The 144179-nt window shown below is 35.4% G+C and overlaps 1 protein-coding gene across 1 annotated transcript; it reads left to right on the top strand.

Moving 5' to 3' along the window:
- Positions 1–63646: 63646 nt before the first annotated feature.
- On the top strand, positions 63647–104207 carry LOC138698376 (E3 ubiquitin-protein ligase sina-like). Its single transcript, XM_069824249.1, has 2 exons — positions 63647–63771; positions 101666–104207. The coding sequence occupies exon 2, from the start codon at positions 101689–101691 to the stop codon at positions 102433–102435; it is 747 nt and encodes a 248-aa protein (XP_069680350.1). The 5' UTR covers positions 63647–63771; positions 101666–101688; the 3' UTR covers positions 102436–104207.
- Positions 104208–144179: the final 39972 nt, after the last annotated feature.

Genomic DNA, 144179 nt, shown 5'->3' with positions numbered 1-144179 from the left:
TCTACTGAAATTGTAATTTGAATAATGATAAAACACATTTATATTAATTTACAAGAGTTCATTTAAAGTAAATCAAGAGAGGTAAAAAATCAGTTAAGGTATGTCGTCAATTTAGTTTGGTTAAGGAAGAATTAAAAACCGCATTTATTTACATATTTATTTATTTATTTATTTATTTATTTATGTACTTATTTATTTATTTCTTACAGTACTTTTTATTTATATTTATTTATTTTTATTTATTTATCATATACTTATTCATTTATGTATAGGCTACATTTACTCACTGATTCATTTATTCAACTATTTACATATTTATTTATTTATTTAAATATTTATTTACTTATTTACTTCTTTATCTATTTATTTACTCATTTATTTATTTACTTATTTATTTAGTTAATCATTGATTCATTAATTCACCCATCCATTCACTTATCTATTTATTTATTTATTTACGTTTTTACCTATTTATGTAATTATTTATTTATCTATTATTTATTTATTTAGTTAATTATTGATTTATTGATTCATCCATTCATTTATTTCTTTATTTATTCGTTCGTTATTCATCCATTCGTTCAGTATTCATTCATTCATTCATCCATACATCTATTCATCCATTCATTTATTCATCTTCTTACTGCAACTCACTTTTATTCCAGCGTTGTAACCAAGTTCAATTTTGTCACTACAACCATTGACGACGAAATCTCCTCCATCTTAAATGAGATAAATATAATAAATTCCTCAGAACCTGGTCTTCGAAATTACGAATATTTTATAGTTCAGTTGTTTCCCCCAGTGGCCTATTTACTTAAAATTGCCCCCGACATGTCTTTCTCTACTCTATTTTATTCGATTTAAATGCATAAAATTCTTTTCCATTGGTCCATGTTTTTGTATAGCTGACACCCTCCGAGTATTACTCTAGAATCCACTTTTTTGTTGTATTCCTCTAGTTAACTACTGATTTAGAGTCTGCATTTTTTTTTAACCTCTGGGGTGGTGTAATTGTCAGATCCGTGGAAAAACCAGGCTTTTGAATTAGCAGGGCGGAATGTTGTACAGTACAGAGCCGTCTAGCGTTCGGACCTTGTACTAAAATGGAAGCGTCCTAAATCTCTTGCTCCCTGACAGCCAACATACTTACACTACCTAACACTACCACCGCCCAAAATTGGGCCGACGGGAGACTCGGAGGGAAAACAAATCACGTCACACGTACATCAACAATGCTTTTTTAGGGTTGCATTTATTCTCAGCTATATTAACGCTCTACAGGGTCTCCGAGAATTAATCCTAGAGTTTCATGAGGTTATTATGAATTAAAGTAACGTATTTAATCGATTTAAAATGCCTTTATTTAATGCAGTAACTCAGATTGCGTTCGTGAGAGTTTGTTTGGTCATTGTTTTTGTCGTCATAAGGAAGTCATTATTGTTAAATTTATTATTTGTAAAACCCGAGAGGAAACTAGTCTAAATTACAAATTCAGTGGTGTTGTAATTCCGCAAGAACAATGTTGTAAATACCTAGGATTGTATTTAAACTCCAAACTTTCTTGGGGAGAGCATGTTGACAATGCTACGGGAAAAGCATGGAGGACACTTCACTTTATTATGAGAATCTTGAAAAAGGCTAGCCTCAAATCGAGGGAAACAGCATATCTAACCTTAGTGCGACCGTTAATGGAATACGGAACTACATGTTGGAATCTCTATAGAATATATCAGATAAATTCCTTAGAAAGAATCCAGTATAGAGCTACTAAATTTGTTAAAGGTAAAAGAGAAGACGGAAATGATACGATAAAAGAAATTAAATGGGAAACATTGGAAAACAGACGTAGAAAAACTAGAATAACATCATTGTATAGAGCACAACTAAGTCAAAAAGCATGGGCAGACATAACGGCTCGGTTAGAGAAGCCAACGTACTATGGTAGGAACGATCATGATTTTAAAATCAAATGTAGGAAACAGAAAACGAATATAGGTAAATTCTCATTTTCAAATAGAACTATAAATTATTGGAATGACCTAGCTGCAGAGGTCTTTGAGGGCTGCCCTTCGTTTAGGAGATTCAAGAATAACTTAAAACGTTGTATATAAAATGTAAATTAAAATTAAGGTGACATTTATATTTTAAGGTGACATGTACTTATTTAGCCTGACGAGTTACTCTCTTGGTTTGAATTGTAAATTATTTAAAAATAGCTTGTAAGAGTATTTTAGACTAGAAATGTTTAGTTTAAATGTAGTTCTGTTTATTAGTATGAATAAGGGTGTAATTGTCTTATTTGAACTGTTGTATCAGTGAAGCGTGGTGAGTCAGTGAAGTTATGGTTTTACAGTGCAGTGAATAGTTCCAGTCTGTGATAATTTATAGCGTCAATGAAATGTGTTCTGTAGTGTTAGTGAAATGTGTCATAGTGCCAGTACAGTGAGTGAGATGAGAGTAAAGTGAAAGATTATTATCAGTACTAATGTGAAACTTATGTAGGCCCTAAATATATTTAGGTTGTAATGTAAAATTAGGTTCACTTATTAATTAGGTTATTTTATGTATTATTACTAATTGTAACTATTGTGTATAATTGTATAATTGTATTGTTATGGTTGTGAAACTTGGACTCTCACTTTGAGAGAGGAACATAGATTAAGGGTGTTTAAGAATAAGGTGCTTAGGAAAATATTTGGGGATGAAGTTACAGGAGAATGGAGAAAGTTACACAACACAGAACTGCACGCATTGTATTCTTCACCTGACATAATTAGGAACATTAAATCCAGACGTTTGAGATGGGCAGGGCATGTAGCACGTATGAGCGAATCCAGAAATGCACATAGAGTGTTAGTTGGGAGGCCGGAGGAAAAAAAACCTTTGGGGAGGTCGAGACGTAGATGTGAAGATAATATTAAAATGGATTTGAGGGAGGTGGGATATGATGATAGAGACTGGATTGGTCTTGCTTAGGATAGGGACCAATGGCGGGCTTATGTGAGGGCGGCAATGAACCTCTGGGTTCCTTAAAAGCCAGTAAGTAAGTAAGTAGGCCTATAATTGTATTGTGTACTGCTTATATTGTATGCACCACTGCCACCGGGTGCTTGCCCACTTGCAGTCTAAATAAATACATACACATACATTTCTCTTACTATGATAATTAAGTAACTCGAAAAGATTGCGTTCATTTTCTTTCATTGCTGTCACTGTTGTTGTCGTCATAATAGTCATTCTTGTTAAATTATATCTGAAAATAAGGGTAGGCCTACTAATAATCAGTTAAGAAAGTATACATGGAGATATGAAAATCCATACGTCACACACGATCACATTCGAAATTCTCCTAAAGTACAGCTTAATGGACAACCAGATTTTTGGACTCTTTTTCTTTTCTGAAACCAACAACTACTGCTAGGGAACTTTCTGATTCCTCAAATCGAGCAATTGGAAGACGCTGGGTTTCGGGTCATCTTTCAACAAGAGCACCGCCCCACTTTGCGCATCATTTGCAAGAAGAGTTGAGTCGTCGATTTTCACAGCGGTCGATTGACAGAAATGCATCCATCCCGTGGCCCGCAACAAGTCCTGTTCTTAGTCCATTGAACTTCTTCCTCTGGGGTTATGTAAACAAAATGAGGTTTCCAGTGGAAATATTCCGAATATTATAGATCGGTATGAACGTTTGTAAGATATCTGCTGTTCTCACCTCTACCTCCACTGACCCCAAAGAGTGTGTCAGTGTTGCCAACCTTCAAAGACAAAATTGTGGAATTGTAGTCTTAAAAATATATTATCTATAGTAATGTCACAAGAGGTCTGAGATTTATTAGGACTATTTCGTGAATAAAATAAAAATGTAGACAACATATCCCTAAAATTCACTTACAAAATGTTAATAATTGTATATTTATGAATACTTATCTATTCAGACATTGTGAAGTTGAAATATATGAATATCGATTACTGCAATACAGAAATTGGATGTTATTCAGTAATGTCAATTGAGAAAAGCGAAATACAGGTTTAATAATGTTAATTAGATGTACTGTGCTTTTCTCTTGTTATTATAAAATAAATACATTTTTATTACCTGCTGAAACCATAATTCAATTTAAACATTTTATAATATATCTACAAATAACCTAATTAATACATTAATTAAATGAACAATTGTTATGAAGGAGTGTCATTTTTATTAGATACAGTGAATATGGAATTAGAAGATGAAGACATAGACGTAGAAGTAGGATTTCGCACTTTATTTAAAAAATGCTCATCGATTTACGGGGAAACAGCTAGCCACACTGACGAAACAAAAGAACGACCATGCGATAAATTGATAGTGATAAATCGAGCTGCAAAAATTATCTCGATGTATGACCACAGTCTAGTATATACAGTCGCGAAGCTCAATACGTAGTAAATATGCAAACATTAGATAGTTGCTCACCACTAGGATCGCTAATATCGCCTCATTACAGGCAATGCAAAATAGTACCGTCACAGTCTATTGTTTCTAGCACCCTCAAAACTCAAGCTTCGTGACTGTATATAGTAGACTGTGGTATGACTGTGATTGGTTGAATTTTTTTTTATTGGGTTATTTTACGACGCTGTATCAACATCTAGGTTATTTAGCGTCTGAATGAAATGAAGGTGATAATGCCGGTGAAATGAATCCGGGATCCAGCACCGAAAGTTACCCAGCATTTGCTCGTATTGGGTTGAGGGAAAACCCCGGAAAAACCTCAACCAGGTAACTTGCCCCGACCGGGATTCTAACCCGGGCCACCTGGTTTCGCGGCCAGACGCGCTGACCGTTACTCCACAGGTGTGGACTTGGTTGAAATTCAAAATATCATTACACTTCATTGGTCGAAAATGCAATGAAGTCATATAAACGGAATAGTCCCAAATATACGCTTATACTGATTAACTAGTTAGGTTTTCTCAGAGGATAAACTACCACAGTTGATACAGAGTTGTTAAATAGCCAACTCAAAATTTAAACAAACCAGATAATATTCTACAGTGTTTCTGACACATTTTACGGACAAATGTTTCGAATAAATGAGGTAATTTACACAGAAGCCAATTTCTTACATTTTGTGACAAAATGGAGGATTTTCCTGACATAAGATTGAGCAAATATACGAGTTGATGCGGATGGATAAACGATTTGAAAGGACAGCTGACAAGAAAAACGACCTATGTCGCCTCTGCCGCAGTCATCGTGACAATGATAGTTGTGCCTACATTCGCACACCATTCAATTTGCTGGTCGCAATTAACGAATAGTGAAATTAATTAAACCAACTAGTAATTACGCCACGCCGGATTAAATTCCTCATATTGCTGCACAATGGCAGTCATACTAACGCAGACTCTAGCCCAATTTGCTGTGCGGTTTGCAGCTTCGTGAGCTACCAACAGAATTCCTGAAATACTAATAAAAAATCGATATCATAAAAATGACAAATTTTTTCACTATGCCTCCATTATACTTATACGTTTCGAAACAGTTTAGTCTTTTACTATGCTATCAATGATATCGCTGTTTAGTTCTTGAATACATATGGAAATGAAACCATTTGTTTACCTACCCGAGCGAAATATCGTCGGTTTACAAGCAAAACACATTAAGTCAAAAATATTACTTCTGAGAAAAAAAAAAAAAAAAACGTTTGAAAGCTCCTGACAGAACTGAATCCTCAAAACATTATTTTTTGTAAGTTGTTTCTCTTTATGTGTATTTCATTTTCAATTCTAATTTCATAGATACAAGCCTATATTATACTTATGACTTTTAAGGAACCGGAGGTTCATTGCCGCCCTCACATAAGACCGCCATCGGTCCCTATCCTGAGCAAGATTAATCCAGTCTCCACCATCATTTCTCTCCTCCCTCAAATGCATTTTTATATTATCCTCCCATCTACGTCTCGGCCTCCCCTTAGGTCTTTTTCCCTCCGGTCTCTAACTAACACTCTATACGCATTTCTGGATTCGCCCATACGTCCATATGTCAGGTGAAGAATACAATGCGTACAGTTCTGCGTTGTATAACTTTCGCCATTCTTCTGTAACCTCATCCCTCTTAGCCCCAAATATTTTCCTAAGCACCTTATTCTCAAACACCCTTAACCTCTGTTCCTCTCTCAAAACGAGAGTCCAACTTGCAACTTGGCGTTTATCAGAAATCTCAACGTTAACTGTATACTTTTCATATCTCACTACTTATATGATAGACCTCTTTTAGCCAATGTCAGTGTGTTCAACTCCATAAACATCAAATTCGCTACTTTTCGCTACGGTTGTGGGTACTGAATAAATACGGAGCAATAACATACAGTATATTATGTATAAAAGATCACAGAAATAGGTTTTACTGTTTACTGACATAATTTATATATATTTTTTGAAAATCAGAGTTGTGAATTATAATGATTTTATTTCATATTTATTCACAAATGGTTAACCTTTAATAAAGACTTTTTGTGAATACAAATATAATCAGGGCCTATGCTATTATTTTGTTATAACATATTAATTAATTTATAAAGACAAAGCCTGAAAGTAGTTGCTTTCAGTGGCGGCTCGTGATCATTTCTGTTGGTGGGGCCAGATATTTCACAAATTTTGCGATACGGTATACGTTAAATAATGCACCAAGATTTTTTATTTCATTTTAGTTAATTTTTTGCTTAAAAATTAGTTCACCACAATACAACTAAAACTACCACTCATTACTGCAGTACCATCATATGCTTGAGCTATGAGTTTATTTTATAAATTGAAAGATTGTTGACTTTACTTTAGAACCTCGCTCAGACTGTTAGCCGTGCGATTGTTTACCAATTTGAAAGAAACAAACCTTTCCACAGGTTTACAACCTTTCATGTACCTCAAAATAATAACAAATTGTCTTTTGCAGGTTATGTCTGTTGTTTCGTCAACCTGCACAATAACAAAATCTGTAGAATTAATATTCTGTTTCAGATCTTCGATGTATACCTCATACATACTGTCTCATAATTCATTTTGTATAATATGTAAAGCAGATTTAAAAACAGAAGTACTCTTTAAGTGTTCATCCAATACATTCTCAAGACTGGCAAGTAAAGATAACAAGTCTAACAAATTTCCCCGATTTGCAGAGCCCTGATTTTCGTTATGAACACTCAGTCATAATTCGTGAGTTCCGTAAAATACTAAAGAATCAGTTACTCTTCTTAGGCTGTCTCTCAAAGCTCAAGTCCATACTACACACTAGTGACTAGCAACTAGGTGACTTGTAAACTACACACTATGGAGCTTTGGAAATGTATGCTTTAAACATGGCCTTCTTCATAGATTATTTTTCTAAAGACCATGACATCACGGTGCAGCACTAAATTAAGAAGACAGTGTCCTAATGCAGTTTCATTACGAATTATGAGGAAAAGATGAGGGCTTAATATATTACAATAATGTTTAAAACATTGTACAGAAGGTACTAACAATGTCAGTGTTCAAAGTTAACGTGTTATTCTACATTATATTTACATTATTTCACTTCCAACGCATTTTCAGGTTTCATAACCCCATTTGCTGATCAGGTATCCATGTTTATTTAGTGAACAAGTCATCAATCAAGCAGGCATTTTCGTTGACTAGCTACTACGGACTTGATTGCTCTGCACTATGTAGCTTTGGATCATAACTTCTGACGTAACATCCGGCTATTTAGTCAACAATTTAGTTCACTTCAGCTGAAAATGTAGCTTTGAGACACGGCCTTAGTATATGCCTGTTTTTTGTGACCTGTTCGTTGTGTTTCTGGATTGAAAATGTGACCGCGGAATCAATTTGTGCTGCATATTTACTTCCCAAACAGTTTAAACTTACAAGCATTTTTTAAATGTATTACACTTTTTTCTTGTTTTTTGATGCGCTCCCTTAAATGTTTTACATCTTTGCAACCTGTCGACGTCCACAGTCCCTCGCCACCAAACAACAGACAACAGAAACAAAATAAACTTTGTTTTTCGTCACTTACAGTTAGCCAGCACTTCTTTGTAAACCACGAGCTGCAGAAAGTTTTCCTTTTCTTACTATCCGTCTGTGTAAAACTGAAGTCATTAGGTTGATGTGTGCGTAGTTGTTTAATTTAAAGTTCATCTTCTAATTTTAACGAAGAAAATTATGTTTTAATAGGTAATTCACTTTATTCATGTCTTCACACTTCGCTCGCATGCACTAGGCCTATTCAAAGTTCACACGCACACTTCTGCAATTAACCCACTGTTCAGTGGCACGGCGACTCACAGTACAACGAATAACTGCGACTGTCGCTTCCCTCCGGCAGACGGGCCCCAACGAGAAGCGTTATACTCGTGACGATAACTTCGTAACACTTCGTGAATCTCCGTCGATAGCGAACATTGCATACGTCGCACCATGGCAGGTGAGCGCTAAAGTGATTCAAGTTGTGTGGCCATTTGACGCGGGCCCAAGCTCACAATATTTAGTATCGTACAATCTTTGACGTTTTACTGACACACATTGCGCCATGACGAAATTTACTGAAACAATTATGAATCCAGTACACTGTCCTGAACAAAATTTACGCATTTTAAATACGAAAAAAACATTTCTGGGGAACAAAATATTGGTGGGGCACGGCCCGGTGGCCCCTAAGGATCGGCCGCCTCTGGGTGCTATGCTTATTATTCTCCCTGAAATAACGCACTACAAATTTTAATTTACTTGTATATTCATAAAATATTATTTAAAGATAGAACACATGTAAGTCTAATAAGCTTATTCTAATGTATTTCTTTACTTACAGACTCTAGTATACACTATACATAGTAATTTTTATTAATATTTTTTTTACTAGCACGTGACTACTACCCAAGATCACGCATTTAACATTGCTCAGCCTTATAGGATTTGACGGCAACAACTTTTATCAATTTTACTATGCTGCCATCTAGCTACTGCATAAGAAGTCACGTTGTAACTCTTCTTTGAATTGCATGGAGCAATTGTACTTCCATCTACCGGTCGTTCTCAATCGATGGTGGCGATCCTGGTGGTTGTTCTCTTTCACATCTTACGGATTTTAACATAGGGATTGTCAATCTCTTATAACTAGGGCCCGGATTTTTCGAAAATGCATATGCGCACATGCAAATGCATATTTTGAGGGTTAGTGCATGTTTCGGCATGTATTTAGTTTGTGTATGATCAATTATCTGACATTTCTGAACGAACTGTAAATCTAGTAATGAATTTGTATGTCGGACATCCCTTGGCACCACAATAACCTTCCTATTTCAAGTGAAATGGTAACGGGACCATACTTCCAGTCTCACAATACATGCAGGCAGATAGACGTTGCAAACCTTTTTCACAAAAGGAATCTCTTACATTCCTTCCTCAATGCAGTATCCTCTCAAAGTTTGTCTCGACAGGACCGCAAGTGTTCATCTGTTGACTTATTTTTCATCTACTGATAGTTTATACGGTGTTCTGTCAGATTAAACTAAAATGCCTAAAGATAAGTACACTAAATCTTTTTTAATTAAACAGTGGATTTCATGCAATAGTGACTATTCAAGTGACGATATTCAAGTGACCGTGATATAGTGTATTGTCAAGTATGTGAGAAGACTGAGAAATGCGAGAAAAAGTTTTTACTAGAACAGCATTCAAAAACAACTGCGCATCTCTGGTCAAAACAAAAGGGTAAGAACACGCAACAGGTACTTTTAACTCAGGCGAAATCACGGTCTGAAGTTAGTACATTTTCCGCTGACCTTTGTAAAGCTTTTGTATGCAGAATATTCCGCTGCATAAATTAAATAATCCACATCTACGATCATTTCTTAAAAAATATTGTCTTAATCAGAGGACACCGGACGAATCCACTCTTAGGAAAAATTATTTACTTTCGCTACATGCTTCTATCCTGGATTCAATACGGTCTAACATAGGAGGGAACTACGTATGGATTTTGGTTGATGAATCAACAGATTCGTGTGGCAGATACATACCGAACTTCATAGTGGGTAAATTATGTCCAAAACCCAGCAAACCTCATTTACTTTCATGCAAAGTGTTGGAAAAAACCAACCACAGTACAGTTGCAAGATTTGCATATTTTAGGTATTTTCAGTGCATATATATCCGGGACCTACTTATAATATATGTGATCAGGGCTACTAATGACATAATCGTTAATGTGCTTCCGCTTTTATAAGTGTATTATGTTTTTTATGTAGGCATAGATAATATAGATTCCTGCCCAGATAAATTCTGTGAAGTAGATGCAGTATTCTTATCACATGGAGCTTCTGATTTTATTATCACCAGGTTTGTAGCTTTACAGCATACATTTTTATTTTTCAGATCTACTTTTATTCTCATTACCGCCATCTCTAAGGAGACATTAGTTAGAGTTATACAAAATCTTATAGAAAAACGAACAAAATTTATTTGGGATGTTTCAGAGAAAATATACAAATTTAAGCTCTTAACATGAATTTTTTCAAATCCACTTCGTTTCGGGAGGAATTCAATTATCGCTGCTACGTCTCCCGAAGCCTCAAATTGCGCTACACTTGGGCACACTGGCCAATGTTAAACTTCTCAATGATAAATGTATGTATGTATCCAATGCCTACCCACTTCACTTTACGTGATTCGGGTTCCGCATATTGTGGATAGATGGCAGGACTGTGACCCATTTTTCTAGTTGCACACCACTTCGCCGGGCCATGCTGTACATTATGTATATCTGTGAAGTGTTATGTCTTGTTCTAGGGTGAGTATATGTGTAAGTGTTCGCGTAAGTGTAATATATAGAATGAGTGATGATGATGATGGAGAGGGGGAAATCCGGTGCCGGCACGTAGTCTACTCCTGTCGAAAAGCACCAAGGGGGCCGCCAGGCTTAACATCCCCATCCGACGGACGAATCACTATCAACAGTGACATATGCCTTCTCGTCATATGCACTGCGGAGAGATTTGAGATTTAATACAGGCATATTGTTGCACAATCTAGTGATTAGAAGTTGTGCACCGCCATCTCTCCTAGTTCCGAGGAAATTTCTAATCCCGCCGGGGATCGAACCCGGGTCGGCTAGTCTGGAGGCAGACACGCTACCACAGAGCTAACTCGGTGGACAGTCAATGATAAATAAAATCTTGTAAAAAAAAATATCACTTCAGACGTATTCTAAGTGAAATATTACGGCCGTGTCAACGTACATAGTACATGATGCCTTGAAATGTTCACGAGTATTTTTTATATACTGTATATGCCCGGTATATAACTCCTGACGTCCATTTTAAGAAAGAAGCGATGTGGTACTAGGCCTATATGTGACATAAGTCATTGTAGCATTAAGAAATTGAAAATTATGAGAAGAGAGGACAGATGAGTAGAGAGAATGTTTGTCTAGGCCAACTGCAAGTGAAACTTGGGTCACATTGCTACTTTATGTATTTGTGTTTGTAGAGTTCAATTTTCAATCTTTCCCCTTCCTCCTTTCCACCAGCTCCTTCCTTGACGACACGAATTGGACTAACATTCTGATTGATTTACGACCCTTGATCTACAAGAATACAGACTGAAAAAGGATAGAAAAGAATCAAAGAGGAAATAAAAAAAGAAGATTTCTAAGCTTCCGTGTACGCTATGACAGATAAAAAGGAATTCTAGGGAATTTAAAAGCGGATGATAATTTAAGTTCAATCGTTTCAAATCCAGTCGCTAGGCAGCAAGGCACACGCTATGCTGTGTAGAAGATTGATGCATCTCGAAAGCCACAATTCAATTGATTTGTCAACGATGCGGGAACTACAACATACTTTGTGAAGTTTATTTAGACTTCATATACACATACAGTAACTTCTCTCTCATCCGAACAGTAGGGTAGGTAATTATTATTGGCTACTCACAGTACAATACGTGCCTTCTTCCTCCCCGCCATGTACTTTTTTCCTCCCCCTATTTGCAACCCCGTTGTGCTATCAGTAAATTACAGGTTGTGTGTGGAAGAAGTTCACTATGCTTTCTAAGTCATTTACTGATAAACGCTCGAAGTTTAGTTATTCTTTAAAAGACAAACTGGATATTTTGAAGCGGCTGGATGAAAGGGAAACTATTTCTGGTATCCCGAGGAGTAGGCCTACAATTTATGACTGGAAGCGTAATCGGGCTGCAATGGAAGAATATTGTGCATTCACGAGCTCTAATGACAAGCGCCGTTCATTGAAGCAGCCTAGTGTTTTCAAATACGATAAGGAACTGTTTCTATTGTTTCAAGAACAAAGAAGGAAAGGTACTCCAATATCTGGTCCGATTCTGAAAGAGAAAGCGCTTGATATGCTTAAGAAACATGGAGGCGATAATTTCTCTGCTAGTGATGGGTGGTTGTCAATGTGGAGGAAATAGTGTGGTGTTCATCCGCTTGCAATTTGTGGAGAGAGGATGTCATCTGATACAGTTGCAGCTGAAGAATATAAAACTACATTCCGAGATTTGATGAGTAAACTAGAATTACCTTTCCAGCAGATATACCTTTGTGACGAAACCGGTTTAAATATCAAATGTTTACCGAAAAGAACTTTAGAATCTACATCATACAAAACTGCGCCTGGTTTCAATATAAAAAAAACGTGTGACTGTATTAGCTTGCTCCAATGCATCAGGGGCAAATAAACTTCCCTTGATGTTAATTGGAATAAATTTAAGAATATATTGATCGTAACTACTGTAATCGGTGATTTAATTACTGTCTTATTCAAATGTTCACAAATATTTTCTTATCATATTTACTCATATCAATTATGCAGACGATGGAGGGATAGTTAACTAAGTTCCGTACCGTCTTGCAGTAAGGCGTGGCCTATGAAATCACGTGAATGCCGGACGACGAAGCAGACGGACGACATAGCAACGGATCACAGAGAATTTACTGTACATAACTTGTCAATTTCTTCGAAAATATATGTGCAATTATATAGGGTCCGCCGAGTTAGCTCTGTGGTAGCGCGTCTGCCTCCAGAGTAGCCAGTCCGGGTTCGATTCCTGGCAGGGTCAGAAATTTTCATGTAAAATTTCTACCCCGGAACTAGGAGAGATTGCGATACAAACCTCTAATCACTAAATTGTGCTCCAGTATACCTGGGTCAAATCTCAAATCTATCCGCAGTGCATATGAAGAGAAGGCAATGTCACTGTTGATAGTGATTCGTCCATCGGATGAGGACGTTGAGCCTGTCGATTCCCTTGGTGCTATTCGACAGAAGAGTTTTAGCGAAATAGTAACAAGGGTTAGGGTTCTGTATTAAATAAGTTTAAATGTATTATGTTATTTACAGGAAGGCAGTATTTAGTTAGTTATGAGAAAAGGGGAATGAAGTTGAATCTAGGAATAATTTTTAAGTGCAGATGAGAATAAGAGAAGGGAAGTAGGACAATTTTTTAGTAGGTTATTTTACGACGCTTTATCAATATCATAGGTTACTTAGCGTCTGAATGAGATGAAGGTTTTTTTTAGTAGGTTATTTTACGACGCTTTATCAACAGCTTTCGTTATTTAGCGTCTGAATGAGATGGAGGTGATAATGCCGGTGAAATGAGTCCGGGGTCCAACACCGTAAGTTACCCAGCATTTGCTCATATTGGGTTGAGGGAAAACCCCGGAAAAAACCTCAACCAGGTAACTTGCCCCGACCGGGAATCGAACCCGGGCCACCTGGTTTCGCGTCCAGACGCGCTGACCGTTACTTCACAGATGTGGATAAGTAGGACAAGAAATGAATAAATTAAAAGGATGGTTAAGTGAAAGTGAAGGGACATGAAAAACATAGTAAAAAAACAGGCTTCAAGTGTCACATGACGTCTGTGTTAAAGTTGTAAATAGTGTAAGTAAGGGACTGCTGGCCCCAATACAGAAGGGTCAGCAGGACCGAGTACGTTGAGAAATATATCATATTTGACAGAAGTAGGCTACGTGCAGGCACCGGGTATCCCCTTCTCCCTTCCTCGCCATCATATTTCTTACCCATTCCCTACACTAACACTTACACATACACTCACCCTAGTACACCACATAACATATCATATTCGACAGAAGTAGGCTACGTGCAGGCACCGGGTATCCCCTTCTCCCTTCCTCACCATCATAATTCTTACCCATTCCCTACACTAACGCTTACACATACACTCACCCTAGTACACGACATAAATCTTCACAGACACACATCATGCATAACGTGGCCCGCCGAAGTGGTGTGCAACTTGAAAATGGGTCACAGTCTTGCCATCTATCCGCATTATGCGGAACCCGAATCAAGCAAGTGAAGTGGGTAGGCATTAGACACACATATGTGTAATTATTTTCTCTCTACCAACAAAAGTTCACAATTTTATATTGGTTTCTCTTTCAGGCGCCATGAATGCGCCATGAATGCTTTCGCCACTAGAATAAGGTGGTGTATTCAGTACCAGGCTTTTACCGCGTTTTATTCCGGGGAAATATCCGGTACTCAATTTAAGGAAAATCTGAAGAGACCTCGAAGCAGTTCAGGTAGTTAGCCAGACACGGCATTGAACTCGGAACCTATCAGTCTGTATGCAGTTAGTATACTAACTGATCTACCAAGTCCCACTTATACAGAGGGAAAAATATTTGTGTGTATGAACACTCAGATTACTGTGGGGAGCTCACGAGATCAGCCCTGGTAGGAATGTGGAGTAATGCCAATCCTACACGCAGGCAACATCCAGCGTAACGCCACCCTTGCTCGCAGAAAACGACGTAATGACACACTACTAACTACATTACAGTAGCTAACCAACATGAAACATTCGATCAACTTTTAAAATATAAACCAACAATTTCAACTTATACTACACACCCACACAGAGCTAGTCCCAAACTACCTGCCATTTTCAGTCAGAGTATAATTAAACATCATGTGGTGACTGAGATGTCATTTGTTTAGTGTCATAAGACTCTAACTCATAAATCTTACCTCTGGTCAGTTCTAGGAAGAGCGATGCTCCATTCATCAATATCTCCCGGCACCGCACCTAATTAAAATACACCTCGCAGAAACTTTCTCGTCAGCTCCCCAAAGTAACTTTTTTTATATAATAGTACGGCCCTTAACTTACTATTATTCGCCCTGACTCTACCCTGTGTGCACATAACTTAAGAGATAATGTGCCTCAACTTCGAAGTGTAATTATTGATAACCACAAGACTACAAAGGATGACACATCTTTCTGTAACCCAGCCGTGGCGAAAATGTGACTCACGAGCACATTGTGGCTCGCAATGATAGCTATGCATTTCTCTTGTTTCCTATCTCCTCTAACCCCCCCACCCTCTCACTCACTGGAGTCAAACTCCGTTCCATTTGCATTTGTCTCTGACCTGCGAGTGGCATATCGTCGCAATGACTCTCTCGAAATCATATACCTCTATAAAAAGGAAAGTTTCAAGTAGGATAGGAGGACGCATTTTTTTGCTGTCAATATGATGAGAATATTAAATGTATGATTTGTTCACAAGTATTACGAGGAAAACGGTTGTATAACATAAAATCGCATTATACTACATATTACTCATGAAACATTAAAAGGTTAAGTATTATTATTATTATTATTATTATTATTATTATATCATCTCTGAACGTCGATCCTTTTGTACGAATAATGCGGTTATATCTTCAATTTAAACTCACAGATTTACAATGTGATGTTAAATGAAAGCTAGATGTAAGGACTTGACAAATTTGAACTTTTCAAATCTTTGCAAAAAAAATAAATATCCGAAGCTTCGTTCATTCGCGTGCTCTGTTGAAGCCATGTTCGCTACAACTTATGTTTGTGAAAAATTATTTTCAACAGTGAAAATAGTGAAAACCAAATTTAGATCACGACTGACAGACAAATACCTTCGTGATCAACTACGACTGGCACTAAGTGACATAATTCCTGATTTTGAAACTTTCTCGCAGAGACATTCTGAAGACAGTTAATAGGTTGTGATAATGTGTCCTATGTTTTCTTGTTCATTTCTTTCTTCGTTAAACGTACTACACATTAGATTGTAACCTTGTACTGTATAAAATTATATTTAAGTGGTTGACGTAAGTAAAATGAAAATCCGTTAATAAGTCAGACAGTTGCTTCACTTCCCCTTCGGGTGTCCGCCTCCCTCCATAGGTGCTATGCAAGTTGCAGGTTGCACAGTGGCTCGGCGCACGATCACATTTTCGCCACGGCTGCGTAATCTATGTAGCGTACCAGTCTTCTCATGATCATGGACCACAAGTTGCATACCGAGCTCCCTTCATCACAAACAACGCTCCCCGTGCGCAGTTTCTAATTTGTCTTATGTATATGTTACACTTTCATTATGCTGGAGCTATGCAAGAAACTGGTGAGACAAGGGAAGGAAGAGCAGGAGGGAGGACGAACTGCATGCTGGGGGTTGTGGGAAGGGGTGTAAATCCAGAGCACTATGACCCTCTCCGACAAAGCTACAACCCTCAAGCGGTGTGCTGAAACCAGCAAAGTTTTAATTGGGGGGCAGAGACAGACAGAGAGACGATGCTAGGCTTTCAAGTTAAGAATATTTACTAATTACATGAATGCTACCGCTTCTCCTGCTGGAATCTACATTTGTTATTATTGTTCTGCGTATTTAGCGACAAAGCAGAGACAGAAAGTGGGCTGCATCATCATCATCAACAGTTACGTGTTAAAGCTAGTAACTTTTCTTCGCAAAGAATTTTTAAGATGGCGACATACTGTACTTCCACAGGTGATTCATAGCTCCACTAATCTCCACCATATAAAACAGAGATGGGCATCGTGCCTCACTTGAGAATTTGTGCCTCACTGACCTTCACAGAGCTTATCGCTCTGAGTGACATCATCTTCACAGTCCCCGTTCCTCCCTCACGTAGCTCCTAGGCGTAGGCAGGTTCTATATCATTTTCATAAGCAATATCAGTGGTGGCATAATGGCATTATCAAAGCAATGTGTACGCGTTAGAAAACGATTATTTCATGAGAAATGGGAGGAAGAGTTTTTTTGCTGTTTAGAAGGGGAGAACATACGATGTATGTTATGCTCGAAAATCCTATTAGATATTAATAAATTTAATATACAACGACATTACTCCTTATGTCATAAAGAACATGCTGAATTAGAAGGTAAGACACATTAACTGTTATTATTCGTACTATTCCGAAGAAAATTTATGATCTTAACATTTGCATATTATACTAAATACGACATTATACCTTAAACACGCTGCATTAAAAGGTAGCCTATAGGAATTAAATGTTGTTTGTACGTATTATTTCTGAAAGAAATTTATAAAAATATATATATATATATAATGTGCGTAGAAAAGGAAATATGATTTTCTGAAATTATTTTTGGGTCTAGAACGTGCAAATATATTAAGTATTCTTGATAAACGCCAGAATATTCAAGAAAATAAACGTAGACAACGTGATGGAATATTATTGGCTAGTTACGCAATTTCTCGCCTGTGATTTAAATCAATTCAGCTACGGAGAAACAGTAAAGAGATTTATGATTAAAGCTGCCAAATTAATTTGCCAAATTGAATAAAAGTTTTCGAGTCTCTCACGTTAACCAAGCGCTTTCCTAATAATTCGCCACTGACCGCCTTAGCGATTACGATAAGGTGACGTAGGCCACAGCAGTTTATATTTCCCATCCTACTCTGCAGTCTCCTCTCCTAGTAAACAAACTATTTCAAATCGAGTGCCTCACGTAACCGAAAATTGTGCCCATGTATGATATAAAATGTTGCTATCACTAACGTTCTTCCCTGTTCCGCCCCACCTGCCGTTCTTCATCTCGTTAGTAATAAACAACAGATGGCCTAGCTAATAATGGCAACAGCATTGGACTGTGGCTCCTAGTCTTAATTACATTAAGTATTTGATATTCTGCCATGGTTTGTTTCAACATGGATCCCGGAATAGGTGCCCAAACTTGGCGCGTCAAAAGTGAAAAGATTTTATGGAACGGAAAAATTCCACTTTAATAGTCATGAAAATGTTTACATGATACTATCCGATAAACTCAACAATGGGAACGAATCCATTCCTATACACAAGGGAGGTTCATATATATATATATATATATATATATATATATGCATATTCTACTTGGAAGAGTTTATTATAATGCCTGGGGGAGGGCGAGAATGGAGGATTTCTGTGTTCTGTTTCACAGATAGTTCAACGTAATGTATGACAAATGCTCCGGGAATATCTGTTTCTACAGGGAAAGAAATAACAAAAGAAAATTCTGAGGATATTTGCGACTAAAACAAAAATTTAGTAACTGTACTTACAGGAGAGGACTGAATTTTTTCCACGGGTCTTAGCTTCAACAAGCTGAATAAAAAGCCTTGTGCACACTCCTTTTTTTTCTCTCACTGTCTCGTTCGACACGGGGAAATAAAAACTGGCAGTAAAGCTATATCAACCACGGACCAATAATGTTACGAAACCTTGACTGCTGAGCGCTGATTGGAGAATTCGACATGCAGCGCAGCATCTCGACTGTGAATAGTTTAATTTTATAAATCATCCCTGCCTGTCGCGCAGGTATTCTAAAGGTAACCTCGATTCGACTCATAGTCAGGCCTATGATTTTTTAAAAACTCATAGTAACACTTGTGACGTAGAAGATCACAATTGGGAGTTCTCCATCATCATCATTCCGTCCGATTTCAATTCCATAGCATTTCCCGAATGCCACTTGGCGTTAGGTTGCCTGAATATGATCAGTGAAACTAAGTACATTCAGCTGATGTGGGTTGGGAATGCGTCTAGCTGAGGGTCGGCACAAAACTTCTCTCAGACGGACATAGCGCTATAGTTCGTCCTATTTCAGGATATCAGAAATGTGTGTGGAATAATCGCTGCGAAAGAATATAAATAATAGTTTACATTCATCATCATCATCATCATCATCATCATCATCATCATCATACTGAACCTTAGTACATTGAATATCACTGACTATAGCAACCTACGACATCTTGTTCATGTCAGCGCTATCTCGATCGATCAATATTTTTTTCCTATTTTTTCAGCATAATTCGCTGCTCTATGTGTGGTGTAACTAAAAAGAATTTAAATATCACAAACCAAAGAGAGTTCAGAATGAGTTTGCTTACGAATAAACTCTCAAACTGAATCACCAAGAAGTAATTTATCACTTCTTGAACTAGTATGGCTATTTGTCATTAAATATTGGTTCAGAACTATCAGCGCAATCGATTATTCAGCCAGCTGTGAAATTTTGGTGGACAATACAGTACAATTGGCGTGCATGGTCTGTTAAATTTCGGAGGCATAACTGCACATGATCTGCAGCGCACAAAAATCTTTTGATCTGTATCGACATAGTGTTATGCAAGCTAATGTGATTTTTCTAATAGAGTAATTCCTTCAGTGAATAATCAGAAAAAGCACAATAGCTTGCATTACATTACGAAATAATGACTAATTCCTTCAGCGTTCTCAAATAATTAGGAAAAGCACATTAGCTTGCATTACATTAGCATATGCAAGAATGAGTAATTCCTTCGGCGTTCTCAAATAATTAGAAAAAATATAATAGTTTGGATTACATTACACAAGAATGAGTAATTCCTTCAGTGTTCTCAAATAATTACAAAAAGCACCACTAGCTTGCATTACATTACACAAGAATGAGTAATTCCTTCAGTGTTCTCAAATAATTACAAAAAGCATAATAGTTTGCATTAAATTACGCAAGAATGAGTAATTCCTTCAGTGTTCTCAAATAATTAGAAAAAGCATAATAGTTTGCATTAAATTACGCAAGAATGAGTAATTCCTTCAGTGTTCTCAAATAATTAGAAAAAGCATAATAGTTTGCATTAAATTACGCAAGAATGAGTAATTCCTTCAGTGTTCTCAAATAATTAGAAAAAGCATAATAGTTTGCATTAAATTACGCAAGAATGAGTAATTCCTTCAGTGTTCTCAAATAATTAGACAAAGCATAATAGTTTGCATTAAATTACGCAAGAATGAGTAATTCCTTCAGTGTTCTCAAATAATTAGAAAAAGCATAATAGTTTGCATTAAATTACGCAAGAATGAGTAATTCCTTCAGTGTTCTCAAATAATTAGAAAAAGCACACTAGCTTGCATTACATTACACAAGAATGAGTAATTCCTTCAGTGTTCTCAAATAATTAGAAAAAACATAATAGTTTGCATTAAATTACGCAAGAATGAGTAATTCCTTCAGTGTTCTCAAATAATTAGAAAAAGCATAATAGTTTGCATTAAATTACGCAAGAATGAGTAATTCCTTCAGTGTTCTCAAATAATTAGAAAAAGCATAATAGTTTGCATTAAATTACGCAAGAATGAGTAATTCCTTCAGTGTTCTCAAATAATTAGAAAAAGCATAATAGTTTGCATTAAATTACGCAAGAATGAGTAATTCCTTCAGTGTTCTCAAATAATTAGAAAAAGCATAATAGTTTGCATTAAATTACGCAAGAATGAGTAATTCCTTCAGTGTTCTCAAATAATTAGAAAAAGCATAATAGTTTGCATTAAATTACGCAAGAATGAGTAATTCCTTCAGTGTTCTCAAATAATTAGAAAAAGCACAATAGCTTGCATTACATTATGCAAGAATGAGTAATTCCTTCAGTGTTCTCAAATAATTAGAAAAAGCATAATAGTTTGCATTAAATTACGCAAGAATGAGTAATTCCTTCAGTGTTCTTAAATAATTAGAAAAAGCACATTAGCTTGCATTATATTATGCAAGAATGAGTAATTCCTTCAGTGTTCTCAAATAATTAGAAAAAGCACATTAGCTTGCATTATATTATGCAAGAATGCGTAATTCCTTCAGTGTTCTCAAATAATTAGAAAAAGCACAATACATTACGCAAGAATGAGTAATTCCTCCATTGTTCTCATATAATTACAAAAAGCACATTAGCTTGCATTTCAATTTTCTTAATTTTTCAGCATTATTTCATCACAGTTCGTAGATTTCGACAAACTTGACTCTGTACTACTCCGTTTCATAGTGCAATTGCTCAGTCTGGTCAGAAATGTTGCGTAAGCAGCTGTCTTGTAACTATTGAACTACAACGTACAAATACCACAAGATACCCCATCGGCTGCCTTCAAGCTGAAGAAGTGACTGTTAAAGATCCTGCACATTGCTATACATTCGTGAGATGATTTAGGTTGCAGAGGGGCAGCATTTACTGGCTAGAGACAGATGTGAAGCTCAGTAGAATGAGTTCTCACACGGTCGTGGTAGATTGCAGAATGTCCAAAGTCGTATCTACACTGACGGCACATATGTCTGATTCTCAACCTTGTCTCGAAAACATGTATTCCTGAGTTTTATTGAATGTCTGTATTGTACTGTACATACTTTTAAATTTTTAGAGCAAGCATTATAAATATAGCGTATCATTAATAACCACTATTCACGAAAAAGTCAACTTATGGGAAATGAGGGTTACAATATTGTTCTGAGCGGGTATTCAATTGCTGCAATAGAACCTCTGTTTTAAATATCAAAGGTTAAACGTACGGTGAAAGGGCACCAATGTTTCTAAAAAATACCCTGTCATGACGTAGAAAATAGAGTTTCACTCTTAGACTTTGGACAATCTGCAATCAACCACGACCATGTGAGAACTCATTGTACTGAGCATCACGATTGTTATATCTACATTGACAGCTCACGTATGGTTGACGGTGTACTGTAAACCAAACAGCCTGCGTTAGGTGTTCTTTAGTGGTGTACGCTAACAACTCAGAGGTTTCATATAAAGGATATAGATTGGCACCTACATCTACTATATTCCAGACTGACTATTTGCTCTACACGGAGAAGTATCATGGAGTCAAGAAAATGGCTGTAGTGCTCGTATTTTCAATGACTCCCTGGCCTCCATTAACGCTAATAGCAATAAGTACAGGGATATCATGTTATTTTTACTTCAATTTTTATTGTACCTGAATTTTTTAATGTACTTCACACTCACTCTATCTATTAGTAAACTTCCAATCGTCCTCCACATAGATACAAGGCCGCGTATGGAGTCAAAGTTGCCTTACGGTCATAGTAAACACTACTGAGTGAGTATAGTACGTTCCAGAAATAAGTTCGCGTATTCCAGTGACGAAGGAGCTTCCAATATTGAATCATATTTTCGCACAGGTACTATCGTCCGTTTGCCTACATCGCATCCCGGTTTCCCCCACTCGCTTCTGCTCGTCCCTCTGTAAAGGGTAGTGGCTGGCCTGTCTTAGCTCTTTTCTGAAAACATTAATTTCTGTTAGGAACTGGACGTCTACGTAATATTATACTGTTTAAAATAACTTAAATAAAAGGGTCTCGTTAAGTAATTAAATGTCACGTGATTTCCCCCCTTTCTACGACCCTGCGACATAACCACTTCGACGGAGAGTAGATAGCATGTCTGAGTAAATTTATCTTTTCGGATCGGGCATAAATAAAGATTGAATTTACGTACGTAAGGTAGTCTTTTATAGAGTAGGTACAGAATTATTTCAACATGAGTTACTAGTACGAAGGACGAAACTGAAAATTGGAATTAGGTACAATAATCTATATTGCGATAATATGTACAAAAGAACTCAAGCCTATATCGAAATGAACGGCCACCATTTTCAAAAATGTGTTTAAATATCCATATTATGATTATTTTTCAATTTAACTTCATTCTGTATATTGTACGCTAATGTACTCTAGACAGTATAATATACACTGCATAATGAATACATCCGAATGGATAGCTCAGTTCGTGAGTAAAAACACTACTTATTGTTAATACAGTACGCTATTTTGGTTAAATAAAAACCTAATGAAAATGATCAAACTCAAAATCGCGATATTTCCTAGTTTACATTAATGGATGAACTAGTTTTCTTCTCACCTATAGGGTAAACTCATCTAATTCCGTGATAATAAGATTTTATTGCTATTATTTCCATATGACGACACAAAATAATATTGTTTATTACTGTAAACATTTGTTCAAACGTCGTAATATGACAATCCGTGAAGTAATAACTGATAGCTGTGTTTACGTGGAGAGAAAAAAAAATTAAAAGCATCACTCACATTTCATTTAATTCCGTGATATTTCACTTAATTCCGTGACACAATAGTGTACATAAAATAAAGACAAAAAATCTTACACTGTGACCTTGAACATTAACATGAACGTAATTATCCTAATTAAAGTTATTCATTATTCATATAATCAACATGAATAATCACAATCAACATCAGAAGTGGCACAACTATCACACATAAAACATCAACATCAGATTCTGCAATTTGACACTTCTCATGATATGTTTTCCCACAGAATGAGCAAGCAATCCAATTTTCATTATTTCATTTTTTGACGTCAGCATTATAGGATCCGTTACATACTCCACAAACCCAATTTTCATCGTTAGAACTGGTTCGTGATGTGGATGGCTTTCCTTGAGAAGATTTTGTAGACTTCTGCGGTGAAGCATCAGCTGTAGGTTTGGTTGGTAGCGTAAGGCACTTGGCTCTGACATCTATTTTGCGGTTAACCGTTCTCTTTTTCTTTGATGGATCATATGTGGGTGTTTTCAACAAATCTGTTACAGTCTGACGTCGTTTCTCTTATGTTCAAACAGACAACTGAACAGAATCATTTTGTTGTGATGAAACAGACAGCTGAGCAAACTCTTTCTTCTGGAAGGTCACCCTGCGTTTGTTGACTTCCAAGAGTTGGCTTGTCTTTTAATTTGCTAGCTGTAAGGGCTTCATCTGTCAAAGAAGATGGGTTGAATGGATAAACTCCCGTTTTAGAAAACTCTGAACGGATATTTGTCGATGTCATTGCCTTCTCATATGCCAAACTGAACAACTTTTGCAAGTCAAATCGTGTTGGTGCAACATTGGAGTTCGTCGTATGAAAGTTCTCCAACTCATTTCTAAAGCTTGCTTCAAGGGACGATAAACACTGACACCTAATGGTTGCAGAATATGGCTGGTATGAGAGGGTATGGTGAAGAGGACGATCTTGTTTTCTCTGGCCAAAGCCAACACATCAGGACCTACGTAACTTCCATGTGAGTCCATCAACAAAAGGAAAGGTCTGCTTGGAGGGATGTTCTTCACAAAGTGACGCATCCAATCAAGAAAGAGATCACAATTGATCCACCCATTTGCTGAGAGTCAGATACTCAGTTATCTTTAAGAATCTGGGTAGATAAAGCTTGAGACCAGTCCCTGACTAAAAAATGTCTGAGAGTTCCGAGAATCGAACCCACGTGCGGATCAGAGAACAGAGTGCTGATCCCTATGCGAAGATGGTCATTATATATATATATATATTATATATATATATATTTATTATATATATATATAATATGCAAAATTTTCTTCATTTTAATTGGCGGTAATATTCGATTACTTAATATAAATTATCTAATTATTATAAATAAATATTATATAATTAATTAATATAGATGACAACTAGTCGTACAGGCTATATGACGTTCATTTAACGCGTTTTCATTTTCTGTTCACTTAATTCCGTGATACAGTAAGGCAGCCAAATTTAAAAAATCCTTAAGAAATTGTGCAGACAACTTAAGGTTTGTAGACTAAATTATATAAGTTAACTGACAACTGTGTACACATTCTAAATCTTCAAAGCAATCTCTATAGAAATATATATTCATACACACGTATAATTATGCACATACCTGTTTTTTTTAACTTATTTTAGGATACGACACCAGGACAACTCAAACCAAGCTTCTTAGCAATGGCGTACTAAGAAATGACTTCCTGTTAGCAGTGCACTTGTTCCCAGTAGCCCAAACTTCTTGAGATGGTAGCTGATTAGTGCTGCTATCCATTGAAGAAACTACCAACAATTTGTCATGTACACATAATTCAGTAATATTCATTATATTCAGTATAACGGAATTACATGAGTCACGGAATTTCATGAGTTTACCCTACCTAGTAATTTGTTTGTATTTTAAGTCAGTATTATCGAACTGCAGTCGTGGAAAGTGGTAGGAAACGGTGTTTCCGTTTCTCAACCGTTAATCCAAAGTTATAGTCAGGTTAATATTAGAAATGTTAGTAAAAATAAAATGATGTCCCTGTATAATGCTCACCTCATAGCCTCTCCTATAAGAAAGTCAACTGGGAACAGAGGACCCAAATCTTCCTATCCTGCGTCAGAGAAGATGTGGGAATATAGTTTCACCAGTCTTCCTATTTCCTACATCAAGAAGAACTAAAAAAAAAAAAAAAATTACACTTGCATGGATCAACTTGTGGACTGGCAATGTAAATTGGAAGATCATGAAAGGATTATTTTTTCCAACAGTGTCCCAGTGGAAGATCATGAAAGGATTATTTTTTCCAACAATGTCCCACCGGCTCTCCTCAAAATACTACTCACCAACGACCATCCTAACACAATTTGTAACTGGACACGGGAAACTTAAAAGCTAAACTCTTCAAATTTCCCTCTCCATAAGGATACATGTGCGAATGTGGTGCATGACAACGTACTTAATGTTCATCTCTTATATGACTCTCCTCTTCATAGCTGGAAGACGTGTAGGCTAATATATTTGGTCATTTAGAATCTTGTGGTGTGAACTTAATGTAGGAAACAGAAAACGGATGTAGGTAAATTCTCATTTTTAAATAGAACTATAAATGATTGGAATGACCTACCTGCAGCGGTCTTTGAGGGCAGTCCTTCCTTCAGGAGTTTCAAGAATAATTTAAAAAGTTGTGTATCAAGTGCAAATTAAAATTAAGGTGACATTTAACATTTAATTTTTTAAGGTGACATGTATTTATTTAGGCTGACGAGTTACTTCCTTGGTTTGAATTGTAAATTATTTAAAAATAGCGTGTAAGAGGGCCTTAGACTAGAAATGTTTAGCTTAAATGTAGTTCTGTTTATAAGTACAGTATGCAAAAGGGTGTAATTATTTGACTTATTTGAACTGTTGTATCAGTGAAGCGATGTGAGTCAGTGGAGTTATGGTTTTACAGTGCAGTGAATAGTTCCGATCAGTGAAAATTTATAGCGTCAATGAAATGTGTTCTATAGTGTCAGGGAAATGTGTTATAGTGTCAGTGAAATGTGTCATAGTGCCACTACAGTGAATGAGATGAGAATAAAGTGAAAGTCTATTGAAACTTATGTAGGGCCTATACATAATTATGTAGGTTGTAATGTAAAATTAGGTATTTTATTTATGTTTTATTATTATTGTGTTAAATTATATTGTGTATTCTTATTGTATTGTGTATAAAATTGTATTGTGTATTGTAAATTTATTGTGTATTGCTTATCATTTTTTTGTGTACTGTTTATATTGTGTATACCACTGCCACCGGGTGCTTGCCCACTTGCAGTGTAAATAAATACATACAAAATAATCTCAGTGACAATGTTGCAGTTCGTCATTCAATAATTTTATTACGAAAATATTTAAAACTATAATTACAATTACTTAATGAATTTATGTCTACAATAACCAAAAACCTAATATAGCCAATGTGGTGAAATAGAGTTATTTGCGTTGAAGAAATAATAATAATACTTACTTACTTACAAATGCCTTTTAAGGAACCCGGAGGTTCATTGCCGCCCTCAAGTAAGCCCGCCATCGGTCCCTATCCTGCGTAAGATTAATCCAGTCTCTATCATCATATCCCACCTCCCTCAAATCCATTTTAATATTATCCTCCCATCTACGTCTCGGCATCCCTAAAGGTCTTTTTTCCTCCGGCCTCCCAACTAACACTCTATATGCATTTCTGGATTCGCCCATACGTTCTACATGCTCTGCTCATCTCAAACGTCTGGATTTAATGTTCCTAATTAGGTGAAGAATACAATGCGTGCAGTTCTGCGTTGTGTAACTTCATTCTCCTGTAACTTCATCCCTTTTAGCCCAAAATATTTTCCTGAGAACCTTATTCTCAAACACCCTTAATTTCTGTTCCTCTCTCAAAATGAGAGTTTCGAAGTTTCACAACCATACAGAACAACCGGAAATATGACTGTTTTATAAATTCTGTCAGATTTTTTGACAAAAGCTTCTCAACCGAATAATAACACGCATTTCCCATATTTATTCTGCGTTTAATTTACTCCCGAGTGTAATTTATATTGTTAGTTTCTCCAAGGTATTTGAATTTTTCCACATCTTCGAAGGATAAATCTCCAATTTAATAATAATAATAATAATAATAATAATAATAATAATAATAATAATCATCATCATCATCATCATCATCATCATCATCATCATCATACAGTTAATGAAAAAGAAATTGTCGATAAATCAAGAACTACATTTTGTGTTTGTGGATTTAAGTAAAGCATATGACAGTATTCCTTTTAAAAAAAATGGGACATCCTAAGGACAACATCAGTTATCATTTCTTTTGGCAGCTATTTTTTTCTCACCTTTAACCATTCCTTCACAATAATTACTACCAGTGTACGAGCTCTAAAGTGTAAGAATTTTCGACTTGATGATGTTGGAAGATTCCCTTGTTAGTGGTTCTTTACTTAATTTTATAACCCATTTCGCAGCTGCTCGTAAATACCTCCTTGTAGTTTTGCTAACTGTATAATTTAAAGCCACTTCTACTAGGGCGTAATGACAGGTTTGTAACATCTCTCGAAAGACACTACAGCAAAAAGGCCAGTCTGTGTGGAGAGCCGGTCCGATACTTGCGTAAAGAAAGAAGGTGAAATACTGTTCGGGGGCTAGAGAGGGTGGTGGTAGCGACGTGATCCAGATTTATGGTGCCCGCTCGGACCATGTGAGCAGGTGAACCACGGACGCACGTTCAAACTGAAAACCTCTCCAACCCTACGTAAATATAACTCTGAGAACAGTAGCAGAGTTAAATTTTACTACACATATGTGGACATACAGAACGGGAAAAAATTATTCACAGGATAAAAATAATGGAACGGGCGTCTCTTTCCAGCCATGTGGAAAGGCGGATTGAAAATTATACTACAGGGGTGAGTAAACTAAATCAGCAACTGCGCCAGACACAAATAAATAATGGATACATATAATAGAATGAAATGTGTCTGCAATGGAACTAACATGGATATCCTAGCGTTTGGAAAGGCAGATTTCAAAGTACAGAACAGAGATGGATGGAATTAGGTATTTAACAATGATATATCAACTGCATGAGTTTATGTTGTCAATATAATGGTAAAAACGAGAAAAGTCCAAGGATTCTCAGGGCGAATGAATGAATGAATGAATGAATGAATGAATGGAGCGAATTTATTAATTAATGAGATAGTGAGTGAGTGAATAAATGAATGACTGGAGTGGATGATTGGAGTGGATAAATGAAGTGAATGAGTAAATTAATGAGTGAATTTATTAATTAATGAGATAGTGAGTGAGAATAAGTGAGTGAATGAATTAATGGTTGGAATGAATGATTGGAGTGGATAAATGAAGTGAATGAATGAGTGAATTTATTAATTAACGAGATAGTGAGTGAGTGAGCGAGTGAGTGAATAAAAGAATGAATGACTGGAATGGATTGGAGTGGATAAATGAAGTGAATGAATGAATGAATGAGTGAGTTGTTAATTAATGAGATAGTGAGTGAGTGAATAAAGGAATCAATGATTGGAGTGGGTGAATGAATGAATTTATTAATTAATGAGATAGTGAGTGAGTGAATAAGTGAGTGAATGAATAAATGAATGACAGGAATAAATTATTGGAGCGGATAAATGAAGTGAATGAATGAATGAATGAGTGAATTCATTAATGAGATAGTGAGTGAGTGAATAAATAAATGAATGACTAGAATGAATGAATGAATAAATTTATTAATTAATGAGGTAGTGAGTGAGTGAATGAATGAATGACTAGAATGAATGATTGGAGTGGATAAATGAAGTGAATGAATGAATGAGTGAATTTATTAATTAATGAGACAGTGAGTGAGTGAATGAATAAATGAATGAATGATTGGAGTGGATAAATGAAGTGAATGAATGAATTAATTAATGAGATAGTGAGTGAGTGAATAATTGAGCGAATGAATAAATTAATGGAATGAATGAATTAATTAATTAATTTAACTTACCCCACACTCCATCCTCCTTTCTTTAATTCCTGTTCCTGGCCCCTAAAATACTTTGTTACAGCTAACTGAAAGCGGTATTTTTCACTAAAAAACATCACTGTCTACATGCGTATTAGGCCTAATTCCAACAATCTAAGCAGTCTAAGTTAGAATATGAATTGTTAGATAACTTACACTGTTGCTGTATATCGCTAAAACGAGATGCTTATTAAAATATTGACGTTATGGACCTTCATGGTCAGTTATAGAGATAAAAAATAAGTCCCTACAATGCCTGAAGAGAGGGTATTAAAGACTGAAAAACAAAATAGCTGTCAAGCAGAAACCATACATTTAAACGTTAAAAAAAATCCCACAGCCAAAAAATGTAGTCATATTATTGAGCATAACCTTAACTAAAAATGTTCTGCTCTTTCAATAACGTCATGATATGATGAGAAGGTCACGTAACAATACTCTTGTCAAGATATCAACTTAAATGTGGCAAAGGCTAATCATAAGAACTGAATAAGAAAGCAAGGAAAAAATCGAATTAAATTTTACGATACTATGTCTGCCCCTTCCGAGTTGTATGCCAGTCAAAATTTGATCTTGTAACGTACGGATGCAGTCAGCTCATAAGCGACAGAAATTAAATCATTTCGTGTAGTCAAGCAATGTATAGAGCTTTCGCTTACATAATGTAGATCGACTAGGCGGCGCGTGACCGGTACGAAGGCCATACAACAAGCTACAAATCATCTTCCGCACTTACCTACTCTGTAGACGGTGACAGGAAATGGCTAGTCAGCTCTTGAGATGTTTTTCTGTTTCTGATTTTGATCCGAAAAAAGGCAAATCAAAATAATAATAATAATAATAATAATAATAATAATAATAATAATAATAATAATAATAATAATAATAATAATAACAGAAATCTGATTAGTGTAAAATGTAGCTAAACTAATAATAATAATAATAATAATAATAATAATAATAATAATAATAATAATAATAATTTAAATTCACATCTAAAAATTCGTGTTTGATTGTCTTGCAATAAATCGGATGGAGTTACATAATAAGAGACGAACCAACAAAAATCTGTTTTCGAGATATTCACCAATGAAGTAAATATTTTATGCAAGAAGTACTGTACATTCATACTATTAACAAAATAGAACAAATAATAATAAAAAAGGCTAACCGATTTTTAATAACAGACCAGCAGTTGAGTTAATATTACAAAGCAAAATAAATTAATTAATTTAATTCAACAAACGAATTTTGCTTATAAATGGCAGCAGAGGGCAGATATTGCATTCTTGATTCTTTCTGAGTTAAATAATCAAGCCAACAACAGATCTAGGCAAATATCTCAATTTGTTTTCGAAATGTCGGTTGATCTATTGTTTCGTACCTCCATCCAATTGTTACCTTGCTGGCAGTTTGATCTAAGGTTCGAGATTCAAATCCGACAGAGGGCAATGAAATAGTTAACATGCCTTCCTCCAGAAAAAAGTAAACCAGTAGGCTATGTCAGATTTACGACACATAAAATAACTCTGTCCTTGTTACAAGACCCTAATCACAAAAGCACAGAATAATAATAATAATAATAATAATAATAATAATAATAATAATAATAATAATAATAATAATAACAATAATAATGTGCATGTAAGTCCGTGAGATCTGAATCGATCTAGACGTTACAAGTGTCAATCGATCGACAGCGATGAGACAAGACTAAATAAATGAAAAAAAAAAAAAAAAATCAGGAGTAAATTGGAATCTCAGCTTTCAAAAAGTAGTCGTGAACACTTGTGAACTCTCAAAATGCATCGAATTTCAAGTGTTGTAAAAATACAAAAGCGGACACCAGCACAACAGGAGAAAAGGAAATCCCAAGGTTAATCAAACAAGCCCAAGACCACCGTTGCGGATTAGAAGAGACGACCTAGCGTAAGAGTGGCGACGCAAGCGAGTTGAGTGGACTCTCTGGCTATAGAACATTGTATTAATCAATTAGTCTGTCAGTGTGGGCTGTAAACCATAGCCAGAATTATGGGCCAAGGTTATACAACTCTATTTTGATAATAAATCCTGATATAGTTTATTTTGAGTTTAATAAATATGAGAAAAAAATAAAGGAAATTTAGTCCCCCTTTCTTTTTTTTTTTTTCTTTTCCTTAATTTCAATGTATTACTTATTCATTCTAACTTATATTCTGTTCTTGATTTGGTTCTCTATTTTTATCTTCGTAATTATCCTGTTTTGTAATAATTGCATTGGTTTTATAATTTTATTGAATCTTTGTTATGTTCTTTAGTTCCAAACAGTTATTAATAGGAACGGCCCCGAACACGAACTTACTCAAACGGGTGTCCGCTATGTAAATAATATGTATTTATTTTCTGTTTTATCAACAGTAATCTCACTAGAGGTTTTGATTTATCTAGAGAAAATCAAAACTCGAGTGGGATTTAATTGACTATTACACGATTAGAAGAATATATATAAAGGTTAGAAGTAACAAAGTACTCCAATACAATAAAATATTAATTGGCTTACGAAAATACAACTGTCTTCAAATGTATTATTGTACCATCTCAACATTACGCTAGATGGCATTAGTGTTTTATGATTATGTTTTCTTGTTACCGGTATCAGTTGTGCCAACTATGGAATCATCATTGAACTCTGTGAATTGTTACTAGTCAAGAAGGCTTTGTTGATTCAGTTTCATTTTTATTAAAACATTTGCATTTCACTTCAATCATCCGGATCCCAGTAATCAACGTCATTTGACAGATGATTTTCAATAAATCTTAGTATTAAACAATCTCTGATACGTGACTATCCATAATATCATATAGCAGAAGCTATAACAAACATAAGTGTTAGAAAAGTTTCAATTAGGGATGGTGAAATAAACAAACGTTTTAATTAACGATGATAAAATAAAAAATAAACAGGAATAATTTTAAAAGAAACAATTATTGAAAGTACAATTTTCAAATTTGAATGTTTTAGTGGTAGGTGATTCAGTTGATGTTATATTGGACGTGTGCGTAAAAGAAGTGAACTCGTTGATGTACATGGTGTATCCCTCAACTTATTCAGGATTTCCGAATGGTGCTCTTCATTTATTTGTAAATAGGATTTCGGGGAAGATGCATAGCTATGACCAGTGATCTTTATTAAATTCTTGTTCTTGAATGCCAATGCGAGTCATATTTGAAAGTGCTGTGCATCGACTGGAGTGGTTTGTAATTTTTTTTTTTTTTTTTTTTTTTGTCCAGATCAGTGCAGTTTGAAATGTTGGCAAACAAAGAAACAAATGCTAGGGTAGTGATAAAAAAATAAACAAATGCTAGGGACGCGATAAAATTGAACAAATGCTAGGGACGCGATAAAATTGTGCGATAAGCAGCCATGATTAGTTGAAAGACGTCCTTTCGTACCGTTTTATTGGTCAAAAGTAGTGTGATGTAGTAATACTAAAATGTATTCGACTCTTGTCTGTGAGCATACAATATGCTCCGTAAACCCATTCATTCATTCATTCATTCCTTCATTCATTCATTCCTTCATTCATTCATTCCTTCAGTCATTCATTCCTTCAGTCATTCATTCCTTCAGTCATTCATTCCTTCATTCATTCATTCATTCATTCCTTCAGTCATTCATTTATTCATTCCATTCATCCTTTCATTTCATTCATTCATCCTTTCATTTCATTGATTCATTCATTCCATTCCATTCGTTCAATAAACGAAACAATTTCAAAACATTTCTTTGGCCAATTTGTACCACAACTGTCCTCGCTGACAAACGTAATTCTACGTCTATAAACACTACGGAGCACTTAAATACCAACTGCTGTCTTCATACTGTATTTTTCTATCTGATACGAAGGTGTATGTGCGCACCTGCGCAGTGTGAGGTCTAGTTTCGATATAATCTCATTAGAATTTCTTCTGTAGGTAACAGTCGCACATGAAAAAATAATGCTTAAGCACACCAAACAAATTGGTTTTGTGGAATCAACAGTTACAAAAGAATACAAATATTTAGTTGAGTGAGCCAGATTTAATGAACTGAACACAAAAGAGACAAAACCTGCTTATTAAAAATACCAATACCATGAGAATGGAATGCTACATACAAGGTAAAAAGTAAATGAAATGTACTAAATAATTCAGCGAATGTGTAACAGCGAATGTTTTGTTTATATTTGTAATTATAGCACGCCACAGGAATTATATGTAACAAAAGAGACAAAAGTTGGTTAAAATCAATATCATTAAAAATTCAATAGCATCTCCATATTAAAAAAAAATGTCATGGTACGAAAAACGAACACAAAAATTTTTAATTTAAAGCATAATAATAATAATAATAATAATAATAATAATAATAATAATAATAATAATAATAATATCTAGTTATTACTACAGACATGTTGCACTCCTGTCATACGTGCAAGCTCCTGATGTTTATAAAGGAACTAAATGCCTATGAAAAATGATGTTTTCACCGCAAATCCAATCTCTTTATCTTTCAAACTGAGGATTATATAACAACTTTCCTGTTATGATTTTTTTTATTTTAGTAGGTTATTTTACGACGCTTTATCAACATCTTAGGTTATTTAGCGTCTGAATGAGATGAAGGTGATAATGCCGGTGAAATGAGTCCGGGGTCCAGCACCTAAAGTTACCCAGCATTTGCTCATATTGGGTTGAGGGAAAACCCCGAAAAAAACCTCAACCAGGTAGCTTGCCCCGACCGGGAATCGAACCCGGGCCACCTGGTTTCGCGACCAGACGCGCTAGCCGTTACTCCACAGATGTGGGCTCCTGTTATGAAAACTTACTGAAAGATTATATTTTTTGTAGGAACTGAAAAATTCAAATATCTTAGAGCAACAGTAACAAATATAAATGTCACTAGGAAGGAAATTAAACGCATAATAAATATGGGAAATGCCTGTTATTATTCGGTTGACAAGCTTTTGTCATCTAGTCTGCTGCCAAAATATCTGAAAGTTAGAATTTATAAAACAGTTACATTACCGGTTGTTCTGTATGGTTGTGAAACTTGGACTCTCACTTTGAGAGAGGAACAGAGATCAAGGGTGCAAATCTAGTCTTTCAGGTAAAGCTCCCTATAAAGCAGATTTGAATAATTTCAAGGGAAAAATTGTTCCGGGGCCGGGTATCAATCCCGGAACAATTTTTCCCTTGAAATTATTAGAGATCAAGGGTGTTTGAGAATAAGGTTCTTAGGAAAATATTTGGGGCTAAGAAGGTTGAAGTTACAGGAGAATGGAGAAAGTTACACAACGCAGAACTGCACGCATTGTATTCTTCATCTGACATAATTAGGAACATTAAATCCAGACGTTTGCGATTGGCAGGGCATGTAGGACATATGGGCGAATCCAGAAATGCATAATAGAGTGTTAGTTGGGAGACCGGAGGGAAAAATACCTTTGAGGAGGCCGAGACGTAGATGGGAGGATAATATTAAAATTGATTTGAGGGAGGTGAGATATGATGATAGAGATTGGATTAATCTTGCACAGGATAGGGACCGATGGCGGGCTTATGTGAGGGCAGCAATGAAACTGCTTGTTCCTTAAAAGGCATTTGTAAGTAAATATTATTATTATTATTATTATTATTATTATTATTATTATTATTAAGAACCACTCTATTACAACTGCGCTATGGAGGTTGCCACGAGGAATGCCTTGTACTATGGCGTACATGAAAACTGTACGGATAAGTTTCCTCACCCAAAGAGGGCTTTGATAAAATTGACTGCTCAAGTGTTCAAGTGTGTCTAATATTAGTTTATTTAAGCATATAATTTGCGCCACAATATTTCACAATCCGACACAGATCTCTTAATAATCAAACAGGGGCAGAACGACTTAGTTGGTTATATACTACACATTCGGACACAACCTGATTTTATTATTCAAACACATGTATTGTACAGTGTTATCACATATTTCTTATCTTAGACCTTTGATATTAGTCTCTAGTCATTAAATTCTGCCCCATCTGCAACCTAAATCATCCCTCACGATTGTATAGCAATGTGTAGGATCTTTAAGAGTCTCCTCTTCAGCTTGAAGGAGGCCGACGGGGAAGTATCTTGTGGTATTTGTGTGTTGTCGTAGTTCAATATTTACAAGAGAGCTGCTTACCCAACATTTCTGACCAGACTGAGCAATTGCACTATGAAATGGAGTAGTACAGAGTCAAGTTTGTTGAAATCTACGTCACACTTCCAACAAGAGGCAGGGTTTGGATAGCTTCCATTGTTCTCCTCAGGTACGTTTCATGTAGATGCACTGAATTATATTAATTTCATTTCTTCATTTGTATAGTAAATAGAAAACCCATTTTTGCTACTTAGCAAGCTATAATTAAGAATTCTGGACATTTTGTTTGGACGTAATACACTTTTATAATGACATTTAGAGCTTTGTTCGATTTTCTTTTAAAGAAATAACGAAAGTATGAACAGACTAGCTACATTATCAGGATTCAGAACTGAATACCCAAAGTCAATTAAATAATTAATAAAGTAAAAGCTTCCCTTGTGTAGGCCTATAATGAATGTTGTAGTGAAGAAGCAACGCATACGCATTTAATTAAATTATTTAATATAATGAAAATTGGCATAGTCAGATAGTCGGACAGTTATAATTCTAGTTAAAAATATAATCTCATGAAAATGATCCGAGGCCAAGGTATGTGACAACAAAAAGAACCTTTTATTTTTTAATTAAATTATTTTAGGCAGTGCGCATGCTTTGAAAATTTACAGTGCTATTATCGAATTCTAAGTGTCTCTCACATTTCAAATGATTTATTAACTCAATGAACATTTCGTCTAGAGCTGTTGCTTGATCTACATAGTGCACCAAGTTCGCCTTATGTGACTACCGCATCGAAACAAAGCTGTATAAATATGTAAAATCTCTAAGTTCAATTTTGAAAGACCATGTTCCAAAAACCATAATTTTTTAATGCTAGTTCTTTTCTCTTTGAAATTTTAAGGATACAATTAATTAATTGATTAATTAATTAATTAATTTATTTATTTATTTACCTTACTTACTTACTTATTTATTTATTTATTTATTTATTTATTTATTTGTTTATTTATTTAGCTGTGGTCCATAATGACAAATAAAGGATTTCCAAATCATATAAAGTTGTAAAGAGTTTATATCTACATACATCCATAAATATGAAAAAGGAAAAAATGGAAAGGAAGTATATGTAAATCCGGAAGTAAAAACAAGGTTGCTCCTTATCCCTAACACTTTCTAATATTTATATTGACGCAATCATTCGTGAATGGCAAAATATATCTTTTATATATCTTTTAAAAATCTTATTATTAATAATCGTATTTTAAATACTATTCTTTTTGCTGATGATCTGGACATTTTTAATTATTCGAAAGACGGTTTGCAATTAGCAATAAATAAACTTATAAATGTAATAGAGAAATATAATTTGAAGATATCAGCCAAAACCAAAACTATGGCTTTCATAAGTAAATACCATTTAATAGCTAAAATAGTTATAGAGGGCAAAATAATCGAACAAGTAAACTCCTTCATTTACCTAGGATGCAATTTATTATACCGCCAGAAAAATTGTGTAAGTTATGAAATGAATAAGTTCCAAGGAATGTGTGGCACTATAAGAAGGATCTTAGGATGTAAAATTTTGAAGTCCACACAACTTAAATTTGATAAAGCTATATCAATCCCTATGCTCACTTATGGCAGCAATAACTGGACTTTGAATAAATCAGACAGAAAGAAGATAGAGGCTGCAGAGATGAGATTTTAAGATCGGTTGCGGGGTTTACTCTCTTAGATCATAAAAGATCAAAAGACATACGTGCTGAACTTAAAATTTTTAACCTCAGTGATAAATTATCACAATATAAAGAAGACTGGAAAGAACATATTGAACGTATGCATGAAGACAGGTTCCCAAAATTACTTTTGAACTGTACCCCAGTTGGACGACGGAGTATAGGTAGACATTATAATAGATGGGAAGATCAGTTTCTCTGAGAAGGAACGGACCAAATGACCTAAACCTTAATAATGATGATGATGATGATTTATTCATTCATTTATTCATTCATTCATTCATTCATTTATTCACTCACTCATTTACTTACTTTATATTTAAATATTTGTTAGTTTATTTATTTACTTACCTATTTACTTACTTAATTTAATTAATTATTTATTTGCTTAGTTATTTACTTATTTATTTATACAATTAATTATTTACTTATTCACTTAATAATTTACTTATTTACTTATTGATTAATTAATATATTTATTTCCATTTACTCATTAATTTATTTCTTTACCCACTCATTCACTCATTTATTTACTTATTTATTTGTTCGCTTATTTATTTATTTACTTATCTATTTGCTTATTTATTTCATCACGTATTTCCCTACTTACTTGCTTAGTTATTCACTTATTCAATGAAATATTTACTCACTTATTCACTTAATTATTATTTACTTATTTATTATTTATTTATATATTTAATTGTTTCTTGATTTATTCATTCATTTCTTTATTCATTTATTCACTCATTCGCTTACTTATTTATTTGTTCCCTTATTTACTTATTTATTTAATTACTTATTTATTTACCTACTTTCTTAGTTATTGACTTATTCAATTAATTATTTATTCACTTAATTTTTTATTTACTTATTTATTTATATATTTAATTATTCCTTCATTTATTCATTCATTTATTCCTTTATTAATTTATTCAGTCATTCATTTACTTATTTATTTATTCATTTATTTATTTACTTATTTATTTATTTATTCGCTTATTTAATTACTTACCTATTTACTTATTTATTATTGATTTATATATTTAATTATTTAATTATTTTTTCATTAATTTATTCACTCATTCATTTAATTGTTTATTTACTTAGTTATTTAATGAATTATTTATTTACTCATTTACTTAGTTATTTACCTATTCAATTAATTATTTACTTATTTATTATTTATTTGTATATTTAATTATTAACTCATTTATTCATTTATTTCTCTATTCATTTATTCACTCATTCATTCACTTACTTTTATTTACTTATTTGTATATTTACTTATTTATTTGTTGGCTTATTTAGTTATTTATTTATTTATTTTCTTGTTTATTTAATTATTTATTTGCTTATTTGCTTGGTTATTTACTTATTCAGTTAATTATTTATTTACTTATTCACTTATTTAATCATATACTTACTTACTTTTTTATTTATATATTCATTCATTCATTCATTCAATCATTCATTCACCTGTTAGAGTTAAGACCTCCAGCCCGTCTCTTCCACTTCACCAGAACTAATTACTATAAACAATATAAAATATAATAAACTAAAACAGATACGGATATAACAAAATGATTATATAAGACACTAATGGCATATAAAGATGCAAGTAAAAATTTAAGTTGCAATACGAAGTAGTTTTAGTTTTACATGTTTATTTAAAAAAATAGCAATGCTGTTTTAAATGTAGAATTAAATTATGTGATCAATGTTGTGGGTAAAAATCTGAAAGTTGCATTCGTACTTTTCTAAAACAGTAAACCCTAACGATGAGAATATTTGAGATATTTATATAATTATACTAACAAGACAGAATACAGCGAATAAAGAGATAAAAAGTTATACTTATCTTTGGAAATAATTGAGACTCGGAATCCAAGAGGGGCCCAATATTTAATCACTTTCAAAATTTATTTCTCATGCAAAATAATTAGTAGAAGCTTGTTGCCATGGTTATATGAAAAGATGTAATGGTGATGTACTTACGAAACAAAAAATAATTAGTCAGAGGCATTTTGTAGCAACAGCAAACATTTTTTTCAATTTCCCAAAAGTTTGATGAAATGGACTTGGGCCCCTCTTGGATTCCGGGTCTCAATTTAACAATCTGACTGAACAATTTGTCTAAAGCTTAATTCAGTTTCCTGAAGCTTCTTAAATAAACCATTTAGTTAAATATACAAACATTACATAATTTATAGGAATAGCATTGTATACGGATAATAAAAATACTTGAGAAATATAATTGCGTTTCGGTTCATAACCAATAAAACGCGAGCTGGTCACAAGGGTTTGTTTTGACGTGGATCACTTTAAGAGTGGATACGATTTAGGACGATTGTGTTATACTTTCGGACACTACTCTCATTATATTATTAAAACAGACTTTAACTGCACTATAGTTTACCCACGCAACTTCCTCTTATCTTGGACGTTTCAAAATGCGTTATCTAGTCCAATCTGTTAATACTGTCCATGGGCTTTTGAAATCATACATCATAAATAAATATGCCTACTAATAATAATTATTAGTCTCTTGTCAGAGTCCGATGCTTAAATAGACCCGAAAGTAAACAATGTCTTCAGAATTTGTAGAGTTTTACAATCCTCTATCTACGCTACTGATTACATAGGCATCAGATATAACCACAATCTAGTATATACAGTCACGAAGCTCAATACGTAGTAAATATGCATCCATAGATAGTTGCTAACCACTAGGATCGCTAATATCGCCTCATTACAGACAATGCGAAATAGTACTGGCATATTCAAAATTGTTCCTAGCACCCTCACAACTCAAGCTTCATGACTGTATATACTAGACTGTGATATAACCATAAACACGAAGACTCGCGCTGTAAACGGATAGTAAGGCCTATAACACACTATCAAATTTCTGTTTCACAGAATATGATAAAATGTTTGATCAAATATAAGATTTTGAGTATATTACACTATGTCAAAACTTTGATCATATCTTTCATCACAGTTCTAATAATGGATCCACAATAGTTCTATGCTTGTAACTGTAAAATATGCAGCAATGGTTATTGCATTAATACTAAAGAAGAAATCAAAGAATAGTAATTTCTTAATGGAGCGTGGTGATATAGTAGCACGTCATAATAAATTTCTCAGAACAATGAAATTTATAAAGGACTCTGTAGGGGAGTAGTAGGTACAGTGAGACACAAAATATTAAGACATGTGTATGCAAGTGAAATTTCAAGTATTTTTAAAATCAAGTGCAATAGAAATATACATTAAAACATGGAGTACAATAATACATAAACAGAAATGTTAATAGATAAAGGACATAATATACAATGCGTGTTTGTCAAACAAAATGCAAATGTCTCACTGTTCCCATTCAGGAGGGTACAGTGAGACACTAGTGTCTATTAATGGACATTGAAATGATTTACATTTATTTCAAAAGAAAAGAAAGCTTGCTGTCTCTTTATCTTGCCATGTTCTGTAGACTTATTTAGAATCATTTTGATGTCTGACTTCGAAACCATTGAAACATCTGGAACATTTGGAAAAGTGAATTTTCCATGACTTTTCAAACTTTTGCTAAAAAATTTAACGAATTTTTGGTGACAACAAAGCTTATAATTATAAGAATTTCATTTAATTCTTTATTATTTTTAATATATATTTTTTTAATTTTGTGAATAATTTTTTTTATTTAAGAAACCATTAAAATATAATGTATCCATTATTTTAAGCTATAGTTCCTAAATTGGTTACTAGTCTGTTCATTTTTAATGTTAGTTACCGGTAAATGTAACATAATTATAGTTTATTTTTGCAAATCATTGGTAAATGGGAACAGTCACACGTCTCAGTGTACCCTTCAATGGCATGTCTCACTGTTCCCTTTACGCATAGTTCGTTTAAAAATGGCGCCATCACCTCAAAATCAAAACAAGAAAGACGAAATTTTGCAAAAATATAACATCAAATACCATAGTGTTAGGTAACAAAACATTCATATTTCTATTTAATTTGTATATCCAATATAACCTTCATTAACACACAAGCCAAAATTTTACTTCTAGAGTGAAAAATTACGAATTATTTTTTCATCACTCACCTTTATAACTAGAATCAAATCGAGTATGAAAATACTGTTACTTTACTCATGCAACATACAACTCCACTGTTACAAACATTTCAACATCAAAATTTACCATCTAATAAAATATGTCTCACTGTTCTCCCTGTCTCACTGTACCCACTTCTCCCCTACTCTATACATTTATTTGCAGTTAACTGATTATTTTATTTTACACTTACCTTGATGATTGCATGATCATTTATAAAATTTATGTACTTATATTAAACACAGCTTCTGGCGTGGGCATTTATAAAGTTTAATTATTCATATCAACATACAGTGAACACAGTTCTGAAACATCCTATACCGCTCCCTCTGTCTTAAAAATGAGATGTTTCTCGGCTTGAAAGTAGTGGTGGAATCTTTCCATCAGACTACAATAAAATAACGGCCAGTTGCCTTTCTTGAATACAAAGGTCACTATGTTAATAATTTACAACCTAAGTAACTGAAAAAACGGTTATTTCAGTTCTCAATCAAATTTAATTTTCAGAACAGAAGACTGAAGACATGAATACGCTCCGAAGCAATCTTCTCATCGAACTCGAGTGCCCTGTATGCTTCCGATACTTCGAACCTCCCATTTTGATGTGTAAAAATGGACACAGCATCTGCAACTGCTGCATAAAACAAGTAAAGGAATGTCCCACCTGCAGAAACAAATTCATAAAGAATAGAAGTCTGGCACTGGAGAACATCGTCCGAGGCATGCATTACCCCTGTCACAACAAAGAAGATGGCTGCAATGAGGTCTTATCCCACGCACTGATTCTAGAACATGAGCAAGTCTGTGCGAAGGGAATACACGAATGTCCCTTAAAAAATAAATTCAAAGGCTTATATAAATGTAGCTGGGTAGGAACTTGGGACAAACTTAAAAACCATATAAAAGATGGTCATGGAATACCTCTCTTGCTAAAGCGTGAAAAACCATCAGCTAGTAAAGACACTGTGGGTATAACTTTCTCTCTTGGAGAAGCTTTCTTGGACAATATACGCAGAGAGAAAGATAAATGGTACTTTGCCGCAATGGTTATTGGTACGAGGAACAAGGCTTTCGGTTTCAAAGTTACTTACACTTTCCATAACAGAAAGAATTCGAAAGATCTTACAAAATATCAGTCGATCGGTAGCTACACTGAGAGTTTTGAAGATTTAATCAAATCTAGCAAATGCCTCTGTCTTCGTGACAACGAATTAAAACAATTCAAAACCGATGGAAAAATCAACCTCACTATAACATATTCGAAACTTTGATGCTAATGTATTTCGAACCTTCCACATGTTAATTCAGACGAGTACCTCAGTATGTTAGTAATCGTGCTGGATGCATTTTATTTCCCAGATGAACTCTGCCAATATTTGAGAACTTTACCCTGATTTGAGAAGTTATTGAAATATGGAGAACATTATTGAATTCCAGGGGCCTATTTCACTATAGTACGAATTACAAATATACAAATTTACAGGAAGTACATTCTATAGCCACAAATTACGGTAAAATATGTTTCACAAATGTCCCGCGCAGTGGCGTCGTAGTCTAAGGCTTCATGCCTAGGACTCGCGTTACGGAATGCGCGCTGGTTTGAGTCCTCATGGGGAAAGAAATTTTCTCATGAAATTTCGGTCAGTGTGTGCGACCGGTGCCCACCCAGCATCGTGATGCACTTGGGGAGCTACGGTAGGTAGCGAAATCCGGTTGCGAAAGCCAGCTATAACGGCTGGGGGGATTATCGTGCTTACCACACGATATCTCCATTCTGGTTGGAAGATCGTCCATCTCTGCTTCGGCATGTGGGCGCGAGGCCAGCAACCGGCTGGTCGGTTTGGGCCCTTCACGGGCTGTAGCGCCACGGATTATTATGTTTCACAAAATATAAAAAAATATTCCAGTAATTGTAACAGTGTTTTATAAAATGTAAGCTATGAGTGATTTATATAATAAGATTTGGTTTATATAAGATCCATCATGTATTTTCTAAAAATAATTGTTGAAATTAATAACGCAATCAATAACCATGACTGCAAAACATAGTAGAATGTTAACAAGAACACCACAACTAAATAAATTATATCTAGTAATAAGAATAGCTATAGATTCTTTGTATGTCACTTATAAATCTCCTATTGCCTTGTAATATATCAGTACATTATTATGTAATGTAAATTGATCTTCTTTATATACAGGATGTAAATGATAATATAAACTTCCAAAATTATACAGAGTGTATATCTCGGTGTACTAAACATGATGTGTAGTGAAATTTTGTTTTTTTTTCCTTCTAATTTTGTTTTTAATTCCTAAAATGTTATGTTTTTTTAGGATTGATAGTAATCTATTATTTACTGTTCGAGTAAATGTGAACATCATTGCCAATGACTTTCCGTCCAACATACGCTAACACCACCACGATAGAGAAACGACAGAGTACCCTGATTTGTAAACCACAGTTCCAATGTACGTGGCGGACCGAAGTAAATAATGACGGTCTACTATCATTTCCAAAAACATTAGATTCACAGATAACATTTTTTGTATGGAAACCACAAAAATTACTGAACAATTTTATTAGAGTTTTTTGTTCTGTAATTTATGCTCTTATCACACACTATTTATTTTGGTTGTTTATATCGTTTACACCCTGTATATATTTGTATATTATCTTTATAGCTTAACATATATTTTCCAAGAGTGTAATAACTCATACACAGGGTGAATCCGGTTTCAGTATCATTTAGTAGCAGTGCAAGTTTCTCATCCTGAATTTCTGGTTAAAATCCACTAAACATTAATTCTTTCATTACCAGAAGAGTAATAGATGTATTTTTTTTTTACAAAAACACACATCAGCCAATTTAAGAATCTAAAATAATATATCCTCCAATTCATCTATTTACACGAGTCAAGAGTAAAGTAAGAATTTGTTGCAAAATATGTAAATTTGTAACATAAAATTTGTAATATTGTAGACAAATGACGATTGAATTTGTAATATCATGACCTGGAACCTGTTATATTCTATTTCACTTATAAATTTATAACAGTAGGCTTTGTGAAACACAAAATTTGTAAATATGTAGATTTCTAACTTTTCTCTAGTAATTTGTACTTTCGTGAAAGAGGGCTATGATGTGAATTTGTGTACAGACTAGAAGAAATTAATAATAAGCATCAAAATGTATATTAATATGGATTTTAGTAATTATGTTATGCTAAATTATTTCCTACACCTTCCATTGTTTACATCCTTGTGTCCTCAATAAAAAGGATCCAATATAGATTAAAAATTCTGTATTGTAAACTTATACCAAAATTCACCTTCAATTATACTTCATTTGATTACATACGCGTATGTAATGGTCATAACTAGAGATAGACTAAATATGAAATTTCATATCCTAAACTATTCCTGCTAGCGATATGGAAATAAGGATTTTCATGTTTCAGGATATGTAGAATGCAATTAATGCTAAACAATTTCGACATTTCATAAGATAGATAATTTGTAGAAACAAAAGCCGCCCTAAATAAGGGTTCGATAAATCGGCCTACTAATCAATTCATAAAGAATAATAAGTAAACAAAATAATTTTGTGACACTTGGAAAGAAAAAGAAAAAAACATTAAGATAAGAAAACGTAGGAAATCATTTACAATAAAAATTTTGTTGGGTACAAATGATTAGTAATTATAGCTAAGGATGATTTTAACACGTGAGATCCTATGGCATCAATCGTTGCATCAGAAATTTTATATTGTTTAAGTTTATTTAAAGTTTCACGTGGGATCGTGCCACGGGCACCGAACATGAGCCCAAAAACTGTCCAATGTGTAATGTGGTATTGTGCTCCAAGATGCTGACAACAAGGCTCATATATGACACACCTCTTGTGGCTGTTGCTCATGCATCTCAAAACGGATTGTGGGATCAAGAATGACACCCTTATCCTTCTGCCGATCAATTATGATGATATCAGCCCGTCTAGTAGAGCCATCAGAAGAGACGCAACCAACCTCCTCATAAACCTCATAGGAAGCATTCTGACGGATTGAAGCTGCGATGAGAGAACGAACCGTGTTATGTCTGTTGATTCGGAGCAATTCTCCATGACGGCAGAAACCCAAGACGTGAGGAAGCGTTTCTTGCTCGTCGCATCTTCTGCAACGGGTTGAGTCAAGATTTCTACCAGGGAGAGTACGTACAGGTATTGTATTACAGTTCATCTTAATGGCTTGCGTCCACTGACCGCTCGAAAGTCCCTTTTTGGTTGAGATCCACGAATTACCTTTCTTCCAGTGAGAATAGAAAACAACTCCCAAACCTTTACTTTTCAATTTGCTCCATTGATGAAAAGAATCTTCACGCAATGCTTTTCTTAGTTTTTGAGAAGAAATACGTTCAGAGCAATCGTAGGTAATTGGTAATTGTTTGATGCAATGTTCAATTTCGTTTGGAAGATTTCGAGTGGCTGCTACATGAGGGTTGTCAACGTGTAAAAGTCTTTGACAAATATTTAAGTGCTGAAGGTAAGCTTCCCACTGGGCTTTAAATACTCCTAAACCTCGCAATCTTCTTGGTGCATACAACATAGCATCCGGGGTGTCAGTGGGAATGTTAATTATTTCCTTAACAGCGCTGCGAATTAATTTGTCAATATCAGATAGAAATTTCACTTTAAGATATTTTAAAGGAGCACATTGGAAGGGGTAAACCAACTGAGGCCAGATATATTGATTTAATATATTTATCTTTTGGTCAGGCATGAGTAAGGGTGAAGTGACCAGCTGATTAAGATTTTTTTGTCAGTTTTTCAATTAGTTGCGCCGCATTAAATTTTATTTCATCATTAAAAGTAATGCCAAGATATCTTATAACTTCATCCGATTTGATGCAAGATATTTCTTGTCCATCGATCAAGGTGAGGGAATCAGAGCAGAGACATCCTTTTCCTCCGATAATATTTATGTAACTATTTATTTATTTACTTATTTATTTATTTATTATGCCGCCTGAGCCCATTGTCAAACAGAAGACGTAACTGATCTGAATGAAAGGGAGGGGGGAGAGCAACGGTGAATAGTTCAATGGTTGAGTTGTTTGAACTTTTTCCATTGCTAATTTTAAAAAATTGTAGCACAACGTTTCGAAGAGTGGATATCTCTTCGTTGTCAGGTGAAAACCTACTGTGGGGACCGTCACAAACAGCTAGCCTGTCTGACTGATGGAAGACGTAAAAGACGTAAGTGTTTGACATACCCTACATTCGGACACAACCCTGGGTGTTTTATTGAAACAGACTCTGTCAGCAGTAGAGTCACATGACATCTCTTATCTTGGACCTTTCAATGTAAGTTATTCATCGCATTCTGTTAACATTGTCTTGTGTAATTTGAAGACACGTCTTATCTCGGATATGTAACAAGCTTTGAATTCTCAGTAGACTCTGGAGCATTAAAAGAGATGAAAGAAGAGCTGTACCTGGGATCATTTGCGACGCTTTGCAAATTGGTATTTACAAGACTGATTAATATACGTACAACGGCTTTCATCATACTGCAAAAGAGTAGTACGGAGTTCTAGTTCCCTGAAAGTATCTTCGTCATTTACAGCAAGAAGGGAATAATTTCCATAGCGACAGACATCAATTTTTATTCTTACTTCTTCTTCAGGTACGTGTCATTCAATTTGAAGTAAATTTCACTTCATGATCAATAAGTAAATTTCAAAGTAAGTTTTGACATGATTTTATTACTTGAATGTCGATTACATCAGTTTGTTTCCTTCATTCGAATCTCGAGTAAAGTTCATTTTAAGATAGTTCCACAATCTGCATCATCAAATTATACAAGACTGGAATATGAGAGCTACTACATAATTATATTTAAATTTTATCTCTAGTAATGTCACGAGAGGTCTGAGATCTGCCGATAAATCACTATTGTGACATCATCAGATACATATAATTTGCAATGGTAACCTCATTTTTGTGGCACTTGACTGTAATATAGTAGAGTGGAAATGTTTATACAATATTAAAAGTGAATATTAAAATACTTAATTTAGGTTAAAAATTAAAGACATTATAAAAACATACTACGAGCCTTCACTTGAAAAGCCCACAATTTTGTATATTATAATGAAAAGTCATGGGCAATATTGTTGTATAAATCATTAACTTGATATGGTTGTATGTGAGTTTTGTTTGTATAATGTGAATCACTTTGTACAGGGGACATAATTTTATTTTTACTTCAATTTTAATTGTACCTGAGTTTTTTAATGTACTTTACTCCCACTACCTCTACTAGTAAACTTCCAACTGTTCTCCTCACAGAATTAAGCGTATACAGTAAAAGTCGCCTTACGGTCATAGTAATCACAAACAGTACTGAGTTAGTGAGTATAGTACGTTCCAGAAATATGCTCGCTTTCAATATTGAATCATATTCTCGCACAGGTACTGTCGTCCGTTTGCCTACGTCGCATCCCGGTTTCCCCCACCCGCTTCTGCTCGTTCCTCTGTAAAGGCTAGTGGCTGGACTGTCTTAGCTCTTTTCTGGAAATATTAATTTCTGTTAGGAATTAGACGTCTACGTAATATTATAGAACTGTTTAAAATAACAAACAAAAGGGCCTCGTTAAGTAATTAACTGTCACTGTCCCTCCTTTCTACGACCCTGCGACAATACCACTTGGACGGACAGTAGATAGGATGCCTGAGTAATTTTATCTTTTTGGATCGGGCGGAAGTGAAGATTGAATTTACAGTACTTAAGATACTCTTTTATAGAATAGGTACAGAATTATTTCAACATGAGTTACTAGTAGGAAGAATTGGAATTAGGTACAATAGTCTATAGTGCGATAATATGTACAAAAGAACTGAAGCCTGTATCGAAATGAACGGCCACCATTTTCAAAATTGCGTTTAAATATCCATATTATGATTATTTTTCAATGTAACTTCATTCTCTACATTGTACGCTAATGTGCTGTAGAGTATAATGTACACTACATAATGAATACGTTCGAATGGATAGCTTAGTTCGTGAGTAAAAACACTTATTGTTATTACAGTACTGTATTTTGAGTAAAGAAAAACGTAATGAAAATTATCAAACTCAAAATCGCGATATTTCCTAGTTTACGTAAATGGATGAACTACTTTTCTTCCCTCTTATACTTAGTAAAGTGATCTGTTTGTATTTTACGCCAGTATCATCGAACTCCAGTCGTGGAAGGGGGTAGCAAACGGTGTTTCCGGTTCTCAACCGTTAATACAAAGTACAGGCAGGTTAATAATAGAAATGTTAGTAAAAATAAAATGATGTCCCTGTATTTATATAAACTATATTACATTCCGTATCTGTAATCAGTGATTAATGTTTGTATTGTTTACGTATTTAAGTGATGTGAGTTTTTATTTAATGGACTACGTCATTGCATTTTCGACCAATGAAGTGTAATGAAATTTTGAATTCCAACCAATCACAGTCAGACTTTGCGATAATTTCTGCAGCTAGATTTATCGCTATCAATTTATCGCATGGTCCTTCTTTTGTTTAGTCGTTGTCGTCAACTGTTTCCCCTTAAATTGATGATCATGAATACATTAAGCTGCAACTACACGGTTACATTTTCCTTTCAACTTTAAAGCAATGAATGCAAGATTGATATTTAATATTAATTAATATATTTACGCAGTGAAGACCACTTTCAAAACGTCGCACCATGTAGACACAAAATCTTTATGCATCTTAATTGATTCTTTCAATATTCTTCCCAGATTGCACGCGTAAGCGATTGGAATATGGAACTGTGTAGATGCAGCTTTAGTTCCGTTGCACACTACAGCGAGAATGCGTTTGTCGAGCTATAAAAAATGCTTTCGTGTAGCAGTGATTGTAAGTAACGGTCGAAACAAGGCACAGCTGACATTGGTCCTGCTTCCACAGGTAGGCCTAAGGTAACTTATAAAATTGTAGTCTATAACATTTGTATTGAAATTAAACAATTAATAGACAAACTGTAAAATATGTAATATAAAGACTTTCACTCTATGATATTATATCATAAAGTCAACAACGGAATTATAACAAAACATATATTTGATATTTTTGTTAAGGTCATACAAAATTTGTTGATATAAAAAGTAGAGGTGTTCCATTAATATTATGTTAAACGAACACAGTACCAGAAGGTAAAGGCTGGTCCACAATAAACCGGGAACGGAAACGACAACGAGAAAGAGAACGGAAATATTGTTAAAATAAATGTATTTAAATGTGAGCATTCAAAATTAAATTTCACGTTCCCGTTCCCGGACTCCGGGAAACTTCTCGTTAATTGTGAATGCTCACATCTAAATACATTTATTTTAACAATATTTCCGTTCTCGTTCTCGTTGTCGTTTCCATTCCCGGTTTATTGTGAACCAGCCTTTACACAATATTTTGATGGTTTCTCAAGCGTTGTTTCGCGTTTCGCCGCCATCGGACCTTGCATGTTGGGTACAATGCATCGCTGCTGGACAGAATGTTCAATGAACTCACGATGCGCTTAGTTGATCCTTCAGTACAAGTTCAGATTCTGTGACTGTGAAACCTCGTACACATTATACACTTAAATGTAAACATAACGTTCACATGAAAGCTAGGAACTGTTCCATTAAATTCGACCGTTTACTGTTCGCAATTTTAACAATGTAAAATTAATATAAGCTTGCATGAAAGCGAATATTCAGCCAATCACAAGACAGAAGTGCCGCGGCAAGGGAATATTGAGTACTGAATTGGAACACAAGACACAAGTACACTAGTCAAAATAGAAATTGTAATACTAGGACGAGTTGAGACCACTAAGCTTACAAGCAAACATTCTGATGGCGGTAGATAATAAAAGCTATTTTTTTTTCATCCACCATGTTAATGTCAAAAGAAATCTTATACAAATTTTGACCACTCGACCGCAATTACGAGACCGTCCAGAAAGTAATTATCCCTGGGGCCGTCTACAGAAAAAAGCACAATTGCATAGAAATATTTATTGAAACAGATACAGCAATTGTTGCGCTTTTGTTAACATATTCCCCACTGGAATTGAGACATTTGTCATACCATGGGATCAATTTTTGTATCCTTGTGTCGTAGAAGTCAGCCACCTGGAATCGGAACCAGCGTTTGACAGCCGTCTGCACCTGCCTGTCGATCCCATAATGAGACAAATGTCTCAATTCCGGTGGGGAATATGTTGTGAAATAAGTAAAGAATTGTTGTGTCTGTTCCAATAAATTCTTCCAATGAAATTGTGTTTTCTTTCTGTTAACGGCCTCTGGCGAACTTATTTTTTTACAGCCCTCGTAATTGCGAACTTGTGGCCAAAATTTGCATAAGCACGACTTTTGACATTACATACACGGTGAAAGAAAAAAAAATAACTTTTTTATCTGCCCTCATCAGAATGTTTGCTTGTTAGATTCGACGTACTGTACAGAAAAGGTACTGTATGTTTACTGACAATGATCAGTGATCACTAGAGCTAGAAAGTTGGTACCGAAACTGTTAAGTTGTGTGAGCTTGGACTATATTAATTAATATTTATATCAATACATACTCTAATTGAGATTCTGGCTGATATGCACATCTTAATCAGGCGATACATCTCACTTGACGATATGTGTCAAAGGAAGAACTATTGTGTGTATGCATCTGAAGTCTGACTAGTGTAATAGTAGCTAGTCGGCGATGTATGCAGTGGAGGGGGAAAGGAACTGGCCTCCCTATCTCATTATCTCCTGGCCTAGTTGCCACATAAGTGGTGCCTTGTTGGTATCACTTGTGAGGTTCAGACCTTTCTTCGGACAGTCGACTAAACAAGCAATATCAATACATAATCCAGTTCTGTTGCGTTGTAATTCATATTCAACACTATATTCAGGTAAGTTTAATTAAATAAGATATCATTTATAGACCTAAGTCTACTTGGAATGAAATATGCACGTCGCAGATTTCTTCCATGGCTGCACGAGTCTAATTTGCAATGGGTATGGTGATACAGCTATATGAATATTACGCATTACAAGAGTCACAAGTGGCAAAGAGGAAAGATAAATTACATAATAATTACATTTATTGTTTATTTGCATGGTGTGAATACATTTCGACAATTCAATATAATGATTAAAAAATTCCACCACCGGTTTCAATGCACGTTTCCTCTCTGTTAGCAATAGTAAGTGTTGCTCTTCTGAGATCGTGTTGTTTTAGAGCAGTTGTACTCAATCGTTAAAAATATTTTATTTTTTACCTTCGTACTCCCAAATTGGATTGCAATTATATAAGAAATAACAAAAGACTATGACTAATGTATGCAAAATAAATTATTATTATTATTATTATTATTATTATTATTATTATTATTATTATTATTATTATTATTACTATATTGTAGTTCTTGATGATGCAATAATAATAATAATAATAATAATATTAATAATAATAATAATGAATTATGTAAAATGTTATTGAAGCACGAAAAAGAGCAGTTGTTACTATAGAAGAAAATATATAAATTGTAATAATTATCAACAAGTATAATAAAATAAATGAGTCAGCATTTTTACATCGTTGTCAGTGGGATGCGTACGCCTTTAGACAACTCTGCATACCTTCAGCGACCAGTTCGTCCTTTGTGTTTACTTTATTTATGTAGGCTACACTTCGTATTTCATCCATCACTACAGATAAAAATCGACAGGAGTAAAGTCTGGGGACCTTGGTGATCAATACACGTGGCCTAACAGTATAAGAACACAGCTGTAGTCACATGTTATTCAAAGTTCTGAGTGCCTGTCATCTGTTTGAGACTTGCGCGCGCATAGGATCTGTACTGACCAATTAACTACAAACAGCTGTTTCTCTACATCCATTATGAACAGTGGTGTCCTCAGACGATCTCAAATGTGAGACGTGCTATTTTTTCTTAGTCAATAGTGTATAGTCATTTATCGTTTCTTCGTAACATTTGTAAGCATTATGCATAACATTCAAACATCTGTATTTCCACAGCCATTGAAAATTGGATACATATTTGCATGAATTTTTTATTCAGAATAATCCATACTACTACACCTAAAATATTTACGATTCCCCCCCTAAATCATCCTTTATATTTTTTAATCTTATTCACATCAAAACCCCCATTATATACATGATAATTCTGTGCCATTTTCTGGCAAAATATTCCGTATATTCACGGTACTGAGCCAAAATGAACTGATCATTGTACTCGTATAATTAATACAATACAGAGTTTTTTTCCGAGTTCTGATAACGAATTTGAATGACGTTATGTGCGCCAGGAATCACACCGACAGCTGAATTGCGGCGAGAGGTGACAGACCAGTAGTGAGTGATTTCATAATCAGAGTGCACGGTGTATCACAGTAGCAATGCCCAAGAAAATCGACCCTTTTTGGGATGGGAACGTAACAACCCTTTCCAGTGCCAAGTACAGTTACGTGAAAATCATAGGAGCCTGCAAAACACGTGGTTTCGTTATTTCTAAGAAAGGCATTTTGTGTATACCTAATAAGACTGGCGATTAATTCCAGAGTGGAAAAAGCAAGCAAATCCACCTCCCGTCACAAGTCGCCGCACATCACGAGATGATACAAATTAATTAATTCGAGCTTTACCAATCTTATTAAGTACACAGAAATAACGAAACCTCGTTTATTGCAGGCTTCTTTTATTTTCACTTAACTGTACTTGACATCGGAAAGGGTTGTTATGTACCACTCCCAAAAAGACTCGATTTTCTTGGGAATTTCTCCTGTGAGTCGCCGTGCACTCTGACTATGAAATCACTCACTACTGGTCTGTCACCTCGCGCCACAGTTCAGCTATTGTGTGAATTCTGACGCACATGTCATTCAAATTCGTTATCAGAGGTCGGAAACAACCCCGTATACATACTGGCTTTTAAGGAACCCGGAGGTTCACTGCCGCCCTCACATAAGCCCGCCATCGGTCGCTATCCTGAGCAAGATTAATCCAGTGTCTATCATTTATTTATTTATTTATTTATTTTGCTACTAATTGAAAGATAAAATATAATATATACAGAAAAACTTTAGCTCGCCCCTGAAAGAGTAGAACTCGTGCTCAGGGACGGATTCCTGAATTGAAATTAATAAGTATACAATAAAATTTGTCTTATGTCTACTATGCAATTAGAATATATAAATTTAAATTTACAATTTTTCAATTTTTATAAAATCCATACATAACTTTTTAAATGTAATACTACTAGAACTATTAGAATTGATAGGATATTTAAATATAAATTTGTTATCCTATATTCTTGGGCCTAAATTACTACTATGATTAAATACTATAACAGTGTTGCATTTTGGTTCAAACAATCTTAAAGAATTCATACCTTTTGTTTCATAACTATGAGAATACAATTCAAAATTATTTCGATTTTTATGTATGAATTTTATTAATACAATATAATAAATTCGTCTTATGTTAAGTACATTAAAGTCTAAAAATAATTTTTGAGATGAAAAATCAATAGGTTTATGAAGACATTTTAAATAGTTTCTTCTGTAATAAATAAAGTGGATTAAAATTGGATTTAAATGAGCTGCCCCACCTCCCTCAAATCCATTTTAAAAAACCTGTGTAATGTTTAATATGCGTTTCATTCTCCCAAATAGTATGCGTCCGTATTTTTGAGTATCAAACGCTGCTCATTATGATTACATAATGTCAAAATGTCAGTTGAATAACTGATCTGCGTTTTGGAATTTATTTTGAATCATATTTAATTTGCAGAACGGAATCTTCAAGACATGGATACCCTGCACGACGATCTTCTGAAGGAGCTACTGTGCCATGTTTGCCAACACTACTTGATCCCTCCGACCTGTCTTTGTAACAATGGGCACAGCGCCTGCAAATCCTGTAAAAACAAATTTCGGCAATGCCCAACCTGCGGAAGTAGCTTCACCAACAGCAGGAGTGTGTCTCTGGAAAACATCGTGCGAGGTCTGAAGTACCCTTGTCGCAATAAGAAGGAAGGCTGCATAGAGATTATGTACCGTGATCTGATATTGGAGCACGAAGAAATCTGCCCACTGGGAAAACACAAATGTCCATTTCTGAAGATACATGAATCATTTAATTGCGACTGGGTGGGGACTTGGGATCAATTAAGATCACACATTCGAGAAAGACATGCACGCTTTAACATAAGCGATACGTGGTGTGAACACACCAGGCCGGGTATAGGTGTAATATTCTTTTCAGGAAAATATTTTTTTACTGCAATTAGGAGAATCGAAGGAAAAGCTTACATTGGGGTGAAAATTGTTGGTCCAAGAAGTGAGGCTTCCAAATTCAAAGTTTCTTGCATACTTCGTGATCGGAATGGAGAAGCGGCTGTTACGAAATGTATACCCGTCGGTAGTTACACTGAAACGTTTAAGGACTTATTTAAATCTAACAAATTAATGTGTCTCAATGGGGAGGAAATTAACAAAAATGTAATGAATGGCGATATTAACTTGAAGACAGTGATATCCACTGTTTGACGCTACTTCATATCATCACCAGCTGGTCGTGGTTAAAACTGATCATCCTCAGTATCAGAGGTCTGCATCGGACGTTTTCGCTCGAGCGCCAAGTAGTTCATATTATAAATTAATGATAAATATAACACCAACATTATAGCCTCAGAGATAAGAACTTTAATAATGAAAAGTGTCGTCCATATTTGTATAACATGGGTCAGAGGGCATACTGGGATAGTTGGAAATGAGAGAGCCGATGAATTGGCAAATATGGCAGCCAACTCTGATGTGCCACTGTCGTACAATTTATGTCCGATATCCTATATCAATAAAGTAGCCAGAGAACATCATATGCAAGAATGGAACGAAAGATGGGTCGATAGTGATAAGGGAATTCTTACAAAAGAGCTATATTTTCCAACGGTCTATGATCGTAATAAATGTAAAGTAATAACGCCAAATTTCGTACTGACACAGTTTTGGACTGGGCATGGAAAATTCGGGGAATACTTAAATAGATTCCATATTAAAGACGATGCAACTTGCATTTGTGGGGAGGAATCTCAAGATGTCAGACATGTATTATATGATTGTCCAGTCTTTTGCCGTGAAAGATACGAGCTTGAGTTGTTACTGAACACTTTAAATTATACATTTACCAAACCGTTAACCAATATACTTACCAACTCTAAACCATATAAGTATTTCATGTCCTTCTTGAATAGAATATTCGTGAAACTGTAAATTGTTAAATTATTCCGGGGAAAAAAAATCGTATTAGTTCTAATCAACTATAATGAAACTGTAAGTCTTCAATTTCGCATACTATAATTGTACTATTGGTTTTAATTTTTATTTTAAATAGGCAATTGATTTCTAATTTTGAGCCACTTCTTGTAATACTTGATTATTGCCAATTGTTGTTACTAAATAATGTATTTAATTCATAAATTTTAAGCCATCTCTTAGTATAGCTATTTATTGCTTCTAAAATAACAAGTTTAATAGCTATTTTATATATATATATATATATATATATATATATATATATATATATATATATCTTCCTATAACCATTAGATATAAATATAGAGACATGCCTTGAGGCTTTATGAAACGATCCATTCTTTCATTATGGTGCATTCTTGTACATAATTCATGTGAATTGTAACCTTGACCACAATTTTGTATTATAATTTTATTAATGTTTATTGCTTATAAAATATGTATTTTGATGCCAACTATAACCCTAATATACCTCAGGGTGAAATAGGGTTTATTAAATTGGATAATAAAAAAATAAAAGTAGTTCATAGCATAATCGGAGGGCAGCGCACATGCATGATGGGTAAAATTGTCACGAGCGATAAATCCTCGAACGGTATAAGCCGAGCGTTAGACATTCGTTCTTGTTACAGTGATTAACTTTGTAGTAACATCATAGATGTTTATCATTTCAAAACTTTGCAGTGTTTAACTAACCTCTCCATAGTACAACTACAAAACTTGCTTTAAAATGTAACATAAATGTTGTAGGTAAATGTTCCCTCCCCCCCCACAGGAGTGATTTTGTTTTTGCCACATCTGATAGATGTTGTTGGATGTAAATGTAATTATTATAAACTGAGAACACAATCACGATAATGCAAGAACTGTATCAAGTTTTCTAGTAATAATAATAATAATAATAATAATAATAATAATAATCTCTAATAATTAGTGTATCAATCTTTGTGTCTGTAACAGTGTGCAGCATGATTATTCGTTTTATTATATTTTCTGTGACGTTATCTCTGTACTAATATTGTTATTAATCTACTGCTATATCAATAATGTTTTGTAAAACGTTTCTACATTGTCGCTGTATATAGGTGGAACACTATGTATGGACCTAACATATTATACATATATGTGGTAAATCAAATATTGAATAATTATTAATTAGCAATAATAACTGTATATCGAAGTTTTTCATACTATTTTATTTATAACTTCATGTTACTGTTTTGGTACGTTCCATTGACTGTTCCATTAAACGTTTGTCATAAACGCAGAAAATAATGCCTTCTTTTTACCGTGTGAGCAAAACATATGTGTATCTTATCTGTTGCCTTGCATACAAGATAAGACATTTCGGTGAGATGACCTTGTACTGTGCTATTTATTACGAGCGTATCACGACCGATCGTATCTCACTCAAGGGTGCGACACTCGACCGAGTTCAAGCGAGCGATTTAACTCCAATGCGGCATTCTGATGGATACTGATCCATCATAGAAGGTTTGCCTACGCTATCGGACTTGTCATTTCATCTTAACATTACATAGCCTTATCAACAGAGATCGGTACACTATGAAGAAAATTTCGCCAAAGTAAGAAATTTATTTTGGATATGAAATCATGGCACAAATATTTCATTGCTAAAATATCTTTGTTCCTAAACCATTCGAAGCAGATTTAAATCATTATTTACAAAATAAGACTTTAGAAATTAATAGTTTTCTCTGTATTTATAATATAATACCAATTAAACTAAAATAAATATGATTAGTTAAACAGTTTTCTAGCGTCATAAAATACTTACTTGAATGCAAGAAACAACTAGGTAGGCGCTAATTCAAATGTTCTACAATGAAGAGAAAAAAAAAGTCCTTACATAGAGCGTATTCAGAATCTCAGCGCTGAGCAATCTGATGGCATCACGGTGTTCCGAATTCCAACGATGACATCACTCATGCTCCACAGGTGTCGCACCGGTGCCATCAGCTTGCAGAGGTGCTGACAGTCTCCATCAGCCGCCATCAGTGAATCTGATTGTTCTTGTATAGGGCGGGAATTAGCAGACGAATGACATCGTGCACTGTTGTGTCATGGCGGTGTGTTCTGCTGTATTGCTTGTAATGAGCACAACGTAGAAACAATATATTAATGGCTTATGAGCTAACATGTTAACAGACTAGTTATTACTACCGGTTCAAGAAATAAATTGTTTATGTTCTCTTTTCTTTGAATGAGATGACAGTACGGAAATTTCGCAAAATCTTGCTAGCGTAACACAGACAACAACTTGTACAGTCGCCATGACAGCCATCGAACCTTCCAACAGTTTTGTTCCTATTTCGCTGCACCGTGACGTTATTGTTGTCCACCGATCCGGTGAGATTCGTAATACGCTGATAGATAGCTGGATTAAATACTGGTTATAATCCTAGATCATATATGTAACAGATAACTCCTCGCTACGTTAAAATCGGCAGCACTTTGAAGAGAACAACCGCCAGGATCGCCACCCGTCCGCCGTAAACGAACACGAGATGGCAGCGCAGTCGCTAATGCAATTCAAATGGGAATGATGACGTGACTCCCTATGTAACAACTAGATGGCAGCGTAGTAAACCTGACAAAAGTTGTTAACCTCAAAGCCTATAAGCCCGACATATCTGTTACAAATATGATCTAGGTTATAATACAACACAAGTAACTTTTGTATATTTCCTGGCAAAAGATTACACCTTCTAACAGTTAATATTGTTTTGAACGATGAAAAGTCCACGAAGTTGCGAAAAGAGGACAAATTAAGTAGGCAGAAAAATTAATGGTAGAAACTCGTTTACGGCGATGCGCTACAGCCAGTGTCACCGTTTCTGGAGTGTGAAATAAGTAATGAGAACGTTGAGAGCGAGTATCTTATCTTTGCCACAATCTGTGGGGGAGAAAGCTGACAACTGTGATTGCCAGATTGCTGACGTCACATCTGTTTAGGAGGTGGTACCACTCACAGCCGAAGTGGCAACAGATGCCACTGACTGGACAGTGAACTCAAGGACACACCCTAGAAACGCGAAGTGCGAGTGTCTTGCCTTTGACCCAGTGGGCAGATTGCTGACGTGACGTGACGTGACGTGTTGCGTGGTACCGTTCTCAGATGCACGGGCAAAAAATGCTCACTGACTGGCTTTTTACTCAAAGACACGCGCCTAAAACGATGGCACTGTTTATACTAAAGTCTAAAATCCACGAGTTTTTTAGCTAGAGAGTTGAAACTTTTCCTGAATATGTATTTATTGAAGTATAAATTTCAGTATTTTCTCATAAACAGTTTTTAAAAAATTAAACTTTTTTTTTTCTTTAGCAAAAATCTTGTTTCTAAAAAAATATTTTGTTTAATATAACTTTTTCTTACAAGTAACACTGCATATTGTGCAATGGAGCATTAGTAATGCCCTACTCTAATTTGTTAATTTGTGTGTGTACACATATATAATTCCTTCAATGTTTTATTTTTTATTTTATTGGGTTATTTTACGACGCTGTATCAACATCTAGGTTATTTAGCGTCTGAATGATATGAAGGTGGTAATGCCGGTGAAATGAGTACGGGGTCCAGCACCGAAAGTTACCCAGCATTTGCTCGTATTGGGTTGAGGGAAAACCCCGGAAAAAACCTCAACCAGGTAACTTGCCCCGACAGGGATTCGAACCCGGGCCACCTGGTTTCGCGGCCAGATGCGCTGACCGTTACTCCACAGGTGTGAACTCCTTCAATGTTGAAACATTAATAAAAATAATATTGCTTTACGTATAATTCTCTAGCAATAAAACTATGCTGAATACAGAAAATCTAATGCTCCATTTCACAACAGCGATATTAATGAATAAGTATGTCAAGTTTCATCACTCTAGCTTTAACCACTGAGAAAAAAATGAATACTTGTCGTTGTAAACGTAGAAAATTTGTTTTTTGAAATAATTAAATTTTTAAAGTTTTGGTTACAAATAACTCGTACATTAACACAACTTCTACCAATGGAATTTTCTTTTTTACTTCATGAAATTCCTAAAATTTCCTTCAAACTGCACACTTATGGAAATTTCTAGACTAATTTTATGTATTTGGTGATATACTGTTCCATAATTATACCAACTGTTGCAATAAAATGATTAATTCGCAAACCTAACCTGTCACTGATCATCATCATGAAGAGCACTATCAAATCTTAAAACATGCAAGCATTCATGCACTATCATATGAGAAAACGTGCACAATGAAGCGAAAAATAGAACATTAAAATATGCACTATCGAAATTGAGTTGTACATTATGTTACATTTTTATTTATTGCATTTTGAAACAACGTATTACAACGAATTTCCCAGACTTTCGTCACTTAAGCTCATGTTTTTGTCTGAAGAATGTTCTTTAACACAGAAAATTATCTTCCTACGTCACAAGAAGTGGTAGGTGCATTCTTAAGCGAAAAAATTTGGGACAAATAAGATCGAATTGTTAGTCTTTTGCATTTCCGCATGACTATGAACCCTTCGGGAATCGAACCTGCGACCTATCAACTTTGCAGCGTTATGCCTTAATCTTTATCGCGAGCCCCAAAATACAAACGTACTAATGTCTTTACTACAACAATCACAATAAACTATATCACCTTCCATTTTCAGGCTGGCCTTCTATGCCCAAGGTTGCGGGTTCGATCCCGGCCAGGTCGATGGCATATAAGTGTGCTTAAATGCGACAGGCTTATGTAGTAGATTTACTGGCATGTAAAAGAACTCCTGCGGGACAAAATTCCAGCACATCCGGCGACGCTGATATAACCTCTGCGGTTGCGAGCGTCGTTAAATAAAACATAACATTAACATCCATTTTCAGAAATTCCTTTCCCATTTTGACACGAAATCTCTTCTTGCAGTTCTAAAAAGGAACCATAACAACGCTTCAAAATTCGACACAAACTGAATTTCACGCTGCTTCTGCCTACCTTTCTTTCAGTATTTTGACCTTCAGCTTGAAACGAGCGACAGTTGGGGGTTGAAAGTTCCAGTATAACAAAGGGATGATTTAGTGGAAAATCCAAAGATTAGTTGTCAGGTATGATGCCACCAAACCATATTACCGGTAGCTTTCTTTTATTTTTTCTCTTCTCAGTAGACAAATAACGCGAAAATACCAGATTATTTGAAGATACATTCATAAAAGGCACTATTATGCAAGTTAACACAATATATTCATATGTATTATCATCATACGGCTTTCAGGTAGTGGTTTCCCTCACATTTCTGCATACGGTCCACCACTGCCCTTGATTACATTCAATCACATATCCTAATATATTTCTCCTATCATCTACATCTCCCCATATCTTCCAATTACATAAAGTTAAACCCTATTTCTATTTCTTCCTCCATCCTTTCTAACATACAGAATTTTCAACTCTTCACCTTCTCTATCTTTCCTCAATCCCATTCCCGAATACTATGCAATACCTTTCTCTTATTTACAAACATTCTCGTCTACATCTACTCATCCATCTCTACTACTATCATTGTCATCTTTCAATTACTGTTATTCCTACTTTTCTGTTTATCTTAAAAACCTTTTTATCTCTGACTAGTATTCACTAACTTGTCTACTTTCTCATCTACATCACCGTATTATATTATTTGTCTCGTTTATTGTTCCAATGTTCTAATGTTTGTAATACTTCCTTGCTATTACTTGTTCAATTCACTTATCACTTTTTCACTTTATTGGATAACTTTTACGGTTCACTCTCATTACTTATACTCACTTTCTACCTCCTCTACTTCCCATATTCTTTCTCTTATTAGCCTCACTACCTTTATTGCTGTTCTTCTCACTGATTTATTATATTCATCTTCTCATTAACACTTCACTACTTATTCCTCTATCTTATTCACAGTTCCACTTCAGTTACACTAATTCATTTAATCCTCACATTTTTTACCGCATCCAATACCACAGACTAAGGCCCAGTTGTACGATCGCGGAATAAATCTTCATGGAATAGCCTAACTATAGAATAAATGGACTACCGTGTTGTATGACGTTCGTTTATTCCAAGGTTACCTATTCCACAGTTAGCCGAATTGGAACAGAGGTTGGCAACACTTTAGATGGTGTTTGTTTTGTGAAGTGCAGTAATTGTTTACACTATTTTGTCTACGGAATTTATTATAAAGGAATGAGTAAATCAAAACTATAATACTGAAGATACACTTAAGCTAGTTGAGATGGTGACTGATTATCGGAACGTGCAGGAAAACAAAAAGATCGATGCCATAATCTCAAATCAAAAGGTAAGAGCACGGGAGTCTATCGCTAGGTTATTTAATGCTCAGACAACTACCTACAGAAATGCAGAACAGCTTCGTCAGAAGTACGATTCAATAAAGAAAGAGGCAAGGAAATATGCAGCAAATATAGGGGCCTATAGGCTCCAGACGGGCGGAGGTCCTGCAGATACAGTTAAAACAAATACCTTATTTGAAAAAGTACTTGAAATGATCAAACTCTCTGCGGAAGAACACGACAGCATATATGATTCCGATGCTACTTTCATGGCAAGTGAATTAAATAGTGGTTTCGTCTTGGAAGAGATTAGTGTAGATGAGCCAATAGAAGTGACATCAGAATCTGCCTCAGAAGCAGAGACTGCTATTAACGTTGCGAATGTCCGTGACGACACTGGTCCTGAAGTTGAAACAAACAGTACAGGAGTAGGTGAACTGTGGAGTAAATATATTCCATAAATGCTGAAATCTCCCTTACATCCCGCTTTACAAGCAAAGAAATGTGCAAGTGTAGAACAGGAACCGATATCTAGTGACAATGGCATGCAAAACATCTCTCTTCTTTCATCACATGAAGAATCTTCTTCCACAAACATATCATCATATCATCATATTCATTTAATAGGTCAGGTCTATGCCTTATTTTCTTTTGTTTCCGCATTCTCAAAAATACATTATATAATAATTCATCATCACTATCGGAATTATTGACGTCTAATGCTGCTGCCATTTTATATTTTATTCTCTAGATAACGATTTAACGGCGACTGAAAGCATGGAATAGCTTATTCGGGAGATAACGTCCGAATAAACGCACTATTCCGAGTTCGTACGACAAATTTCTCGCGTAACCATGGAATTAATTTTAACAGGACTTTATTCCGTGTTGGTACAACTGGGCCTAAGTCAGAGTTCTCCTCTAGTTCACTTATTACACTTCACACGTTTTTATTTACACTTTTGTTTCTTTAACTATCACAAAACTCTCTCAACTTTTATACAAGTTTCCTCTAAAGGCAGAAAAATGACATAATATGCAATATTAATGTGTTATTGAATCAAAAATATTTAAAATGTGTATTATGCATTAATTTAATTCCAAAAAAGGCCAAAACATAAAGAACGTTTATTTGGAATAGATAACGATTTCTTTTTTATTTTATTGGGTTATTTTACGACGCTGTATCAACATCTAGGTTATTTAGCGTCTGAATGATACGAAGGTGATAATGCCAGTGAAATGATTCCGGGGTCCAGCACCAAAATTTACCCAGCATTTGCTCGTATTGGGTTGAGGGAAAACCCCGGAAAAAACCTCAACCAGGTAACTTGCCCCGACCGGGATTCGAACCCGGGCCACCTGGTTTCCGGCCAGACGCGCTAACCGTTACTCCACAGCTGTGGACTCGATAACGATAAGTCATATAAAGAATATGTACAAACTTTGTAGAGTGTAACAAACTTATATAAAAACATGCATTTGCAAAGGAATTCCGGGCTCTGCTGATCATCAAAATGTCTTATTCACTGTATCACATTCAGAAACATGTACCTTGGTTACTTCTTTCCTTAGTTTGAGACACTGGCTTATATGCGTGTGCCTTTTGTGGGGAGGAGTGGGGTAGGAAGTATGAGCGGGGAATTCCGGCGATCGAGCGTCGAGCCACAGTGAAGGTCAATGAGTCTGTTATTTCACGCGTTAGGAGTGTGAGTTCAGCTTGTCCACATCAGGAAGCTATTCTACTAGTTTTTGACATTCTTACAGGTAAGTAAATTGTACGTTTTAACAGTTAAAAACATTCAGTTCTACACACATTATAGACAGATAAGAGATTATGAAACCGTGCACCGTGAGACACTATTTCATATGTTATCCAACTGTCTGGCTCATTGCATCAGTGTGCTTGGTGTACCAAGGTCGTCCCGTACTTACTCGCCCGCCGCACAGTTCCAGTCAGGGTTGCCAGATTAGGCCACAAGTAGCCAATTGGGCTACTTAAAATTTTAATTGGCTATTGATTTTTACCATTGGGCTACTTGCGACTTTTTGGGCTACTCAAAAATTTTCGGGGCTATTTTTGGGCTATTTTTTTCTGATTTGAATTTGTGGAAAATTAATAATAATAATAATAATAATAATAATAATAATAATAGGTGTAGTAACAGTCTTCCTCTCCGTGAAAAAAACCTGTTACAGTGTACGTCTCGCTTTATTCCACCACCACCACCTTAACCACGAGAAACGACGTACGTATGCGAAATATATATTTATTGTACATGTCACATGACCAATCCAGAGTAAGGGGATTTTCTCGTTTTACCATGACCAGTGCCAGCAGAAATGCAGTGGCGAAGTGCAGCCTGCAGGCACATAATAATCAGTTGCTGTTTTTCCTCCAATTCAAGCGTTAGTATTTTTGTGAATGCCGATGTAGTTTATTACAATAATCTTAAATTAGGAACTAGGATCTTTTGTAAAAGTGATATACAGTTTTTAAGTTATATTAGAGAATTATTTTTTTTACTTTTTTGTATCCTAATTATAATTTAGGCTAATTATTCAATTCTGAGTCCTATAGTGAAATAATTTTAAGAGAACTGTGTTTGTAATAGAAGTGACATACAGTAACATTTTTAAATTGTGATAGTGAATAACTTTTTTATACATTTATTTTGTTTTGTGATTATATTGAAAATGGAAATATTTATTATTTCGTTCTGTAAATGCTGAAAATGGGAAAGTGGGAGAAGTATACCAAAACGTTTAATAGGCAGTGGTTATATGGTACTTCATTCTCAAACTGGCTTCAGGCTGTGAAAGACGACAGCGATAAAGCAGATTGTAAAGTTTATAAAGTTCAAATTAGTGCTCATAAAAGAGACTTGAAAAAAAAAAACATTCCGATTCAGTTAAATATATATATAATCCGGGAAATATAAATTTGCCATTTATATTGGGCTACTTTTTCTGAATGTTGGCTACTTTTCCAGCGAGCTTTCGCTACTTTTAGTTATACCAATCTGGCAACCCCGGTTCCAGTGTTCAGTTCAGTGCAAACGACAGGAAAGAGAGTCTGACAGTGGCCTGCTATATAGCAGTTACTATGTTTTCCTGGAGTCGCATACCTTATTTACTATATTTTCATGGGATATTCAAATCGATTTGAATACGCATACCTTATTTACTATATTTTCATGGGATATTCAAATCGACTTGAATACGCATACTTTATTTACTACTAAGTTTTCAAGGAGTATTCAAATCGATATGAATACATTTAACGTACTGAATACTAGAGATGGGTAAAAATAGTTGGAACAGTTTTTTGAAACTGTTTCACAACTGAAACTGTTTCAGTACGAAACAGTTTCGTGAAATAACCTGTTCCAACGAGTGTTACACTGCTCCAGTGATCACTTCAACGTTTCACAAGGTTCCAAGAGATAAACAATTCAATTTCTAAACAGCTTCCCTCCTCTTTGCTATCTGCAAAGGCCACATGTAGCGATATCATTGACCTCCAATCGAAAGTAGATATAATATAGATTTTCCACACGGCCTTCGTGCAACAGTATGTAGTACGGCGCAATTTATTTGTACGAATCAAATTCCCTAATAAATCCGATATTAATAATTATTAGCTGCCCATTGATGGAGAATATGTTTATGGTGCCCTGACATCGTGTTAATTAATATACCGCGAAAAAAATATTACCGGTATCGGATAATGTCTTATCGTTATTAAACTCTCCTAGGGTTATATGCGTTATTTTTACTAAAATCGATTCATTTTTAATTGTAGTTATTTACTATACTCTTTAACAGTAACATACGAATAATGACTGACTTTTGTTGTCATAATACAATGAACAGCTGATCTAAGACGATTCAAGAGCTTTGAAACATGTTCCTGAAGCAGATGAGAAGTTGGAACAGTTGGCACTGACGTTGTAAACATATTCTTATGAAACTGTTATTTTGGAACAGTTTCGTTCATAAAACAGTACAGTCGAAACTGCTTCTTAAAAAAAACAGTTATTCCATCTCCACTGAATACTATCCCACCGATCCCTGTTTTCATGCAATTTTCGATACTTATTGAAAACGAATTGAATACGGAACCTGAAGTTTCGAAAGTTGGTTAACATGTCGACATGTTAGCATGTTGGTAACTCTGTAGGCCTTAGCTATAAACAATGTTGCGTTTTCCAAATGAGGCGCATGAAAACTTAACATTCTGGCTGTTAATGAGAAATGGTGATATCGGCTTTTAGGAAAACACGAAATATTATGTGTTACAACACGCCTTTTCAACATAAATATTGCCCTGCTATTGGTAAAAGAGCTGACACTTCAAACAAATGATCTTTCACTCGCTTAGTGTATTGAGATCGTCTTGAATACGACACCAGTTTTCATACAACTGAATCCGTATTGAATGCGATCCGATCCCACTTTTTAGGTGTATCGACCTTGAGACTTATATCGTTTCGAATCCTCCTTTTCATGGAAGTTTCAATACAGTAATCGTATTCAAATCGATTTAAATATTCCATGAAAACGTAGTAATTGAAACCTTAATGAAAACGGGGATTCAAAACGGTCTCAAGGTCGATACACCTGAAAAGTGGGATCGAATCTTAATGAATACAGATTGAGTTGCATGGAAATGCGTATCGCATTCAGGGTTGCCACCAGACAAAGAATTTTCGAGTAAAAGTAGGTCAACTAGGTCATAATAAGAATGTACGATACTATGTTAAGTTTTTTCTAAGCGTACCTAGCCTATATGACGATTTTTGCTCATGAAGCAGCATTTTTACTTACTGTAAATGTGCATGAAAAGTCCGGATAAATTATGCATATTTGTGGATTGCGTAAATCTAGGCTTAATATGTTGTAATAATCAGGACTTACCAGCTTTACAGAAAAATGTTTCATGTAACCTGCCTTATTCACCGATTTTATAGAGTGGTTGAAGTTATTTGTAAATCATACAGGTAGGTTGACGTGAAAATAAAATTCGTAAAGGCCCTTCCAGAACATTTAAACTTGCGGAAATGGCACCTGCAGTTCCTATTCTCCGAAGTTCAAAATTTGTGGTTCAAAGTTAAATGCTGCTTCATATTACGCTGAGAATTATAATACAATCAGGAGAATAATTAATGCATTAGATAGCGAAGAAGCGTCCGTGTTGGGAAGTAATTTAGCTGAGCACATCACAAATTGAAGATCGTAGTTTTAACAAACACAACTCAGTGAAACTAGTTTTGAGGTAGTTCCGTTGATTTAGGAAGTGAAAATCGTTGAATTTATAAGGAATTTGTTGTGGAGATACAGTTGATCGTAAATGCAAGGCATAACAAAAGCCTAAACTAACCAAACCTAACCTGTCAGATATATGTATTAATTTCTTTGGTAAAATAATTTAAGGATAGTTGAAGACCAAGTTGTGAAAATAAATATAATCTATGACGTATGCAGTGGAGGAGGGTAAGAAACTGGCTACCCTACCCATTATCTCCTGGTTTAGTTGCAATGTGTATAGACAGACAGACATAGATAGATAGATAGATAGATAGATAGATAGATAGATAGATAGATAGATAGGTAGGTAGGTAGGTAGGTAGGTAGGTAGGTAGGTAGGTAGGTAGGTAGGTAGGTAGGTAGGTAGGTAGGTAGGTAGGTAGATAGATAGATAGATAGATAGATAGATAGATAGATAGATAGATAGATAGATAGATAGATAGATAGATAGATAGATAGATAGATAGATAGATAGATAGATAGATAGATAGATAGATAGATAGATAGATAGATAGATAGATAGATAGATAGATAGATAGACAGATAGACAGACAGACAGACAGACAGATTTATTGAGTAATATTATACATACAGATTTTATATTATCATAATTTTCATAAGTGGAGTATGAAGGGAACCACTTCAGCGCTAGTTTAGCCTCATCTTGCACTATATTTACTTTTGCTGAGTTAGCAGTTTGATAAAATTTAATTTTAAAGTAGACTTGAAAGAATATTAATCAAATATTATATCACTTCGAATTTGATTGTTCTTTAAATTGTTCTTTATTCAACTGACCAAAGACAGGTTAGGACCTCATTAAGCGACACCAATAAAATATCACTCATGAGGCAACTAAACCAGTAGATAATGGGGTAGGGTGGTAAGTTTCTTGCCCCCTCTATTACATACGTCATATATTATATTTATTTTCACAACTTGGTCTTCAACTAACCGTTGGATTATTTTACTAAAGAAATAAATTCTTCGAAAATATGAAAAATTTGGGCATACGAATATTTACCTTTTCTTTAGGTAGGAGGAGTTCATTCATCATGGGGGGTTTGGAGTTTGTTCTCAATTTATTTTTATGGAAACAGCAGAAAACATACCCCTCTGTTGATGCAGAAAAATATAGGAGACACAGCGTTGCCTTGGCAAATGTGGTTAAATTTGGAAACATATATGCTCCTTCAGTATTTTTCATTTCAAAGACAGAGTACTAGTGTAATAAATATCCATAAAGTACTAGATCTAATACTAAAGCACTGGCAATGATAATCTTGATCACATTCAAAACGATTTCAATACGCAAAGTGCTTGAACGATCGTCATTTGTTTGATTTGTCATCTGTTTTACCAAGATTGTATGCTAAAAGCACTCGTTTTGTAACACATAATATTTTGTATTTTCTTAGAAGTCATTAGTACGATTCTACATTAATAACAGCCAGAATATTAAGGTAAGAAGGCACTGCCTATCTCGACAATGTTAAATGCATGAAGTTGAGTGCACGTTACTAAAAATAACTGTCACAGATATCTGAACAAGATTTTCAGGGAATGTTTTTACAATCTTGTGGCTAGAGCTCTGCACTTATAATCCTGTGAACCCGGATTCGATCCCGATTTATAGGCCTAACTTGTCTTGGGCAAGCCCGTGGTCCAGGTAACACGGGGTTTTCTCTGGGAGCTTCGGTTTCCCTTTGACATCCCAACAAATCTCCATCATCATCTCATCGCGGCTGTAGTGTAGACCAGCCTCCTGTGGCACACTCTGGGCAACAACTCTGTAAATTAGTCCACATAACTCAGGGATGCAGAACTGGAGAAGAGAGGGAGGAAGCATGGGGAAAGAGTTTGTTCCCCGTCCACAATCCCCCGGCCTTGAATTACGTATCGGTGACGACCGCAAGCACACTGAATACATATTATTTCCTCTCCCCCTACCATATCCAATGACGTGTGAAGGTGAAAGGAAGGGATGAGTCACGTGTCCGGCTTGTGAAGTGTGTCACAATTGGAGCACAGTTTTGCATCCCTGACGTAACTGGATGATGACGTAAGTCAAGTACCCGCTATTAGAAGTATTGAATGCAATGACAGAAATAAGCAATAGGTATGTTACGGATTGGGAATATGCATTGTTAAATGAATGGCTTGGTACGTGTACACTTGTACAGTATAAATGTTTTTAGATTGTATGTTACTGGAAATGTGTTCATTCATTCATTCATTTATTTTATTCCATTGATCTTACATGAGCAATGAAGCTTTAAGATGTGGAACAAGTCAAAATTTTACAATATTACAATTACAATTTTTACAAATTTTTATAGTTTTACAATTTAGTAATTTTCTATGATTTTTACAATTTTGTGCAATTTTTTACAATATTTTGGCGAGATGTAGTGACATGAGGTGAGGTTGCTATTACACGGAGAGAATTACAACACTAATGAAAAATTAACAGTAATTTATTATATGAACTTGCTGTAAAGAAATATCGTAATACCTGTTGGTTTCTGAGATAAACTGTGAAGTTAAATTGGCGACTATTGTTTAAAGAAAATTTACACATTTTTTTACGTTTTCATAGTGACCGGAAAACGTTGCATAAATTATCGTTTTGACTTTACCGACTGCTTAACAATTGAAACGGACACCGTGCCACGATATAGCAGACAAGCTCGACACAACCAGTTCCACACGTAGAGTGAAAAAGGTTTTGGATTTTCCAATTCTTATTAATATAATAATAATAATAATAATAATAATAATAATAATAATAATAAATTAATTATGCGCTGTCATAAAGTAGAGAAAGAACAAGATATGGAAATGCCGCGGGAGTACCCAGAATGATAACTATATTATTATTATTATTATTATTATTATTATTATTATTATTATTATTATTATTATTATTATATTTAAAAGTAGTAATCAGATTTTATAACAACAAAAATTGGCGTATGGGTGAAATTCTCGTACATTTGTCGCACTAGATGACACTGTTCTCTTACGTCCTACAAGCCATCGAAATTCTCTTATGTGTTATCAGAATTCTCGTACGTATACACGGTGAACCGTAAGTAATGTCATTAATGTCATGGGGTTATTCTTTGAGATATTTCAAACAAAAAATCTAAATACAATTTTGCTCGTTTTTGCTTTCTTTTCGAGATAAAAATTATTTTATATGAAACATTTCATGGCATACGATGAAAGAGTAATGGAACGGAGAAAAATTCTCTCCGGCGCCGGGATTTGAACCCGGGTTTTCAGCTCTACGTGCTGATGCTTTATCCACTAAGCCACACCGGATACAACTCCGACGCCGGTTAGAATCGTCTCAGATTAAGCTCCAACTCTTGGGTTCCCTCTAGTGGCCGCCCTCTGCACTACGTCATAGATGTCTATGAACGCAGGACCGAAGTCCACACATGTGCTGAGGTGCACTCGATATGAGTGACTAGTTGGCTGGGATCCGACGAAATAAGCGCCGTCTTAAATCACGAAGTGATTTACGCATATCACATATATTATTTTAATGTACCGAAGTACATATGATATTTCCATGCAGATATTCTGCGTCATCATACGATGTACTTCGGTACATTAAAATAATATATATTTCATGGCATGTTTTGGGAAAGCCATTGATTGAATTGCCAATATGCTCAGTCACTTTAAGAGAGCAGTGCATTATGATAATAAATAACTGAAAAAAAAAATAGTTTTCTCCTTTTAAATGTGCAGAAATTTTATTCGAACAAATGTAACATTGAAAAATTCCTATAATTACATAACGAGAAGTTACATTTCTTCAGATCAAATTTCTGCATATTTAAAGGACAAAACTAAAATTCTTTGACTCATTTATCGTAATACACTGGTATTTTAAATTGACTGAGCATATTGGGAATTATATCAGTGACTTTCCCAAAATACGCTATGAAATTATCGCGATATACCGAAGTACATGTGAAATTTCCGTGCAAGGAATTCTGCGTTATCACATGATGAAGGATCGGTGGAGCGGAGAAAAATTCTCTCCGACACCGGGATTCGAACCCGGGTTTTCAGCTCTACGTGCTGACGCTTAGTGGATAAAGCTGATCCTTCATCATATGATAACGCAGAATTCCTGCATGGAAATATCATATGTACTTCGGTACATCGCAATAATATGATATGCGTATATAATCACCGAGTGATTTAACACGGCGCTCATTCCGTCGGATCCCGGCCACTTAGTCACTCGTAATGAATGCACCTCTGCACATTAGTATGTTGGACATTGTACCACTGTCACACATCTGTGACACAGTGCATGAGGGTTGGCCACTAAAGGGAAACTAAGAGGTGGAGCTTAAACTGAGAGGATTCAATCCAGCATCGGAATTGGAATCCGATGTGGCTTAGTGGATAGAGCGTCAGCACGTAGAGCTGAAAACCCGGGTTCGAATCCCGGTGCCGAAGAGAATTTTTCACCACACCATCGATCCTTTATCACGCTATGAAATGTTTTGTATTAAACAATTTTTATCTCGAAAAGAAAGCAAAAAAGAGCAAAATTGTATTCAACTTTTTTGTTTGAAATATCTAAAAATAAATAACTCCCTGAAATTAATGGAATTACTTACGGATCACCGTGTATAAAACCTGACTCCAATACGAGAAGTTCTCACAGACCAAGGGCGTCGGAGCCATATCATATCTATGGGGAGGATTAATATGCACTGAAGAACGGCAAACTATGCATGCACGTATGAACTTAGAAACCAGGACATAACACTAAGAATAAAATATACACTAGTAAAATAAAAAAAATGGACATTTTATTTTAACAAATTTGCTATTATTGGTAGATTTTCTGTTATACAGAGTGATTTATATAGAACTGACACATTTCTTTCTTTCTTTATTTCAAAACGAATGGTGCTAGCCACAGTTTGTTATGCCTCAAATGTAGAGTATCTTTGGGAGATTACTAACCTCTATAGCAAATGTTGAAAATTCTTTATTTATTCGGCTGGAAATTCACTTAATGACCAGTTTTTATCGTAAAATTAAGCAGGAGTTTTGATTCCCTGTCACGAGATGCGCAGATGTTTATTCTTTATTCCTTATTGTTGGTAGCTGTTTTCGACATTTTGTTTTAGTCACTGAAAATGCAGTACACATTAAATTAAAAGCTCTACCTTGTGAAGCAATACTGGATTACGAATTCAATTACAACTACTCAAAGGGCAGACCAGAGAGAATTTGGTGTTCATAATAGCCCCCAAAGAAACACAATACTGGGACTGGTAAACAAATTGGAAACAACTGGATCTCTAAAAGAATATGACAAATATACAGAATAAAAAATAAACATCTGCGCATCTCATGACAGGGAATCAAAACTCCTGTTTAATTTGACGTTAAAACTGGTCATTAAGTGAATTTCCAGCCGAATAAATAAAGAATTTTCAGCATTTGCAATAGAGGTTAATAATCTCCAAAAGATACTCTACATTTGAGGTATAACAAATTGTGGCTAGCATCATTCGTTTTGAAATAAAGAAAGAAAGACATGTGTCAGTTCTATATAAATAACTCTGTACATAAGAATACTGTTGTGTGTCCTTCAACCCACTGCTTACGCAGCACACTTCTGGCATATTTTTCGTTAGACATCGTTGACAAAAGTAATTCACAATAATAATAATTTTCTTGCGGCTAAGCTGTTCTAAAATGCAGTGCTCTCTTCACACTGTCAACCTTTCTCTGACCTGTCACTATAATAAAATGAAATATTCTGATTTTGCCACGCCGGCAAGTAGAAAACAGAAAATCGCAGCATTGTATCTATATTCGAGTTTAGCGAGCGCAAAGAAGTCTTATCACACTCACTTCCTGTAACACCCGTGTCGATCATATTGCAACGTTCTCGTGGCAACACTGTCAAAAGCTTATGCTCATGTGAAGTAACTGATAAGTAGGCCTGTGACATTGGAGCATGTTTACAGTGAAAGGAAGCCAAGACGGAGTACGCAAGTGTATGTGTGTTGGGAGAGACACAACGCCCGCGATACAGTTCGTTGAAGTACTGACTGTCGTGTAGTGTAGTGCGCTCCACAGTATGGCCAGAGTCTACTATATACAGTCGCGAAGCTCAATATGTAGTAAAAATGCAAACATGGGTAGTTGCCCACCACTAGGATCGCTACTATCGCCTCATCATCGCAGATCTCTCTCCTAGTAGACGACAAAATATGTTACACTTTCGTTGTGTTCTTTTGGAAAAATTAACACCTTCCTTCCATTATTGAAATATTAAATGCATAAAGTTAATTTATTATTTTAATGAAGTACGAGTATATTAAATTCCACTATAAACTCGAAGATACCTGCAAGAAATAGGTTAATATTATTTTTGTTTGTGCAAAACGAACTGAAATTTACTATAATCCCTTCAATCATTCAAGATTATAGCGATAATTAACTATGAAACCAATAAATATTAATTTGCATTTCCCTTTACGACAATAATAATGGAAATATGAATTAATGGAGCAACTTACGTGTACCGGTACCTGTAGTGTAGGCTTACGTAGTTAACAAAGTGGGATGAGGTTAAGCAATAATAATCACACCAGAATTGGAAATAAAACGTGATCAATAAATTTCATTAAATCAAACTTAATTTTTCTACGTCTCTAGTAAAATATTATTATTCCAATTATTGTATTTTAGCCATTAACATTTTCATTACAACCAATACCGAACATTCCACAAGCATCAATGTGAAATACGCAACGAGCTAGCACTCGATGGAAATACGACACAGTCCAAAGTCGACCGTGGACAGTCTATTGTTTCTAGTTGCTAACCGCTTGGAGCGCTTTATCACGAGACTTGCAAAAAATCACCTCAAGCTTCGCGACTGTATATAGTAGACTGTGGTATGGCTTTTGTTTTGATTATCTTTTCTTTTAGCCTCAACTTTCACCCTACTAACGTCCCAATATTATAATATATAACGTCCCAATATTATACAATTGCACAGTCAGCAATATTATTATGCTCGCGCAAGGAACGATTACCGAAAAGCAATGGTGGCGTTGTTGTCTGTTTTGACTTATGTATGTAGGCACGTCGTGGGGGGGGGGGAGGTACGGGCCGATGGAAGTACTGTCTCTTCCAAAAAGATAAACAAATGAGGACATCGCTGTGGAAATAAAGAACGTAGCAAGAGAAAAATTCGAAGCTAATTAAACGCGCAACATATGTTTACGAATGTAATAATAATACCGTGCAATACAAGATACGTATTCACATGCAATGGAACAAACTATAGTGTAATGTAACTATCACAACGCAAGACTGATTTATCGATGTCATTTCTCTTCCGACTGTACTCTTGAATATCATTCAAGTTATCTCGTGACCTTTCCTATCGATCGCTCTTCCTTATCGCAGTGTTTCAATCGCATTCCTTCGGTATTCCGTGCTTGCGAGACCTATAATAATGGATTGCTTTGTTCATTGCCGCGGAATATCCACAATGATTCGACGACAACAGTGTACTGTCTGTTTGTTGTCCGATTGCAATAAATAAAATAAAACTAATGTGTTTCTATGCGTTTCTTCTGTAACATATTTTTTCTGATTATCTGTATTCTTAATTTTGCTTTGAGTATTTTATGGCTAAGATAATAACAAAACATGCTTTTATATGCGCTAAAATCTAAAATTTGCATTAACTTCTTAAATATGCATATAATATTATTATGTAGGCTTACTATAAAATCTTTACGTTTGGTTGCAAATAACTTGAAATGCAATGTACAGGGACAGCATTTTATTTTTACTAACATTTTTAATATTAACCTGGCTATACTTTTAGAGAACCGGAAACACTGTTTTCTACCCCCTCCCACGACTGGAGTTCGATGATACTGGCGTAAAACACAAACAAATCACTTTACTAGGTATAGGAGGGAATAAAAGTACTTCATCCATTTACGTAGACTAGGAAATATCGCAATTTTGAGTTCGATAATTTTCATTAGGTTTTTGTTTAATCAAAATGCAGTACTGTATTAAGAATAAGTGTTTTTACTCACGACCTGAGTTAGCCATGCAAACCTATTCATTATGCAGTGTATATATTATTATACTGTCTACAGCACATTAGCGTACAATATAGAAAATGAAGTTAAATTGAAAAATAATCATAATATGGGTATTTAAACACATTTTTTTTAAATATGTGGCCATTCATTTCGATACATGCTTCAGTTCTTTTGTGCATATTATCGCACTATAGACTATTGCATCTAATTCCAATTGCCAGTTTCGTCCTTCGTACTAGTAACTTATGTTGAAATAATTCTGTACCTACTCTATAAAAGAGTACTTTATGTACTGTAAATTCAATCTTCACTTTTGCCCGACCCGCACAGATAAAATTACTCAGACATGCTATCTACTGTCCGCCCAAGTGGTTATGCCGCAGCATCATAGAAAGGGGGGAAATCACGTGACAGTTAATTACTTAACGAGGCCCTTTTATTTAAGTTATTTTAAACAGTTGTATAATATTACGTAGACGTCCAATTCCTAACAGAAATTAATGTTTTCAAAAAAGAACGAAGACAGCCCAGCTTTTACAGAGGAGCGAGCAGAAGCAGGTGGGGGAAATCGGGATGCGACGTAGGCAAACGGACAGTACCTGTGCAAAAATTATTCAATATTTAAAGCTCTTTCATCACTGGAAAACGCGAACATATTTCTGGAACGTACTATACTTACTAACTCAGTGCTTTTTACTATATGCGGCCTTGGTTCTGTGTGGAGGGCAGTTGAAACTTCATTAGTAGAAGGGGTGGGAGTGAAGTACATTCAAAAACTCAGGTACAATAAAAATTGAAGTAAAAATAAAATGACGTCCCTGTATAATGGTAGCACATGATTTGCATCTAAGGAATAAAACATGCAAATACGCTGAACTGCACACATTATTCTTCACCTGACATAATTAGGAACATTAAATCCAAACGTTTGAGATGGACAGGGCATGTAGCACGTATGGGCGAATCCAGAAATGCATATAGAGTGTTAGTTGGGAGGCCGGAGGGAAAAAGACCTTAGGGGAGACCGAGACGTATATGGGATAATATGAAAATGGATTTGAGGAAAGTGTGATATAATGATAGAGACTAGATTAATCTTGCACAGGATAGTAATCGATGGCTAGCTTATGTGAGGGCGGCAATGAACCTGCGGGTTCCTTAAAAGCCATTTGTAAGTAAGTATGCTATAATCCGTCCCTTAGTCATATGTTACGGGCATAGGAACTGTTCAAATATTTCTTAGCATTTAATATACAGGTACAGTATCCATCTCAGGATAATTAAAAAGTTTTATAAAATATTATGGGTGCTATTCATAGACATTTCGCAGCACGCGCTACGACCGTACTAAGCTAGCCCCGGCTATCCACTGGTTACTTGTACAGAATTCAAATCATATCCTATTGCTAACACTGGTTTATGAATACGAAAAACGCTGATCATCCAACGGAAACCCGCGCTAAAAATGTCTATGAATACGTCCCTACAAGTTTAAATATTTTTTTTCTCAATTTACAACATACAGTATTCCATACACTTCAATGAATGTGCATACATCCGAAATTTTGCGGTTAATTTATTACATACCGGTGTTCAAAATGCTATAGCCATTAACACACGTGCCACCTGCATAGATACAGGATGTTTCAAAAAGTAATGGTCAGTATCCTCTTCTCTCTTCCTCACATTCATCATCATCATCATCATCATCCTCCTCCTCATCATCCAGTCTCTGCACTAACTTACACGAACACTTAACATAGGCCTACACTCACCCTAGTTTTTTTCTTTACAGTCCGACACGGTTTAATAAACTAGTGTGAGAAATGAAGTTCTGCCAATTTAAAGGTTAAGGCCCGGTTGCAGAAACGCAAATCAAATCAGTCCCTGATCGCCAATCAGTTGATGTCTGATTTATTTGATTGTTCATTGGGTTGCACAAACGTGAATCTCCAATCAACTTGTCTCAATTTACTAATTGATTTGAGAAAGAAATGCATTTGATAACAGCGCTATTTAGCAACCATAGCCAATTTGATGCTCTTTAAAAGTCGCGAAACGAATGCCTCAAGTGGGCGGTGACTAGGAAAACAATCGAATGTTCAAGTGAATGTTTTGCTGTTTTGTTGCTTTTTGTAGAAAGGATTCTATTTGTATATAGACTACAATATAGCAAAAAAAAAAAAAAAAAACGTGAGGGGGTTTCTGTTGTGGGATTTGCTAGGAGAGTCGACAAGAAATTGGAATATGCATAGCCTCCATAACCCAGAATAATTCCATTTCCCATCTCTCTGTTTACAAATGGAGCTCGTAACCTACTCATTAAAAATATTGTGTTATGTGTAGAACCCTGCCAACGGGCTACAACATTCCAGAATTTCAATGATGGTGTAGACTACATGTTGCCTGTATATTCACAGAAAAGAAACCTTTTCTATTTCGACAAAGTTCGGCATCATTTCAACCAGTTGATTGGATGGGGATGTGAGCAGTCTATACAACCAATATTAGGCTACTCTTAGAAATCCTGACATGGCTGAAAATTCTCTCTGGATTTCAAATCGTTCCGCGTTTGAAGTTTGGAGATTTATGAGACCCTGCCATAACAAAGCAATTTTATACGTAATATTCCTAACTACTCGGAAAATAGTTGATTTGTGGACCCTAACAAGATAACCCAAGACCGCCTGAAAAATTCCAACAGTATAAAATCTCAGCATTATTAGAACTTGGTTCATAGGAGAAAGTGGAAGGTTTCGATTTGTCTGTCTGCATATATTTGTTTCAATTTTTGAAAGTTACAAAATACACGAATCCTTACTTAACCTAAATCTTTGCTCAAATTTTCTGTCATTATACATAAAAACAATTCATGTCTATCACGGAAACGCCTTCTTCTTAATAATATTTCCTTCATTCTAAAATTTCTTCATCAGAAGAATCCATTATGTCGAAAACAATATTGTTACGCTGTAACTATTTACTATATACATTACTGCATTATAAACAGAACAACATAAATAGCCTACTTGATCGATGATCAGTGACTTAACCAGCAAAAAACTGTTGATCAAATCTGATGGAAGACTGATCTCCGATCAAACACTGATTGTTCTTTCTGCAACAGAAATAGAACTGATACCCAATCAAACCCTCCTTGATTGCCAATTATATTTTGATCGGTGTTTCTGCAACCGGGCCTAAATATGTTTTCATTTTCTATCATTTAATTATATTGGTGTTTGTCTTGCGTTTCGTCGTTAAAATTTACAAAAAATTATGCAATATTTTAAATATATCGTGTCATGTGATTGAGGATGCGATTGGTTGTTGCCTTCGTTCAGAATAATTTTATTACATTAAATTTAAAGCAACGTGACAAAGTGAGACAAAGATTTCCGTGTTAGTGTTGATCGTAATTAAAGTTAGGGGAAGTAGATATATGTGATTAGTATTTTGTGGCAGTTAAATGCAAAGGAATTCGAAGATATGACTTTAGAATACTACAAATACCTGTAGCAACAACATAATGCATCTCCTCTCTCAAAAGTAAGTGCCGTGAACAAGTAGGCCTATCACCCTGCACTATCAGGCCTATCACCCTGCGTTGTAAAAATCCGAAATAACTTGTCCGCTTTTTTATGAGAAGTCCTGCATTTTCTGAAAGAATGTTCTGCGTTTGAAAATTTAGACATGGTAACTCTATCTCTGGTGAATATAATTATGTAGCCTGCAAGATATCCCGCGAAAAATTCCTTCCTCCTATTATATTCTGGAAGAGTAGCCTTCTCATGCCTCCAGGTAATCCCCATTGTCTACTGTACTTGTGTAAGCTCCCGTTATTTTATCAGAAAATTCAGTTGAGTGATTCACTCTTCAGATGCGCGTAGCCATGTTCGTTTAAACGATCATACGCCAATTTCAACGTCTCCTTACGTCACTGCCGGCTCCGCACGGAACGGTGCTTAGTCGCCGACCTTGTCGACTGGAGGCCATGCCGAGCCAGCGTTGCCAACCCTGAGGCTTGAATGAATCGCACAATTGGTTCCAAATGATCGTACTTTTGACTGGAAGATCGTACACTACATATATGATTATTTTACCTAAACTTCCTCCACAATATTTTATTATTTTATCTAAACTTCCTCTACAATATTTTATTTAAACGATTTTTTGAAATTCTTCTAAGGAAATAGTTGTTAAAAATTAAATATAAGGGAATAAAATCAATTTAAACATTTTGTTGTCTCTTACCTTGGGAGGATCCTGAGAAGAATCAACAACAGCAGAAACAGAAGAGCCAAAACCTACATCTAGCCCTTTCACAGTTTGTTTCATCAGAACAAAACCAAGCTTTAAATTTAGGAATTTTATTGTTTACCATATTTTTCTACAATTCTGATTCCGTTCTTTAGGCTATATTTAAGTACACCGTTCATTGTTGGTATCTCTATAGCATTGATTAGATGCTTTATGGTTGTACTAACAGATGGAGTTACTTGTCAACAATGTGACGCTGAAACGTGTGTTCAGGTTACTGCCCAGCGACAGTCCTGATGTATTTTAACAGACCACGAAGGCAGTCTTGTATTTATTAATTGTAACAATGAAATTTATTGCATTTGTTCTATTCTTACCGTCTTTTGTTTCCTTCAGTGCCTCAAACTTACAGACGAAAAACTTTGAGAATTTTATTTTCATCTGGCATCAATATTACATTTTTACCTCTATTCGGCAAAGATAACTGCGTATTTTTACATTAAATAGCAGTACTACCAGTTTCAGCTCACGTTACCGGTGGCGTTTTCATGAACTGACTGTTAGTCATACATTGTACTTTCACCGTAGAAGAACAGTCCATCAGTCTGCGTGTGATCTGTCATCTGTAGGTCAATCTGGGTATGATCAGTAGGCCTTGGTTGCAGTTGTGTTGCGTGTTTATAATTTGTGCAGGCATTCTATATTTTATTACTGATTAATCTAGTTATAACAGAAAATATACTGTGCAGTGAATTAAAGTTTCATTTCAATACAACCAAATCTGTAATTTAATTTACAATGTGAGATTGGAATTGTGACAAAATATGGAAACTGATCCAAACAAGGAACGATCTCCTAAAGTTTAGGGGTGCTATTCATAGACATTTCGCAGCACGTGCTACGAGCGTACTAAGCTAGCCCCGGCTATCCAATGGTTACTTGTACAGAATTTAAATCATATCCTATAGGTAGCACTGGTTTATGAATACGAAAAACTCTGATCATCGACCGGAAACCCGCGCTAAAAATGTCTATGAATACGGCCCTAGGCCTATATTTCTCAAAGCAGGATGAAATTCTGTAGAGATAAAGAAAGGAAAGGTCTCTTCTTCCATTAGAAAAAGATGTAGAAAGAGCAGAAGAATCAGGTATTGTCATTTATAATGCACTACCAGTGTATATAAATAATAATTATTATTTTGCATTATAATTAAATACAATACATATAATTGTAGGATGCGAAAGACTTCAAAGAATTCTGCTCGACTTAATGAAATCGGTTCCATTCTTGCTTCAAATAATACCGCCTTCATCTAAAGCGGCCTTAATTTCTTTGGTCCATACACTCTGTAACACGCGACCCGAACAATATAATTCTTACGACCCCGCAACTCGTCTCACGTCCTGTAGTCACTGAAGTTCTCGTGTAAACATCGACAGTGGCGACTTCACTCTCAACGGTAAGCTGAGCTGAAACGGGTAGTACATAACTCTGACTTCACCATATTGAAATTACCACAGTTTGACACAATACACAGCACAGGATTCTTTTGTATCAGCTACAAGGGTCGGTCCGGTTTTTTTGCCGCTACTGTACATTTTTTGGGAGTAGGACCTACTAGGGCCACTATCACTTTCTTTTGATTCCATTGCCACTATTTCACGTCAGAACCGATCACAATGACACCTGAGTTCTTATTGCCCGTGCACTACCACGAAACACGACTGGCACAAGCACGTACTGGGTGAACAGTATAGAGCAGAACAGAAGCCTCGCGCGGCCTTGAAGTCCCCCACCTCCGCGCGCATAGTCGGCCGGCCAGCCTGAAACCTGCTCTGCTCGATACTGTTCACCCAGTACTAGAATAGACTGTTCTTTGTTCCTTTGTATGTACAAAATATGCTCGCATATTGAATATGTTTATTTTCTTTTTATCTTTATCTTTTTTTTTTTTTTTTTTGTTATGGGGTTCTCAAAATATAATTAACTTATTAGTTATTTATTACATGCTTACGTGGCAACAGTAATTATCAGGGAAAGGATTTATATGTAAATACATATTTACTTATAAAGCTAATATAATTTATATTTTGCATTATCTTTATGTTTCACAATGTGTAGGGTTGAAAAATCCTACTTTTATTTTCCATATTTTTCCATATTTTAGAGTTTAGTACATATTTTCGTTAATTTCCATATATTTTCCATATTTCATATAAAACAGTCCATATTATATTAGGTTTAACAATAAAACAAAACAAAATTCCATTAACTTTTAAAAATACATTTCAACAATAGAGATTTAAACACATGTTCAGTAATCCCTTTAACATCAGAGTTATTTGAAAATTAGCAGTCCTATCAACAATGGGAAAGTAAGTTACAAAACTGTATTAATTTAATTTAAAATTTTTAACAGACTTCAGTTGTGCAGCTCAACAGTTAAATGCCAGTCAGAGTACGCATAGGTTCAGTTTTGTAAATCATACTATAAAGACGGTAAATATGCCAAAAGTACGTCATTCAGTCAATTTAAAATCAAAACTAACAAGTTACATTTCAGAATTTAAAGAAGATGGTTTATCAACTGACAATAAAATATTATTTTGTAATTTGTGTCAGTGTGCAGTATCATCTACACAAAAGTTCCTGGTGCAACAACACATTACAACTAGTAAACATCAGGCCAACAAACAACTAAATTCCAAGCAGAGACAATTGTTTTTAACACAACCAACAACATCGAATGTAAGATCTGAGTTTAACATCGACCTGTGCCGTTCTCTCATCTCTGCTAATATTCCTCTCTACAAACTAAAGAATAAGGTCTTCAGGGAATTCCTTGAAAAATATACTCAACATACAATCCCGGATGAGTCAACACTTAGGAAGACGTATGCTCCATCCATCTACGATGAGACAATACAGAAGATAAGAGATGAAATTAAAGATAGTTCAATTTGGGTTTCCATTGATGAGACTCCCGACAAAGAAGGTAGACTTGTTGGTAATGTAGTTATCGGTTTGTTAAGTGAACAATATTCTGAACGAATTCTTTTACATTGTGATGTTCTAGAAAAGTGCAATAACAAAACTATAGTTAAACTGTTCAACGAAGCTATGGGTATCCTGTGGCCAAAGGGTATTATGTACGATAATGTGTTATTCTTTATTAGCGATGCTGCCCCTTATATGGTCAAAGCTGGACAAGCATTATCTGTTGTATATCCTAAATTGACTCATTTTACTTGTGTGGCGCATGCATTTCATCGTGTGGCAGAAGTGGTCAGAGACAATTTCCCTAAAGTAGATTTGTTGATTTCATCAGTGAAAAAAGTATTTCTCAAAGCTCCCAGTAGAGTTAACGTGTTGAAAGAAATGTACCCTGAAATTCCATTGCCACCAAAGCCAATTTTAACTAGATGGGGTACATGGCTAGAAGCAGTTGAATATTATGCCGAACATATAGACTCTATTAACAATGTTCTCCTTGCATTGGACTCTGAAGATGCAGTCTCAATTGATACTGCGAAAACAGTTACCTGTGACATAAGTGTGAAGAATGACTTAGCTCACATTCAGCATACATTTTCATGCATCATAAAAACGCTCAAAAGTCTCCAAAATAGGCACCTTTCACTATCTGAAAGTTTTGAAATTATAAATAGTACTGTGGAACAACTGAATCGTGGTAGAGGTAAAGTTGCAGATGCAGTAAGAGCTAAGGTGGACACTGTACTTTCAAAAAACCCTGGATATGAAGAACTACAAAAGGTTGTTGCTGTGATGAGTGGTGAATCAACAGTGAAGATTAACTTGGACTTATCCCCAGCAGACATTGTGAAATTGAATTATGTACCAGTTACTTCTTGTGACGTCGAACGCTCTTTTAGTCAGTATAAATCTATCCTCAGAGACAATAGAAGAAGATTCACTTTTCAGCACTTGAAAGAAATGTTTGTAACCTATTGTTATGGTAACAGACAATAAAAATTGTGTTTTGTTGAAACTACATTGGAAGATAAGGTACGTCCATTATATTTTTTGTTTAGTTTGATTAAAATGTACCAATATTTAACGTACATAGTCATTTTTTTATAATTTTAAGTCCATATTTAATTCCATATTTTGGTAAAAATCCATATTTAATTCCATATTTTGGTAAAAATAACTACATATATATTTACATATTTCATATATTTTTAGTCCATATAAATCCGTTCCCTGGTAATTATGTTCAGATTATTGGAGACATCATTTCCCTGATATTTGGAAATAAACAAAGGAATGTTTGTCATAATTTTTGAGTAGCGACAAGTAATAGACACTGCGTGATTTCTTGTCGCTACATACCAAAATCAAGCTGTCATGTCGTCTGGACCTGGAGACATAGGCGAGCAAAGTTTACAGAAATATCTTTTGATACAGTCGATTGTACAATAGCTACTTGTAATGCAGAAGTGCTAGAATATAGAAACTACTTTAAATGTACTGTATAAGTCAGTGCCTCATGGCCCGTATGCACTGTACAGAATACGTACGGCACGCAGGTACAAGTCACTGATGAACTCATTGAGGAAGAAGTCGTTCAGCAAGTTTTAGGCTGACTGGACTCTTGACTTTTTATGAGTGAAAGAAGAGATAATGTACTTTGTCTCATGGGCTATATGGAAAACATTTAGTTACAAAGAGAAGCAATGTGAAACGCCTGAAATTATTAATTGATGTACATATTGATGTATTGAAATTTTGTTGTGTCATTAACATTAAATAGTAATAAATATATGTTTAGATATACTGCAGAGGTTCTTCCGCACTGCATTGCATTTAAATTTACAGAATAAAGTACAAGAAGAGTATTATACTAATAGCATAGACTCGTTACGAATTCTGTCTAAAAATTGTCAAGATGTCGCCCATAGATTTTCAGTTTGACAGTGTTCCTTACCATTGTGATGTCCTTTGCTTAAGCCGAGAAAAGTTCTCGAATTACGTAAACAGAGCCAAGTTGGAAGTTCGCTTTGCCGAGTAATATCCAGGGTACAAATATGTGCGGAGCAAATTATTTATATATTTGGCAGTAAGCACGTATGTGAGCAATTTTCCTCACTTATGAACCTCACAAAACCAAGACTAATATCAAGATTATCAGATGATGATAAGCGTGCTATGCTAGGACATGCTGCAGGAAACATAATTTCGCCGGACACGAGAAGGTTGGTGTCGGCAAAAACAAGAAAAAAAAAACACTTCTGTATTATACGAGAAATCAGGAATTTAATTTGTTTCTAGAAATGTGCTGTTCATATAATAAGTACATTATTAACTATGTAACAGTTACATAACAATTAATTAGGTAGTCCTCATTATCTAAAACCGCCAAGAAAAAGAAGATATAGGTCTACTAAGTTTATTATTTCTTGCAGGCCTATTATTCATTTTTCCGTATGCACAATGTCCTTTAATTTCTTTCACTTCTGTATTGGTAAGTTTAAGACAGGAAAACAGTGTTTTATACTAGTTGGATTATTAGATAATTATATAAAAATTAATTATATTCTAGCTATTATCTGAAACTATATAAGTTAAGGAGAAGCTTTGTTCATTATTTAGCCTACTATTTCGTAATTCATCGCATTTATTAGAGAGGTACACTCTACAAAACATGTTCTGATTTATTGTTGTCTTGTATGAATGCAACACGTTATTTATTATTTAAAAACAAGTTTATTCATCTTGCAGTGATAGACCAATAGAGTCACTTTGCTCACCCCTTCTTATTCTCCGCTGCTGCCTGCAGAATTGATTCATTGCAACCAGTGAGCGCTTGATCGCACACAGAACCGTCTACGTGCTCTTGACCTTGACATCGCTGTACTAAAGTATCGGTATTAATGTGATTTTATATCTAAATATGTTTAGCAGTTATTATTATTATTATTATTATTATTATTATTATTATTATTATTATTAGGTTACATTAAAAATTAAAAGTTACGATTCATAAAGAAAAATACGGGAGGATTTGGATATCAGTACGGGAGCAGGGAGGATCCAAAAAATTAGCTCAAATACGGGAGTTCACGGAAAATATGGGAAAGATTATCACTTTACCTGGTGTCAAATCTGTCCAATTGTCTACTGCTCATGCCCATACACGAGACTTTTTTAATTATAGCCGGGAAATCAGACGAGGCATTAATAGAAGAACTGCACAGGATTGAAATGAAACGAAAAACAGAGAGGAGTCAGTAAAAGGATGAAGCATAAGATTATATGAGAGATGTTACTACAGCACATCCATGTAATGAGTAAGGAGCGGATTCCTATGTAATTAAATATTCCTTTTGCGTGTGATAAAACACAATTAACAAAGTTAAAAATTCCGAACATAAAGTTTCAAGTTTAAAATCCGAATTTTATTTCACATAAAAACACATATTTTCACAAAAAAATTATGTAAATACATATTTTCAGGAAATCTATCATAAACACATAAATCTTTGAGTTTTTTTACTTAAATAATTTTTTTACAAGAACTTTTAAATATATTTTAAAACTAAATCAATTATATCACTCAAAAGTACGTTATCTTTTTTAAAGAATTCTTGGTTGCTTCATGTTTCTAAGCTCTGTGTGGTGTATCCGTGATCCATTTTTGTAAAAGTATCGCCTCAAGTTCTGAGAACTACTATGGCAGCATATCAATGTTATTATTAGAGAATAAATTAACATGGACAAGGAGGAAAGATCTTGCAACACATAATTAGGAATGTTTATTGTTGCTGAAGATGATTTCATTCCACGCTTTGTTTGTGAAATACAACAGATAAGAGCTCGGGTATGAACATTATTTAATTTAAATAAATCTCTCCTCTCGCTCATGTCATGTAAGGCAATATATCTTGTTGTGATTCCCTGTTATCGGGCTTCGTCAATCGATATCCTTCAAGATATACTGAAAGATGGTTGTTTAAAAAATAATTTGGCTTACCTATTAGCAAATCTAAGCTTTTTGTGTTACACCATAAAAAAACTCGAAACATCCAAAAACCTGTTGTCTGAAACAGGGAGGTGCATGCCGTGAAAATTAAACTAGACTCGCTATCAGGTTCAAATGTACAAGTACTAAGGGACAAATTCCAGAATGTGTTTGGGAAAAACAGTGGATATAAAAAAATGTGTAAAGTTGCTCAAGTATTGGAGGATGTGCCTGTAGGTGAAATTGACGGTGTATGTGTTTGTGACATTCCTCTCTTTAAATATGCACGTCTGACGTCCTGTGATGTGGAAAGATCGTTTTCACAGTATAAGTCGTTGTTCAGAGATAATCGGCATGCATTTGTGATGGAGAATTTGGAGATGATCTTTGTTGTTCACTGAAATTCTCGGCCAACTACTAGCAACTGATACTACTAAAGTGTGGTTGGTGAGTACCTAGTAATATATATTTTTTCAAGCTAAGTAAGGTATTTTTGTCATATTAAAAAAAAACATATATTTTTTTTATTTTTAGCAAATATTTTCGTACTTTTTAGCACATAAAAATAAATATATTTAAATTTTTAGCACATAAAAATCCGCTCCCTAGTAATGAGTTATTAGCACTTACTTCACCGACTTGTGTCTGGCGTCAGCAACGGCCAGGGCGGCCGCGTCAGCTGACAATGAGTCACCAACAGGAAGCAGAAGCTGAGAAGAGCCTGACCGATATGTTAACAACTTAGCCATTTTATGGCTAAATCTAGCATATCTAGTGCGACAACAATAGAAATTAAAGAAATGCTTACAGCAGAAATTTAAAATATCGCATACTTTATAATGCGTTTTTTTTGTCTTAAATATTTACTTATAAAATATCATACGAGAACAAAGCTTATATGAAACCACTTAATTCAGACGGGCCTATCATGAATGCAGCACACCAGGGGCGTATTTTGCGGACTACCGGGGCTACCGGCGGTAGCCCAAGGAAATTACAAAAGAAAAAGTTTATAATATAACATAATGTAATAATTTTGTATTATTAGTTTTACCATAGTAATTAAAATTAAAGTAATTGTTAGATATATTTTGTGTAATAATAGGGTCAGCGGTAGCCCAAACCCTTTAACCAGTATACGCCACTGCAGCACATACGTTCTCGCTCGGCAGCGCCACCAACTTTACGGATTTATCCGTAGATCTACCGGAATTCTGTCATCTACGGATACACGGATTTCTCAACTATAGTTACGGATTTTTTAGATCGATTTTTTTTCTCTCGCTGTTATTTACACTCGCCTTAACATCTCTGGTCATATCCAAGTCAATCTTTTGGTTGAAATCCGAAGGCCTGTGTACTGTTGTTGAAACTGGTTCTATTGTTGTGAACTAGATGGCGACTGTATACGTATTACTGATTTGTTATGAATATGATTTCGGCGATGAATGAGGCCGGTAATATTCAGGGATGTTGTGGCCCGAATTTCCTGGCATTTGCCTTTCGGTTGAGGGAAAACCCTGAAAAACCTCAATCGGGAAATTCAACCCCACCGGGAATCGAACCTGGGCCCTCTGCGTAAGAGACCAGCATGCTGACCCCTGCACCACAGAGGTGGTTCAGATCGATTTTGTTTCAATTTTCAAGCGAGAAATGCGTAATACTCATTTGACATTCTATTTGAGTAGTTTTTATTTATTTATTTTTTTATTTTTTATTTATTTTATTTTATTTTTTGTTAGCGGATTTTACTTTATTTTACACCAGACGATAATAACAATAGTGAACATTATTGAGGTGGGAAATTTAAATCGCCAATCGGGTGCGATGCCTGCGTCTGCCTATGTCACTGGTTGGAATAGTACAGAGACTGACTGCTGAGCGAAGAAATGCGATTATTGTTATTAATGTATTATATTAGCACAGTCTAGTATATACAGTCACGAAACTCAATACGTAGGGAATATGCATCCATAGATAGTTGCTAACCACTAGGATCGCTAATATCGCCTCATCACAGACAATGCAAAGTAGTACCGGCACAGTCTATTGTTCCTAGTACCCTCAACAACTCAAGCTTAGGGACTGTATATACTAGACTGTGGTATTATACAGCTGTTCACTCAGTTCGTCACCTCGAAAATATTGTTGGTGTTTGGAAGTTTGAAACTGAAGTGTGCAAATACATGTTCTTGATTTTTTTCGTTGCTTTTTAAGTAAGTAAATTAAGTGGGCTAAAATTAAGTGAACTAAGATGCCGTCATTGCTGACTGTAAGTACCACAGTTAATTATTTACTCATCGTGGTTTAGTATACTTTGAGATAAATCTTATGTGTAAAAATTACGATTCCGATTCATATGATACGCGGGAGGATGAAAGAAGAAAGTTGTGTGAAGGGTTATCAAAAAAAAAAATATATATAATATTCATAAAAACAGTTCACGCTGGATAAGGATCATAACGACGGGCTAATTTAAGAGGGAAACAATTCAAAATTCAAAGTTTTGAGAAATCTGAATCTTAAAGTTTCATATACTTACTTACTTACTTACTTAACTTACTTACTGGCTGTTAAGGAACCCGAAGATTCATTGCCGCCCTCACATAAGCCCGCCATAGGTCCCTATCCTGAGCAATATCAATCCAGTCTCTATCATTATATCCCACCTCCCTCAAATCCATTTTAATATTATCTTCCCATCTAAGTCTCGCCTCCCCAAAGGTCCTTTTTCCCTCCGGCCTCTCAACTACACACTCTATATGCATTTCTGGATTCGCCCATACGTGCTACATGTCCTGCCCATCTCAAACGTCTGGATTTAATGTTCCTAATTATGTGAGGTGAAGAATACAATGCGTGCAGTTCTGTGTTGTGTAACTTCCTCCATTCTCCTGTAACTTCATCCCTCTTAGCCCCAAATATTTTCCTAAGCACCTTATTCTGAAACACTCTTAACCTATGTTCCTCTCTCAAGGTGAGAGTCCAAGTTTCACAACCATAAAGAACAGCCGGTAATATAACTGTTATAAATTCTAACTTTCAGATTTTTTGACAGCAGACTGGATGATAAAGTTTCATATTGCTGTGCTAAGAGTCATTGAAATTACTCTAAATTCTGTTAATGATCTGTTATATATACTATACTGTAAGTTCCAAATTAAAATGATGTAATTGGATTTCTCACAGCAACATGAAGCTTTAAAATGCAATTTTCTCAAACTTTAAATTTTGGGTTGTTTCCCTTTTGAACTAGCTCATTAGGTGGCTTCATAAGAGCAACAAGGGCAGTTGTTGTTGTTTAGTCAACTGTTCCAAGACATGTCTTAAACCTCGCAAGTGATACCAAGATGGCACCACCTATGATGCAGATAGGCCAGGAGATAAGGGGTAGGGTGGCCAGTTCCTTTCTCCCTCCATCGCATGTATCGCCGATTAGCTACATATTACACTAGTCAAACTTCAGATGCATACAAACATTTCAGGTCACTTGGCGTACGAAAATTGGCACACAGACATTTACATACTCAAAATTGTGAGACATATATTTGGAATACATTTATTTGGCATACTACATTTTCATTCACGAAAATTTGGTATACAATAAATTTGGTATATCTTAACAAACAGACATAGAATGATCTAATATGGTGCGAAATACAGGCACAATAGTATAATATTTATTTAACTAGCTAGCTAGTGAGTACAAATTACATTTATAAAACAAAAATGTTTCTAGCCACTACCGTAAGAGCCAGGCTCGTGTACGGTGTGGTCTTAGTCAATAATATAACATAAAATTTACAAGGAGAGTTTACTAAATATAGTAAGTAACTTAATTCAAACCAATAAATACAACACAAGAGCAAGAATAAAGAACAAAGAGAAAAAGAGAGAAAAATACACATTTAATATAAATTCACAATCCGACAGAAGCCAGTGATACTCAATAAAAACATGAATATAGTAGACAGAAATAAAAGGTAAAAGAAATACATTTGTTAATATTATATATCATGGATAAATTACAAATTTCTTTTTTAAAAGCTTCAATTTTAAAATATTTCAAATTTGGGAAATTGTTTGTAATTTTTTTATTACTCATAGATTAAAGTTATGACTACAAGCACTTCAACAATCTAGAATTATGTTTTTTTGCTTGTGTTGTTGGCAATTCAGTGAAATATTCTTAGCCGCCTATTTACTCTGGTGTAATGCTTTCTCTGTGGATCCTTTATCCTTCTCCTTGCATCCAATGTGCGTCCGTTTTTATTGTTGGTTCTTTGTTTATAATACAGATTTCCTGCATAATGCAAACTGGAAACCGGATCTAGAAGTAGCCTACGTAACAATTTACATGGCATTTTTGTGAAGATTAGTAAAAAACAACTAATATACTGGAAAATTTACCAAATTAAGGTAACTATGGCTTCATTGCAAAACTGAAAGTGAAGAATGTTATTATTAATATTCTATGGAAATTGTTCCACAATACCAATGGATGTATGAGTACCAATCAGGAGACCGGGTTCGAGTTCCAGTACCATATGAAAGTTTCTCTTAAAATTAATAATATATCAATTAATAATATAATACAGAAAGTGTTTTCTTAAATAATTGTAGTAGGCTAAATTGAGTATACTAAATGCCATAGACCTACAAAAAATTTAGGTAGGCAAAACATGAGTAGGTAAAAAAAATGTTTTTGACTTGATTATTTAACGACGCTGTATCAACTTAAAGGTTATTCAGCATCGATGGAATTGGTGATAGCGAGATGAGGCCGAGGATTCGCCGTAGATTACCCTAAATTTGCCTTACGGTTGGGAAAAACCTCGGAAAAAACCCAACCAGGTAATCAGCCCAAGCGGGAATCGAACCCGCGTCCGAGCGCAACTCCGGATCGGCAGGCAAGCGCCTTAACCGACCGAGCTTCGCCGGTGGCTGGTAAAAAATAATAGTAGGTGAAAATAAAGTATGCTGAAATTGAGTATGTCAAATGTCCATATGCCATTGTTTGTATACCAAGAGACATGGAATCGCATACAAACAATATTGTTCTTCCTCTGACATAATTATATTATCGTCAAGTGAGATGTACTGTCTAGTAATAGATTATTATTATTATTATTATTTCACTATTATTATTGAACTATAATAATAATAATAATAATAATAATAATAATTATTATTATTATTATTATTATCATCATTATTATTATTAGTGAATGTTACTTATGTCCTGCCCACTATAGGAGACATACGCCAGTTTTACACTAATCCTAAACATATTTGATCAATGTAGAGTATCCACCGCCCACTGAACGAATATTTCACACTTTTATCACTGCCAATGCTGCGCTACAAACCAATTTTCGGCAATCTAATGTAAAAGACTGCCTACAGATGTTTGGAAAATTTAAGAGAAAATACGCAAATTCAATCTTCTAACACGATTTTTTTGTTTTTATGAATTAAGTAATTTGCTGGGAGTCATCGTTACATATAGACCACTCTTACACTAAACCTGGAGGAATTTAAGCTTATTAATCAGATATGATTCTACTTACTGTTCTTTCATATGCTCACCTGTATGTAATTTCTATTTTATTTCATATTTAATTGTTATTTTCCATCCAAAGATCATTAAGAACGCTGAATATTACTTAATGTCTCCTATGTTTCTTCCAGCGCCGTCTGGATCCCTTCGCCTAGCGTCTCGTTGTTAACTGCCTGCTCTATGCTGCCGATTTTGCGTATCATAGATGGCAGCAGCTAACGAGACGCTAGGCGAGGGGATCCAGACGGCGGTGCTTTCTTCAAATAGTGTTTATATGCCATGTTAATTTTCATTTGTTTTCATCAGTTAACAATGATGCACATTGGGAGCAACATAATAAGAAATTATTTTCCTACACAATCTACGCTATATTCACGTTGTTTTGAAATGATTAATCGAAGATGGTTTGCTTATTGTTTATTACACGCACATTAATTGTATGTAATTTCTATTCCATACTTTTTTTTTTTCTATCCCAAGATCATTAAGAATAGTGAATAATATTCATGCTTGTTTCCTGTATTTCTTAAAATATGTGGCATGTTAGTTTTTATTTGTCGTTATTTACGTGAGTCATGAAGAACTATAACTGCTCTTTCAATTCATCAATGGCATCATTTAATACTTCCTCCAATGAAATGTCTTCATACCGCTTGTCAACTATTCTCCACTGGCGATACTGCACTTGAACGCTACATTTTTCGTCATTCAGGAAATCTTCAGAGTGATAAATTTGATTTTTACGTAAAAATGATGTGCCAAAAATGATAATAATTTCGTATTCACTCCACATCCCTATATTCACATTTGTTTTTCAGTGATTTATTAAAGAATGTACCGGTATTTAAAATACTAATAATTTAGAAACATGTTACATAAATCATCCTTGTGCGAAAACAGAATGCTCCCTGGACCAAATTATAATAAAGAATGTACCGGTATTTAAAATAGTAATTTAGAAACATGTTACATAAATCATCCTTGTGCCAAAAGAGAATGCTCCCTGGACCAAATTGTCGTATTTTGCAGTGGTCGTCAGTACTCGCTGAAATAGATAATATAATATAATTATGTTGTACGTAGCAAGATCGATTATTCAATTGATAGGATATTTTATAAGGTTGTCATGACTGAGATATCTATTGTCAATTGCTTTTATTTGTCAGAAGGCCTTGACTGACGGGTATAATGGGAACCTTTTGCGTGTAGTAGCAGAATTCACCACCAGAGCGCACCAGGGGCTAACCCGGTCCCACATGGCGCGCTAATGTGCTTGTGCTTCATTGTTAAATGACGTTGCTGGACGTTTATTTCCGAACATAACTTTACGCTCCCTATTAATTTATGCAAAAGTGTGAATAATGGAGAATTACGATGAATGGAGTTTAACTCAATTGAAAAATGAATTACGCCGAAGGAAAGTGAGAATTCATGGCACGAAAGCAGATCTTGTACAGAGGTATGTTCCTAGACCTAAAGTTTTATATTATTACATTTACGTCATTACTAAATTGAGGATTGGATTGAATTTAAATTCAGTGAAAATATTTCTTATTTAAATTCTGATATGTAGGCCTAACATTTGGTAAAAAAATTCTTGTTTCAGACTGAAAGATTACGATGCAACCTTCAACCAACGTGACATCATTCCTAGTGAAGATGATAGGCCTACGTTCGAAATGGATTTGCCACATCCTTCTTTGTATCGGGATATTAATCGCGATACTGTACTTCCTGCCATATCGGACGACTGCATTAAGGTTTATTTGCAGCTGTGTGAAAAACGAGACTGTGATATGGGGATGAAAATGTATAATGAAAAATATTTATTGTGTGTTCATTTGGCATCAGTGAATACGTTTTCTTTTGTAAAACGCAGAGTTGCATCCTCATATAAAAGTAATATACCGGTAGTTTATAATGTTGATGTGAAAGTGAAAGACTCTTTAATTGACGAATGTGATACAATATATACAAAGCAGACGCCATGCTGTCGGACCTGGACCGGGTTAGCCCCTGCTGCCATCTGTCGGGACACCATGACAAAAAGGTTCCCATTATAAGGAGTGCCGCTCTTACGGATGGAGGTCGGGGTTTGGGATGGCCCACAAGCAATAAGTTATACTAAATACGTATTATTATTTTACTATTATTATTATTATTATTATTATTATTATTAATGCTTGTCAGTGTGAATATTTAGGTAGTTCTACCGAAATAAAGCAGCGCGAACAGAGTCGAAAAATCTCCCAATCTATGGAATTTTTACAAGTCCTCTACGGATTTTTACACGCAAGGAGTTGGTAACACTGTCGCTTGGTCTAAAACGCAACCACAGATAATACCACTGAACAACGACTTCATTTATGATGTTCCCTTACTGCTATCAGAGGATCACTTGCCATTTTAAAATACCATCTGTACTTTGTTTCCTAAAAAGGAAGAATTTTGCTCGAATGTCTAATCTGTTTGTTTACTATGTTTAGGCCTGTTATATGCATGCTATTATCTTTCCTGTACTTAATTTTCCCTTTTCTTCGTTCCCCTCCTTTCTCTTTTGTGGTCTGTTTTTGCTTTCAATCAATATGATTATTATGCTTTGTCCAAAGAGGCAGTCCCGTTATTGGGAAAGCTGAAAGAGTGTCTTTCAATGTGCGCAACAATCATTCGCGCTGTTCTTATCTTTCTCTCGTTTGCTCTACCTATCTTTCGCTGCTCACTCCCGCTTCCGTCTTGTCATTTGAAGAGAAACGCGACATTGCATTCTTCAAGAAAAGGTTAGTTGTATAATTACTAAGTGAATAATTCAAGTAGTTTAATCTTGTACACGTAACACTTTTCACATTTGACCCAGTAGACGTGACCAATATGCTATAAGGCGTTTCACATTAGTTTTAGATAATATTGAGTTAATAGATAGACCTATGCGGTATGTGGGACGTTTCAAATCTTCAATGTAAATTTTCGTATGTAATGAATCAATGATACAATATAAGAAGTTATTATCATGCACGTTATGTACTGCTTATTACATTTAATTGTAGTCGTGCATATAAAACAGTACAGTTTTTAAGTGAAGTAAAACTTCTTTCTCGAAATATGAACATAATTATATGGAATGAAGAAAATATTGGCGAAGACGACGTCGATAAAATAATAGTTAGAGACCAGATGTTTGGCAAAATACATTTTATTACTAATCCACATAATGTTAAAGTTAATTATATAGATTTAAATGGATTTCGACGTATTTATCAGTGATAGAGTCAATTTTTATTTTTACTATTTATATCTGAGTTCTTTCAAGAAACTAGTTCGATTAATTAAAATGTGTCTTAGTGAAACTTACAGCAGAGTCCATATAGGCCAGTTTCTATCTGATGCTTTTCCAATTCACTGCGGGCTAAAGCAGGGAGATGCACTATCACCTTTACTTTTTAACTTCGCTCTAGAATATGCCATTAGGAAAGTTCAGGATAACACAGAGGGTTTGAAATTGAACGAGTTACATCAGCTTCTTGTCTATGCGGATGACGTGAATATGTTAGGAGAAAATCCACAAACGATTAGGGAAAACGCGGAAATTCTACTTGAAGAAAGTAAAGAGATAGGGTTGGAAGTAAATCCCGAAAAGACTTATATGATTATGTCTCGTGATCAGAATATTGTACGGAATGGAACTAGAAAAGTTGGAGATTTATACTTCGAAGAGGTGGAAAATTCAAATATCTTGGAGCAACAGTAACAAATATAATTGACACTCGGAAGGAAACTAAGCGCAGAATAAATATGGGAAATGCCTATTATTATTCGGTTGAGAAGCTTTTGTCATCTAGTCTGCTGTCAAAAAATCTGAAAGTTAGAATTTATAAAACAGTTATATTACCGGTTGTTCTGTATGGCTGTGAAACTTGGACTCTCACTTTGAGAGAGGAACAGCGATTGAGGGTTTTTGAGAACAAGGTTCTTAGGAAAATATTTGGTGCTTAAATGGATGAAGTTACAGGAGAATGGAGAAAGTTACACAACGCAGAGCTGCACGCATTGTATTCTTCACCTGACATAATTAGGAACATTAAATCCAGGCGTTTGAGATGGGCAGGGCATGTAGCACGTATGGACGAATCCAGAAATGCATATAGAGTGTTAGTTGGGAGGCCAGAGGGGAAAAGACCTTTGGGGAGGCCGAGACGTAGATGGAAAGATAATATTAAAATGTATTTGAGGGAGGTGGGATATGATGATAGAGACTGGATTAATCTTGCTCAGGATAGGGACCGATGGCGGGCTTATGTGAGGGCGGGAATGAACCTCCGGGTTCCTTAAAAGCCAGTAAGTAAGTAAGTAAGTAAGTAAGTAAGTAAGTAAGTAAGTAAGTAAGTAAGTAAATAAGTAAGTATATCTGAGTTCGTTCTATCTAGACCCTACTTTAACACAAGAGCAAATACCATTACAGTAAGGTTAAATATAAAATAAGGCACGAATAATTGAATGCTAGCGGGTGTGAGAGTTTAAATCTTTAATGCCTTTATTAGGATCAGCAATAACACGAAAATATCACGCTGCAGTAACGAGTTGTTTATTTCTCTACAGTACATATTAATTGATGGTCGAGATTATTGCACGCTTAACTGTTTGGAAAATGTCGATGTACTGAAACTATTTTTGGAACATTCAAGTCTTAATTAAAACAGATAAGGATATAATCTGTATATGTCGAATGTGAAGAATGTGACCGAAAAATGTATGTGAGCTCGAAGCTAGTTGCCGATAAGTTTGATAAGAGCCTGTGTTGCCATTTTTGTCCTTTAAAAATAAGTCAAAAGCTTATTTGTTTACCATTGTAACTTTTTTTAATAACAGACATTTTATTGCCTTCAATTTATCCTTCTTACATGGAACTTTGACGTAGACTATCCCACATTGATGTAACCGTTTATAGAACATATTTCATTATGCAAAGAGAATTATTATCAGTAGGCCTACGCTTAAAATTTCCTCCCGCGCACCCAAATCCCATTAGTGAAAAGTACAGACTGCATTGCCTCCAAATACTGACTTATATGAAATAAAACAAATCTGCCAAATAATAGAAGTTAATACATAGGCTACATACTATAGTTTTGGTAGACAGAAAACCCTCTACACTAGCTTGCTTCAAACAAGCTCCAGTTACGACAGTTGATGCAAAACGATTTTTTTTTCTGTAAACTGTTCTATCCGATAGAAGGCAAAATTCAACAACAGAAAATCTCAATAGTGTTCTCCAACCAGGAAATTAACCGTGAAAGGAATGTGCTTACTATTGCGTCATCTATTGGAACGAAGTAGATAGATAATATTACCGTTATAACGTCAGTTTAAAAAACATGCGCTTTCCTGCATATGTTATTTCCTGTATGGAGAGATTAAAAGACCAGGAGATTAACAGTTGTCTAATTTTGTAACTAGGGTAGTATAAATATGTGTGTATCAATGTTATCGTCTGTGCTGTGAGAGTTAGCCAATAGAGATGCGAATACCCACGTGTGTGACCTTATGACACCATATGACATCAAGATTCATTCACAGCATTACCCCGCTACGTCTCATTCCCCTGAGACTTTCTCGTGGTTGGAGTACATTATGTACCTTGTGCTAATGTGCAAAGAATAATAAGTTGTGACGCATGGATATCATACAAATTAAGTTATAAAATATAGTTTGCCTTTTCTTAAACTTACAGTGTTTTTTTTTCGCATTACTGATTTTTTTTCTGCCTATTATGCCTTTCCTTGATACACAGTGTCTTTATTTCATATTTTTAAACTTGCTTATTTTGCCTGCCTATTTAAATATTATAATGCCTAAACATTCGGACTACAATAATAATAATAATAATAATAATAATAATAATAATAATAATAATAATAATAATAATGGGGAAAGGAACTGGCCACCTTACACCACTATCTCCTGGCTTAGTTGTTTCATGAGTGATGCCTTATTGACGTCATTTTATGAGGTTCCAACCTGTCTTTGGACAGCTAATCAAAAACAATAATATCATTGACCTTGATATAACCTAGAGAACATTAGTCTTGATATAACCTGGAAATTGATTTAGAATTGAAAAACGAGATGACAAAATGAATTTATTTGAATATTATTTACAATTAACGCTAATTATTACAGTAACAGAACATAACCTTCTGCGACAGTATTGGATTTCCAGCCTCCGTGACATTTCCCTAGTTGTCTTTCGATTGCATATCCGAGAATAATCGAAAACCTGAACTTTAATGAATAGGTGTACTTTAATAACATGCATTAAAGGACTGCTACCAGGTGTATAATTACTACATTTCGACATGGTCGAGCATAAAATATAATATGTAATATGATTTAATATTTCATAATATTTATTAGACGATACACTATTACAGCATTGCATAGTCGAACACTGAAACTTCGGCTATCTGTAATGAAGATCCGAATCCAAAACACGGATATAACTTATATGTAATACGGTGAGATTATTCGTTCGTGAATCGGCTTTCCTCGCTATCTGTCGTCGGATGTGAACGTATTGCCGACTGGCAGCCACCGAAGTAATCTAGAGTACCTTATCCCTTCAGCAGTATTAAATCGGTTATGCATTGAGTGAATGAGCTTGTAGTTCATGATTTTACTGTTTCTGTCTTTGTGAGATAAGTAGGGCCGTGACATCGGTATATTTGTATTAGTTTAAGGTCTATTGAAGGTGAACATAAGACGCCAGACAGAATGTACGGTAGTCGACGTGTTTCAAGTAGAGGCAGTGGAAGCGAATTTGACACACGCCTAAGCAATCACGTTCCGTATTTTGTATACGATTATTGCGTATTATAAAATCAAGACAATACTATCATTGTATATAAAGGTTAATATCGGAAAGACTTAAAATGCTGTTGAGGCTGAGAATAATTGTTGGATATCCTACTTAAATTGTCACAAATGTGGTAAAACATAAGTTGGAAAAGATTTTTTATTTTTTTATTCAGAGTTTTGTATTAGAGTTTTAGAAAGTCGAAAACGTATATGGCGTACATTTTGCTTTCCTTATATTTAACTGTTAAATTAATTTATTTGTGCTCGACAATGCCGAAATGTAGTAATTATACACCTGGTAGTAGCCCTTTAATGCACCTCATTGAAGTACACCTATTCATTATAATTCAGTTGTTTTGCCAAAGGAAAATCACCTTTGTATTGATTGTACCATTATAAAACCGCAAGTATCGATTATTCTCGGATATGCAAACGAAAGACAATTAGCGAAAGTCATGGAGGCTGGAAATCCAGTACTGTCGCAGAAGGTTATGTTCTGTTACTATAATAATTAGCGTTAATTGTAAATAATATTCAAATAAATTCAATTTGTCATCTCGTTTTTCAATTCTAAGTCAATTTCCAGGTTATATGAAGCTTAATCTTCATGTTATTCTCTAGATTATATCAAGGTCAATGACATTCGTGTTTCGGAAAAAATCAATACTTTCGCGTCTGCGCACATCTCACAATTGAGGTCAGTTCACTCCTCACTTACAGAGAACTATTTTTGCTTGTAACTTTCGACTCATTTCCGGACCAGGGTTTCTTATCTCAAATTGATACCCATGTGCCCTTCGCCATCATCACTGAAAGTTTGTAACACCACTTCGGAAACACCTGTATACGATCTCATTCTGCAAAGCCTTGAGGGCTTTATAACAATGTGGCAGAGTATGTATCAAATATGAATGAGGTCTCGCCCACCTCATTATATTTTGCTCGACTAGTATGACTAGTCAGTTTGTTTTTATACCATTAAGTACGAGAAAAATTCGTACCGGCACCGGGAATCGAACCCAGGACCTCTCAGCTGTGCGCGCTGAGTGCTCTCTAACCAACTGAGCTATGCCGGGACCCGATTCACGACGCCGGCCGAACTCCTCTCGTAGTATCGTGTTACGGCCTTACTGCCTGCACTTGAGACGATACACGTCATATATGTACAGGAGCGCATATTGCATGACTTTATGGCCATATTCAACAACAGTTTCTTTAAACTGTTAACATCATATATGTATCAAATATGAATGAGGTCTCGCCCACCTCATTATATTTTGCTCGACTAGTATGACTAGTCAGTTTGTTTTTATACTATTAAGTACGAGAAAAATTCGTACCGGCACCGGGAATCGAACCCAGGACCTCTCAGCTGTGCGCGCTGAGTGCTCTCTAACCAACTGAGCTATGCCGGGACACGTCATATATGTACAGGAGCGCATATTGCATGACTTTATGGCCATATTCAACAACAGTTTCTTTAAACTGTTAACATCATATATGTATCAAATATGAATGAGGTCTCGCCCACCTCATTATATTTTGCTCGACTAGTATGACTAGTCAGTTTGTTTTTATACCATTAAGTACGAGAAAAATTCGTACCGGCACCGGTATGGCCATAAAGTCATGCAATATGCGCTCCTGTACATATATGACTTGTATCGTCTCAAGTGCAGGCAGTAAGGCCGTAACACGATGCTACGAGAGGAGTTCGGCCGGCGTCGTGAATCGGGTCCCGGCATAGCTCAGTTGGTTAGAGAGCACTCAGCGCGCACAGCTGAGAGGTCCTGGGTTCGATTCCCGGTGCCGGTACGAATTTTTCTCGTACTTAATGGTATAAAAACAAACTGACTAGTCATACTAGTCGAGCAAAATATAATGAGGTGGGCGAGACCTCATTCATATTTCATACATATATGATGTTAACAGTTTAAAGAAACTGTTGTTGAATATGGCCATAAAGTCATGCAATATGCGCTCCTGTACATATATGACGTGTATCGTCTCAAGTGCAGGCAGTAAGGCCGTAACACGATACTACGAGAGGAGTTCGGCCGGCGTCGTGAATCGGGTCCCGGCATAGCTCAGTTGGTTAGAGAGCACTCAGCGCGCACAGCTGAGAGGTCCTGGGTTCGATTCCCGGTGCCGGTACTAATTTTTCTCGTGCTTAATGGTATAAAAATGTGGCAGAGATTTCTGAACGTCTTCCAACAGAATTCATCCAAGACCCTTCAAGTCATGCTGCTTCAACAAATGCAGTTTTTCTGATATTTGGCCAATATTCGTAATTTCAAAAATAAAATATTTCCTCCAAAGCCAGTGTTTGAGAAAATGTCCCCATAACACTGGCAGCATTCCCACGCTATATAGTAATAGCGATTCTTTGTCTCAAGAAGTCAGTTGACCTGGAATCTCCATTCAGCGATTGCAATTTTTTGATTCAATTATGGACAAATTATACACCTAGTACGTACACCATAGGAAAACCGGAAGTTAGCATCGATGTCTATATATTAGCTTATGGCGTAAAACAGGATAGACGTCTTAATCACTGTAATGATTTCTTCCAGGTCTTGTGTACTACACCTCACATATGAATACGCTGACTCGTGACCTCCTCAGAGAGTTGGAATGCCCCGTGTGTCTGCGGTACTTCATACCTCCAATTCCTCTCTGCAGCAACGGACATAGTGTTTGCAATTCCTGCAGAACTAAAGTTCGTAACTGTCCGACCTGCAGGTGTGCGTTCATAAACCACAGGAGTCTCATTTTCGAGAACATAGTACGCTCTCTACAGTTTCCCTGCTCGAATCAGTCAGAAGGGTGCGCAGAGGTGCTGTCTAACGACCTCATAAATGAACACGAAGCTGTATGCTCCTTTGGTCCACACCCTTGCCCTATGAACAAGTTCCCTGGCACCAAATGCAACTGGGAAGGGAAATGGAAGAATTTTGAGCAACACATGAACTCCGTTCACAAGGCGGACACTATAATAAAAAAACAGCAACATTTGTCAGTTTCGACGCAAACGACGAAGGCAGTGCTATTTGTTCTGGGAGAGATATTTCTCTACTACAAGCTCAGGAAGAACGACATGTGGTTCTTTGCCGTGATACTTGCTGGCACACTGAAACAGGCTTCAAAATTTAAATCTATTTTCACACTTCGTGCAGAAAATAGAGTGGATGAAGTGATGAAGTGTCAAAAGGTTGGATGTTATTCAGATGACTTTAATCATGTTTTCGAGACATTCGACTCGTTTCGTATTGATGACGAAGAAATGGATAAATTTGTATCCCAAGATCGTCTTAATCTCACTGTTGAAGTTCGTACTGTTTAAATTATGTCAAATGGTGATTAACTGCTTTGTACTTTATTTGTTTATGATAATGCTTGCATAACTTGAATTGTTGTAGACTTATAGAACGTAATGTCCAAGTTAAATTGAATTAATGTTATTACAGTATTTCTTGAATTATTCACTTATTTCGAAATGAAATCCAATAAAGGCAAGCATTCAAACACAACAAATTTTCAGTGTTCATTTCTATCTTCCACGTGGAGGTGTAAATCTGTGGTAGTCAGTCATAGGCTACAATATGAAAATGTGGTAGTGCACAATTTCTAATAGCATTCGTAAAATACAATGCAGCCTGAGATACTATAAGGTTCTGCTAGTTGTATAAACAGGCGATGTTAATCCATCAATGACCATAGGCCTATAGCCTAACAAGCAGATACTATAACATATTATTGTTTTGTGGTCAAGAGGTCAGCATTCGTGACTACTTATAATGAGATCCCGGGTTCGATTCTCGTCGTGAGCATGGAAATTTGTCCCTGAAGAGACTTTTTAATACTTTCATTCCTAAATATCTAGAAGCTGAGTGAGTATACACAAACACGCTGGAAGTGAAATAGTCCTGCGGATTGAAAGAGACGATACGTTACACTTAAATGAATAGGAAACCTATATTAAGTTTTGTGATTAAATGCACAGTTAGATAGAAAATTAAATTGGAAGTTTCAGCAGTCCGGCAACATCGCCGCTAACACTCTCTCCTTTCTTCTCGTACTACAGATGTAAGAATTCAAAGAACTCAGTTCTGTGTCCCGAGGGAGCTTCTTCCAACATGAATCTCTAACTACATCGTTGCAATCTGTTCGCATGTTCAGTGGCTTGACATTAGTCGTTTTTAAATTAAATTTACACGAAAACCGTTAACGCTACTGAAATACTCCAGAAGAATACATGATTCTTTATTAGATTTTCTATCGATATGAACAAAAATCACGATCCTACTTACTAGTAATAGTTACCGAATAAGGGGATGTTAAACATTTGGGAAAAGTTTTTTTTTCCTCAGAATTTATGTACATTCCACCAATATAGTATTACAGTTTTTGTTGCATACAACATGAATTATTCGCTCTGATAATCTGCAGGGTTATTTCACTTCCACTCTGTATAAAGGATTATTGTAGACAGGATCATTTCAGTGTCCATGTAAAGGTATTTAGAATACTTCCAAGGTCTGAAGTGTGGGAATTGTACGATACAAAAACTATCAACAAGAAAGAAGCCAAATGCAAATATTGCGTATCTATTTAGGCTACCATAATGCAGTCGCAATTGAACACTTAAGTTATTATTTCAAAAATGTAAGTAAATCAACTGGGCAATAAATTCAGAATTATAACAAAGTTAAATTTGAACACATAAGTTCCAAATTAAAATGACGTTAATTGGATTTCTCACAGCAACATGAAGCTTTAAAATGCAATTTTCTCAAAACTTTCAATTTTGAGTTGTTTCCCTTTTGAACTATCCCATTAGGTGGCTTCATAAGAGCAAGAAGGGCAGTTGTTGTTGTTTAGTCAACTGTCCCAAGACATGTCTTAAACCTCGGAAGTGATACCAAGAAGGCACCACCTATGAGGCAGCTAGGCCAGGAGATAAGGGGGTAGGGTGGGCAGTTCCTTTCCCCCTCCACTGTATATATGTCGCCGATTAGCTACATATTACACTAGTCAGACTTGAGATGCATACAAACATTTCAGTCTTGGCGTATGAAAATTGGCATACAGACATTTGACATACTCAAAATTGTGAGACATATATTTGGAATACATTTATTTGGCATATTACGTTTTCATTCACAAAAATTTGGTAGGCATATACAATAAATTTGGTATACCTTAACAAACAGACATAGACAGATTTAATATGGTGTGAAACACAGGCAAAGTAATAGTATATTTCTCATAGATTAAGGTTATGACTACATGCACTTAAATTTAATAATCTAGAATTATGTTATTTTGCTTGTATTGATGGTAATTCATTGAAATATTCTTTACAAATTCCCTGCATAAGACAACTGGAAACGAATCTATTCACACTTCATTTTAGTGAAGATTAGTAGAAAACAACTAATATTGTGGAAAATTTACCAAATTAAGGTAACTATGGCTTTATTGCAAAACTGAAAGTGAAGAATGTTATTAATATCCTATGGAAATTGCTCCCCAATACCAATGGATATATGAGTACCTATCAGGAGACCTGGATTCGAGTCCCGGTACCATACGGAAGTTTCTCTTAAAATTAATAATATATCAATTAATAATATAATACTAAAGTGTTTTCTTATGAAAACTGCAGTAGGCTAAATTGAGTATAATAAATGCCGTACAACAAATTTAGGTAGGCTAAACATGAGTAGGTAAAATAATATTTATTTTAACTTGATTATTTAACGACGCTGTATCAACTACAGGTTATTTAGCATCGATGAAATTGGTGATAGTGAGATATTTGGCGAGATGAGGCCGAAGATTCGCCATAGATTACCTCACATTTGCTTTACGGTTGGGGAAAAACCTCGCAAAAAAACCCAACCAGGTAATCAGCCCAAGCGAGAATCGAACCCGCGTCCGAGCGCAACTCCGGATCGGCTGGCAAGCGTCTTAACCGACCGAGCTACGCCGGTGGCTGCTAAAAATAATAGGTGAAAATAAAGTATGCTGAAATTGAGTATGTCGAATGTCCATATGCCAATGTTTGTATACCAAGAGACAGAATCGCATACGGGCTATTCCATATGAAATCGATCAGTAAAAAACCTTTTTTTTATACTCTAATTTTTTCCCTACTTATACAAGGTGCTGAGGGGAGTGCATTTTCAAAAATATACCGTTGAAAGTCAAACGGTTTTCGTATTATTAAGCGACAAATTTAGCGTATTTTATAAAAACAAGCCTCTTTCAACGTTCAGATCTCTGGAACCATTTACTGCAGAACATTGAACGAGAGCTTATTTTGAAGCTGACATTTGGTAGGTTATGTTAAGAAGTAATCCTAATTTTTATTGTACACAGAGAGACAGATAACCTGATTTTACTTGCTTTTAGGCTTTTTGGCCATTTGTAAAAATGTAAAAAAATATTGAGAAAAAACCTTGCATTATTAACAGGGATTCGGCATTGTTTGCTTAGTGGTTCTGAAATAAGTTTCGAGGGTATTAAATAGATTATTTTCATTCGCCTAGGGTTGAACGGCGCAGTACCGCATGCACTGGCCGAGAGCTGAAGATAAGCGAGCGTTGGGCGTCATTTTACTGCTGTGTTTATGAAAACCTGTGATAAAGCTAGCACAGCCATGACTGCTAGACGACACATCACGTGTTTGTCTCCTGGCCTTGCTTGTCTCGGCTAAGCTCCCGTCTCACAATCAGCTGGTTAGTTCACGCGCGTACTATTTATTTTCTTTATTTGATATTTTCAATACTTTCTTATCAACATACATCAGTAAAAAATATGTGTTTATTTGTACTTTCAATGCGGAATCCAACTATATATTTTTAAAATATTTTTTCCTAGCCAAAGGCGTCTTAATGAGGAAAAATCTAAATTTCTCCATTTCCATAAAAAATAAAAAAAAAATCTGTTTATATGTCAATATAAACTTTAATTTCTCAGCATCAAAATAAACCATGATTCTGATCATTGGGTGAAAGGGTTCCGGAGCTACAACAGTTTAAAGTTGCTAATTTTATGAAAATACGATAAATTTAAATATTTTTAATTTAAACACGATGAAGTATTGATGCCTCAAACTTTGCACAAAGCATTGTATCACAGTTCTCTACGTACAAAAAAAGTTTCATTGTATTTAGAAAAATTAAGGTCAATTTTCTCTGTATTTCGGTCGATTTGACATGTAAGAGCTCATACAAACAATACTATTCTTCCTTTGACATATCGTCAAGTGTGATGTGCTGTCTGGTAATAGATTATTATTATTATTATTATTATTATTATTATTATTATTATTATTATTATTATTAATACTTGTCAGTGTGAATATTTAGGTAGTTCTACCGAAATAAAGCAGTGCGAACAGAGCCGATAAATCTCCCAATCTATGGAAATTTTTACGGATTTTCACACGCAAAGGGTTGGTAACTCTGTCGCTCGGTCTAAAATGCAACCACAGATAAATACCATTATAGACGCAACAATCATTCGCGCTGTTCTTATCTTTCTCTCGTTTGCTCTGTTTATATTTGCTAATGTGCTGACTAGCAGAAACGTAAACGCATTCTTAAAGAAAAGGTTAGTTACATAATTACTGATGTTATAACTATAAGTAAATAATTCTTGTGCATGTACCAATATGCTATAAGGCGTTTCACATTAGTTTTCGATAGCCTATTGAGTTAATAGATATGCGGTATGTGGAACGTTTCAAATCTTCAATGTGAATTTTCGTATGTAATGAATTAATGATACAATATCAGAAGTTTTATCAGATACGTTATGTACTGTATATTACATTTAATTTTAGTTGTGCATATAAAACAGTACAACATTTAAGTAAAGTAAAACTTCTTTCTCGAAATATGAACATAATTATATGGAATGAAGAAAATATTGGCGAAGATGATGACGATAAAATAATAGTTAGAGCCCGGCTGTTTGACAGAATGCATTTTATTACCGGTTTCACATACATAATGTCCAGGTTAATTATATAGATTCAAATGCATTTCGATGTATTTATCAGGGATAGAGTCAATTTTTAGGGCCCGGCGTAGAAATTGGTTATCGCTATTTTATACTAAAACCTTGTTTTGAAATTAAGACTAGTACTGTCTGATAATAAATCAACAAAAAAATTGCGGATTATCCACAAATAAGACAATTTATAAAGAAATAGAGTTGCACTATTTCTCAATGCACTGGAACGGGTCATAGGTCTCGTGTATAATTCTACCGACTGCTTGTGTATTCTACGATACAATCTTCATGCATAAATATATATTTATCCATGCAATCTTCTTTCATCGGAACTATTTTCTTCCTTCCGCAGCTTGAATAAACTGCACTAAGGTTTCGATTAAGTGAATCGATATATCTCGGTGATTGTAATTGTTCAAAATGAGCAGCAGGAAAATGTCGTGGCACAAAATTTATATATAAATACAAAATGTAATAGGCGAAAGGGGTAAGCGGCATTTTTACATCAGAATAATACTATGGACCAGCGACTTAAAATACAAAGACCGTTTGCCTTTAACAGTTTTTTTTCTTCGGAAATGGCTGCCCTATGGATTTGTTCCTAGAATTTATTCATAGTATCAGACCACGAACAATAACCCGTAAAAAGATAGCCAAGTTTCAAGGATTGTGGCAGTGGCTACAGCGATGTGTCGAAGAGAAAAGAATGGACATTTTAAAGAAAAGCAGTTACTTCGACATGATTTTGGGAAGAGTTGTAGACTTATGCCCAGATGACCCTTAAGGTTTGACAGTGGTCCTGGGTGTATTTTTTATTTTAAAGAAATAAATTGTTTAAATAGCTTACGAACTTTGCATTATATCATTTTAATAGGCAATTTTGGTGTATCCATTAGAAATAATAGAACTGTAGGCTATTACGTTATCGTTCATAAATATGTTGGGTCATGTTCCTGTATGTCTCCATCCCAAATAGCTGTCACTTTTTCTTACGAGAGAGCAATATCGTCTACAATTTTCAACTTTGCATCTCACTCTTCGGAAGTTTCCTAGTACCCGATACTCGCTACATAAGCTGTTAAGTCAGCCATTGTTGTATAATCATAAAAAAATGTATATTTTCCCTGGACCAAAAATATATTACAAATTGACTAGAAACACACCTAGTAACAAACTATTAAAATTCTTTTCAGAAATCAGCTACTGTGTAAACACAAAAACGACCTATGTAACGAGTACCAGGTACTAGGAAACTACACACTCTTCTTCTTATCAATCTCATATCTTGTAAAGTTCTTAACGTGTTCTCATTGCCTCATGAAAAGGTTTGGATAATATCCAATATACCTCTAACATCCATGATTGTCTGAAAATTGATGTTGAAAGTTCCGCGCTTGTCATCTGTTACGTATTAATGCGCGTGAGCCTTTAATGCCAAGAATGTACTTCTACGATGCCATCCCAACGCAATGAGAAATAGTGCAACTCTTTTTCTTTATAAATTGTCTTATTTGTTTATAATCCGCAAATTTTTTTGTTGATTTTTTATGAGACAATACTAGTCTCAATTTCAAAACAAGGTTTAGTGTAAAATAGAGTGATAACCAATTTCTACGCCCGACCCTAATAATAATAATAATAATAATAATAATAATAATATAAATCCCACAAGGGTAGCTGCCCTTCAATAAGGGTTGCCAAAAGACACAGCATACGAAACAAATAAAAATAAAATAAACATTTGTGTAATGATTGTTATTTTCAAACGGAAGCTACCCTTGGAGAAGTACGTTTATTCAATAACTATTAGTAATCAGATAGAATATAAAGAAATTTAGGTGTACAGGTGATTACGTAAAATCTGAACAGAATATTTAATTACGTCTACAGCAATAATTTTCATAATTTTTTAAGTAATTCCAAAAGACTTACAACATTCAACTGAGAATTTTGGAATTATTCCCCTTGCTCCAAACAATAATCCAAATACTTCAATCTGTTGTTGTATATGATAATAATCCCTAAAGTATTCAGTTGTAGGGTCATATATGGTCTTATTTTCTTCGTGTACTGCTATGGGTTGTTCAACTGCAGTTTCAAAGCGCACGGTGGGATCGATGACTACTACTAATAATAATAATAATAATAATAATAATAATAATAATAATAATAATAATAATAATAATTACGGGGAAAGTAACTGTCCACCTTACACCATTATCTCCAGACTTAGTTGTTTCATGATTGTTGCCTTATTGGCGTTACTTTATGAGGTTTCAACCTGTCTTTGGATAGCTAATCAAAATAATAATAATAATAATAATAATAATAATAATAATAATTACGGGGAAAGTAACTGTCCACCTTACACCATTATCTCCAGACTTAGTTGTTTCATGATTGTTGCCTTATTGGCGTTACTTTATGAGGTTTCAACCTGTCTTTGGATAGCTAATCAAAATAATAATAATAATAATAATAATAATAATAATAATAACGGGGAAAGGAGCTGTCCACCTTACACCATTATCTCCAGACTTAGTTGTTTCATGATTGTTGCCTTATTGGCGTTACTTTATGAGGTTTCAACCTGTCTTTGGATAGCTAATCAAAATAATAATAATAATAATAATAATAATAATAATAATAATAATTACGGGGAAAGTAACTGTCCACCTTACACCATTATCTCCAGACTTAGTTGTTTCATGATTGTTGCCTTATTGGCGTTACTTTATGAGGTTTCAACCTGTCTTTGGATAGCTAATCAAAATAATAATAATAATAATAATAATAATAATAATAATAATAATAATAATTACGGGGAAAGTAACTGTCCACCTTACACCATTATCTCCAGACTTAGTTGTTTCATGATTGTTGCCTTATTGGCGTTACTTTATGAGGTTTCAACCTGTCTTTGGATAGCTAATCAAAATAATAATAATAATAATAATAATAATAATAATAATAATAATTACGGGGAAAGTAACTGTCCACCTTACACCATTATCTCCAGACTTAGTTGTTTCATGATTGTTGCCTTATTGGCGTTACTTTATGAGGTTTCAACCTGTCTTTGGATAGCTAATCATAATAATAATAATAATAATAATAATAATAATAATAATAACGGGGAAAGGAGCTGTCCACCTTACACCATTATCTCCAGACTTAGTTGTTTCATGATTGTTGCCTTATTGGCGTTACTTTATGAGGTTTCAACCTGTCTTTGGATAGCTAATCAAAATAATAATAATAATAATAATAATAATAATAATAATAATAATAATAATAGTAATAATTACGGGGAAAGTAACTGTCCACCTTACACCATTATCTCCAGACTTAGTTGTTTCATGATTGTTGCCTTATTGGCGTTACTTTATGAGGTTTCAACCTGTCTTTGGATAGCTAATCAAAATAATAATAATAATAATAATAATAATAATAATAATAATAATAATAATTACGGGGAAAGTAGCTGTCCACTTTACACCATTATCTCCAGACTTAGTTGTTTCATGATTGTTGCCTTATTGGCGTTACTTTATGAGGTTTCAACCTGTCTTTGGATAGCTAATCAAAATAATAATAATAATAATAATAATAATAATAATAATAATAATAATAATAATAATTACGGGGAAAGTAACTGTCCACCTTACACCATTATCTCCAGACTTAGTTGTTTCATGATTGTTGCCTTATTGGCGTTACTTTATGAGGTTTCAACCTGTCTTTGGATAGCTAATAAAAATAATAATAATGATAATAATAATAATAATAATAATAATAATAATAATAATAATGACGGGGAAAGTAACTGTCCACCTTACACCATTATCCCCAGACTTAGTTGTTTCATGATTGTTGAGTTATTGGCGTTACTTTATGAGGTTTCAACCTGTCTTTGGATAGCTAATCAAAATAATAATAATAATAATAATAATAATAATAATAATAATAATAATAATAATAATAATAAAGTAGATGTGGCAGTAATACCCTATCTTAAATGTATCGGTTTACGTAAGAAGGCATTTACGGTACACGGGTTGCTATTATACTCGTATGTGAATTTATGTACAATAATATTTACTTACACAGTACAATTTATGAACTTAATATTTGACTCATAAAGTACTCGTAGTTATGGTACCTCTGATTGAGGTTCTGACTGATACGTACATCTATTTTTTTTTTTCATTTATTTTACGACGCTTTTTAAACTGCTATGGTTAATTATATAGCATCTGAATGAGATGAAGGTGATAATGCCAGCGAAATGAGTTCAGGGCCCAACGACGAAAGTTTCCCAGCATTTGTTCGTATTCGGTTGAGGGAAAACCCCGGGAAAAACCTCAACTAGGTAACCTGTCCCAACCAGAATTTGAACCCTAACCCGCTCGGTTCACGGTCAGGTGTGCTAACCGTTACTCTATAGCGTACATCTATTATCAGGCAGTACATCTCACTTGACGATATAGACTACATCTGAAGTCTGATTAATTTAATATCTAGCTAGACTAGACGCCAGTTCGGAAGACGGTCGGCTGCTAGCGTTTGCGTCGAGAGAGACAGATAGCGAGAGAAAGGCAATGTACAGCATTGCCACATCGTACTTCACGCGCGCGCGCAATACAAGTAGCTGAGGAGAGAATTTCAATTTTAAAAAGACAATAATGATCTTAGCCGTTGATTACTGCAAGCATGACAAACCTTGTATCAGAACATTATGAAATCTTACGTTCTATTAATAATGCTTATACCAAATTTTAAGATTTTTATGTATGGTATTATTAATATTATTATTACTATATCATCACACAGTTTTAATACGAAATGTATACGGTGTATTACTAGAAAAATGATACATTATTTAAGTATAAATTGTATATAGGTCTATTTCTAGGCGCAAATTATTTTAGCTAGTTAAATCCCCTAAAACAATAACTACGAGCACCATGTTATATTGCCACATTTCGGTCACATTTAATATAAATTAGGATTTAATTAATATTCAGTGCCCGGTTTTAATCGAAGTCGCTGATTCCCTCATCAGTCCCGTCAGATTCTTCAGAGTCGGATTCTCGAAGGTAAATATCTAATACTGTACGTCGCAGCACACTTTTATTAAAATCATCTAATTCAGAGACTGTTTTTTCACGACGAGGATGTTTTCCAGGAGAACGAAACGTGGCAGTTCCGCTCACATTAAAAGATTTGTTTCCTTCACTAACAATTCTTTGCACGGTTCGCAAGCCCACACCACATGCTTCTGCAGTCGTCCCCTGCGCGTTGGCAACGTTGCGGCCAGCACCATGATGCCTGGCAGAGTTCTGCTCGTTAATGTTTTTAAAATAATTATACACCTTAAACACTATTTCCCGCGCCTGCCTGTGCAGTACTTGTCTTTTTATAGTATCTCCTTCGATTTATTTATCTTACACATACACAGTATATGTTAGTTTTACTTATTCGATGTTTTAAAACATTCACACGTGAACAAAGTAACTCGAGAAGCACTTGTTACTGACTGATTCTGATTGGTTCTCCTGTTCAAGCTTGTGACGTCACATGCCATACAGGCTACGGCGCATCTAGTAGCCGTCCGCCTTCCGAATTGCCGTCTAGACTAGTCAGCGATGGATGCAATGGAAGGTGAAAGACACTGGCCACCTTACCCTATTATCGAATAGCCTAGTTGCCTTATAAGTGGTGCCATGTTGGTATCACTTGTGAGGTTGAGACCTCTGTTCGGACAGTTGACTAAACAATCAAACAAGAGTAGTTATGATTGTTATGAATTGCATACAGATTTTTAAGATTACTTCTCATAACTTATTCCAGATAACAAGTAAAGAAAAAGATATCTGAATGAATACATATGTGCATAAATACTCGATATTAGCCGATGTTCGCTCTGCAGAAGAAGACCTGTTGTGTTTGTTTCATCTTGATGTAAAAATGTTCGCTGTCCTCCGCTCCTACACCTTCATGTTTTCACCGCTTTAAGAAACTTAGCACAGTTTTTCCATATAAAATAAAACAAAGTTAGCCACCGGCGTAACTCAGTGAGCTAAGGCGCTTGCCTACCGATCCAGAGTTGCGCTCGGGAGCGGGTTCGATTCTAATTATCTAGTTGGTTTTTTCCGAGGCTTCCCCAACCGTAAGGCGAATGTCAGGTAATCTATGCCGATTCCTTTGCCTCACCTCGCTTAGTGCCATTTCGCTATCACCAATCACATCGACGCTAAATAACCTGATAGTTGAAACAGCGCCATTAAATAACCACCTAAAAAAAAAGACGAAGTTTGTGGTATCTTCATTGCCTTTCTCATGTTAGAACATTATAGGACACTAACACATATATAGTTGCCAACGTACAAAGGCCTACGTAGTTACTAACATACATACATAGATGGATACATACATGCATGCATACATACATACATACATACATACATACATACATACAAACCTACATACATGATTTTGTGACTTTTTAATATATAATACGAAAATCGTCCAAACTTTCGTATGCTGAGTGTTTTTTATTTCAGATGATAATAATAATAATAATAATAATAATAATAATAATAATAATAATAATAATAGTAATAATAATAATAATAAAGCTATTTGGCGCTAAGACAAATGTCGGGATGATCCCTAAAAGAAATGGGCCACGAACCTACATCCCCTTTCCCATTAAGATTCCAGTATTTTTCCAAACATATTATAGAATCACTTCCCAACTAGCAGCCTCTCGCCGATCGAGTCCTAATAGTCACCAAAGATCCAATTGGCTAGTCTCCTACATTAAGACAACGTATATAGAGTCATAATTCAATAGTCACCTCACCTAAGAGCCAATTGACTAGTTTCTTAAATTGAGACAACTCATCCTGCCTAAGGTATTTCCGTGGTTTTTCTAAGGCGCTGAGACATGTCGGGATGAGCCCTAAAAGAAATGGACCACGGATCTGCATCCCCTCTCCTATAAAGTTTCCGAAATTTTTCCAAATATAAATTTTCGACATTAGATGCCTGGACATAGCTTTCAGATTTTACTCCATTACATGAGCAAGGTTTATCAACTCTACTTATACCGCGAAAGGACAGTGCACCTTTCAATGTGCAGACACGACTCCGGCGCTTCTTCTGGCAGTCTTGGCTTAGCCTTTGAACATCACACCTGTTACAAGAGCGAGTTTACACGACTCCACTTGCACTACGAGAGGATAAACTACCTTTCTATATGCAGACTTATACCTTCCGGCGATTCTTCTTCCTCCCCTCCCACCCCGTATGTGGTAGCTAGTAGATTACGTCCATTTTCGGCTTTTTCCCCTTCAAAATTTTCTAGAGCACCTTCAGTGGAGCAGCGAAACCTCGAGTGAGACAAGTGACCAAAGGCTTGGAGCTTACATATTCAGTTTCTTTGAGCCCCGAACCCCCTTGCAAGGACGCGTTTTCGCGTACTTTATAAAGTTTCTCCTCCCATTTCCCTCTAATTCAATTCAATTCAGGATAAGCCTTCTGCGATGGTAGTGCAGGAACATTAGTACTCTTCTGGATACTAAAGGTAGAAGAAGACAAGTCACCAATGAACGACTCTGCGACTACTTGACCGGGGGTTTGCCTACTATAAACAGACTGAACGATATCTTGAGTGGAATTCTCTGGTCTTTTAGTGTACCTCTTCCATAAGTTTCATTAGAGTTTGTCATTTTCTTGTACGAACGTGACCACCAGTCTTCGAAATATAGGATTTCATCAGTCGACATTTAACGAATGGAGAAGCGACCGATTCTACTTGCCTTCACCACGTATACTGTTCAGGAGTATAGATTCAGTCAGTTTTCTTCAAAAATATCTTGATTCAACCAAAATAACGGTCACAAGAAAGGAACGAATGCCCACGCACTGGAAAGTAGTGGCTGACTGCCAAATGTAAACCTACATATTTCAGAGTAAAAGCACTGTGTTCAGGCATATTTCTGCACCAAGCTCGATTTTCAGAAAAATGAAACTGAAGTGCAGTCAAAGATCAATAATGGATTTCTGCACTAAACGATGCGTATACTAGAAACATCAACAACCAAATTTCTTGGTTTGCATATTAATAATACAATAAATTGGAAGAATCATATCAAAGAAATAACCCCTAAACTTAGCTCAGCATGCTTCGAAATTAGGTCGTTACAACAATTTCTAAACAGCAGTATCTTAAAGACAATATATTTTGCCTATTTTCATTCCATTATGTCCTATGGAATAATATTTTGGGGAAATTCTGTAGATAGTGAAAATATATTCTTATTACAAAAAAGAGCCATTAGAATAATAGTTGCAGGAAAGGCTAGAGAATCATGCAGATTATTAAAAAAAAAATTAAAGATTCTAACCTTAACAAATCAATACATATACTCTACAATAAATTTCCTCTTATGTAATTAATTTTCCAACTAACTCAGCCACACATAGTATAAATACCCGCAGAAGGAATGATTTTCATACGCCATCATCAAATTTATCATGCTTTCAAAGGGGAGTACGTTACATGGCGATAAAATGTTCAATAGTCTTCCTGAAGACATTAAGAATCATAGCCAAAACCCTGCATTATTTAAGGTAAAACTAAAAAATTACTTAATATCTCACACTTTCTATTCTGTAGATGTATTTTTGACATTACACAGTGCTGTGTAAATATTATAATACTATTAAATGGTAATCATATTACATTGTATAAAATATTATTGTTATAAGGTATTAATTCTGTACATATTTCATATTTGCATTTTATATGTATTGCATTTTATTGTTAAACGTAAGAATTGGACATGTTCTTTATTCTATGCTATTGAGCAAATGTAAGTATATTATGGAACGAATAAATCTATCTGTCTGTCTGTCTGTCAGTCTATCTATAAACAGTATGAATCTAAACTTAATTTCATTTTCCTATTTGGGTTCATAGGGGATTTGTGAAATAAACGATATTTTATCAACTTTCATATATTAACAGTGCTATTTAACAAACATACAAACAATGTAATATTAATTCTATGTATTTTACTATTGACACATTTATCTCATACGTAATATAATGTTAAAACAAAGTTCTAAGTTCCATCATTTATACACGATACAACAGACATCCTTTCGACATCATCCACTTGCATACAATGTACAAACTGCGTACTTCCGCATTGTCTACCTGTCTTCGTTCGTGTTCAATCAACAGCATCGGTCTCCTCTACCAACGTCACAATAAATAATTCCTCTCTCACTTCGCCGATCTTCACTTATCGTAGGTTTCCAGGACGTCAGCCAAGTGCTCGTTATTTCGCGGATTCTTGGGCTGGTTCGTTTTCTTATGCTTGTGGGGTACCGGCTTCTTGGCTCCATGATATTGCATGGAGCGGATTCCCTGTTTCTCCAGATATTCCTCTATCATCAGGTTATCCATGCTGTCAACTGCCACAGAACGCCAGAGCTACTGGAACTCATCCCCAGGCAGAGCTGCTGTCTTGTTATTGTAGAACACAATCTTCTTCTTGTCAGTCAGTCGCGAGATGTATATGATCTCATTCTGCAAAGCCTTGAGGGCTTCATAGCAATGTGGCAGAGATTTCTGAACTTCTTCCAACAGAATTCCTCCAAGACCCTTTAAGTCGTACTGCTTCAACAGATGCAGTTCTTCTGATATTTTGCCAATATTTTGAATTTCAAAAATAAAATATTTCCTCCAAATTTAGTGTTCGAGGGAATGTCCCCATAACACTGGCAGCATTCCCACGCTATATAGTAATAGCGATTCTTTGTCTCAAGAAGTTAGTTGACCTGGAATCTCCATTGAGCAATTGCAATTTTTTATTCAATTATGGAATCCCCACGACAAACTATTCACCTAGTACGTACACCATGGGAAAGCCTGAAGTTAGCGTCGATGTCTATATATTAGCTTATGGCGCAAAACGGGAAAGGGGTGTTAATCACTGTAATGATTTCTTCCAGGTCTTGTGTACTACACCTCACAAATGAATACGCTGTCACGAGACCTCCTCAGAGAGTTGGAATTCCCCGTGTGTCTGCGGTACTTGATACCTCCAATTCCTCTCTGCAGGAACGGACATAGTGTTTGCAACTCCTGCAGAACTAAAGTTAGTCATTGTCCGACCTCCAGGTGTGCGTTCATAATCTTCAGGAGTCTCGTTTTCGAGAATTTAGTACGCTCTCTACAGTTTCCCTGCTCGAATCAATCAGAAGGATGCGAAGAGTTGTTTTCTAATGACCTCATAAATGAACACGAAGCTCTATGCCCCTTTGGTCCACACCCTTGCCCTATGAACAAGTTCCCTGGCACCAAATGCAACTGGGAAGGGAAATGGAAGAATTTTGAGCAACACATGAACTCCGTTCACAAGGCGGACACCATAATAAAAAAACAGCAACATTTGTCAGTTTCAACGCAAACGACGAAGGCAGTGATATTTGTTCTGGGAGAGATATTTCTCTACTACAAGCTCAGAAAGAACAACAAATGGTTCTTTGCCGTGATACTTGCTGGCACACTGAAACAGGCTTGAAAATTTAAATCTATTTTCACACTTCGTGCAGAAAACAGAATGGATAAATTGATGAAGCGTCAAAAGTTTGGATGTTATTCAGATGACTTTAATGATGTTTTCGAGACATACGACTCGTTTCGTATTGATAACGAAGAAATGGATACATTTGTATCCCAAGATCGTCTTAATCTCACTGTTGAAGTTCGTACTGTTTAAATTATGTCAAATGGTGATCAACTGTTTTGTACTTTATTTGTTTATGATAATGCTTGCTTAACTTGAATTGTTGTAGATTTATAGAACGTAATGTCCATTGAATTAATGTTATTACAGTATTTCTTGAATTATTCACTCATTTCAAAATGAAATCCAATAAAGGCAAGCATTCAAACACAACAAATTTTCAGTGTTCATTTCTATCTTCCACGTGGAGGTGTAAATCTGTGGTAGTCAGTCATAGGCTACAATATGAAAATGTGGTAGTGCACAATTTCTAATAGCATTCGTAAAATACAATGCAACCTGAGATACAATAAGGTTCTGCTAGTTGTATAAACAGGCGATGTTAATCCATCAATGACCATAGGCCTATAGCCTAACAAGCAGATACTATAACATATTATTGTTTTGTGATCAAGAGGTCAGCATTCGTGACTACATATAATGAGATCCCGGGTTCGATTCTCGTCGTGAGCATGGAAATTTGTCCCTGAAGAGACTTTTTAATACTTTCATCCCTAAATATCTAGAAGCTGAGTGAGTATACACAAACACGCTGGAAGTGAAATAGTCCTGCGGATTGAAAGAGACGATAGGGTACACTTAAATGAATAGGGAACCTATATTATGTTTTGTGATTAAATGCACGGTTAGTTAGAAAATTAAATTGGAAGTTTCAGCAGTCTGGCAACCTCGCCGCTAACACGCTCTCCTTTCTTCTCGTACTACAGATGTAAGAATTCAACGAACTCAGTTCTGTGTCCCGAGGGAGCTTCTTCCAACATGAATCTCTAACTACAGCGTTGCAATCTGTTCGCATGTTCAGTGGCTTGATATTAGTTGTTTTTAAATTAAATTTACACGAAAACCGTTAACGCTACTGAAATACTCCAGGAGAATATATGATTCTTTATTAGATTTTCTATCGATATGAACAAAAATCACGATCCTACTTACTAGTAATAGTTACCGAATAAGGGGATGTTAAACATTTGGGAAAAGTTTTTTTTCCTCAGAATTTATGTACATTCCACCAATATAGTATTACAGTTTTTGTTGCATACAACATGAATTATTCGCTCTGATAATCTGCAGGGTTATTTCACTTCCACCCTGTGTAAAGGATTATTTTAGGCAGGATCATTTCAGTGTCCAAGTAAAGGTCTTCAGAATGCTTCCTAAGTCTGAAGTGTGGAAATTGTACGATACAAAAACTATCAACAAGAAAGAAGCCGAATGTAAATATTGCGTATCTATATACCATAATGCAGTGGAAACTGAACACTTAAGTTATTATTTCAAAAATGTAAGTAAATCAATTGGGCAATAAATTCAGAATTATAATAAAGTTGAATTTGAGCACTATATCGAATAATTAGAGCTGATATTGAAAATAAAACAAAACCCACTCTAAGAATGAAAATTACATAATCGAACACACTTGTAACAACCAAAGCGTAACAATTAACAATTTAAATGTTTAACGTTGATATTTCATTACTAATTATTTCAGGAAGGGGAACAAAACTAACTCTAGTAACTTTCGTGGAATATCATTTTTGTTGACGTCCTACAAAATTTTGTCGAATATCCTTGTGAGAAGATTAACTCCATATGTAGATGAAATTATTGGGGATTATCAATGTGGTGTTAGGCGTAATAGATCGACTATTGATCAGATTTTTTGTACTCGACAGATATTGGAGAAAAAATGGGAGTATAAGAGTAACAGTACATCAGTTATTCATAGATTTCAAAAAGACATATGACTCGGTTAAGAGAGAAGTTTTATATAATATTCTTATTGAATTTGGTATTCCCAAGAAACTAGTTCGATTAATTAAAATGTGTCTTAGTGAAACTTACAGCAGAGTCCGTATAGGCCAATTTCTATCTGATGCTTTTCCAATTCACTGCGGCTAAAGCAGGGAGATGGACTATCACCTTTACTTTTTAACTTCGCTCTAGAATATGCCATTAGGAAAGTTTAGGATAACAGATAGGGTTTGGAATTGAACAGGTTACATCAGCTGCTTGTCTACGCTGATAACGTGAAAATGTTAGAAGAAAATCCAGAAACGATTAGGGAAAACGTGGAAATTCTACTTGAAGCAAGTAAAGCGATCGGTTTGGAAGTAAATCCCGAAAAGACTAAGTATATGATTATGTCTCGTGACCAGAATATTGTACGAAATGGAACTATAAAAATTGCAGATTTATACTTCGAAGAGGTGGAAAAATTAAAATATCTTGGAGCAACAGTAATAAATATAACATTCGGGAGGAAATTAAACGCAGAATAAATATGGGAAATGCTTGTTATTATTCGAGATAAAGTTACAGGAGAATGAAGAAAGTTACACAACGCAGAACTGCACGCATTGTATTCATCTGACATAATTAGGAACATTAAATCCAGACGTTTGACGGGCAGGGCATGTAGCACATATGGGGAAATCCAGAAATGCATATAGAGTGTTAGCTGGGAGGCCGGAGGGAAAAATACCTTTGAGGAGGCCGAGACGTAGATGGGAGGATAATATTAAAATGGATTTGAGGGAGGTGGAATATGATGGTAGGGACTGGATTAATCTTTCTCAGGATAGGGACCGATGGCGGGCTTGTGCGAGAGTTCCTTAAAAGCCGTAAGGAAGTAAATTAAATTAAATTGAAGATTAATTCCTAGAATTTGTTATAACATCCTTTCTCCTGTAGAACGTTTAACATACAATCACTCAGGAAACTTCTGAATCTTTACGAGTTCCAAAAACATAATCTATACATTTTTTTTCTTTTCGCTACTTTGTACTACAATTACAATAAATTTTGTTTTTTTTTTTTCTTAAAATAATTTTGTTCGGATTAACCAGATTTTCAGATTAGCGTAGTTCGGATTAACGAGACTCTACCGTATTTTTAATAAGGTGACACTAATGTAGAAGAAAGTACTGTACTCCAACCAGGAGAAAGTCTCAGGGGAATAAGGCGCAGCGGAGTAATGCTTTGAATGAATGTTGTTGTCATAAGATGTCATAAGGTCACACGTGGGTACACGTATCTCTATTGGCTAACTCTCAAAGCACAAACAATAACACTGATACACACGCTTATACTACCCTAGTTACAAAATCAGGTCACGGTTAATCTCCTGGTCTTTTAATCCCTCCATACAGGAAATAACATATGCAGGAGAGCGCTTTTTTTTTTAACTGACGTTATAACGGTAATATCTACTTCGCTCCAATGGATGACGCAATAGTAAGCACATTCCTTTCACGGTTAATCTCCTGGTTGGAGAACAGTATGTAGTCGTCTAAAATTAAAATTATGGTGTATTAAACGACCCTCGCAACTGCAGAGGTTATATCAGCGTCGCTGGTGTGCCGCAGTTTTGTCCCGCAGGAGTTTTTTTTAATGCCAGTAAATTACTGACATGAGCCTGTCGCATTTAAACACACTTAAATGCCATCGACCCGTGCCGGGATCGAACCCGCAACTTCGAGCATAGAAGGCCAGCGCTATACCAACTACGCTACCGAGACCGACGGTGGTTGTCTAAGAGACTTAATACAAATTCTTTCTACACTTGTCGAACTTCTAGCTAAATATCTATTTGATATCTTACACATACGCCTCATTTACCATTCCCACCTATTGTAACACCCATAACCAGCTTGCAGCTCTATTTGAGTATGCCATAAAGTCATTTCGTTGGTTGTTATTTGATTCTGTAAATCTTAATAAAAAAAATATTTCGAGTCCTATACATGCATTCAAGTTTCTTTCGCGAGCAATACCTCTAGACCAGTCTTGCGATGGTGACTAATATTTGCGGGCGAGAGCTATTTTCTGTCCGCAGCGCGCGCGCGGAGCTCTTTTACCTGTAAATATTGGTAATGGATGTACAGATCTTAGAACAGAGCCCATCATGACGGAACAAAAGCGCTCATACAATAAAGTGTCAAGGAAGAGTGGAAGATACAATATTTATGCTTCGAACATGGTGATGAAGTCCAGTGTTTGTGTAAAAAGAAATATCATTTGCAAAAAAAGCAACATAAAACGGCATTATGAGACGCAATATTAAAAAAAAAATATAGGCATTATTCAGGAGAAGAGAGAAATAAATTGATTTCGGAATTGACATCGAAGATAAATTAATTTACATTTGGGTCAGTAGATGGTATCTAGATTCTTTTTATTTCTTTATTTTAAATGTATTGTTGATGTTTTATTTGTTGCATGTTTCTGGATATTTACTTTTATTAGATTACGTGTTTCTTTAATATACAAATAATATTTTATCTTTGATTGCACTTTAACTTATACTATTACTAAGCTCAAAAAGCCAATTCACTTTTATTCCAATAACTATTTTCAAGATTTTGAGCAAATATGAACTAAACATTTTGAAAACTTTGATGCAAGGAGCTTTTTTTATAACGTCAATATAAAATATACTTAAAAATATAATTTCAAAACTATAAGACCTAATTGCACCAAATTTTGTACAGATATTATTATAGATCTGTTTATATAGTTTAAATTTCACACATTTTAGGCTGAAAAGTGTGGAAGTTTTAAAAGTCATACATATCCCCTTAAATGATTGACCCCAAAAATTACGATGGCTCTCAATATCTTAATTTAATCCATTTGTTTTCTTGTGTTACGTGCATCTCACAAATCACTCTAAGAAAACACATTACATAATCACGACTGGAGAGTAAGGACTACATTTTCACAATCATACAATCAATATTGTCGTTATTATTTTTTCAACAGATACTCAAAAGTACTTAGAGATCACACATGTCGAGCAGTTAGACCCTATTAGTTTCCTAACCAATGAAGTGAAGTATTTACATAATAAATAATTGCTTTTAACAAGAAAATGGTTTACATACAATTAACTTTTCCTATATCTCTTTTTGTTCCTAAAACACCCTTCCCATTGCGATTTGTTTATATATGTACATGTATATTAAATAACTGAGTAATTAGCCCTATTACATAGCCAGAAATTTAGTAACGCAAGTTATTGTAATAATTGCTGCCTTTATTCGCTGCATGTGCATGTACAGCCCTGTTGTCTACTTTACAGTGGATGCGCTATGCGCCCGTGATCAAGGTCGAGCTCTTCTACCGTGATTGGGAGCTAATATCGTCTCATCCCTGCTCTAGACAATTTCTATTGTAGAATACCCGATTTTTTATTCTACCGTACTACCGGCCCAGTATTCTACAAGCCCGCAACTCTACTTCCACGTATTTGAAAGATCGGCACGTGCAGCCAGCGTTGAAGAATTAAACTTCCGTTCCCGAGTTTCTCGGAACGCAGATAAATGCGTCCGTCCTCGTTTGATAATAATACATTAACGATGTTCATGCTGGCTGGTGCCGATTGCGACGCACGAATAACGTTCTTCCTTTATCACCCCATTTCCAGGCCGAAAGATGAAATGCGCATGACGTCTGATCAAAAACTATTCAACCTATGATCGTGAAAAGATACTGGCTTATTTTAGTACTTCACATTCTAATCTCATTACAATTAAGTCCCTTCTGATTCCATACACTTGTCCCAATGGCCTTTTAACTGTGCAGAGTCATTTTTTGAAATCGCTAGTCACTGGCGCAACAGCGTAGGCTAATTTATTTGAATGGGGATAATTTTGTCGTGTGCAATTTTCATGACAAGATTAAAAATAATGGAGATAATTATTACAGTTGTCTGAACACTATTTATTGATAAAATAAATAAAATTGGTTAGAAACCATACATGTTTCGGGGGCTATGCTCCCCCATCTTCAGTGGTTGTACCACGACTACGGTGTAGATGTTCTACCGCGTGTCGTATCCTAAAGAGGACTAACCAATTTTATTTATTTTATTTTATCAATAAATAGTGTTCAGACAACTGTAATAATTATCTCCATTATTTTTAATCTTCACTTATGAACACTGTTGTATTTTGACCTTTTAAGTATTTTTTCATGACAAGTTTTAGAATAATTGTAAGGAGGATTAACTACGCTATGTAAGACCGTCTTCTCCCTCCTTCATTCATTAAATCGCCTGAAAAATTTTCTACCCTTTCAATTAAAAAGAATTCTCATATAAACATTGGTGCTGCCACTATTGCGACATTCTACTAACAGATTTAAATTCTAACTTAGCCCAAAGATTGCAGCGCGTTCATAATGCCTGCATACGTTTCATTTGCAACATCCGCAAATACGACCACATTACACCTTCCCTTGAAACGCTCCAATGGGTAAGATTACAGGACCGAAGATATATCCATTCAATAATTTTCCTATATCGCATCATCAATACTTCTTCGCCTAACTATCTCTCGGTGAGTTTTAATTTCTTATCCTCTTATCACAGCCTGGGTACTCTTTCTAAAAATTACCCTTTATTATCTATGCCTTGCCATAAAACAGCTCACTATTCTTCCTCTTTCACAGTATCAGCAATTCGTTTCTGGAACTCCCTACCCAGCTCCCTCAGGAACTGTCGAACGATATTCAATTTAAAAGTGAATTGTTTAAACACGTGACCAGTATTCAGGTTTAATTCTCTTTTGTGTGTATATGTAATTTTCCTCAGTGTTGTATAGTTATAATTTACATTTGAATTTGTTATTCTTGTAATTTGTAATATTGGTTCGCTTACCGCTTGCATATTCATTGAGTGTAACTTCTAGCCTTATATTATTTTGTAATTATTATTTAGTATGTTTGCATTATTTTACTCGACTTGTGCTTGTATAACTATATAAATTTTTATTAGTGTTCTTTAAATATTAGTCTGTAAAATTGTATCAGCTTGTTTTGTTTCTGGCTAAGTGGAAGAGAAGCCCTGATGGCCTTAACTTCGCCAGAATAAATAAATAGATATTATTATTATTATTATTATTATTATTATGATATACTATCAAAAATTAATCCGGATTAAAAATTAATGGTGCTCCACATATCTCAGCAGAGGTGAACGAACATCCAACCAGAACGGAGGTGTCATGTGGTTAGGAAAATGATCCCCTCAGCCGTTATACCTATAGCTGGTTTCAAGAAATGGATTGAGCTACCTATCATAGCTCCCCAAATTCATCATGATGCTGGGTGGGCACCGGTCCCATACACTGAACGAAATTTCATGAGAAAATTCCTTCACATGACTTTAATATGGAAATCTCAACAAAGAAAACAAAAATCATGGCATTTTTGGGACATGATTCAATTCCAAGTAAACGCATGATAACTAATAAACTAATTGAACGTGTAATTTCATTTAACTATATAGGTTATAATTTATCTTATATTGTTGATGAAGATATAGCAAGCAAAATATCTAAATTTATAAAAAATCACTGGAGTAATCAACACACTCTTCAAACCCTCCCAAGTTCAAAAACATAGGGGAGAGTTGGGTAGTATCGGACATCGAGTAATATCGGACAATGCGTTTCTTTCATCTACCAACAGATTGTAGTACCTGAATGACATGGTTGCGTTTCTGTGTGCGACATCTTATAAACGTAACCATGTCATTCAGGTACTATGCGAACACAACCAAAACGACATTAGGTTGTAGTAGAATCAAAGAAACATATCCCGGGCGTTGGTTCGGTCGCGGTGAAGTCATTTCTTGGCCACCGAGGTCACCCGACATTACTAGAGTGGTTTACTGTAAGTGGAGTTGGCTTAAGAGCGAAGTCTACAAACTCAAAGTGGAAACTTCTCGCTCGCATTTTCTATGCTTGTGCTCAAGTAAAGGAATGTCCGAATCAGCTCAGATCAGCAACACAGCAGCTGTCTACGAGAGTTTGAAGTGCATTGAAGTTGACGGTGGACTTTTTGAACATGTTCTGTAAATAAAAGTACGATTAAACAGAACATAAGGTAACAATGTTTTAATTTGCTATCACCTGCACTTTTCGTGTTCCTCGTTGTTTCCATTAGTTTTCTCCGAAACCGTGAAGACAGGACATACGTTCATTTACACTTTTTTTGTTCAGAATCACCAATATTATCACCCCTTGAACCAAGTATCTTTCCTCCTGACTCACCCTGTATACTCCTAGACACAATTAATGAGATATAAGAAGGTTCATCCATCTTTCATAGCTATAAATAAAAAAAAGTTGTTTTTATTTAAAAAAACGGACATGTATTGAACTTAGAATTGATGTCCTAAATATTCAATACCTCTACTTCAAGAAACAATATTTAGATAATAAGAAAATTAGTTATTGGTGATTAAATATTAAAAATGGCGCCTATGAAATTGCTGTTTCCCCATTTAATTTTTACATTATTTCTCAATATAATTTTATGATTTTTCTTCCAATCTATCCTTAAACATCATGTCTATAAAATGTAACAGAATCAGTTTTGTAACATAAATAGTTTAAATAATATAAAATGTTGACTCATAAAAGTTACAAAATTCAGTACTCATGCAATTAAAATTAAAAAGAATGTATTAATTACATAAAACATTCTGATACATTTTATAGATATAAGATTTAAGAATAGAGTTAAAAATAAATCATGAAAATATATCAAGAAATGCGGAAATTATGAAGGAAACTCTTTCCCACTGAATTTTACATAACCGCCAATTTGAACATTTATTTACGGTAGCTGTAAACTACATATTTTTAGTATTTATGAATATTATCATAGCAATTCTGAGTTTGATACACTTTATGGTTTGTGCTTAGAAATCGTTTTGTTCTTATTTATAGTGCTCAAAGTGGATGTACGTCCATAACCGTGTCACTTTTAAATTTTAAATCATAGAAATCCGAAACATTATCATCGTTTGGTGAAATGGAAATGTTTCAAATCCTTTACCTTATTCCATGGAATAGTAATACTACTACTATACTTACTGGTTTTTAAGGAACCCGGAGGTTCATTGCTGCCCTCACATAAGCCCGCCATTGGTCCCTATCCTGAGCAAGATTAATCCAGTCTCTATGATCATATCCCACCTCCCTCAAATCCATTTTAATATTATCTTCCCATCTACGTCTCGGCCTCCCTAAAGGTATTTTTCCCTCCGACCTTCCAACTAACACTCTACATGCATTTCTGGATTCGCCCATACGTGTTACATGCCCTGCCCATCTCAAACGTCTGGATTTAATGTTTCTAATTATGTCAGGTGAAGAATACAATGCGTGCAGTTCTGCGTTGTGTAACTTTCTCCATTCTCCTGTAACTTCATCCCTCTTAGCCCCAAATATTTTCCTAAGCACCTTATTCTCAAACACCCTTAACCCAAGTCCGATGAGGGATAGTCCTCCAGCTTGGGGGTTGGGCGGTAAAAACAGCTTGTTACGAAACCTTCAAATAAGCCTCGAAATAGTACTGATTCTCTGGCACGACCACAGCAAAGGAATAAGGTTTTGAGATTTGGAACTTGGAATGGAATAGTAATACATTTCTCAAATGTTACTTACGGAACCAAAACAGATTAATCGTCATAAAATATAAGTTTTTCAATTGTAAGATTTACGTGACAATATAAGCTGCGTCGCTGAGATATCCTTGACAGTATTACATTTACATAACGTGTAAAAAATTGGAAGAGAATCGACTTAAGCTTATAGAAATTTCTAATAGGCATTCACGAATACACACATACAATATTCGTCTCTGTTTTTTAGGAACCTGTCTAACAAATAATTTCCTTTCAGAATCCACGCAACTCGCTGCCAAAAATATGGATCTGTTGTCACCCACTCTTATGGTGGAATTAGAGTGTCCTGTTTGTCTGCAATACATGGTACCACCTATATCACTCTGCCTGAACGGACACAGTGTCTGCAGCACTTGCAAGAGTAAAATAAATGAGTGTCCTACCTGTAGAAGTTGTTTCATAAACACCAGGAGCCTCGTCCTAGAGCACATAATTCGTGGATTGAAATTTCCCTGCAACAACAAAGAGAGTGGATGTAAGATTATGTTGCCCATAGATTTGATCAAGAAACATGAAGTCCTTTGTCAATACGGGAGACACGAATGTCCCATGAACAAATTTGAGGAAATGAAATGTGTTTGGAGTGACCACTGGTGGGAATTCAAAGATCACATGTCTCGAGATCACAAGGACCTCGACATCATCGAAGAGCCTGAATTCTTATCAACCTCTATTAATACAACAATATCAGTGATATTTGTATATGGGGAGATGTTTTTGTACTATAAACTTAAAAAGGATGGCAAATGGTATATGTGCGTTATGATTATCGGAACTAGTAAACAAGCTTCCAGGTTTCAAAGTGTCTTCAGTCTTCAGGCTGAAGATGGTTTAGATTTTGTTACGAAAGGCTGTGTTGTAAGAAGTTATAATGAGAATTTCCATGATATATTCCAGTCCTACAATTGTCTTCAAATTGACGAGGAGGAAATGCAGAAATTCATTTCTGATGTAGGACTGAATTTAATGGTAAATATTAACGTTGTTAAGGGAAAACATTCTTCAGCCAACAATAACAGTCCATTACTCAAGGAGTAATCATATTAAATTATTCTTCAACAAACATTTAACACACAAAAATGTATATATCCTTCCGTAAGTACTTTTGTAAGCTTGATGTAGAGAACAAAAAGACATTATACAAATTTTAATGAATTTCTTCAGTTTAGTGTAACAGCGGCCGCACATAAAATAAACGCGAAACATAAAACTTTCACTTTAAAGCATATTTAATACGAGGTGGGATCGGAAAAAAAAAACGCACAAGATTTTTTTGCAAAATATTTAATAGGGAATGTTTTACCTATTTTTCGACATATTCACCAAGTCTCTCGACACATTAAATTTCTTCCACCGTGACACCAAATTAAGTATATCTTGTTCATAGAACTCAGTTTCTTGCTTTCATTTCGTCCGAACCGAAGCGTTAGCCTCCTAGGAAGTCCTTCTTTGGTCCAAAGAGGTGAAAGTCGGATGGTGCGAGTTCGGGCTGTAGGGTGATTGATTGAGCACCTTCCTGCCAAATTTTGCAATTTTTCCACTAACAAAAGCCTCAACATGGGGATTAAAACCAGCATCTTACATGACCAACATTTCCCTGCGGATTTCACTTGGACTTTTTCTTTTTGCACACAAAAAAGGACTTCACCTCGCTAATCTTCAGATATAGACGTTGCTAGCACACGCGCCATATTTACTTAGTAGTTACCTCTCGTTCCGCCAGGGCGACACCTGACCGAACCAATGATGTCTGTCTGCGCAAAATTTAAATTAGTCCGGATCAAAATAATATTCCGCGTAAAAAAAAACTTGTCATTACTTTCCGATTCTCCCTCGTACAATAGGAACAGATTATTAGCTATTGGAATCCAAAAACCTGCACAATATATTTCCTGTGACGTCTAAACAACAGAAATATTAGGGTCGTGTATACCAAAATCAGTGTTTCATACTTCAACGCACTTTATTTTGCCACGGCAAGGCTATTTCAGATTGAATACCGACATATCTTCAGCTGCTGGGCGACCACAGCAATTAATGAAAATATGCCATCGTGTTTTGTCACGAACTTATGTGATAAACAGGCAGTCTTGAAAATTTATAAATTTTGTGCAGTTAGCTCATGAAAAATACTAAATTTAGAGGACAGTATTCCGAAGAAATTCTATACTTTTTTGTGTCCTTGAAAAACAATAAATAAATAAATAAATAAATAAATAAATAAATAAATAAATATTCTTTTTGAGTTATCTCAAATACGCCGGATTACTCTTCTTTAACACTTTAAGCCATTCTAATATTCGTAGCCCTCAAAACCTATCGTTTTATGTTTCTAAAAGCATTCTGTAAAATTATTTCAATTCGGAAGGGTATATATGTTATTCCTTTCCAGTCAAGTACCAATTGAAAGTTTATTTTAGTGCATAGATGCACACAGTATTATCGCCTTCTGTTTCTTCCACTTTCACGCCAACAACAAAGCCATCAAAACCATGAGTTCCAAGTTCTCCAACTTCGTTTAGAATTGCAACAGTATTAATAAAAAAAATTCATTTATAAGTCGCTCTAATACCTCTGTCTGCAGTTTCTTCCTGCTGGCGGAAAGAGAGGTAATTTTTGCCAGTTTGCGAGCACTATGATAGTCGGTGAATCATACATCACGAGTGTGTACTGTTCTCCAACCAGGAGATCAACCGTGAAAGGAATGTGCTTACTATTGCGTCATGTATTGGAGCGAAGTAGATATATAATATTATCGTTATAACGTCTGTTTAAAAATCATGCGCTCTCCTGCATTTGTTATTTCCTGTATGGAGAGATTAAAAGACCAGGAGATTAACAGTGATCTAATTTTGTAACTAGGGTAGTATAAACATGTGTGTATCAATGTTATTGTTTGTACTGTGGCAGGGAGCCAATAGAGATATCAGTACCCACGTGTGTGACCTTATGACATCTTATGACATCAACATTCATTCACAGCATTACTCCCTTTCGTCTCATCCGGCGGAGACTTTCTCGTGGTTGGAGCACAGTATCATGAACTTGAATGAGATGCGTTGGAAGTCGTCAGTATCTGTAATTAAGTAATATCGTACGATACAGTAGTGTTCACTACAATTACAACTGTTACAGCTAAGTGAAGCTTATAAGCCATAAAATGTGTAAGTTAAAAAGGGAGGAAAGTCAATTGAATGCAATGTGATACGCAGTCGGTGATAACATAATCAGCAGAGATCGCCTGACTTAAGTCCATGAGATTTTTATGTGTGAGGGAACACTGAAGGGGAAAGTGCACAAAAATAATCTGCATACAATAGAAGAATTAAAAAACTATATCCGGGCTAGGATAGGTAAGATTACAGCCAATTAAATTCTAAGAGTGTCTCGAAAATTTTATTCAAAAGGTGCCAAATGTGTATGTGAGTTGTGATGGAGGACTTTATTTTTCAGACTCTAGTGTGAAGGTAGGAATGAATTTATTGAATGAAATTTCTCTTCATACACATTCATCCAATGGTGTCAGCTAAGCTGGCGACTTATAAATATAAAACCCTGTATTTGTTTCTCCAATTAGAATATTACACGAAACGTAGTTTAAATTTTTTATTTTTCCAATTTGAAATTTCATGTTTCACGTTTCTTTGATGTAGGCCTGCGGTTTACTTTACAAAATACTGCTTTATACGGATAGTGTATAAAAAATTCGTTCTAATAACTCACATATAATAATAAATTGTAACTAGAGGTTTTTTAAGACAGAATTATAACGCCATAAGGCGTTTTCTGACTTAGAAACCAGGCTCACGAATAAATATAGTGAAGATGAAAGTAAAAGATTGTGTAATGTAATTTACATTGTAAATTCAAGTTTTAAGACAATAAAAAACTAGAGTGGTTCTATGGCTCAAGGTGCCGCAGACTTTGCGTAGAATTACGTCTTATACAGTGTCATCGAAGCGATGGGATCTGGATGTATGATGTACAAATTGAGAGAGAGTGCAGTGATGTTGAAAGTATGCTCCGGTATCTTGATCTTTCTCCGCCGGTTTCTGGAGAATTTTTTCGGCTTTATTGCCTTCCCTTCTTTACGTTCCTGGTAGGCTCGCTGCTTTTCTTTCGCTGATTTTCTAGTAATTTTGTGGGCCTCTGAAAATTAGTTTCTCCCAAAATATATATTTTTTTCAAACTCAAATGTTAATTTTTAAATTATGGAGGCATTCGTTACCTAATATATCGGTTTTGGTTCACTGAGGTAGGTTCACTCATTCTCTAGATATAGCCCATAATAGGTAATACCACATTCATTTCTGGATCGACTTCAACCCGCACTGCAAAAGGACGCGGTACCTTCCAATATGCAAGCTTACTTCTTCCAGCGTTTCTTCTCCCAATGCTCCAATCATGCTTCTCTCCCTTGCCTGAGGTAACTATTAGGTTGCGTCCATTTTCGAGGATTCCCTTCAACATTTTTTGAGTTCCTTCAGTGAAATAGCGAAACTCGGAATGAGACAAGTGACTTAACAGGCTTGGAGCACACGTAAAATTTTTTCTGAGCCCCGATCTCCCTTGCAAGGACGCGTTTTAGCGTACCTTTTAATGTTTCTTCTCCTATTTCAGATTGTCGTCATTTTGTTACTGTGAAACTTCAACGAATGAAATCTAGACATGACCTGGCACTCGCGGAGAATTTTCAAACCATGTGTAACTTGTTCCCACTCTCTCTTGTTTCGAGCATGAAACCGCGGTAACAAGATTTCGTCACACTCACCGTCAAGTGTGTACCCGGCGTATAACATCAGCAATAAGACGTAATTCTGCGTAAAAAATGTATTAATTTGAAACACATAATATGTGCATTTTTTTCAATCCTCAAACCTTTTTTTATCAATAAATGTAAGTTTACTTGATATAGTAAAACAAATCCTACTTTAAAACTCTAACTCTAATCCGAAATGTAATATTCTACTTTTCATTACATGAAGTACAAGTAATTTATAATTTATACATATTACTGTAGCCTATTATATGGAAGTACAACCAGTGGTGTCATTCAAGTTCTTTACTTTGCTAATTACCTTACATTTCGTAATTTTTAAATATAAAACATTTAATAAGGTAATATGCGGTTACAAATAAAGAAATATTATACTGCGACATGCTATTTCAGAATGCAGAATTGTGTGTAGAGCAATTTAAAAAGTCACAAATGTTGAGTCGCGCCATGAGTAAGAGGAGGAATGAATATTCACAACCCAAATTAACTAACTACCTTTGAGTATCTGACCACATCGACATACTGTTTCAAACATCCCAAGATGCATCTGTACAAATACATTTGTGCCCTCTACTGTTACATCAACTTAATTTAGGCCCTAACATTAAATGTTGAGCATGTCGTTATCACTTCGTAGCAATTCCGTAATGTGTTTTTGGTCCAAGGAAATACTAGTATTTTATAAAAACATACGTAATTACGGCGTTGCTTTAAATTGGACCAAAATACATTACGGCGTTCCTATGAAGTGGTAGTAGTGAGTTTTTCCGTAAAAGACGAGCAATTTCTCTGGGCCAAAAATACAATACGGCTTTGCTACGAAGTGGCAGGAGTGAGTTTTTCCGTAAAAGACGAGCAATTTCTCTGGGCCAAAAATACAATACGGCTTTGATACGAAGAGGCAGGAATGAGTTTTTCCGTAAAAGACGAGCGCTTTCTCTGAACCAAAAATACAATACGGCTTTGCTACGAAGTGGCAGGAGTGAGTTTTTCCGTAAAAGACGAGCAATTTCTCTGGGCCAAAAATACAATACGGCTTTGATACGAAGAGGCAGGAATGAGTTTTTCCGTAAAAGACGAGCGCTTTCTCTGAACCAAAAATACAATACGGCTTTGCTACGAAGTGGCAGGAGTGAGTTTTTCCGTAAAAGACGAGCAATTTCTCTGGGCCAAAAATACAATACGGCTTTGATACGAAGAGGCAGGAATGAGTTTTTCCGTAAAAGACGAGCGCTTTCTCTGAACCAAAAATACAATAGGCTTTGCTACGAAGTGGCAGGAGTGAGTTTTTCCGTAAAAGACGAGCAATTTCTCTGGGCCAAAAATACAATACGGCTTTGATACGAAGAGGCAGGAATGAGTTTTTCCGTAAAAGACGAGCGCTTTCTCTGAACCAAAAATACAATAGGCTTTGCTACGAAGTGGCAGGAGTGAGTTTTTCCGTAAAAGACGAGCAATTTCTCTGGGCCAAAAATACAATACGGCTTTGATACGAAGAGGCAGGAATGAGTTTTTCCGTAAAAGACGAGCGCTTTCTCTGAACCAAAAATACAATACGGCTTTGCTACGAAGTGGCAGGAGTGAGTTTTTCCGTAAAAGACGAGCAATTTCTCTGGGCCAAAAATACAATACGGCTTTGCTACGAAGTGGCAGGAATGATTTTTTCCGTAAAAGACGAGCAATTTCCCTGAACCAAAAATACAATACGGCTTTGATACGAAGAGGCAGGAATGAGTTTTTCCGTAAAAGACGAGCAATTTCTCTGGGCCAAAAATACAAATCGGCTTTGATACGAAGAGGCAGGAATGAGTTTTTCCGTAAAAGACGAGCGCTTTCTCTGAACCAAAAATACAATACGGCTTTGCTACGAAGTGGCAGGAATCATTTTTTCCGTAAAAGACGAGCAATTTCCCTGAACCAAAAATACAATACGGCTTTGCTACGAAGTGTCAGGAGTGAGTTTTTCCGTAAAAGACGAGCAGTTTCCCTGGACCAAAAATAAAATACAATATGACATTGCTAGGACGGAGTGGTAATGTAATGAACATTTACAAAATTAACTTTTTACTTTCCAAAACATCAAACACTGTATCATCTATTTTACTTTTCTTAGACGCACTGCTATCACCACTACTAAGAAAAAACTTGATCGAACGCTTGAACACTGCATTGCACTACACAGACTGTTCTCTGCAATTAGAATCGAACGAAAGCGCAGCTTAAAGTGATTATTTTAATTTCAATTCACTTATTGCATTGTATAGACATTACACCAACACTGAGGCGTTAAGCTGTAGAACAAGTCAAGGTTATACTGTAAGTTGGCGTAAGCTTCCGCGGCTTCTTTTAATGGGTTGTGAGTTTCCGGGCGTGTGCCGCGTTGTCTCGGTTGCTAGGGCTAACGTTTCGACCAGCCTGCTCTGAGCTGTGTGCATTGTCCCTAGTACTGAACGGGAAATGGATAGATGGGTCCCAAGATTCCTGTACTGCTCCTGACTGCATACTTGGATGGGAAACAACAATGTAAGTGCTTCGACCTGTATTATCATTTATTTCTGCATTAAGTTTATTGCAATATTAAAAGCTAAAGAATTTCGTATTAATAGTCCGCATTTCTGTAACAATCTTCTTCACTGTAACGCTTGTTTTGCTATACTATTGATACTACTTAAAGGTGACACTGTATACTTCGCACGAAAACATGACGACCTTCCCTCATCCCCTTCACCAGTTAACTGCTGGCACGCGCAAGGGATAAACCCTTAGCCGAGTTGCCAATTCTTGAAGTCATTGCGATTTGCGAATGTTTTTCAAACTGTGTTCCGTGAAACCGCGATTTTCAGCGAGACTATATTATCTTTGTAAATATACCTTAATTTATAATTACTGAAACAAAATTGGTATAAAAATGAACAAACTTATTTTAAAAACACTCTATATTTATATTTTCACTAACATGTTTTGCCTAAATAAACAAAGAACTGCAGAATTATATAATAAGTGTTACATTCTCATGTTATTGAAGTTCCAGAATTTTATACTTAATTAAGGATGTTGCGCTTGTAAAATTTTCGGAAACTGTGATCATTGAATAGCAATTTATAGTACAAGAGAGTAAAATTAGATTTTATCCGCTTCGCCTTGGGTGATAATTTCCACGAGCGCATAAAATCTGTTTACTCTAGTGTGCAATACTATACAATATTTACCGATGTAAATTTAATTTTAAATTGTAGGTTTTTTCTTTGTAATGTGTTGTTGGCGAAGAAGTTCATATTTATTCATTTTAATTAATGCCAATATGTTAGTTGTCATGTAGAGAGTGATTTAAAAATATTTAATTCACTGCTGTAAGTTAGAAAACTTTTATTCACTGCTGTGAATAATGTCATTATTTAGGTTGCTAAGGACGGTGAAATAAAGACCAGTTTAGATACCAGTCATGGATAAATGTATTCCTTTTACATCATTTTTTCATAACACGAAAACCATATTAAAGCACGAAAGAATACATTTGTTTGTCTGCCAGTTTAGTTGCTGATTCGATGGAAATTTTCTGTAGGCCTAAGGAACGTTATAAGATACGAAATATGATTTAATTAATTAAGGGGGCATGTACACTTCTTATACCTTAAAATTCTGTTATATAAAATATAGGCCTAATATAAAATTTAAATTTCTACACCAACTATTGAAGTTCATTCAGGTAAAAACAACCTGTAGGCCTATTAGTTTTTTTTTTAGTTATTTAACGACACTATCAATTACTAGGTTATTTAGTGTCGATGGGATTGGTGATGGCAAAATGGTATTTGGCGAGATGAGGCGAGGATTCGCTATAGATTACCTGACATTCGACTTACTGTTGAGAAAACCTCGGAAAAACCCCAATCAGATAAATCAGCCAAAGCGGGAACTGAACCCATGACCAAGTGCAACTTCAGATCGTTAGTTAACTTAGCCAACTGAGCTACGCCAGTGGCTCTGCATTAGTTCTGAAGTTATGATTTTTAATGTAAAGTGCGGCATTGGCTGTAATAGCTGTTAAGTGGAAAACGGCATGAGCATTTTCTTCTTCTTCCCAAACTATATTCCTTAAAAACCCTTTTCCTGGTAATTCCGAAAGTGCTGGATAGAATCGAATGACATTTTTTCTGAATTCTTAAACGTAATGTACAAATCAGGCCAGAATATATTTCCGCAAGTTTATTTGCTGTTGGCGATATCTCTTTCGCGTACTGTTCACATACTGTTCGACGAAGTAAATCACGCATAAAATCGTCTATCATACCGAATTCTGTTTTAATTTGTTTATTTTCTCTTTAGTTGGTGAACCGTAATTCTTAATTTCTATGCCCTATATATATTTTTTTACCAACTCCGCCGGTTGCGTCCGATGTTAAGTGATTAAGATTTGTACTTATCAAACTACCTCAACTTTCGATTACTCTATGCATAGAATTTCTAACGTTAGACACAATATTTTAACACTTTGTTTTCTTAGCTACGCTCCTCTGCAAATAAGATATTCTGTTTTTTTCGACGGTGTTATTTGTTCTTGTGATGGTCCTCGATCTTCAAGTGAATCAGAAGGCCTGGCTGCGGATCATCTGCTCCAACACTCATTAATCATGGCCGGAATAAATTAGATAAATTGAAGCGCACAACGGTATAAAACAACACGTCGACAAATGTCTAAAAAGATACTGAGAACGGGTGAAACCAAACAGGTAGAGGCAATGACTACTAGATTTGGCAATGCTGGGACCTATTGTATTTCTGCCACGTGGCTAGGGGTTGAGTAGAGGATGGGGGTTTATGAGAGATTACCAATTCCAAGAAGAGAGGCCGTCATGTTTCCGAGCCAAGTATACTGAAACTTCCGAAGTCTGTATATTTAAGGATCCATTAGTTAATTTGATACGAGAACTTAACTTATTTTAACTAAACTGTAAGACAGTATTAGTGCACATGGGACTGATGTGAGCCTACCCTTTTAAATTAATGAGTTATTGTTGTCTGAGTAAAACATTAATATCTATGCTGTGTGGTTCGTGATTCCCCGTCTTCGTTAATACTTTATTCTTTATAACGCATTCGTAGCTGTCAGTCACCAATATCCACAGAGAATTCTGTATTGTATTCAGTGTGATCTATGATTATTTGACAAAACTGTTTTTTTTGTAGTTAATTTCCAGAAAAATTAAATATTTTTAAATTCTGATGCGTTTTCAATTACGCGTGATACATTTTTCATGTGATAGTGTAATACAAAAAATATATATTGTCTATATGAAGGATATTTGAACAGCAATTAGCTCATACAGCGATCAGAATAAGAGGTAAGTCATAATAATGAGTACAATTATTATTATTTTTTTACAACAATGGCGGCTACGTGACTTTCATCCATATGAAGTCAATTGTGTAGATCAAGTTACCGACAGAGTTGTTGCTCAGGATGACATAGGGGAGTCTACCAGCGGTTCCCAACCTTTTTCTACTGACGACACACTTTACTGAACGCCCACGATATCGCGACACACTTATTTTTTATTATTATTATTACATTGCAAGGGAATTTTGTCGCCTTTAACTTCCTCTTCGTCCAACTAAGACCTGGGCCGTATTCATAGACATTCTTAGCGCGGGCTCCCGGTAGATGATGATAAGCGAACTAACGTTTTTCGTATTCATAAACCAGTGTTAGCGATATGCTATGACATGAATCCTACAAGTAACCAGTCAATAGCCGGGGCTACTTTAGCACGCTCGTAGCGCGGGCTAGCGAAATGTCTATGAATAGCACCCTCAAGGTCTAAGCCGTTCCAGAGCATTCCGCCAGAAAAAAGAACACTAATAACTTCTATGTAGTGTCGGACATCCAGTGTTGTAGACAGGTCGATGTTAACACGCAATCGAGGAAAAAAAAACAAGCAGCAACTTGAATGGCATTAGTAAAAACAAATGTATAATACCTGTGTGTCAAAAATCCCAACCTATCTACAGTATACTAGATGTCCGATAAAAGATTTTTTATTATCGTTTTTTAAAAATCTATTTAAATTAATGTGAAGCCTACGCTTGGTGAGTTGCACACAGTTTCTCTATACGTGGCCTTAAGATTGACAGGCCAACACGTAAATCATCTTCAATATGCAGTAGTCTGTGTCTTTTATTATATTTCACTATTTTCATGGTAGAAAAATGCTTATTCACACAAGTATGAATTTGAAAACGGCAGTTGTAAATAAATTTTTAGTTTATTCGGCACCATCGATGATTTGACAAAACATTTCCGTATATAAGACGTTTTAAAAGCACACCGCACGTTATTGTATGATGCAGATATGTTAACCATGAGAGCGCGGCGATAATAAATAAGAAATTCGTTGTAAAGAGACTTTCCGGATGGCATAAATTTCATTTTTTCAGTTCCAAAATTCCGCGACACACTCCAAGGGGCTGCGCGACACACCGGTTGAGAACCCCTGATTAATGTATTACGTTGCTGAACTGGGAACAAAACAGAACACAATGCACTGCACTTGGAACTGGACGTGGAATGGAGGCATATAATCCGATATGAGCTGTGACAAAACCCGTTCTCACCCATTTTCTCGAATCCGCATTCCCGAAGGACGTTTTCCCGAATGCTACTTTCCCGAAGCCACAGTCCCGAATTTCATTCAGTTTCCCGAATATATTATGCGAAAAATTCCCGAAGAGTAAAAGACAAGAACTGACAATCACTACATGATGCCAGGAAACAAAAAAAAAAAAAATTATAAAACTACATTCAGGCAAACAAATTTATTAAATTTATATTATGAGAAACATGGTAGATGAAGCTACAATTAGTCTATAACTTCAGCGCGAGAAGGTCAAAAGCATTTGCTGGAAGGTTACGTGTATTTAAAGGGCAAGAGTGCGGATGGAGGAAAAATATACTGGGATTGTGCAAAAGTACATTCCAAAGAATCTTCTGCGAGGGCGATTACTTCTGAACTGCTTAATAACCTGCAAGTACTGAAAGGGCCAGCCGCAGAGAGAGTGGCTACAACTTTAAACACGAATACGAATTATTATCGTGCAGGATTATCACACCTATGCAGCCGGTATCAGACACCTCGATAACCTGAGGACACTTCGACATTATTTCACTTTGTAAAGAGAAAGTGTAATTAATTATATTATAATTATATTAAATACATTTGTGTGGTAATACATACTAGCGTTTGCACCCATTTTTCCGAAATCAATTTTCCGACTGACCACTTTTCCGAATGACTATTATTCCGAATGGTCATTTTTTCGAAATCTACTTTTCCGAATCTTTTTTTTTCCGAATGGCCATTATTCAGAATGATCATTTCTCCACGACATGTACTAGCGCGCTATGACATTCGCATTTAGAATCAATACCAATCAACATTGCAAGGTGACCACCGGACCAACAATGTAAGTGAAGCGTGGCATAATAGATTTCAAATGCTCATGAATAAGCATCATCCGTCCCTTTATACGGCCTTAGCTGAAATTCAAAAAGACGCGACACTGAGGGCATGATACAAGAGTTCAGATTCGGAAGGAAGGTAAAAGCACAGCCAAGAAAGCGGTGGATAGCAGAACAAAACAGAATCGGGGCAATAACACTGGAATACGAAACAAAGGAGGAAGAAAACCTCCACCTTCAGTACTTACGAAAAAATTGGGTACAAAAGGTATGAAATAGAGGCCTTGACTTATAATACATTCAATTTTAAGTGTAAAATCAGAATAAATTTAATGTACTCTTAATTTCACTAATTATTTCATTTCATATTCTTGATTTCGGAAAACAGGTCCTATGAAAAATAGTCATTCGGAAAAATGGACTTTCGGAAATGAGGAATTCGGAAAAATGTTCATTCGAAGAAAAGGACATTCGGAAAAATTGACATTCGGAAAGTTGGTTTCGGAAAAATGACCTGAAACCATACACTAGGCCTACTGTATTATCGGGAAAATGGAAATCTAAGAAATCAAGAATGTGGATTCGGGAATGTTGTATTCGGGGAAAATGGAAATCAAAGAAATCGAGGAAGTGTCTGTCGGGAATGTGGATTCGGGAAATTTGTATTCGGGAAAATGGAAATCAAAAGAAATCGGGAAAATGTCTGTCGGGAATGTGGATTCGGGAATTTTTTATTCGGGGAAAATGGAAACCAAAAGAAATCGGCAAAATGTCTCTCGGAAATGTGGATTCGGGTATTTTGTATTCGGAAAAATGGAAATTAAAGAAATCGGGAAAATGTCTGTCGGAAATGTGGATTTGGGAATTTTGCATTCGGGAAAATGGAAATCAAAGAAACCGAGAAAATGTCTGTCGGGAATTTTGTATTAGGAAAAAATGCTATTCGGGAAAATGGACGTTCGGGAATGTGGATTCGGGAAATTGTCCGGGCATCGACAAAACTGATCCCTTACGTCATCCCTTGGTCGTAATTGTAATTGGTTAAGGTGACGCCGGGCCTTCACACACGCATGTTTGCCCAAGGGCAGTGTCAATCACAACCTTATTTCTCTTGCACTGTACGGAGAGCTGATGGAATGATTATCTGATAATAATGAAGCAATTTTGAAATGATAACTGCATGTGAAATACAACTGAAAAAATCCTTAATAACTTGGTTTCTTCAGTTTTAAACAGAAAGTGTTTGTGTATATAGACAATCGAACTCATGTCCCTACAATGAAACGTCGTCAGTAGGGTTAGGTTGGTTTTTCACTTTTTCAATCATATTTCTTTTGCAGAACGAACACTCAAGGATATGAACACGTTACGCGGTGATCTTCTCAAGGAACTCCCAGAGCAGAAGATCCAAGATATAAACAAGTTACATGGCGACCTTCTCAAGGAACTCCCAGAGCAGAAGACCCAAGATATGAACACGTTACATGGCGACCTTCTCAAGGAACTCGAGTGTCCTGTGTGTATGCATTATTTTGTTCTACCTATTTACTTGTGCTATAATGGACACAGCATCTGCAGTTCTTGTAGAAATAAAGTAAACCAGTGTCCTACTTGTGGTCATAATTTCAGAAATAACAAGTGCCTAACACTGGAGACTATTGTACTAGGTCTGCACTATCCCTGTCACAACAAGAATGAAGGCTGTACAGAAATGTTGCCCCATGACTTGATCATCGAGCACGAAGAACTCTGTGCACTGGTAAAACACGAATGTCCTTTTAGGAAGAAATTTGAAAAGTTTAATGAATGCGGATGGATGGGAACTTTGAATGAAGTTAAAACACACATACAGGAAGGCCATGGAGAGCGTTTCGTAATAGAAAGTGAAAGTATTTCAGTCAGTGGCGTTGGCTGCGTATGTCTGTTATTTGCTTTCGGAGAAGATTTCTTGTTTTCAATGGGAAAAGAAGGAGATACATTGTACATTTCTACTATGATTATTGGTACAAAGAAACAAGCTTCAAAATTTAAAGCCACTTACACATTTCGTATCCAAAATAAGGTAGAAGTCCTTTCGAAAACTCATTTGGTCTGTAGCTACATTGAAAAATTCAAAGATGCATTCAAGTCAGAAAAATCCCTGTGTCTTCACGGTGAGGAACTAAATAAATATAAAGCAGAGGGGAGCATTAATCTCAGTGTAGAGATTTCCATCGTATGAAATTGCTGTCTTGCAACTTTCAGATGTAAATCTGTCATTTTAATAGCCTTATACCAGCATCTTTTACAAGAAATCTAAACCATAAATACCCTTAATGCACGAAATTCGTAGTTTAATATATCACTATTCGTGCTGACGAGACTAAGGCTCCTTACACACATGCGTTTTTAGTAGCACTTCTTAGCTAGCGCTGCAAACTCTGCAATAGTGTTTTTCAGCGTTTCTCAACTGCGGTTTTAAGATGATGGACCATTGAAAAATGTTGTTTTTGGGTCAAAAATCAAATTTTTAAATTTTTATGTTAAATTTTCTTCAGTTGAAATAGCATATCTGCGAATTTTGGTGCCCCTACGGGCACTAGAATATTTTTTTATGTCGCCATTTGTAAAAGTTTGCGCTGCGTTTAAATGTCCCCAGCCCATCACTATAGTCCCGTCGTTCTTATTTCCGACAGCCAATCACGTTGCAGATCGGCTACATTTAAACGTCCGCGTCTTGTCATTCGCTGCGGATGACGTTTTGCACTTCCTAAGGCTCGATAAATACTTAAATATAATCTCCCGCCATTTTGGTTCTTTCGTTGGCGTTCGCAGAAAGCACACGATGCCGCTCAATTACTTGCCCAATTACAGTGCGTTTGATTTATTATCATAGAAGCTACGATATGATAATGTTTAACGGTGTGGAAAATAGATTCCTCGTCTGGTAGCTTGGCAACGAAAGAACAAAGATGGCGAACGATACTATCTACCTAGACTTGATAGAGTCTTCACTTCCTAAGGCGTAAGCAAAGAGGAGGAGTCACGCCGAAAATAACAGCGACACGACTATAGTTTTGACATTTTTCTTTACTTCAACTTGTTTTTCTCCAGAGTGTTTTAAGATACAGTCATGAAATTTGGTAGTTATGTTGAGAAGGGTGTGGAGCATATACACCGGTACTGTCTTTCTCAGTAACATATAACATGAGATATAATTTTTACACATATATATGTACAATTATATCCATATAACACCGCCCAAAGCCAAAAGTGGAAATGGGGAGGGCACGTGGTAAGAATGGACCATAGAAGATGGACGCATAGTCACATTGTGGGATCCCAGGATCGGCAGAAGAAGAGTGGGACGCCAGACAACTATATGGCCCGATTTCTTCAAGAAGAAGGCAGGGCAACATTGGATGAGCAGAGCAAGAGACAGACAGCTATGGAGAGTTCTAGAAGCAACCGTCCCCAGTGTGTAGTGTGGTGCGAATAGGGAACTTACAAGTGAATATAGTGTTTAGACTGTGTACATAGAAACGAAGAAGTGCAGCCAAATTCGATATCACTCTTTAGGACCAGCTCACCTAACGAGTGAAGTCTACTGAGCCAAGCCCTGTCAATCAAGAGGCCCTTGCCCTTACGAGATCTAACAGGCTAAATTGATTGATTGATTGATTTATTTATTTATTTATTTATTTATTTATTTACTAGCCGTAACCGTGCGCTCCGCTGCACCCGTTAGAAATAAATATAAAGTAATTACATAATTAAAATAGGACATTTGATCCAGGGAACATTCGTCTTTGATAGAAGGATAAATCGTTTAATATGTTACTTAATTTAAATTGTGTTTAAATAATTAAAATGCGATCATTTCGGTCCAGAGAACACTCATTTGGTGCAATGACAATTCCTTTTACATGTTTCTTAATTGTTATTACATGCAACCATAGTTTAATGAACAGTGACATCATTTAGATTTAATGTCTATACTTTATTTTACTTGCTATATGTTTCCATTGAATTATGGTAATAACTTAATTTTAACCCTTCTTTTCTACGTATTCAGTAAATGGCGTTTGGCCCACTATGCTTCTGAACCCTTCAAATAACTTAAATTATATTATATAATATTACATATTATATTATATTATGTTATATTATATTATATTATATTATATTATATTATATTATATCAGAAGTTACTGTAATAACATTATAGCATTATGTCCATCTAGAAAAACTACACTTTCCAATGGTGAAATAATAATTAATTATACAAATCGGTTAATTTAGCTTCCGATATTACTTCATACAAACACAGAAACATTCTCTGTAGGCTATCTTTCATAGCTTTCGATTGTTGCTGTCCAAGGCCCCTTATAGACGAAGTCATTTGTTTTTTATTTCATTATACGGCCTTAGATGGCAGTTATTTTAATTTTAAAACTCATTTATCTCATTAAATATCAGTCCTATCAATATTTTTCAAGGAATAAAATTTATCGAAAATTATTTTTAAAGAAACTTTTGTTATGTAACA

This window comes from Periplaneta americana, chromosome 4, assembly GCF_040183065.1.
Source record: "Periplaneta americana isolate PAMFEO1 chromosome 4, P.americana_PAMFEO1_priV1, whole genome shotgun sequence".
In the NCBI taxonomy this organism is placed as follows: domain Eukaryota; kingdom Metazoa; phylum Arthropoda; class Insecta; order Blattodea; family Blattidae; genus Periplaneta; species Periplaneta americana.
Note: the sequence above shows the minus strand (reverse complement) of the source record. Positions and strands in the feature narration are given on the sequence as shown.

What these genes read in the sequence shown, in the direction of transcription:
- LOC138698376 (XM_069824249.1), top strand. Translation starts at nt 101,689, where the DNA reads ATGAATACGCTGACTCGTGACCTCCTCAGAGAGTTGGAATGCCCCGTG.